The sequence below is a fragment of the Quercus lobata genome, chromosome 4, assembly GCF_001633185.2.
Source record: "Quercus lobata isolate SW786 chromosome 4, ValleyOak3.0 Primary Assembly, whole genome shotgun sequence".
NCBI classification, from domain to species: Eukaryota; Viridiplantae; Streptophyta; class Magnoliopsida; order Fagales; family Fagaceae; genus Quercus; species Quercus lobata.
Window position 1 is genome coordinate 75,212,678 of NC_044907.1, and position 122,599 is coordinate 75,335,276.

At 36.4% G+C, this 122,599-nt stretch overlaps 9 protein-coding genes across 25 annotated transcripts in view; 8 read left to right on the top strand and 1 right to left on the bottom strand.

The window, feature by feature from the left end:
- Positions 1 to 5,367, top strand: part of LOC115984526 (cold-responsive protein kinase 1) — a 5,970-nt gene extending 603 nt beyond the window's left edge. Inside the window, exons 2-7 of the mRNA XM_031107549.1 lie at positions 1,373 to 1,518; positions 1,686 to 1,801; positions 1,935 to 2,145; positions 2,409 to 2,646; positions 3,379 to 3,529; positions 4,785 to 5,367. Of these exons, the coding sequence (XP_030963409.1) occupies positions 1,449 to 1,518; positions 1,686 to 1,801; positions 1,935 to 2,145; positions 2,409 to 2,646; positions 3,379 to 3,529; positions 4,785 to 5,171 (1,173 nt within the window). The 5' untranslated portion in view covers positions 1,373 to 1,448 and the 3' untranslated portion in view covers positions 5,172 to 5,367. The remainder of the gene's footprint in view (positions 1 to 1,372; positions 1,519 to 1,685; positions 1,802 to 1,934; positions 2,146 to 2,408; positions 2,647 to 3,378; positions 3,530 to 4,784) is intronic.
- A 7,566-nt stretch (positions 5,368 to 12,933) lies between these two features.
- LOC115984524 lies at positions 12,934 to 20,088 on the top strand. Its single transcript, XM_031107547.1, has 10 exons — positions 12,934 to 13,123; positions 13,362 to 13,791; positions 15,214 to 15,343; positions 15,445 to 15,935; positions 16,849 to 16,929; positions 17,061 to 17,165; positions 17,897 to 18,010; positions 18,099 to 18,182; positions 18,577 to 18,648; positions 19,315 to 20,088. Exons 2-10 carry the CDS (start codon positions 13,471 to 13,473, stop codon positions 19,591 to 19,593), a joined length of 1,677 nt encoding a protein of 558 aa, XP_030963407.1. The 5' UTR covers positions 12,934 to 13,123; positions 13,362 to 13,470; the 3' UTR covers positions 19,594 to 20,088.
- Positions 20,089 to 29,601: 9,513 nt separating this feature from the next.
- Positions 29,602 to 30,336, bottom strand: LOC115985809. Its single transcript, XM_031108709.1, has one exon. The coding sequence runs from the start codon at positions 30,334 to 30,336 to the stop codon at positions 29,602 to 29,604; it is 735 nt and encodes a 244-aa protein (XP_030964569.1).
- A 1,588-nt stretch (positions 30,337 to 31,924) lies between these two features.
- On the top strand, positions 31,925 to 43,335 carry LOC115984523 (TMV resistance protein N-like). Of its 3 annotated transcripts, none has more exons than XM_031107546.1 (6): positions 31,925 to 32,137; positions 32,320 to 32,542; positions 32,673 to 33,192; positions 35,011 to 36,103; positions 39,172 to 39,447; positions 43,131 to 43,335. In XM_031107546.1, exons 3-6 carry the CDS (start codon positions 32,825 to 32,827, stop codon positions 43,194 to 43,196), a joined length of 1,803 nt encoding a protein of 600 aa, XP_030963406.1. In that variant the 5' UTR covers positions 31,925 to 32,137; positions 32,320 to 32,542; positions 32,673 to 32,824; the 3' UTR covers positions 43,197 to 43,335. The 3 variants fall into 3 exon arrangements, with proteins under 3 accessions (XP_030963406.1, XP_030963404.1, XP_030963405.1); XM_031107544.1 differs by lacking the exon at positions 43,131 to 43,335 and adding an exon at positions 39,634 to 40,006; XM_031107545.1 differs by lacking the exon at positions 43,131 to 43,335 and adding an exon at positions 39,634 to 40,006 and having other exon boundaries at positions 32,341 to 32,542.
- On the top strand, positions 41,416 to 104,248 carry LOC115984528 (disease resistance protein RPP2B-like). 9 transcript variants are annotated; one of them, XM_031107561.1, is made up of 9 exons: positions 97,106 to 98,121; positions 98,193 to 98,750; positions 99,392 to 99,564; positions 99,659 to 99,742; positions 101,531 to 101,611; positions 102,383 to 102,496; positions 102,591 to 102,682; positions 103,086 to 103,157; positions 103,744 to 104,248. In XM_031107561.1, the coding sequence occupies exons 4-9, from the start codon at positions 99,719 to 99,721 to the stop codon at positions 103,787 to 103,789; spliced, it is 429 nt and encodes a 142-aa protein (XP_030963421.1). In that variant the 5' UTR covers positions 97,106 to 98,121; positions 98,193 to 98,750; positions 99,392 to 99,564; positions 99,659 to 99,718; the 3' UTR covers positions 103,790 to 104,248. The 9 variants fall into 9 exon arrangements, 7 of the variants coding, with proteins under 7 accessions (XP_030963417.1, XP_030963419.1, XP_030963415.1 ...); XM_031107556.1 differs by having other exon boundaries at positions 97,100 to 98,121; positions 99,392 to 100,586; XM_031107560.1 differs by having other exon boundaries at positions 99,392 to 99,742.
- LOC115984529 (disease resistance protein RPP2B-like) lies at positions 41,476 to 43,335 on the top strand. Its single transcript, XM_031107564.1, has 2 exons — positions 41,476 to 41,866; positions 41,938 to 43,335. The coding sequence occupies exons 1-2, from the start codon at positions 41,498 to 41,500 to the stop codon at positions 42,466 to 42,468; spliced, it is 900 nt and encodes a 299-aa protein (XP_030963424.1). The 5' UTR covers positions 41,476 to 41,497; the 3' UTR covers positions 42,469 to 43,335.
- LOC115984531 (dnaJ homolog subfamily C member 14-like) lies at positions 43,440 to 71,238 on the top strand. Of its 2 annotated transcripts, XM_031107566.1 has the most exons (8): positions 43,440 to 44,379; positions 45,308 to 45,388; positions 45,520 to 45,624; positions 46,124 to 46,237; positions 69,420 to 69,482; positions 69,910 to 69,981; positions 70,572 to 70,748; positions 70,786 to 71,238. In XM_031107566.1, the coding sequence occupies exons 1-8, from the start codon at positions 44,278 to 44,280 to the stop codon at positions 70,855 to 70,857; spliced, it is 786 nt and encodes a 261-aa protein (XP_030963426.1). In that variant the 5' UTR covers positions 43,440 to 44,277; the 3' UTR covers positions 70,858 to 71,238. The 2 variants fall into 2 exon arrangements, with proteins under 2 accessions (XP_030963426.1, XP_030963427.1); XM_031107567.1 differs by lacking the exons at positions 69,420 to 69,482; positions 69,910 to 69,981; positions 70,572 to 70,748; positions 70,786 to 71,238 and adding exons at positions 46,332 to 46,423; positions 46,827 to 46,898; positions 47,485 to 47,989.
- Positions 60,985 to 96,716, top strand: LOC115984533 (autophagy protein 5-like). Of its 3 annotated transcripts, XM_031107569.1 has the most exons (6): positions 91,189 to 91,347; positions 91,459 to 91,586; positions 93,128 to 93,194; positions 94,083 to 94,172; positions 95,401 to 95,675; positions 95,862 to 96,716. In XM_031107569.1, the coding sequence occupies exons 1-6, from the start codon at positions 91,246 to 91,248 to the stop codon at positions 95,866 to 95,868; spliced, it is 669 nt and encodes a 222-aa protein (XP_030963429.1). In that variant the 5' UTR covers positions 91,189 to 91,245; the 3' UTR covers positions 95,869 to 96,716. The 3 variants fall into 3 exon arrangements, with proteins under 3 accessions (XP_030963430.1, XP_030963432.1, XP_030963429.1); XM_031107570.1 differs by lacking the exons at positions 91,189 to 91,347; positions 91,459 to 91,586; positions 93,128 to 93,194; positions 94,083 to 94,172; positions 95,862 to 96,716 and adding exons at positions 60,985 to 61,086; positions 61,218 to 61,712 and having other exon boundaries at positions 95,401 to 95,520; XM_031107572.1 differs by lacking the exons at positions 91,189 to 91,347; positions 91,459 to 91,586; positions 93,128 to 93,194; ... (1 more) ...; positions 95,401 to 95,675; positions 95,862 to 96,716 and adding exons at positions 60,985 to 61,086; positions 61,218 to 61,712; positions 66,011 to 66,055.
- Positions 104,249 to 111,853: 7,605 nt separating the features above from the next.
- Positions 111,854 to 118,508, top strand: LOC115984527 (disease resistance protein RPP2B-like). Of its 4 annotated transcripts, XM_031107551.1 has the most exons (8): positions 111,873 to 112,380; positions 112,452 to 113,009; positions 113,658 to 114,905; positions 115,829 to 115,909; positions 116,643 to 116,756; positions 116,851 to 116,942; positions 117,346 to 117,417; positions 118,004 to 118,508. In XM_031107551.1, exons 3-8 carry the CDS (start codon positions 114,804 to 114,806, stop codon positions 118,047 to 118,049), a joined length of 507 nt encoding a protein of 168 aa, XP_030963411.1. In that variant the 5' UTR covers positions 111,873 to 112,380; positions 112,452 to 113,009; positions 113,658 to 114,803; the 3' UTR covers positions 118,050 to 118,508. The 4 variants fall into 4 exon arrangements, with proteins under 4 accessions (XP_030963414.1, XP_030963410.1, XP_030963411.1 ...); XM_031107554.1 differs by lacking the exon at positions 117,346 to 117,417 and having other exon boundaries at positions 111,854 to 112,380; positions 118,004 to 118,145; XM_031107553.1 differs by having other exon boundaries at positions 111,873 to 113,009.
- The last annotated feature ends 4,091 nt before the right edge of the window (positions 118,509 to 122,599 follow it).

Below are 122,599 nucleotides of genomic sequence, written 5' to 3' on the forward strand. Positions count from 1 at the left end.
TTTAATACTTGAGGTATTTTTTAGTCAATCTTGGTTGATTTTATAATAATAACTTTAAACCAAGATGGGTATAATTGAATAATGAGTGATTATTAATGCATTTCTTGTAATTATAAAAAATAATAATAATAATACATTTCTTGTAATGACTTTTTGGTGCATCTACCTATCTTGAGTGTCCTACTTTTCTTACATCTTTTACTATGTTTATGTTAAGAGCTGTAAAATTTTGATTGTCAGGCGTGCAGTATAAATGCATATTGCATTGGTAGTAATTTTTGTATGTGCTTTAACATCGATAGATTGAAACATACTAGGAATCATGAGTGGTGGGCTTGTTGATTGTGATTCAAATATTTGTTATGTTGGTCAATTTCCGTCTTTAATAGGAAAGGAAGTTTTGAGAAACTCTCAGGCAGAAGCATATTAAAAAAATATATATATATCGAAGTCTAAAAGAGATTATAAGTTTATAGAATGATTTATAGAACATTAAAAAACTTTGCCATTTGATGTTAAAATTGTGTAAAAACAAATTACCATTGGCTAATGGTAAGTGCAGAACAAAGTTTGTTAGAAAAAATTGAATTCTAGGAAAATTGTGGCTGCCAAGCTGATTGTTAAAAATGTTATGCAATTATTAGGACTGATGATTCAAATATCAGTTATGCTGTACTTCTAAAATCTTGATTGTGTTTGAAGCATTCAGTGGTTTAAAATTGTGAAGTATATGTGATTTATCCCATCACCTCTGATCACATTGCTCTGGGCAGGATCATTTCACTTCTTGCCTGGTCAGCCTGAGATTTTAGAGTTTTGTCTTTTTTCCCCTTTGTTAAGCAATGTGGACATTTTTCATTTGTCTTTTCTTTTAATTCATTGAAATTTATTCGAGGAATCAATTGGACATTTTAGTGACACAAGAAGATGGGTGTATTTCAACTAAATTCTCACATAGACAATTCACCTTAGTGTTTCTAATGAAGATATTTAGGATTCAAGTCCCTCACCACCATTGTAACTATTGAATTATTAGAAAAATGAGTTTTTCTTTCAATTAGTATGTGGGATGTTAGATGCAAATTCTCCCTTTCAATACCATCACAAGCCAATAGTTACCCATTTCCCTCTATACTCAAATTTCCCTAAGTTTAAGAATTCATGCCAAATAGGAACTAAGGGGGCTATTTCTTTTTGACTTTTTGCATGACACACTTTACTTTCAAATCCTGTTTGATTTTTGAGACTTGTTTACCTTGAAGTCATCCGAATTGTTGCTCAAAATTTTACATACTTTTCAGTTTGTTTGATATTTCTTTTTGCCTGATTATGCATCAAGAGTAATGTGTATGTTCACTGGTTGAGTTGGCAGGTCTTGGAAGTGTTTTCATTTGAAGAGATTGTTCACAGTTTGACGTAGAAAGGCGTCCTTGGTGTCTCTTTCAGTTATGACTTGTTTTTCTTTCTTATTCGGTAGGAGGAAATCACCAAGAAAAGGAAGCCTTGATGTTGATGATGGTAAGCCAGAAACTTTTTCAACAATTGATAATAAAACATCAGAAGCATCAGACATTCACAATTTGTGTTGTTTTAATTCCAAATAATCACTTTCTGAGAATAGATAGTCTTCAAATACAATAAATTCTGATTAGAGTTTTTTTCTCTCTCTCACTTTTACTGAACAGAATTTTCAAGCATTCACAATGTAAAGCTTTACACTTACAAAGAATTGAGAACTGCCACAGAAGATTTTATTCCAGTCAATAAAATTGGGGAGGGTGGTTTTGGTTGTGTCTATAAGGTAATTGCATCTTTACCATTTTAACATGCACTTTATATAAGCATTTGGCATGGTAATTACATTTTTTTTTAATTGTTTTCTTTCTTCTTCACATGGTTGACACCTCCTTAAAAATATTATTGCGATTTTCCAGGGACGGCTTAAAGATGGGAAGATTGCTGCTATAAAAGTTCTTTCAGCTGAATCAAAACAGGGAGTGAAGGAGTTCTTGACAGAGATTAATGTGATCTCAGAAATAAAGCATGACAATTTGGTTGAGCTCTATGGCTGTTGTGTGGAAGAAGATCACAGAATTTTGGTCTACAACTATCTTGAAAATAATAGCCTCGCACAAACTCTCATTGGTAAATAAAAAAGATTCTTCTTGTTTTTGAAGTCCTAGTCTTATACCATTGAGCCTGTGCTTTGTGCCATGGAGAAATTTATCTATCATGGAAATTCTTTTACAGGAATAGTTTCCAGAATACATATTTTCTAAGTTTTCCTTGATATATGTTACTTCACCAAAATAATCAGCATTCAATTTTCTGGATGTGAATCTTACTCTGAATAGATATTTTTTTTAATCGATCCACTTCTGAATATGCTAGAAACTTTTCACTTTCAGGTGGAAGTCAAAGCAATATCTACTTTAATTGGCGAACAAGGTCTAAAATTTGCATTGGTATTGCACGCGGGCTTGCCTTCCTTCACGAGGAGGTACGACCACATATTGTTCACAGAGATATCAAAGCAAGCAATATTCTCCTTGACAAAGACTTGACACCCAAGATTTCAGATTTTGGGCTTGCAAAGCTTATCCCATCGAATGTGACTCATGTTAGCACACGTGTGGCAGGAACGATGTAAGTTTCAGTATTTTCCTTACCTTGCTTAACGTATTTTCATTTCCTAACTTATTGTTTTGTCTAAAACTGGAGATGTGTTTTTTAAAGGGGAAGGACTTCTTATTGAGAGTATAATGTTTGAAACATTACATAAACATTGTTATTGTACCTTCTTTTAAATTCTAACTAAAAGTAAAGGATGGTTCTGAGGGATCAACAAAGGTCCCATTAATGAAAATGAAAGCCATCTTGTCTGGACTTACTCATTTACTTTCTGGGCAACTCATTAGCTTTTGAAATGATAAATATTTTAACAGTCACATTTGTCAATTTGGTTGATAAGCATGTAGGCCTTGTTGATGGGATCCTTAAGAAAGTGATATTCTGTCTTTTTGTGCCCACATGTGGCCAGTAAATGTATCTATCATTGTCTTTCTGTAACCATGTGAGCTCTGGTTTATTCCTTAAGTTATCCTTGAATTTCCTCACAAACTACCTTGCCATTGGATAAAGGTATAAGTCTTGGAACTTTCTATGGTGCTGCTGCTGCAAATCTGTAGTGGAATGTTTCAAATTAGGCGTGCTTCATCCCTATGGGACAAGCTTCTTTCATAATTTTTTCCTTAAAATTATCACATGTAGTCTCTATCCGGCCATCCCTCCACCCCTTTCATCCTCTCTATACGATACTTCTTTCATGACTTTTCTTTTCTTGGTTTCTTCTATTTACATTTATATTTGTTGTTTCAGAGGTTATCTGGCACCTGAATATGCGATAAGGGGACAATTAACGCGGAAAGCAGATATTTACAGTTTTGGTGTCCTCCTTGTGGAAATAGTCAGCGGGAGATGTAACACAAACACACGATTACCTATTGAAGAGCAGTATCTCATAGAAAGGGTATGAATTTCTTATTCACCCCTCAAAGAAATAATAATTTGTTTTCCTTTTCCTGAAAAGAAAAATGCATAGGCACTCCATGATTTTAGAAGATGAAACTGAAATGTATTCCTGGTTGTGAAATTGTCAAAAAAAAAAAACTGCTAAGTTGTAGTGAAATGTGTAAAGGCATCATGGTAAAAAATAATCATGCTGAGTTGATAGTGTATGCTGATTAGGTAACTGGAGGCAAAGTCTTGAGTCCTTAAAAATGATCCCAAACTTCATATGATATGGGATAAACCCAATTTAATTGGAATTAAATGAAATTAACTTCTTTAGAAATAAAAATGTGATTTAATTTGACTTACATGTAAAGTCCAACAGCCCCTTAGTATATACATGCACTATGTAAGAGCCCGTGTCATATTTTTAACCATAAGTCTAATGACAAAACAAATTTCACAACATTTTTCACAACTGTTGAGGTGTTAGGTTGCGATTGGTAATTTGGTACAATAAAAGTGATGTCAATGGTGGTCCTAGTGAGACCAATGTTGCATTAATCACCATTTACTGCCCCAACAAGTTGTGAAATTTGTTGTGTCTATAACATTATTGTATTTTTAATGTTCTCTAAGGTACATGCGTTGTCAATATACACTATTGTGATTAGAATTTCACTTCACACTACATTACACCACCTTTTTTCTTGTTTGGTGATTGTGTTATGTAATAAAATATGTATGAAAAATTTGTTGATGTAGAACAAATTCCCCAGGAATTTTTGGAAAATGTGACCTACAGGAGCTGTGTTCTATCATGTGGAAATCACATATTTCTCTTCTTGGTTTAAGAGAGTTTAAGACTCAAGAAGCATTGCAAGTCTCAAGACCATTGACTATAATCTAGGAAATTTATGACAATTATTCTCATTGTATTTCCTTTGTTGACTGGGTCTGTGATTGCTACTCTAATCTTTACTAGCCATCAAGGATCAATTCTGTAATTTTTACTTAGAGTTGGTTATTTGTCAAGACCGTCTTAAAGCCAGAAGTTCTCATAGGTTTATAGACTATGCAAAGCTTTTACTTTAAAAGTCAAACTGGCTTTTCTTGAGAATATGTTTAAAGATTAGAGGAATAAGTTTGCCAAAGGGACATCAAGAAAGACGGTCTGAGTTTTATATATGCTAGATTGATTATCTGAAATTGTACAGAAAAGCATTTTCATATTTTATGGGACTGTTCATGACATGTGTATTCTCCTATTGCAGACGTGGGAACTTTATGAACGACGAGAGTTGGTTGGACTGGTAGACACAGCACTTAACGGTGATTTTGATGCTGAGGAGGCTTGTAAATTTCTAAAGATTGGTCTTCTCTGCACACAAGATGCTCCAAAACTCCGGCCATCCATGTCAACTGTGGTCAAGATGTTAACTGGTAAGCTAGATTTGGATGACAATAATATAACAAAGCCAGGCTTAATTTCCGATTTCATGGACCTCAAAGTGCGTGGTGCCCAGAAAAAGCCTGACGCAACCATTACTTCTTCTAATGCATCCTCTGGATCAGACAACCTAGACAATTCAGCCTTGTTATCAGGAAACACAAGTGCCGGAACTTTCACCTTTACTACATTATATGACCGGAGCATTTAAACATCAACATGAAAAATTATTCAATTAAAATTTAATCAATTCTATTTATAGGTTTTTGAGGCTTGTTGTCTTGTGTAAAGTCTTTTAGCTTGGTTCTCTCCAACCCTTTTCATGTCAAACCTTTAGCCAAAGGTGCTCTTGTACAAAGTGGGCAGGTTTGATAGTTTAAGAAAATTTTCCAGTGGGTGTTGATATCTCTCTCTCTCTCTCTCTCTCTCTCTCTCTCTATATATATATATATATATAGACACACACACACAATATGATTTGAAACCTATAGCATTCGCTCCATGTTGATTGCTCATTACCAATAGACCAAGCCACCAATGGGAGTCCCTTATTTGACAATAAGAGATACTACCAATAGAGCTCAAAGTTTTGAATTCCATTCCTGATTCAATATTGGAATTGAATAGTTTGATACTAGTACGTACTAGTGTACCATTTTGGGATTATCTATATAGATATAAGATCCTTTTTTTAGTAAACATGGAATTCAAAAACTAAGATTAAGAGCCTGCTGGACCAATGGCATACAGGCCAGCATTGTCTTGAAATAAAAGCAGTAACACGTTAGGGAGGTTGCTCAAACACTACAAAATCCTGGTTCAACTGTGCTCCTTTCCTTGCAAGTTCAGCACAAAAATTAGCTTCCCTAAAGCAGTGGAGTACTTTATGCTGAGGGATTTACCTCAACAAAGCCCTACAATCAGCAACAAGAGTAGATAGCTCACAATTGGTTTTAGCTGTGCTAGACATCAATGCAAATACTACTGTTGCATCTAACTAAAACAGAAGGTAAACAGGATTGCACACACATCCCCTAAGAGCCCATAGTTCTGCTGCAACGCTATTAGCAAAACTAATTGCTTTTGAGAAGTCACTAATCCATTGCCCTTGATGATTTCTGAGGACTACTCCACTGCCAGTTCTTCTTGGATTATCAAAAGAGGAACCATTAGTGTTAAGTTTGAACCACCTCATCCTAGGTTTCTCCCATCTCACTTGCTAATTACCTCACTCTGATGCTGTAAGTGAATATTCTATTGGAATATTCACATATGAGTAGTGTGGTTGGTTAAGTAGTGAAATCCCACATTAAATAATGATGAGAAGAATAAATGGTTAATATAACATAGTTAAACAACGAAATTATAAGTAAAGAAATTCACCATTAAGATACAAGAGAAAATATGTTTCTGAAAAATAATTTAATGGCTTCTAGGATTGGATTAGGATGGCATTAACTTATCAAGCCCACACATTAGCACATTTTATATTAGGTTTTATAACATGATTATAAAAATACCCTTATTAATATGCTAAAATAAACGACAACTAGAACTAACTCTTAACAATTCTTCTATCCAAAAAAAAAAGACACGCTCTACACACACATAAAAATAATAATAATAAAAGAAAATTTTTGCTGGCTACGCAATAGAGCCAAAAGCTGAAATCATTGCATACAGTTAACAATAAAACTGTCTTCTTTAACTCCAAGACCTGGCTTCGTCCTTGACCAATTAGTACCAATACTAATACTTTAGAAAGAATCATCTTGGCATAAACTTCTTTCTAAATCCTACAAGCAATGGGCCCAGGCCTAAAGCATGAGTGCAAAAGGCTAAGAACTTATGAGGCCGAAGTGTTGTAATTTTAGTGTCATCTTCTTCTTAGTGCCATTATTTGCGCTGCAAATAATCTACCCGGACATTGATAAACTTTTTAGATCTTATTAAGTATTAACCCTTGCACCAATCAAGAATATCCAAGGAATTCCAAAATTTTTTGTTATACTCTTATTCCAACCTTGAACCTTCAATTCTCTTTTCTATGTTCATCAATATTGAATCAAAGGGAGGTGAATAGAGAGAAGTTTTTATTTGGAGAGTTTTTTTTTCATGATGTGGTGAGTTTATTTGTGGTGGTCTCAGGACTGTCGAGTATGTAGTATGTTAAATTGATGAAATACGCTGAGTGCAATAAATTTTGAACATTGATATTAAATATTGGTGGAAATGACATTAATCTTGTCATGATCATTACTTTATTACTGTACACCGCTCAAGAAAAAGACCAATCCTACGAGACTTTTCTCAAAAGGGTGGGAAAAATCCAACAGTACGTCTATTTTTTTTGTTTTTTTTTTTTGGGGGGGGGGGGGGGGGGGGGGAGGGGTAATGTGAGTGCTCACCGTTCTCAAGACTTTTTTTTTTTTTTTTCTCTCAAGTCTTGTATTTATTTATTTATTTACTTATGATAAGTAAGATGATATATTACTAAAATGGCAAGGACCACCTTCTCAAGACTTCTACTTAATTCACTTTGATATACTTGTATGTATTTTTTATCTAGTGTATAAATTAAATTCTTCCTCTCCTGTTATTAAGTTTATAGCTATACAATTACCGATATATAAATAAATAAACAAATCTTAATTTGTATAAGTATGCTAAGAGAACAATAACTTTGTTGGTTCATTTTTATATGAGTTAGGTTCAAATTACACATGGTACAATTCTAATGAATGTTACATCACCTAATAACTTATTGTTGAATTTATATTTTGAAAATTCTACCATTGGATTATATGTTCTATATGTTCTTAACCTGTATGTCAATTTTCATGCAAATCGGATGTCATTTACTATTCAATCCATAACTCATTTTTTATGCATTATTTTAAACTACAAAAACTTGAATTTAAACAATTAATTGATGACATGGTTGTCGATCTTTGATCTCTTTTAAATTTTGCAAACATGTAGGATATATGAAAATAATATCATCCAACCATGGATCTGTCAAAATTCACATCTAATTAAAAATTATTGAGTTTCAATCGTTCTTAACTCAAAAAATTATTGATTGGTGTAACATTATTTAGAACTACACCACTTAATAACTTATTATTGAATTTATATTTTGAAAATTCTAACACTGGATTACATGTTTTACATGTTTTTAACATGCATGTTAATTTTCATGCAAATTGGATGGTATTTATTATTCGATTAGTAAACGCATTTTTTATGCATTATTTTAAACTACAAAACTTGAATTTAAATAATTGATTGATGACAGGACTATTGATCCTTGATCACTTTTAAATTTTGCAAGTATGAAGAATATACGAAAATAATATTATTCAACGGTGGATTTGTAAAAATTTGCATCAAATTAAAAATTATAAAATGGTGTAACATTATATAGAGTTACACTAAGTCTAATAAAATTAGGCTCTGTTTGTTTCAACTTTGAAAGTAAAATATTTTACATGTAAACACATTTTAAGGTGTTTGGTACAACATGTAACAATTTTCTCGCACAAACCACCATAACCGGTTGCTCAAGCATTAGAGTTGCCAATGTCGGAGGTCCAATGATCGGATTGGTGGTGCTATTGACTTGATTGCTAGAGTAGTGGTTATGGTAACAAGACTAGCAGCACGGACTGTCAGAGTAGTGGCATTAGTGATCTAGCCAACAAATTATGTGGGGGGGGGGGTGTTTTGTACAATATTTTACTAAGTTTTTAAAGGTAAAACGTTTTCCAATTTTTTACAAAGGATTTTATAGTCAACAACAAATATTTTATAAGTTTGACCACATTTTAGATGAAAATGAGAAAATATTTTATTTCAGAACAAACAAAGTATAAGAGAATGCATACATATAGTGATCTAGATATACAAAGCAACCAAAATACACATAAGAGCATTCGCATTAGTATGTCTACAATTTTCTATCTATTTTTGCATAAAAACCTACTTGTTTCTATTTTACATGAACAATTTGCAAAAATACCCACATTAGATCATCTATTATACACTCTCTTTTCTTTAAATAATCTTTTTTTTTTCACCTACCCATATTAAAACTCTCTCTCTCTCTCTCTCTCTCTCATCCATTTTTGAAATTTCTCTCATTCTCTACCCATCATTTTTTTTCTTATTCCTCCCTTTTTCTTTCATCAAAAAACTCCAAAAAACAAACCTCAAAACTTCACTTTAACACAAACCCATATCAATTTGAGTCCCATTTTTGGCATTTAAAGACAAATATAAGGCAAACCAGATCCTTGAACCAACCATCACAAACTCAATTCAGGTTGGTAAGTTCCAAATCTTCACTTTCTCTCTCATGGTAGCGGCGAGCACTCCACCCAAGCTTCCATGGCAGCAACAACAACAGCTTTGGCATGGGTTTTGGGTTGATTTGATTTTTTTCAAATGAGTTTTTCGTTGTGTTTTTGTTTTGGATTGATTTTGAATTGGATTTGTGATGAGTTTTCAGGTTTTTTTGAGTTGATTTATTCTTCCTTTTTTTTTTTTTTTTTGTTTGAAGAGAGTTAGGGAAAGAGTGAGAGAATGAATATAAGGGTAAGAGAGGAGAGAGAAAATTTTATTTAAATAATCAAATAAAAAGCTACAGTTTACGTGGTTATTGTAGCAATTTTGTATATTCACAATATCATAAATTCACTAATGTGGATAGTTTTTGAACAAAAATATGTAAAATTGTCAGATGTTTTTATTTCACACCAATTGGTGTGATTGCTCTAAAAGTGAACCCTGTTATGTTATACTTGCCTGTTATGAGATTTTGGAAAAGACTATTGGAGATGGTTAAGGTCCCTACTCCCTATTATGCATATTTGTTGTTTGTTGTTTAAGACAAAAAGAAGGATAAACTTCATTTCAAACCCTATAATTAATAAATGAATATGATTTAATAGTTTTTTTTGAGAAATAATATGATTTAATAGTTGTTGAGTTAAATTACTCCCTCCGTCCCATTTTGTTTGTCCTGTTTGAAAAGTCAAACTTTTTAAGGAAACATCATTTATTGTCTTGTCTACCTTTTAAAAATGTATAAGTTTCCAAAACTATCATTAAATAAATTTATCAAAAATTTGAATTATTAATAAAACAGGGGCATAATAGGAATATTAGTAAATTAATAACTTTTATTTTTAGAAACAGCACAATATTTTGAAACATCCCAAAATGAAATAGAGGACAAACAAAGTGGGACGGAGGGAATACACTTTAAGAAGTTTCAAATGAAAACCTACTCTTTCGATATAAGTAAAAAAGGCTTCAATTAAAACCATTAAACTTATCATGTGTGATGCTGCAATTAATGAAAAAACGCATCATCAAAATGACCACATGTGACTTGGAGTAAAATGGTGTACTATATAATAAATTACATGTAATTTATTATATAGGACACCATAGACCATAGTAAAATAGTGCCCCTACTGTTTTGGTGATGTAATCAGGCTGGAGGCCTTGATTTCCCTTTGCTTGTAATTCAAAAAAAAATTCCAGATGTTTATACATATATATATATAATAAACATATGTATTAAACTATTTGAACACTGTAAGTTTCAATTATCTCAATCCGTAATTTATACAAAAAATTAATTAATGTCTTAATTTTATTATGAAAATAAATTATTAAGAGCGGACGCCATAAGTTGAAGTTTTCTCTAAATATATATATATATATATATATATCTTGACACTAATACAAAACTCTTCTCTTTTTTTAGAATACTAAGTATTTTTAACAAAAAAAAAGGAGAAAATATCTTAAAAAAACTGACAATAGTTAATATTCAAAATGACCTAATTCTTATCTACAAAACTCATTTTTAAGTAATCATTATTAATGTCATCTTCATAAATAGTCTATTAATAATGAAATGTCTTGTAGCTCAATATGGTAATTCTTGGGTGTTTTTAACAAAAGTGTTAAATTAAATCCTCTTGCTCCGGTATTAAATTATTAAAAATAAATAAACAGATAAAATAATAAAACGATGCCAACCGGACAGTCTCCTAATATTCTTAAATTCCAACAACAACCAAGAAGTAGCAAGAAGTAGTATGGATGTGATGTGAATGTGATAATAAAAACAGCGACCAAAAGAAAAAGGACATGGGTGGGCACCACTGCATCATTGTTTTTTTTTTTTTAGTTTTTTGGTCTTGAACTACTGCATCATTATTCATTTGGCTTGGCAACTTTTTCAGCAGCATATATGGTCAATTTGTCAACAATCCAATCCACACATTAAAAGGTAAATATGCTTATTATGACCTCCTTTCCTCTCCTGAATTATCTTCCACTTTCTACTCATTTGCAATAAGTTTAAGACAACCCCATTTTATAGAGGACTAAAATTAAATCATTAAAACTAAAATTTTATTTTTGAGAACATTAAATTATCGACTAATTTTAGTATTATATAAAAAAGTCGCAATTTTATCTCTTTGAGGACATATGATAAAATGTCACGATTTTTACTATAACTATCTTATATGACAGATTGTGACTGACTGTATGTCAGTTTCACATAAATTTATCATTTTTTCTCTACTATTAATAATGTACCACATGAACAGTTGTCCCAAGAATTATGATTTATTACATGTTCTTAGAATTTTTGTTGGAATAAAGAACCTTATCTAGCTTTAACCCCAAACTAAGGATGATGTGGAACGTTGATATTATTATTTTTATCCCCAAAATGCCCTCAAGGTAGATGCGAGCTCATAGATGCAGCCACTGGTCGCCCTCATTGTAGTACCACTTTATCCTTTTTTTTTTTTTTTTTTTTAGAGCTATAGTACCACTTTATCCTTAAATAATGCAAAATGTCAATATCTCTTAATTCCTCTCAGCCGCACCCCAAAAAAAAAGTATATATATATATATATATATAACCAAATTTTATTCACTTACGGGAAAAAATATATATTAAAAAACTACCAAAAAAAGAAATACTAAAATCCACATAAAATAAAAAATTATATATATAGTGTAATATTTAATCTCCTATAATATTGTTTTACATGTAAATTGTAATTTAGTATTAACACTTATTTAATCTCATGAAGGTTTTGAACGTAACACGCAATCTTTTTTTATTTTTCTTTTTTTGAGAAAGACACGTAATCTTTAGTCTAACACAAAACCCCACGTTATCTTGTTTTATGTGAAAATAATATGAATGTGTCGTGTCATATGTTTATGAATGGTTAATGGTTTTTGAGATGGAAAATTTCTCCGCCAGATTACTTGTTTGGAAAGAAAGTGTGCTACTAGACATTCGAGGTTGTTTAAAGTAATTTCACCTCAATGATTAATAATAATTAATTCTTAAGTATTAAATATTAAACTCAAAATTCCTGACTTTTTTTTTTATTATTTGCAAACATAAAATATTTTATTATTTTCTCTTTCCTGAATCCCTAATAAAAAAAAATTTAAACATAAATGTTTTTTTTCTTTTTTGCCCTTAAAAAAAAGACAACGAGAATTCTGCTCATTTTTATATAGGCAAAAATGCAAAATTAATCCTTTAATTTTCAGTCTTTTTTATTTCAATTATCTAATTTTCAGTTTTACTATTTCAGTTTGTAAGACTCCATTAGAAATTAGTGAGCAGTTAATTGAGCCAAAATAACATCATTTTGGTTCTTTTTTTAATAAATTTCAGAATTTAAAGAATATATGCGTACGAATCTCTCTCATGAAGAGAGCTTTTTTTTTACAATAGAGTCTCTCTCATTAAGACTAACACCTTATACTTTATGTCGTTTTGGCTCTTTTTGTTTTTTATAATAAATTTGGGAATTTAAAGAATATACGCGTACGAGTCTCTCTCATGAATACTTAACCGGAAACACCTTATACTTCATATTTTACATTTATTTCTCCTTCCTACTACACACAGCACAGTACAGGAAGTATAAAATAAAAATTGCTAATAAAACTTTCTGAAACTTTTTCCCAACCTCTCTTCTACCTTTTTCACGAGCCATCCCTGAAACACAAAAACAAAAAACAAAAAAACAAAAGTTTCTCTAGGGTTCCTCAAAAAAGCCAAAGCTACGCTCTCTGTCGGTGCTTGTACTTCTCTTCCATAGCCAGGTCATCTCCACTGCTCAACCATTCTTTTTTTTTCACAGACTGAAAAACAAAAGCCATTAGTCTCTGTCAAAAAAGAACCACTTTATTTTTTATTTTTTAATTTTTTTTACTTTTTTAGAAGCGTATTTATCAAGCATATATCAGCGTTGAACGAACAAACGTGATCGAATTTACTCAAAAAAAAAAGTCACTCTCAATTCCGTGTTTTTTAATTTTTAATTTTTTTTTCCATTTTTAGACTGCTATGGAGATTCTCAGAGATTTTCCCGGAAAATTTCTAGGGCTACTACTACTACAATAATAATACTAGTACCACTACTACTTCTACTAGTTTTGTGGCGGTGGTGATGGAAGATATAGGCTTAGTGAAGCAAGGCTGGAAATGGCTGCGATCGCAGAAGGACGCGTGCTCGCGTGCTCGAGTCGCCGTCGGTTGCTGTAAAGACAGGGTTTGCTCGTTTTTGGAGCGGCATTGGCCCAAGGTGTGTAGCGGAAGCGTCAGCTTCGTCAGGCTGCTTCGTTGCTCGGTGCTGCTATGGAAGAACTGCGTGGTGAGAGGGTTCCGATCGATGATCGCGTTCGGCTCCGCCGCGTTGCTGTTTATTATGTGGAGTTTCTTCCTCAGTCTCACCTCTCTGTCTTGCTTGGCCTATGTGATTCTCAGTATGGTATGTGATTGATCGATTGGTTTTGTTTTGTTTGAGTTTATGTGATTCTTTTAGTATATAAGTTTGATTAGTTTGTTTCTTGAGTGATTTAGTGTGAATCGTGTTCGATACGACAAATTTTAGTCAAATTCGAAGGTCTTAGTATGGAAATTTTGTTGATTTGGTTCTAGTCATTTAGTGTAAACTTTAGTGATTCGCAAGATTTAATAGCATTTAAGTAGTGGAGATAATTGAAATTTGAATGCATAATGATGTTCTTGATTTCGTGGTGGCCGCTTGGGTATTATTACCCTTTTGTTGTTATGAAAGGAAAGGATTTGGTTCTTTTATCAATGGATTGGTGATAATATGGACTTCTTAGTATGGGAATTTTATGAATTTGTTTCTAGTCATTTAGTGTAAATTGTGTTGAATCTCAAAACTTTAGTCTACCACAAGTTTCAATAACTTTTTAAGTAGTAGAAAGAGTTGTTGTTTTTAAAGTTGTAGTCAATAACAAGTTTCAATGAGCATAACTGCTTATATGGTAAAGCCTATCCGTAGCATTGTGGTTCCGCATGCACAAATTTTTTATGGCTCTAAATTTGGTACTATACATGACCTTTAGATAAGATTTTTACATGACTTGATATTGAATATTTTTCTCCATAATTTGAATATACCAATCAATTCTTGTTTTAAGAGGGAAAATGAGGTGCTTGATATTCTAGGAACTTGATTTCTTTTTGCATGGTTGATATTATATTCTGGAAGGCTTTACTAAAAGCACACGTGAGTCCATTCAACACTGATTGGTCTAATTATAGTATGTGATATTCATGCTTGATAACATGTTTGGGCTTACATTTTCTCTTTTTCTTTTTTTTTTCTTTTTGGGGGGGGGGGGGTGGTGTTTGTCATGGGTTCATTTACACATATTGTGATGAGTGGGTTACTATTCCAGTGACTAATTAATGAAGATGGTTTGTGCTTCTTTTTTAGTTTGATTTACTGAATTTTGCGACAGCACAATTTTAAGTCAGGTGGTATTATATGGTGAAACTGTATTGGAGATTTAAGGTGTTAGTGCTATCAGAGATATCTTGCAAATTGCAATGGCATTAGTGATTAGACAACCCCCCAGATTAAGCTAATCCAACACCTTTTAGATTTCCTCATCGTCTTAAGCCCCAATAATGCGATTCTTGGATGCTTGACTTCTGTTATCCCCACACTTGTGGAGATCTTTTATTTGAAGAAATTAAGTTTTGTATGGTAAATAATATAGACCAATTAGCCTTGCAATGGTTGTTAATATGGTTCACATGCTTCCAACATGAATCAAGAGATCCTTGTAAAGAACATATCTCTAGGGTTTCATCAACTTAATTGATCATACAGATGAAATGTGATAATAATGGCACTTTTGGTTGGTTATTTCAGGGAGCTGCTGGAGTTGCCATTAAGTACTTGGGATATACTCCTGGAATTTTTATTGTGGGGCTCTTCGCTATTCTAGTTTTATGGATGTATGCCAACTTTTGGATAATGGGGACATTGTTTGTAGTTGGAGGTATGGATTGGTTTCTTTTCCTAATTTGATTTGATTTTATGTGCAAGATTTTTGTTAATTTCCTATTTATATTAAGAAAGTACTCTCTCCTACAAATGTAGGTTACTTGTTCTCCCTAAATCATGCACGGTTGGTGGTCTTAGTGGCAGCTATATATGCTAGTTACTGTGTCAAAGTTCAAGTTGGATGGCATGGTGTTTTTCTCTCAATAAACCTTGCATTCTTATCTAGTGATTTACTGAATTTTATGCTTCAATGGTGTGATAAAATGAGTGAACGCACACACTCTGAAGAACAGAAACCATCAGCCAGCGTTTTGGGGGATGAATTTTCTGAAGAGTGTGAGTACTTTATTCCTACCACTGAATCTGAAAATTTGCACTCATGTAAGTCATCTAGCACACCACCTGTAACTTCATCTGTTACTAATGAGCACAAAGAGTCTGCTTCTAGCAAAGCAGTCAAAGAGCTTGCAAGTTCAGTTGATGAAATGAAAAGAATATTAAATTGCGTGGATCATTATGAAGCACTGGGATTCCCTCGCCACAAGACAGTAGATGCAAAGATTTTGAAACAGGAATACCGGAAGAAGGTATGCAAAATTTTAACTTGGCCTCCTCTCATGATTTAAAAAAAATATTTATATAAAAAAAAAAAAAAAAAAACCCCAATTAAGATCTCTTTCTCTCTCTCTCTTCAACAGTTCAACCACATAGCTACTAGTTGGAAATGTAAGGATGGACCATCTTTTGTACATTTCTATTGGGCCTAGATCTAGAAAGAACTTCCACTATAGTTGACAGTTGCCCTCATTTAGCTGGAAGTTGAGGTAGTTCCTTGCATGACCAAGGACTTTCACTGCTACGTAAGAGTAATAGAAATAGGAACTATGGAGAAGGGTGGGATTAATGGAACTGAGGGGGAAGTGAGAGGTCAGAGGAGTCCACATTCTCCCCCACCAAGTGATTGGAGTGAAGGTAAAGAGAATGAAAAGTGAGTTTAAGGGTGAGGATTACCATTACATCATTATATCCCTATGTAAATGGTTTAACAAATGTGAACTTTCACACAATTTACCCAATAACCCTCTCTTGTCACCAATCAGTCCACTTTTGGAGGGATTACTTTAAGAGGGCATGGAGTAGTTTTGTGGCTTTTGCTCCCCTCCCTTTTCTCCTGTCAAGCAGATGTTCTCTCTCTCCTCCCCACCCATTCCCCTCTCTCTCTCTCTCAACTAGCATATAGTTTGTCCCCTCCTCTTCAACTCAACCAACTATTTTTTAAGAAAATATCTGATGGTTAGTGGATTTGAAATGTTTAATAGAGTTAAGGTTTTTGACGATTCCTATGGCCAAAAGTAGTATTATCCTAGTTATTGAAAAAATTAATTATTAACTTTTAATATTTCTGGAGTTGAATGCCGGTCACCACATCTATACACTGACCGTGCATTTTTCTTTTAATTGTATTTTTTTAAGCTTTCCCTTTTACAATTATTTTTGCAGGCTATGCTTGTGCATCCTGATAAAAATATGGGAAGTTCACAAGCAAGCGAATCCTTTAAGAAACTCCAATGTGCATATGAGGTAAAAGTCAATAAGAAGTACAGTTTTATGTGTTTTCTTGTTGCTACTTGATGCATATATGAGATAGAAATTCAGCGAATTTACGGAGGTTGTGGTTCCATTTGTAGTTTATAATGGTCTGAATGTTACAGGTTCTTTCTGATTCCATAAAGAAGAGAGACTATGATGAGCAATTGAGAAAAGAAGAATCCAGGACTAGGAGTGTGTGTCAGAGGTCCCATAGTACATCACATCAGGTAAATAATGTGGTATTGCTTATTGATGTAATTGCATCTACTTCTGGAATATTATGTCACACTGTTTTCTTAGAAATTTTGGGGTCTTCTTGATGAATCCACAACATGGTAATGACATTTATCCATGCTCCTTAATTTGTACATTTAATTTGACTGTTCCATTTTGCCAAATTTGTAAGGAAATGTAGGAAACCATCTTGTGCACTTTGATTTCTCAGTGTGACATCAATAAAGCAAACTTTAGATGGGAAGGTCATAATTAATGAGTTGCAAGAATTATCTTTACTTGTGGAAACCTGCCTTTTAGTTATGTTTTTACTTTAATAAATGAAAGCATAAATATGTAGTTCATTTCATTCCATGCATGGGGCAGAGTTAAGTCTGCTGCAGGACAGCCTAGGCTTCATCGCCTAAGGGTTGATTGGCATCGCCACCAAACAGAAGCAATTTCACGAAGGAATTTTATTAATAACAATCTGGATAATAATAACATCACCAATGAGAGCCTTTTATAAAGCTTCCAGGAAATAAAGATGAAGATAATATCCCATGAAAACTAATCCTAGTTGAACTCAAACTATAAATGAAAGTCTTAGTCTAATAAAATCTAATCCAAATACACAAGATAAGATATTCCCCCCAGATAATAGATTTAGTGTCTGCTCCAAGGTCACTGATACTGAGTGATAACCTCAAATGAAATTTCTTAACGCCACTGCTACCATGAGCAGGGTAATCAGGACTATCGCTCTGAAGAGTCGAGACGTATACAGTGCACCAAGTGTGGCCTTTCACATATATGGGTATGCACCAATAGGAGCAAGGCTAAGGCAAGATGGTGTCAGGTTACTCTCTCTCTCTCCCCCTCCCCACCCATCCATTTCTGCACTTCATTTTTGTAGCCATGAGTTGTGAGACTTGTTTTGGCATCAGGATTGCTGTCAGTATCATCAAGCCAAGGATGGAGATGGATGGGTTGAATACAGAGGCTCGTTGGTATTTGAATCTCCTCAAAAGGTAATTCATATATACATACTGAGTATGTATATTGAAGTATATGTATGTTAAGTTCCACCATATCATCACTACCTCTATAATTAAACCTAACACTACCATGCTAAATTATGAGGGCATTTGTAATGTGTGCCTTAAACTATAAAATTCTGGTATCATCCTAACATGAGATTAATTTGTTATTTTCCAAATGCTCAAAATACAAGCTCACTTGTTCTGGTATTTTTTTTCTTTTAAATTTCATGTCCACCATACCGTCATGTATAAAAAATTGTATTCACCTTATCATGATGCATGTTTGCTTTGTTTGATTGAATCATTATCAATGTCTTTCCTGATTACAGTGATGTGATTAGCATGCGGTATTCATTTAGAAATATTTTTTATTGTCTTTTAGGTGGAAATACCACGTGCTTTTGTCTGTGCTGAGAGCAAAGTCTTTGATGTATCAGAATGGGCTATCTGTCAGGTCAGTGGTTTGCATCTTTGTGCATATAATTCCTATAACCATTTGTTGTTTTGAGTTTTAGAATTTTATTTAAGGATGTTGCTGAAGTTAGTTTAATCAGATCTGCTAAGAATAGAGAAACAAGAGGATAATTAGGCCATGCAGAGGGCAATATATATATATATATATATATGGTTTTCTGTTTTGACTCATTTAGGTGGGTATCCACTGAGGGCAGCATCAAATTTATTATCGGCTTATGTATTATTCTAAGTTTTTAGGCTGCATTTATGTGTACATTTTTATATCCATTGTGTTTTCTGAAAGATTATAAGAGAATGCAAAAAGCCAAAATTGGCCTTTTACAAATTGTTTATTTATGCGTTACTTAGGACCCCCCAATTTTGAAAGTAGCAAAACTTGCCGAAATATGGATATTGTCTCCTAGACTGTAACACCTTGCTGGACTATCATTCACATATGAAATGCTGCATACTGGCTTGTAGTTTCCCTTTCAAGAAAAACCAGGGATTTCTAACCCTTTGGATAACTCATGAAATTTTTGCCAGTGTTTTGGTGTTTGTGTTGCTTCACTTTGGGCATAAAAACTGCTGGGGAAATGATCAACGTTTCTTTACATGATCAATTCCATCTTTAGTATTTTAAATCTTGAATTGTTCTGTGCAGGGAATGGCTTGTAGGCCCAACACTCATCGGCCCAGCTTCCATGTAAACATGGTTGGCCTGGAGAAAACTCAACGATCCAAGTCATGCAGATTCCCGTGGGATTTGGATGCTGAAATGATGGATGAAGATGAAGAAGCATTTGAGTTGTGGCTTCAGCAGGCTCTGGCTTCTGGACTCTTTTGTGAATGCTCCAAACGCAGAAAGAGCTGGAGTCCATTCAACTTGCATCATAAGAAAGGAAAGAAGGAGAAGCAATGGCACCGAAGAACGTCATGCTGAATTGTAAAGGGTAAAAGTTTTGTTTGCCCATCACAGGGGGATTGCTCTGATCAAAGGTAAAAGTGATGGAGTTTGTACATGCGAATCCTAGTAATTCCATTACTTTTGGTGGGCTTGGAAGGCTCATAATGGGTGATATTGCTTTTCACAATTGCAAAGAATGTAGATTGATTAGAAACTTTTTTCTATCCATCTGATTCTGAAAAATAACCTAGTTATTAGAGCTATAGGTTGATTGAATTGGTTTGCGCAATGCTATGTGCCAGAGGAACCTGGTGTTTTCAGGTCGTTAACCCATGAGATTGAAAGCTTTTAGGAAAGGGGTGGAAAGGGAAGAGATTCTATTATTTTCAATAGAAAATGTAACCACCATCCAAGAACTGTAAAATTTTTAAATTTAGTAGTAACGTTAAGAACATTGTAAACCGCAATCAAGTTGTGAAAAATGTGTAATTTGTATTTCTGTAATGATCCATGTTTCTGCCTTACTAATCATATATTAGATAACAATTATGTGTAATAAAGAAAATATTTCTAATAAAATATTAGTAAAATAAAATAAAATATATATTACTTATTGACATGACCTGTGTAAGATAGTTCTGTTAAAAAAAAAAAATTGTTATGGAATATAAAATAATTTACATAAATAATGAAAGTTTTTCAAAACTTTTTTAAAATGGAGTTTTTGTTGGAGTAGTAATTTATTTTCTTAAAAATTTTATAATAGAATTTTCTTATAAAGTAAATTATGGTAATGATTGTAATATATTTATAATGAGTTATATTATATGACAAAATTATGTTGTACAATTTAAGTCATATAATGCATGCACATTATAATATGTGTGAAATACTTAAATTCATTCATTTCAGTCATATAATGCATGCACACTATAATATCTAATTATTATTATTATTAACCAAAAAATAGTTTATTGTATTAAAATAATACAAAAAATAATAACTTTTTTTTAAAATTTCTAGAAACCTTAAAACCATTTTGAGACTTTAGTAATAAACTTTTGCTTAAAGCAATTTTGTTAGTTATTGTAACATATTCAAAGTATGTTACATGACATAAGGATGATAAAATGAAAAGAAAACAATTTTTTTAATTAAAAAATTGGTGTAGCTTCCCAATTTTGCAAACTTTAAAGTCTAAACAATTTTTAAAAGTAAAAGGCCTTTCAAAAAAAAAAAAAATCATTTTTAATCAACAACTTTGAAGAGTAACATAACATATTGCAAAAATTTGAATAAGGTTAGAGAGCTAGATGAGACATCTTTTTTGGTGATTTTTTTACAGTCCTCCGGCCTAAAACGTTAAGGCTGTGGAAATTTGGTTCGAAGACTTTGTGACAAATCTAGATAATATGTATTGTTATTTGGACTAGATAACAACTTAAGCATTATTGTTGTTTCTTTCATTAAATTTTTTTTTTTTTTTTTTGGGGGGGGGGGTGGGGGGGAGTGGGGATTTGCTATTTGTGCATAGGTCGGCTCTGCAAACGGATTCACTTTTCAGTAGGATCCAAACCCAACTTCTTTTGAAAGGTGAAACCCTCTGGCCCTTGAAACCCCAAGATCCAAAAAGCCTTATATCTAGCCACGGGATTTGGGCTTGAAAATTCACAAAAAAAGGCCCCCACAAACATAAAACAATAAACAAAGTAACTATTTTAAAATCAGAATCAAATTAAAATAGATCAAAACGAGAAATTTCAATCTTAAATAACCAACATAAAAAAATAACCCAAATTTTAAATTTCAAAATTTTATTTTCACTCTTTATAATAACGTGAAAAAAAAAAAAAAATGAAGCTTGTATATACAAATTGGGTAGAGAAAAACTCTCTCTACGATTTCATATACTCTGGTAACTACTATTTCTTATTTTTCAAAATTTTATGTGATTATTATTTTTGAGGGATATTCTGTAGATGTTTTAATAAGTTAGGATTTAATAAATTACATCTAAAAAAAGAAACTAAATAAGTGATTTTTATTTCTTTAAGAAAAAATAGGTGAAAAAGCCAAGTCAAACAACGCACTTGAGAGGTAGTTTGATATGCCCATACACTGATTTCAATTTTGACTCAAACGGACAAAGAAAATAACAACTAAACTACAATTAGATTTTATTTGATTTTGACCATTAAATTTTGTATTATTTTTATTTTAATACTTAAAGTTTAAAATTTTTCATTTTGATTCATCAAATTTGCATTTATTTTTTTATTTTTCAAAAAAGGTTTTTATGTCATTATCCCACACCAATTTGGTCTTTGAGAGAGAAGTGTTCATGCAGTAGACTAATACTCGAGTAATGCTAGGGATACATAAAATGACACAATTTGTGTCACAACTTGCCCATATGGATGGCGAGTTGTGAACAGTAGAGGGTTTTATTATTAGACTGTTATCAAGACTGTTCAATGAACCGCAAAAGGGAGATGTACAAGATTTTTGAAATATAAAAGTAGAAAAATAATTAATTCAATAATTATATAAAATATATATTGTAAGGACTGGATTTGAGTTCCTAGCCCAACAGGTAAATGGACTGAGGCCCAAAAAACTCAAAACAATGAATTTGTAGAGAATGGATTAGAAAAATGGGCTCTAATGAATTAGACAAACACAAAAGTAGGTTTATCAGACAAGAAGATGTAAATGGACAGGTTTATAATAAGGAAAATCGTCCTCAACAAAGTTCAAGGAGATCTGTTTTTACATATTTCTATCAAATTTGATTACAAAATCAGCTCTTAATGCTACAGTAATTTTCTCTCTCTTTTCCAATCCTTTCTTTCAGTGCCCTCCTTCTTTTATACTATCTCTCCTTTTCATCTTCCACCTTCCACGTGCATGCCAGACAGTTGGTCTTGATACTTGTCCCATTAGCTCTTTCCATATGTCCTTATGCAATAGCTGTAAGGCTGAAATCCATTGTTCAAGCATCACTTTCAAATTAATGCGGCCAGAGAGTTAGTTGCAGTGCATTTAATGTGGAGATAACAGCTTTCTCCTAAGATATTTTTAGGATTTCTCCCTGTTTGATGTCACTGTAATACATATCCGCACCCATGGAACTTCTTGGAATGTTACCCAAGACGACATGCAATCTTTTCGGACCTCGACATTGGTTAGACGATCTCTACGAGGTATTTAACCAGCCCTCGTCTCTTATGACATCAACTGGTGTCCTCGGCCACTCGTCCCTACCTCAATTCAGTCATTTCGAAGGAGCTACTCCTTTATCAGATGAAATGGGGATCCAAAGGAAGCAAAGGTCAACTCTCCAAGAGTTACTGGAGTCTCTCAGTCGGGGAGTGATGCACCTATTAAGGCTCCTCAGACCAGGTTCCCCACTCTTCCACCCACCCAACCCTTTCGAGCTAATCCAGCCGACCAAAAAAGGAAGAGGGAGGATAAAGGGAAAGAGGTGATGGAGGGTGGGAAGAACCAACCTCCCTGAGAGACCGAGTCCCAGAGGGGGGGCTAAGCATCCTTGAACGATGCAAACGAGGTCAGCCATTGAGGGGGAGAAAAGGGTTGACCACCAAGTTGCAGCCCCTGTTTGGGCCCCACGGATGGAGCTCCTCTTCTTGATGATGCCTTCATTCGAGACTTTCAGCGGGGCACAGTTGCGTACATGGCAGATGCGGTGGAACAATCCTTATTACTACCTAAGGACATGGCTGACCTCAGGTCTATGAGGCAGCACGAAGTTTTCCTTGGACTGAAGAGGGACTTGGCAATGGTAAGGTTTTTTTTTTTTTTTTAACTGCACCCCCCATCCTTTTCAAGCCATCCAAGCCACCTTCAGGGTCGAGGAGATGGTGAACTACTCCCATCGAAAAATGAAGGAAGAGGGGAGAAGGATTGTAGTCGTGAACGCCTTCCACGTGGCTGAAAAGAGCAATAAAGAGCTAATAACCAGGCTGCAAGAGGAGGAGAAGGAGAGGAAAAGCGCCACCGTAGCCCTGGATACCATGGAGAGGCAAGCCTAGAGCTAGAGGCTACTTCTACGAAACGCCGAGGACCAGCTGGCCGCCTCCAAGGAGCATATTGTTGCCCTAAAGAAGAAGTTGAAGGAGGTCGAGACGACCAAGGCTCAAGCTGAGAAGGCCAAGGAAGAGGCAGAAAAGGCCAGGGACGAGGCTGAGCAACATGGATACGACGTTGGCATGGCCGAGACAGAGGACGCACTTAGGGCCGAGGTCCCAAGGGTATGTAGAACTTACTGTGCCCAGGTATGGGATGAAGCCCTTAACCAAGCTGGGATTGAGGATTCTTCTATGCTTAGGAAGGCAGACAGTGTCTACTACTCCCCAGCCATACGCCCTTCAGGCTCCTTCGGCTCTAAGGCCGCCTCGGTGTCCTTGGAGGCAGGAGAAGGTCAAGGTAGCCCACCCAAAGCTCCTCCTTCGGCTAATACTTCCTCCAAGGGGGCAGAGTAGGCCGGGGATACTGCAAAGGCAGGGGATATCAACAAAGAAATGGTCCAAGGTGCTGACCTGGCTCCAGTAGCTCCAAAAGATCCTTCCAAGGAAAAAGAAGCTTCTCAGAGCATGGAGCTGGTGTTGGCCACTCTCCCTATACCCCCAAAGGAAGATCCCAAGGTCAAGGTCCAAGTATCCTCCATGGTAGCAATTACCCAACTTTCCAAGAATTCAAAAGATAAACTTGTAATAAAAATGAAGCAATAGGTCGACTTTTTTTTTTTTTTTTTTTTGGTACTTGTGCCAAGCTTTTGTAATCTACTTGCCTTTTTAGAGGCTCAATATTAATGAAAATTGCAAGTCTTTCCTTTATGAATTTGACATTAACATTGATCCAAACTTAAGCTTTGCTTGCTTCAACACTTAGAAAATAGGTAATAATGAAGCATGTCTTGAACTATAGATCTGCATAAGTGACAGCATCCTTCTCACATATCACACGATCAGTAGCAAAACATGTTCAATTTAGCTTAGAGAAAATATATAGTAATATAACCTGCATTCAAGTTTAAACTTACTCTGCTCACCACCTATTATTAAGTTTAAGGCAGCAAAGGGATAATCAATTCTTAAACAAGCACATATAAGCCTGTAAATGCTTTAAGTGATGCTCATGCATATCCACTTAAGTTAGTTACCACAATGAATATATTTGCTATTTGGAGTAGCTGACCATTTTTGACATTTAAGTAACTAATAAGAAGTACTTATTTTACCTCATGTATGTAATCCACAAGGTCTGAGATAAATTAAGGTTTTGCCTTGTCATTTGTCGAGAAAGATGGCAGGTATCAATGATAAAAAGATATTAATTTTTCTAAAGTATGTGGTCTGAGGATCCAAACATGACCAAGGTTCTGTTTGATACTTAGATAGATGTCAGGGAGTATTAATTTTCCCAAAGCATGTGGTCTGAGGAGCCAGGCATAACTAAGGTTCTGTTTAATACTTAGAACAATGATTAAAAGATATCAATTTTTCCAAGGTATATGGTCCGAGGATCCAGGCATGACCAATGTTCTATTTGATACTTAGATAGATGGTAAAAAACGCAACGACATGCAATGTAACAAGCCCAAATAGGGTGAATAAAAACTTCATTAATAATAGTATCTTCTAAGATTACATACATTCTAGGGGCATGGTACAGTCTTTTCCTCTAGATCTTCAAGATAATACGCATCTATTCTAGCCACTAACGTAATACGATATGGCCCTTCCTAGTTGGGTCCCAATTTTCCCCATGCTGAGATTTTAGCAGTGCCCAAGACCTTTCTTAATACCAGGTCACCAGGTGCTAGTGGCCTTAACTTTACGTTGGCATCATATCCTTGCTTGAGCTTGTGTTGATAGTAGGCCAATTGGACCATGACATTTTCTCTCCGCTCTTCTATTAAGTCTAAGCTCTTTTCTAATAGTCCATCATTGCTACTCGGACTGAAGGAGCTCGTTCTTAGCGTGGGGAACCCAGTCTCCAGAGGAATCCTCGGCCTCGTAAGTCATAGAAAAGGGGGTCTTCCTAGTGGACCTACGAGGAGTAGTCCAGTAAGTCCAATGGACATGTGGCAACTCTACTACCCATTTTCCCTTTACGTCGTCCAGTCTCTTTTTAAGCCCACTCACTATGACCTTATTAACAGTCTCAGCCTGTCCGTTCCCTTGTGGATAAGCCGGGGTGGAGTATCTATTTGTTATGCCCAGGTTACAGCAATATCTCCTGAAGGCCTTACTATTAAACTACAATTCGTTGTTTGAGATAAGGGTATGAGGGATTCCGAACTGAGTGATAATATTCTTCCAAATGAATTTTTTGGCATCCACATCCCTGATATTTGCCAGTGGTTCCGCTTCAACCTACTTGGTGAAGTAATCCATGCCGATTAATAAATATCTTTTATTCCCTGCTGCCATAGGGAAAAACCCAATAATATCCAAGCCCCATTGAGCGAAAGGCTAAAGGCTAGACAAAGGATTAAGGACTCCTCCAGGTTGGTGAATGTTTGGGGCAAATCTCTGACATTAGTCCCATTTTTTTGCATAGTCTTGTGCTTCTTTCTGCAAATTTGTCCACCAATAGCCTTGTGTGAGGGCCTTATTAGACAAAGATCTGCCCTCCGTGTGGCTTCCCCAGATTCCTTTATGTAATTCTTCCAGGATTAGCTCAACTGCCTCAGGATGTACGCATAGTAAATGTGGGCCAGAAAAAGACCTCTTATACAACTTTTGGTCCTCAGACAACCAAAACCGAGGAGTCTTCCTTCGTTCCTTGTTAGCCTTGGACTTATCCTTGGGTAAAACATCTTCCTTAAGGAGTTGTACAATAGAATCCATCCAGCTAGGATCCACCCTTATTTGTTGACCATGAACCATATTTGCTCCTACCTTGACAGGTTTACATAAGTCCTCCACAAGGATTACCCAAGGTAAAACTTTGTGCCGAGGATGTTGACAGTGTGGCAAAGGAGTCCGCATGTGTATTTTTATTTCTAGGAACTTGTGATAAATTGAAATACTCAAACCCATACTGTAAATGCCCAACCTGGCTCAAGTATTCCTGCATCCTAGGATCTCTGGCTTCCAACTCTCCCTGAACTTGGCCCACAACCAACCTCAAATTGGAGAACACCTCCACTGCTTTTCCACCCATTTTCTAAACTATGGCCATCCTTACCAGCAGAGCTTCATTATTGGTGGCTGAGAAGCACAATCTCAAGGATTTCTTGATTGTGATCCTTTCCAGGGATACCATCACTAGCCCCACTCCAAATCCTCTATGATTCACTGTACCATCAACGTAGACCTTCTAGGAAAGAGGTTCTTGTAGGGAAATCATACTAACCGATTTTTCATACATGTTTTGTTCCCCAGTTTTCTCTTCTACTGAGGTTTCAGCAAACTTGGCCACTAGGTCGGCAAGGACCTGATCCTTAATAGAGGTGCGAGGCATGTATTTGATATCAAAGGCCTTTAGGATCGTACCCCACTTTGTAATTCTCCTTGTATAGTCAGCACTCCGAAGTAGAGATCTGAGTGAGAGCTGGGTTAGAACAACAACCGTGTGTGATTGGAAATAGTGGGGGAGCTTACATGTGGCATGCACCACTACCAGGATGGCCTTCTTCAGTGGTAAGTAACGAATCTCGTCCTCATGTAGTGACTTGCTCATATAATAAACCGGCCTCTGTACACCATTATCAACCCGTATTAACACCAAACTCACCGCGTGGAAGGCTACTGCGATGTAGGCAAACAAAATCTCATCCACCTCAGGTTTGGACATGATAGGTGGCCGAGACAGATATTCTTTCATCTAATGGAAAGCCTGGACACATTCCTTGGTCCATTCGAACCCCTTCCACTTGTTTAACAACTAAAAGAAAGGTCTACACCTGTCTGCTGATCAGGAAATGAATCGGTTTAGGGCAGTGATCATTCCTGTAAGCTTATGGACCTTTTTGGGATTCCGAGGTGGTCGTAGATTGTTGATTGCCTTAATATGGTCGGAGTTGACTTTAATTCCACGATGTGTGACCATGTAGCCTAGGAACTTCCCTAATCCGACACCAAAAGAATATTTGGAAGCATTAAGTCGTAGCTTATGTCTTCTTAAGATAGCAAAAATATTCCCAAGGTGATTAACATGCTCGACTCTGCCTTGCTCTTTACAACCATATCATCGATATAAATCTCAATGTTTTTCCCTAATTATGGCTCAAACATCTTGGTAATGATCCTCTGGTAAATAGCACCTGCATTTTTCAAACCAAAGGGCATCACTTTGTAACGGTAATTCCCAAAAGTGTGACAAAAGTTGTCCTCTCTTGATCGTCCACAGCTAGAGGTATTTGATGGTATCCTTAAAAGGTATCCAAAAAGCTCATCCGAGGATGATCTACAGTGGCATCCACTACCTAATCAATTCAAGGCATGAGAAAAAGGTTTTTCGGACATGCTTTATTCAAATCTGTGAAGTCCACACATACTTGTCATTTTCCATTTTTCTTCTTCACCACCACAGTGTTGGCCAACCATTCAGGGTAAAACACTTCTTTAATAGCCCTAACTTGCTTAAGCTTCATCACCTCGTTTTTGACGATATTAGAACGATCCTTAGATGAGCACTGAGGTGGTTGCTTTCTAGGGACGACAGACGGGTTGACGTTCAAATGATGACAAATGAAGTTCGGATTCACCCCTGGAGCTTCGTAAGCATTCCAAGCGAATACGTCAACGTTCCTCTTGAGGAATTCCACCAACTCCTCTTTCTCTTGAGGTGGTAGTTGAGCTCCAACTTGAAAAAACTTCTTCAGATCTACAGTAAATTTCTCTAAATCTTCACATTTGGCCTCGTTGGCTGGCCCCTTCACGGTTAATACTGGAGACTTTGACTACTATAGGCCACCCTCAATAGAAGCTGAGGACTCAATTGCTGGCTGATGCAAAATTGCAGACACAAGGCATTGCCTAGCCATTGATTGGTCCTTTATTAGCTCTTCAATCTGGTCTCTTGACGGGTACTTCACTTTCTAATGCAGAGTTGAAGAAACAGCTCTTAGGGTATGGAGCAATGGTCTGGCCACAATGACTGTGTAGGATGAGTATGTGTCTACCCCAGTGAAGTCTACTTCCACCACCTCTGAGCCAGCCTAAACGGGCATCCTAATCTGACCTCTTGGAATAACAACTTTCCCATCAAAACTTACCAAAGGTGAATCATAGACTGTCAGATCTTCAGGCTTTAAGTCTAGTCCCTTGTATAAGTCAGGGTACATGACTTCTACACAACTGCCTTGATCTACCATTACTCTCTTAACGTCATACCTCCTATTTTGAGGGTAGCTACCAAAGCGTCATCATGTGGTTTGATGGTTCCAATCTTATCTTCATCTGAGAAACTCAATGGTGGTCGGACCTCTATCCTAGCTCTCTTCAGCTCGGAGTGAGAGTCCTCGGGTGGTAGCCTAGTTACAGACATTACCCTAGAAAGGTGAGAATCAGTTCTCCCAGGCACAGCAAAAATGACATTGATGGTACCTAGCAGGGGCCTTGAAGGAGTATTCCGTAAAGCCCCTAACCTTGATTGGTCCCCTTATCTGTGGGGCCAGTACAGAAATTGTTGCAACTTCCCTTCCTTGACCAGTTGCTCCAGATGGTTCCATAGTATTCTACAGTCCTCGATGATATGGCCCCTCTTTTGGTGGTATTGGCAACGAAGGCTTTGGTTGCGCCTCAAAGGGTCTCCACTCATTCTGTTCGGCTACTTAAAGTATGGTTCGTTTTTTATCTTCTCCAAAACTTGATGCACCGGTTCTCTGAACACAACGTTAATCACTTGAGGAGCTGTAGGCTTAGATTGCCTAGCAAAATCCCTCCGGGGCTTGTTATTGTTGTAACGGTCCGACCTGAAATCCCTCCTCTCTTGAGGGATAACCTTACCCTTTCCCTTGCCTTGCTGTTGGTCCTCTTCAACCCTCTTATACTTGTCAATCCAATCAATAAGCTAGCGTACACTGATAACAGGCTTCCCAATCAAAGATTTCCTTAAGCCATGCTCAGCAGGTTCGCCGAACTTGAATGTGTTGATGGTTACATCGTCAAAATCACCATCAATCTCGTTGAACATCTCCCAATATCTGTCCGAATATGCTTTCAGGGTTTTGCCTTCTCTCATAGACAGAGACAATAAGGAAGCTAAAGGCCGAGGAACCCTGTTGCACGTAATAAAACGGGATCCAAACGCCTGAGTGAGTTCCTTAAAGGAATCAATGGAAGTTGCCCTCAGACTATCAAGCCACCTCATCACCATAGGCCCTAAACTGAATGAGAATACTTTGCACATCAAGGCCTCGTTTTTGGAGTGTATAGCCATTTTTTGATTGAAGTGGCTGACATGCTCCATAGGGTCTGTTCTACCATTGTACATTGTGAATGTGGGTTGAGTGAATCGCTGAGGAAGTCCCCTTCTCTCAATCCAACGCGTGAAAGGTGACCTAGAAATTTGGTTGAGTGCTTTACTCATAACGTCGTTTCCCAAGCCTACTGAGGATGAATTTCTGTTTCTGCGTTCATGATAATAGTCCTCGTCATATGAGAAAGACTCGTTAGGAGGAGTCCTTGATCTGCACCTATAGCTGCCATCCTCTTCACCATCAGAAGTGAAGTCAGAATTGGATGAAGCTCGCTTTCGCTGTTCATGGCTCAAGCTTCTCTTTAGGTGATCAATTTCCTTTTGCATGGTTTGGTATCTTTCTCCTGGGAGAGATGGCTGCCACCTCGAGAATGGCTCTTACCAGTATGGGTAGTATGTACACTCCCCTCCCGATCTCTCCTTTACTCAAGTTCACGGAAGTGATCTTGACGTTGAGACCCCATGGATTCTGCTTGGTTTGAACCTGAACCTACCATAGTTGAATGTCAAACTCACTATCACACCAGTAATTCCTCACAGACGGCGCCAATTGTAAGGACTGAATTTGAGTTCCTAGCCTAACGGTAGATGGACTAAGGTCCAAAAAGCCCAAAATAATGAATTTGTAGATAATGAGTTGGAAAACTGAGCTCTAATGAATTAGACAAACACAAAAGTAGGTTTATCAGACATAAAGATGTAAATGGACAGATTTATAATGAGGAAAATCGTCTTCGGCAAAGTCCGAGGAGATCTATTCTTATATATTTCTATCAGATTTGATTACAAAATCAGTTCTTGATGCTACAATAATTTTCTCTCTCTTTTCCGATCCCTTCTTTCAATGTCCTCCTTCTTCTTTTATACTGTCTCTCCTTTTCATCTTCACCTTCCACGTGCAAGTTAGACGATTGGTTTTGATACTTGTCCCATCAGCTCTTCTCATAAGTTCTCATACAATAGTTCTAAGGCTGAAATTCACTGTTCAAGTATCACCTTCACATTAATGCAGTCAGAGAGTTAGCTGCAGTGCATTTAATGTGGAGACAACAGCTTTTTCCTAAGATATTTTTAGGATTTCTCCCTGTCTAATGTCACTGTAATACATATCCGCACCCATGGAACTTTCTGGAACGTTACCCGGGACGATAAGCAATCTTTTCGGACCTCGACATTGGTTAGCCGAGGATGTACTTATCCTTGGCCCACCCCTTGAACTGTTATGACCAAGATTGATCTCTCTATTTACTAACGCAGCGTCTTCTGACAAAGATATCTCTTCTTCGGATAAATCCTTGTCCTCGGATTGGGCCACAGGCCCAATATCCATACATATATAAATGTATTAAATTAATAAAAGTAGAAAAACGAACTAAAATAGTCTAAATAAATATAAAAATCTAATTTTCAAATGAAAATCTTTCATACAACCCCACCACCTACCACATCTGAATTAAAAGGAAATTTATTTATTTAAACAGATCTTCGTACAATCATAGCTGCTTACCACATCACTATGCATTTTTAGTACGATGATCACTGCACAAGAATAAGTGTTTGTGGGATATGGGAGGAAAGAGCGAAGTTCAAGTCTCTAAAAGGAAGTTTCACATGTATATATATATACTTAGATTAAGTTAGAGTAAAAAAAAAAAAAAAAACCTGATTACTTATCTTAATGAGAAGACCAGTGGAAACTTCCTTGTAAATGGGAATCTTTCATACAGCCCCACCACCCACCACATCTGAATTAAAAGGAAATTTATTTATTTAAACAGAGCTTTGTAGAATCATAGCTTGTTCCGCGAAACGACCGTGTACTCATCTTTTGATTTAAATAATAATATAAAAAAAATAAAGCAAAGAATTAGGAAAGTCAGGGGCGCGTGCTCAGGAGGAAACTTCCTTGTAAATGGGGAAAGGTAGTTGAGAGTTCAGAGTTGAGACTAGCCCAGAAAAGAGTTGTTGACTTAGCAAAATACAGGGGACGTGAAATTATGAACGCACACGGAGAAAGAAAGAACAGAGTCCAATCCTTTATTGAAGAGGCAATTATCTAATAGGAGTTGAATCCGGCTTTGTTTCAAGCATTGCAATCACTACTACTGTAATTTCAATTCCCAAATCTGTAAGTTGTCATTTTTCACACATATTCATCCCTTTTATTTCTTTGCTTTAATTTTTTCCTTCAAATGAAAAATCCATACCAAATTGTTTTCTTCTTCCTTAATTTACTTTCTTATTAATTTTTATTTCTCCTCAGTTTAATTCAATGTACTTTTTTGTTTGTTATCTAAATTATAATTCAAGATTTACTAAGTATATTTCCAGCGGTTTCCATGAGTACTCAAGGAGCCTCGTCGTCATCATCCTCTTCTTCTTCAACACCACAGCAGAGTTTTAGAAAATTTTTTGTAGAACTTGTACTTGTTGTTTGGCGATGGATGGGCGTTTGGCTTTTTAGGAACAATGAAGAAATTTAGAGAGGGAAATCTATTTCGACAGAGCTCGTAAAAGAAAAAGAAGAATCAAGGTTTGTTGTCATCACCCTCTTAAAAAAAAAAGCTACAATTATGGAGTATGGATCTTCAACATGAATATTTTCTCTTCATTTAAAATGGTTTAACATTTTCAAGTATATTTTTGACTATTTCCATGAGCAGTCAGGGCGCCTCAATGTCATCACCATCTCCTTTTTCAACACCTCGATGGAAATACGAGGTGTTTCTTAGTTTTTGTGGTGTGGACACTCGTAGAGGTTTTACTGATCATCTATATGCTGCTTTGCAACGGAATGGCATTTTGACCTTTAGGGATGATGAAGATTTTGACCTTTAGGGATGATGAAGAACTTGAAAGAGGAAAACCTATTTCACTAGAGCTCTTGAAAGCAATAGAAGAATCGAGGTTTGCTATCGTTATTTTCTCAAGAAACTATGCATTTTCTACATGGTGCTTGGATGAACTCGCAAAGATCATTAGATGCATGAGGGAGACAGGACTGACGGTTTGGCTCGTTTTTTATGATGTGGATCCATCTAATGTACGAAAACAGACAGGAACTTTTGGAGAGGCCTTTAGTGAACACGAAAACCGTTTCACAGAGAACATAAAGAAAGTGGAAATATGGAGAGATGCTTTGAGAGAAGTGACCAATCTATCTGGTTGGCATCTACAAGATTGGTAATTTTCATAACAAATATATTTCTTTTGGTATTTAAATGGTTAGTGTTTTTTCATATATCATGAAGTATATATATATATATATATATATAGATAGATAGATAGATAGATAGATAGAATGTAACATTATATGCATGGATTGAAATATTACTTACTAGTTAAGATTTTGTTGTATTATTAGAAATAGTTCGTGACCCCTGCTTTACTACTGAGGAACCACTCCTTTGCAATAATTAAAAAGTAAATACTTGATTTGAGGACAAAACTTTCTATGAATTATAAATTTATTAAGATTGTCTATTATTTTCATTATTGTTATTTTTTTTGGGGAAAATTACTATTTATGCTTTGTGGTTTGGCTATTTCACAATTTAGTTCACAAAATTTTAATTTTGGTGGAAGGCACTTACTATTGCACTAAGGCTCGACCTCTTGTTGATAGAATATATACAGTCTAATGACTAAAAAAATTAATTCTACGATGAAGAGGCAATCAATTATTAAGTCATGTGATGCTTGAATTTTATGGACAAGCATTCAACAATTGTTCTTGTCTATAACTAAGGGAGGTATAACTTTGTACTAAATGTCATTTTGGTTTAACCAAGGGAATGAAATATTTCAGTATTGGTTGATATCTATATGCTATCTTGAGATTGCTGCTATTAATATATTTCCATCCATCCATCCATATATATGTGTGTGTATGCTTACCTACCAAAAAAAAAAAAAAAATTTGTATTTATTTTATGTATGTGTGCATTTATTTATATTTATGTTTATCAACATATAATTTAAAATCCAAATATTTTATAAGCTAAAATATTGGCCTAAGTACATTAGCTTAATGTATTATCTAAAATAATATATATATATATATATATATTTTTTTTTTCTTTTAATTTTAATTTTTTTATCGTATAGGCCAAAATATCAATATCGACTAAACACCCTAAAAATCTCCGGTTTAACCAGTATAGGCCAGTATAGAATGGAATTTTATTTAGTACATTTTTGAGAAGTAGTATACCGATTTAATGGCCAATACTAGTATAGTTTTGGCTTCCTTGTTTATAATACTTTTAAAAACTGAATGTGGTGCTTCAAAAACCCAAAATTACCTTCTGCCAAATTTCAAATTGGATTAAGTTTACGTTGGTCATATAAGTGCTTTTTTAAAGGATTTAGTTTTGGCCCAATCATTGTTTTGGGTTAAATAAAATCCTCATAGCTCATTTTGTCCATTTTATTCACAAATAAATTTTTTACATAATTTTATTCGGTAAAAAAAAGTTTACATAATTTTGAAGAAGTGGAGCTTGTAGTAGTTTATAATGATATTAGTGACTAAATAGAAATTCAAAGAACACCTTCTCTCAAGGGGGGAAAAATCATAATTTGGGCTGTTGGGCTTTGACTCAAAAGGTAAAAACTTCCTTTGTGTTGGCACTACTTTTATTATTTGTACTCAAGCAACCTAAAAATTTGATGGATATATTTGAACTAAGTATAATGAAAACTATAGCTCTGAATTTGTCCGTTTGAAATAAGTATAACTAATATAATATGCAATTCTTATATGAGCAGTTCTACTTCTATCCATGTTGCTTGAGCTATTCACATGTGTTTGAGAAAGGAGTATTCTTGCCTAATATTTTTCTTCCTTCCCTATGGTTTTATAATTGCGTTTGGACAATCATGTAATTATTTTCTATCTTGTTCACAAGCATGAGTCAGAATTTATCCTAAACATTGTGAAAAGGATGATTTTATAATTGGTTTGGACCAACATGTAAATATTTTCTATTTTCTTTGTAGGCATGAATCAGAATTTATCCAACACATTGTGGAAGAGATGATGGAGAAATTGAGTTCAAAGTCCTCAAGCATTAGCAAAAACTTCATAGGAATAGAATCTAAGGTGGCAAAATTGATCCCTTCATATTTAGGTTTTAAGAATGATGTTTGCATGATAGGAGTTTATGGTATGGGGGGAATAGGAAAGACAACTCTTGCTAGAGTTGTTTATGATGAGTTTTGTAGTCATTTTGAAGTTTCTAGCTTTATTGCTAATGTTAGGGAAGATTCAAAAAAACACGGTTTGCATCGATTACAACAACAGCTTCTTGTAGACATTTTGGAGGACAAAAATATAGATATAAGGAATGTTTATGAAGGAGTTGACATGATTAAGAAAAGGATATGTCATAGAAAAGTTCTACTTGTTATAGATGATGTCAACCAATTGGATCAATTAGAAAAATTGGTAGGAGAGCAGGACTGGTTTGGATTGGGGAGTTGGATCATTATAACAACTAGAGATGAACATGTGTTGGTCCAACATGGAGTTCTTAAAAGATATAAGCCTGAATTGTTAAATAATGATGATGCTTCAAAACTTTTTTGTTTGAAAGCCTTCAAAATGGAGCAACCCAAAGAAGGTTATATGCAACTCTCCCTTAAAGTTGTAGAATATGCTAATGGCCTTCCATTAGCTCTTATTACTTTGGGTTCCTTTTTGGTTGGAAGAACGACAGATGAATGGAAAAGTGCATTGGATAGTTTTAAAAAAACTAAAGGAGAAATATTTGATATACTTAAAATAAGTTACGATGGACTAGAGGAAATGTGGAAGGAGATCTTTTTAGATATTGCATGTTTCTTTAGAGGGCGGACAAAAGATATAGTAATACAGATATTAGAGAATTGTGGTTTTGATGCAAGAATTGGTATAAGTGTTCTTTTGGAAAAATCTCTTCTAACCATAGATGACAATGAATGTTTGGGGATGCATGATCTACTAGCAGAAATGGGTGAAAAAATTATTCGTCTAGAATCAGGTGGTAAGCTTGGAAAGCAGAGTAGATTGTGGATTAATGAGGACTTACATTGTGTATTGGAGAATGATATGGTAAGAACAATGACAATGCTATAATTTTATTTCAGAAAATGAGATTAAGTAGGTATAGTGACATAATTTTGTTTAATAAATTAGTTCTTTAAAAAAAAAATTCCAGTAGGTAAGTGATTATCTAAGTATTTAAGTAGCAAAATAAAGAATTAAACATTCATTTACCATGATAAAATATTGTCAATGAAGATTTCTTATATTTTGAAAAAAAAATATCTTTGTAATTGTTTATAAAATTGAATTAATATTTCTTGATGTAATCAACCAATCTTTCATTTCTTGGTTACTACCTAGAACAAAAAACTATCTTAACATTTTTTTTTTAATATATAAAACCGTAGGCTTTATTTCTTTATTTATTTATTTCATTGCTTTTAAAGTAATGTTGTAATCTCTTAATGTTTCTTCTCTTGGTCTTGAATTTCTAAAAGGTAAAAGTGCACCTTTCTAGTTTTAATGTATGAGTTTTAAAGAGATTAATAAGGGAAAAAAAATTTTAAAATAAGATTTTGTACTACAATCTATTAGTTACTAATGGGACTCTTATCATCCATTTGAGTTAGTTTTTTGAAAATTTTAGTTGTGTTTTTGGAAACGCATTTTTTAAAAAGGAAATTAAGTGTCTAGTAAAATGTGTGAAAAGTATTTTTTGATATGAAAAATTGCATCGTAAAAATGCAATTTTCATGAGCTGAGATTTGAAAACACACCTTTTCTCTTATTATAAAAATGTAATTTTCTTAAAAATGCAAAGCCAAATACCAATCCTCTTGCATTTTCATTTAATTTTCTCCTTTTTACACAAAATAGCAATGCCAAATGGTAATATGTAGAACATTTTACTTTTTTTTTCTATTTATTAAATTTAAAGTTGGGCCCTCCTAGTGGAGAAGAGGGTAATGCAAAAATTAAATAACTTTTAGAAAGGTTACATATATGGAAAACTCAGATGTCTTTTTTTCCTTTACAGATTTAACTCAATATAGAACTTGTGTCATTTTGACAACACTACTAAAAAGCCGGTCTAAAGTTGTGTTTTTCTTGTGATCTATTATTGCGTTTTCCACAAACGCTACTACCAACAATGACCTGTTCTGGCGTTGATACCAAGACTTGATACTTCTTGGTGTGTCCATGATCTCTAACGTTTAAATCCCAAAAGCAGAAGAATATAAGAAAGAAAAAAAAAAAGAAAAAGAAAAAAAAAAGAAATTGAAATGCACAACAATAGTGCTTGTGTATATTTGCACAAGTATTGTAGCAAAAATACATTTTTTCACAATGTATGCATAAGTTGATGTGGGTCATTTTTCGGGGTTGGTTAGGCAAAATTTGGATGCTATTTTGCAGTGGCGACTCTAGGAATTTTGTCCAGGGGGTTCCTATTCTACTTTGAAAAAATTTCGGGTGTTTTGGGATGTTTCGGTAAACACTGGCCGAAATTCAAGATTTGACCGGCATGAAGTTTGTGCTTAAAAAAAAAAAAATGTTCTTAAAACCAAAACAAATTTGCATATTGTACACCAAAAAACCTCAAAAGGAAAAAAAGTGAAAAGAAAATAAATGAATAAAGGTACTTATACAATAAACTATAAGTTCATTTGAAATATTAATAAAATTATTAATTATTGTTGTTTAGTTATTTCATTAATTTGTTTGCCTTTTATAAACTATAATTTGTTATATCGTTGTTTTATTAATTATAAAATTATTAATTGTTATTTAACCTAATATAATTTAATTTATTTGCCTTTTATAATTTATTGGTTTTTTTTTTTTGAGAATGTTATAATTTATTGGTTAATTATACTGCTTCAATTATTATTGTTTAATACAACAATAAACTATATTACTTTAATTTGTTTGTCTTTAATTATATTACTTTAATTTGTTATATTGTTTAGTCCTACGTGCACATTACACTAAAAGCACTAAAAGAGCCACTAATGTGCACATTATTTACACATGCCATGAGCATATGTAGCACAATAATTAAATCACTAAAACTGTGTAATGTGCACTTGTACAACCCGGCTCCATCCCATGTGCCCATCCACCTGCCCTGCCAATCAGAAAATTTCACAAATAACACATAACGCATTACACTAAAACATAATTAATATTTCACCAACACCAACACACTACACACACCAACACCAACAGATGACAAAGCCAAATTCAATTTTCAAAAAGTCAAAAATAGACAAAACTTAATAAAGCTAAAGACTAAAGTTCGGCCATTCAAAAGAGAGAGATAGTTACTGAGTTGGTCTTATTAAAGAATAGAGAGAGAGAGAGTGAGAGTCAGTTAATAATTTTCATTTCAGATAGAGAGAGTCAGAGAGAGACTGAGAGCGACTCAGAGAGAAAGAGAGAGACTGAGAGAAGTTAGCTTAGAAAAAAAATGAAATACCTTGAGGGAGGGTCGGAGGGAGCACCGGAGCAGCGGCAGCAGCGAGCAGGGAGGCGGGAGGCCTGAACTGGACTGGGCACGAGCGGATGAGCCGGTGGGCGAGCGATCTGCCGATCTGGCACTGGCGATCTCCGTCCTCCAATCCGATGAGCGCCGACGAGCGGCGTTGGCTACTTGGCTTGGATGAGCCTCAACAAGCGGCGTTGCTCTCTGTGACCTCTGCCTGTCTTTAGGTTAGGGTTAGCTTAGTGATTTCATTTATTTTTATAAAGCCTTTAGTGAGAATCTGTGGGTTTGTCCTTTTTTTTTATTAGGCGCTGCGCTGCTCTGTTTTTTTTTTTTTTTTGGTGAGAATCTGTGGCCTGTGGGTTTGTTTGTAATCTGTTGGGCACTTGGGCTTGCCGTGGGCTTGCCTCTGTACAATTTTTTTTTTTGGGCTTTTTTTTTTTTCTCTTGAAAGTAGAATAAATTTTTTTTTTTTTAATTTGAGGGTATTCCTCATTTTGTGGCTGAGGGTGTTCCTAGTATAGAACAAATACAATTTTTTTTTTTTTTTTCAGGTCAGGGTGTTCCCAGGAACACCCTGACCTGTACGTGGGGTCGCCACTGCTATTTTGCATAAGTTGATAATGTCCTTTACTTTTGAAATTTTTAGGCATTAGAAGCAATTCAAGCCATAGCCTTACCTTGGAAAAGGAATTTCAAATTTGAAGAATTTCCTGAAGTTTTTTTGAAGATGTCTAATCTTAGATTGCTGATTATTAATGGTTTCGACATCCCGGATGCTCTCGATTTTGCTCCAAATAGCCTGAAGTATCTTTCATTGGATTACAGTTCTTTAAAATGTTTGCCATCTAGTTTCCAACCAAAGGAGCTTGTTCATCTTGACTTGCCCTTTAGCAAGTTTGAATATCTTTGGGAAGGAGAAAAGGTAATTTTGTTCTTTTACTTGATTTTCTATTATTTATTATTTCTATTTTCTCTTAGTGTAGCTACAATACGCTCCTGGCGTATTTGAGCCTCCTCTTTTCATTCATAAAGTTGTTTTAATTGAAAAGAATTCTTTGCTTATTAAATTAAATTCAATTTTTAATGGAAGCTTTGTTTTTTGTAACAGCGTTTAGGAAAGTTAAAGTTCATTGATCTTAGTTTTTCCACAAACCTTATTAGGACACCTGACTTTTTTGGGGTTCCAAGACTTGTGCAACTAAAGCTTGGTGGTTGCTCTAATTTGGTTGAGATTCACCCATCTATTGGACAACTTAGCAGGCTTAAGTATTTAGATCTGATATGCTGTGTATCTCTTACCAATCTTCCCAGCATGTCTGCTGAAATGCAGTCTCTTACGACTATTAGACTATATGTATAAGTGCCAACCATAAACATCATTCTAAAAAATAGACCTTACTACATACAATAACAGCACTCTTAAACCCATACAATAAAAATCTTTTGCAAAACATATTTACTCATATATTTTTATTAACTTATACTTAAAAAGAAAAGAAGCTAAACACATTACAATGCCCCCCGCCCCTCTTTTCTTTCTCACAATCACAATGCTCCAGTACAACAAACTTAATATATTTTTCCCTACTCTTCTCAATAATGGATTAGTTCTCTCAATCATCTCCATCTGAAGGGACGGCTCGACAAATTGGGCATGCAGGGACTCGAGCCAAGGCGCGGACAATGCACCTTCGGTGATACACATGCTTACAAGTTTGTATGGTAGCTAATCTGTCTCCGGCATTAAAATCACCTAAACAAATCGAACACATCTCCGCGTTATACGGGATATCTAAAATATTTTGGAAAAGCACCATCCGAACCCCCACAGGAAGCCTAGTACGACTACGGTATAGATATACCACGTATATCACCAAAGTCGTAAGCATCAAAATGCAAACGGAGGTGATAACGTTGGCATTAAATTGGTTATGCCAAATACCAAGATTAGGCCCGATAGCCCGTGTAACAAAGAAATCATCCATCTGATGAGAAAAAAAAAAAAAAAACAACTAATGTTTTGGCGGAAGGAGAACGAGTGTTGAGAGATCGTGGTACTGCTTCCTTTTTATAAAGGAAGCAGTGGCCATTTTCGGGTCTTCCAGTTGCGTACTGGAAGACCATATGTACAATTTTCAGATAGAAGCTAGTTAAAAAGGAAGCAGAGCCATTTTTGGGTCTTCGAGTACGCAACTGGAAGACCCGAAAATGGCCGCTGCTTCCTTTATAAAAAGGAAGCAGCACCACGATCTCTCAACACTCGTTCTCCTTTCGCCAAAACATTAGTTGTTTTTTTTTTTTTTTTTCTCATCAGATGGATGATTTCTTTGTTACACGGCCTATCGGGCCTAATCCTGGTGTTTGGCATAACCAATTTAATGCCAACGTTATCACCTCCGTTTGCATTTTGATGCTTACGACTTTGGTGATATACGTGGTATATCTATACCGTAGTCGTACTAGGCTTCCTGTGGGGGTTCGGATGGTGCTTTTCCAAAATATTTTAGATATCCCGTATAACGCGGAGATGTGTTCGATTTGTTTAGGTGATTTTAATGCCGGAGACAGATTAGCTACCATACAAACTTGTAAGCATGTGTATCACCGAAGGTGCATTGTCCGCGCCTTGGCTCGAGTCCCTGCATGCCCAATTTGTCGAGCCGTCCCTTCAGATGGAGATGATTGAGAGAACTAATCCATTATTGAGAAGAGTAGGGAAAAATATATTAAGTTTGTTGTACTGGGGCATTGTGATTGTGAGAAAGAAAAGAGGGGCGGGGGGCATTGTAATGTGTTTAGCTTCTTTTCTTTTTAAGTATAAGTTAATAAAAATATATGAGTAAATATGTTTTGCAAAAGATTTTTATTGTATGGGTTTAAGAGTGCTGTTATTGTATGTAGTAAGGTCTATTTTTTAGAATGATGTTTATGGTTGCTCAAAAATCCGTTCCCTTCCAAAATTTACTGGAATTATGAAAAGCCTATCAGAACTCTATATGGATGTGACTGCTATTAAGAAACTAGCACCCTCATCGATCAAGTATTTGACTGCTCTTACTTTATTTGATCTAAGTTACTGTGGAAATCTCAAATTTCTTCCATGCAACATGGATAATTTGAGGTCTCTTGAAAAACTCATTATTTCCGGATGCTTAAGACTAAAACTGTTGCCAAGGCTTCCATCAACTATAAGATATATAGATGCTCGATATTGTTATTCTCTAGAGCCATCACCAGCACTAGTCAAACTTAGTAGCTTGTTACAACCTTACTCCCAGTGGTTTCCATACAATGAGAGCAGTGGTGGAGTGGCATTTACAATATTATACCGTTTCCTACAGGTAATCTCTACTATCTCTCTTGAATTGTTAAATTACAGTTAACTACAACCATAGTTGTGTTTTGGGTACAGGGACTCCTTTGTCAAAAAACTGTTAATGAAACTTCTACCAAAAGGAAAGAGGATGAGGGTGAATCTATAACTGAATTTCAAATAATTATTCACGGATTTGACATTCCGTCTTGGTCAACTCATCAAAGTGTGGGGAATTCAATAAGCATAGAGCTGCCATCAAATTGGTGTAATTGTAAATGGATGGGATTTGCCATCTGTGCATCAGCATCAGCTAGTAAACCGATAAGAATTGGCATTAGAGCTCGTGTGATAGCCCTTGGTGATACGCCTCAGAATAACTATGTCTCTAAACTTTTGTTTGGGATGATGCCTTGTGAGGACAACATTTGGCTACTGTATTTGTCTCGTGATAATTGGTTTGCTACTGTTGGGAATGGTGAATGCAGTCAAATTAAGGTAATATTTGAGACTGATGACTCTGCCCTTCATGTATGGGAATGTGGGGTCAATTTGTTATACGAGCAAGATGTAGACGAGTTCAGCCAAACCAATGCACAATGTTTGATTGAGAAGTTGAGAAGGGATTAACCTCTTAATTCACTGGTAATGGCCAACTCAAACATCCTTCATGTTAATGCCCAATCCTATTTTCTTTCTAACTATACTTTGGTTTCGTCACTGTCAAGTAACTCCCTGTTATTTTTCTTCTTCTTTTTTTGTTTCACCATGTGCAAGCAATCCCAATCACCCTGTACTTTTTGAGTGGAAGAAAATTAATCTTAGATTCCACCATGAGGTTATTGCCAGTTGTCTAAGCCTCTACATCATCATCACTTACAAGAAGCATAATAATTAGTAAAACATTAGGCAAGCAGTTTAGAATATGATCTAGATAGGAAATACATTCTCAAGCTTAACCCATTACATTTCTCAAAGGATTTTGCTAATGTAGATCTTTCAATCCTAATTTGGCATCCTATATTTAACTATCAGAGTATTATGCTATTTTGCATATTTATTTTGCGCTGGAAAAAGAAATACTACTTTTCCTGATAAATTTTTGAAACATGAAAACTTGAGACGGTATGGTATTTCCTTCCCCACCATATATATTCTTCATAATTACTGGTGTCATGCCTTCTAAAACAGGTAAGAAACAACTCCAATTTCAGTCATTAGTAAGGAGTGAGTTGTGTAGTTATTATTATTATTATAGTACCATACTAACTCAAGTTTTCACATATATGCAGTGGGTGATGATGATGATGATTGTCATGATTGCAGAAGATGGCGCTCATGTTCTGTTTGTACTTTGACTATCTTTTTTTCATAGGATGAATTTCAATAGAGGCTTTGGCAATTAGATATGTACATGCATTTCAATCAGCATGACTATGTTATATTGAATTTGTATTTGGTTCGGGTATAATTATTTAAAAGCTTGTTCAAGTGGTATATGTATGCATCTTGTTTCAAAATGAAACTGGAGTTTAAAATCTTTTTTTTTTAAGGGGATATAGGTCTTGACAGATAATGAGTTATATGGCTTTAGTAATAATATTTCTCATTGGATGGCACACAAGCAATACTTTAAGGTAATTTAGTCACATTTTGCTCTTCTATGTGGATTTGAGTTAATGTCTATGAGACAGTGAGCTTTGAATTTTTGAAGCAGAACTTTGAAGGTTATAATTTTCTATCAATCTAGCTATATTATCAAATAAGAATTAATTTTAATATTCGAGAGGACCTGTTAGTAGATATGCTCTAGGAAGCATGAGCATGGACACTTCATTTGGGCTACTGTGTTCGTGTCTGACATGTATTGGGCCCTGGACACCTCTAGGACATGCGGATACCTATGGGACATAGTTGTAGAACCTGTTTTGCCCCTTCTTCTGTTTTTTAGGTGGTGTAAGGTTTTAAAAGCAACAAGGATATTGTTTGTGATGAGGTGGTTGGACATGAAGGCACTTTGGGATTCAGTCACTAATTTGGGAAGGCATTTCTTTAGGCGGTTTGCTATGGTTTTGGAGATGAGTTTGTAAATAACATTGCAAAGGCTAATAGGGTGGAAATCTTTGGCTTTTTCCAGAGATTTTATTTTTGGTATAAGGCAAAGGTAGGTGTTGTTAATGTTGGGGGGCATAATACCCGAGTTTAGGACAGAGAGAGTTGCAGCAACGACATCATGGCCAGCGGTATCCCAATAGTGTTTAAAGAAAAGAGAGGCATGCCGTCAGGTCTGGGTGTTGTAATGGATTTCATCTGTTTCAGGGCTAGCTCTACCTCCACAGCAGTGTATTCTTTAGTCAACTCCAAATTCGTCCCTGGTGTTACTTTCCTCTCTATCCCCTGTAGAATGACATCGAAGAGCTTGCAAGTTCAGTTGATGAAATGAAAAGAATATTTAATTGCGTGGATCATTATGAAGCACTGGGATTCCCTTGCCACAAGACAATAGATGCAAAGATTTTGAGTCAGGAATACCGGAAGAAGGTATGCAAAATTTTAACTTGGCCTCCTCTTATGATTTAAAAAATATATATTTATATATAAAAAAAAAAAAACCCAATTAAGATCTCTCTCTCTCTCTCTCTCTTCAACAGTTCAACCACATAGCTACTAGTTGGAAATGTAAGGATGGACCATCTTTTGTACATTTCTATTGGGCCAAACATTTGAATAAAGAACAATGGATTAGGAGTAGATCTAGAAAGAACTTCCACTATAGTTGACAGTTGCCCTCATTTAGCTGGAAGTTGAGGTAGTTCCTTGCATGACCAAGGACTTTCACTATTAGGTAAGAGTAATAAAAATAGGAACGATGGAGAAGGGTGGGGTTTATGGAACTGAGGGGGAAGTGAGAGGTCAGAGGAGTCCACCTTGCTCCCCACCATGTGAAGGTAAAGAGAATGAAATGTGAGTTTAAGGGTTGAGGATTACCATTACATCATTATATCCCTATTTAAATGGTTTAACAAAAGTGAACTTTCACACAATTTACCCAATAACCTCTCTTGTCACCAATCAGTCCACTTTTGGAGGGATTACTGGCATGGAGTAGTTTTGTGGCTTTTGCTCCCCTCCCTTTTCTCCTACCAAGTAGATTTTCTCCCTCTCCTCCCCACTCATTCCCCTTTCTCTCTCTCTCAACCAGCATAGAGTTTGTCCCCTCCTCTTCAACTCAACCAACTATTTTTTAAGAAAATATCTGATGGTTAGTGGATTTGAAATGTTTAATAGAGTTAAGGTGCTTGACAATTCCTATGGCCAAAAGTAGTATTATCCTAGTTATTGAAAAAATTAATTATTAACTTTTAATATTTCTGGAGTTGAATGCCGGTCACCTCATCTATACACTAACCGTGCATTTTTCTTTTAATTGTATTTTTTTAAGCTTTCCCTTTTACAATTATTTTTGCAGGCTATGCTTGTGCATCCTGACAAAAATATGGGATGTTCACAGGCAAGCGAATCCTTTAAGAAACTCCAATGTGCATATGAGGTAAAAGTCAATAAGAAGTACAGTTTTATGTGTTTTCTTGTTGCTACTTGATGCATATCTGAGATAGAAATTCAGCGAATTTACGGAGGTTGTGGTTCCCTTTGTAATTTCTAATGGTCTGAATGTTACAGGTTCTTTCTGATTCCATAAAGAAGAGAGACTATGATGAGCAATTGAGAAAAGAAGAATCCAGGACTAGGAGTGTGTGTCAGAGGTCCCATAGTACATCACATCAGGTAAATAATGCGGTATTGCTTATTGATGTAATTGCATCTACTTCTGGAGGATTATGTCACTGTTTTCTTAGAAATTTTGGGGTCTTCTTGATGAATCCACAACATGGTAATGACATATTTATCCATGCTCCTTAATTTGTAAATTTAATTTGTCTGTTCCAATTTGCCAAATTTGTAAGGATATGTAGGAAACCATCTTGTGCACTTTGATTTCTTAGTGTGACATCAATAAAGCAAACTTTTGATGGGAAGGTCACATTTAATGAGTTGCAAGAATTATCTTTATCTTTATTTAATAAAGATAAAGATAATATCCCATGAAAACTAATCCTAGTTGAACTCAAACTATAAATGAAAGTCTTAGTCTAATCAAATCTAATCCAAATACATAAGATAAGATATTCCCCTCAGATAATAGATTTAGTGTCTGCACCAAAGTCACTGATACTGAGTGATAGCCTCAAATGAAATTTCTTAACGCCACTGCTACCATGAGCAGGGTAATCAGGACTATCACTCTGAAGAGTTGAGACGTATACAGTGCACCAAGTGTGGCCTTTCACATATACGGGTATGCACCAGTAGGAGCAAGGCTAAGGCAAGATGGTGTCAGGTTACTCTTTCTCTCTCTCTCCCCCCCTCCCCACCCATCCATTTCTGTACTTCATTTTTGTAGCCATGAGTTGTGAGACTTGTTTTGGCATCAGGATTGCTGTCAGTATCATCAAGCCAAGGATGGAGAATTGGAGATGGATGGGTTGAATACGGAGGCTCGCTGGTATTTGAATGTCCTCAAAAGGTAATTCATATATACATACTGTGAGTGTGTATATTGAAGTATATGTATGTTAAGTTCACCATATCATCACTACCTCTATAATTAAACCTAACATTTCCATGCTAAATTATGAGGGCATTTGTAATGTGTGCCTTAAACTGTAAAATTCTGGTATCATCCTAACATGAGATTAATTTGTCATTTTTCAAATGCTCAAAATACAAGCTCACTTGTTCTGGTATTTTTTTTCTTTTAAATTCCATGTTCACCATACCGTCATTACTCATGTATAAAAAATTGTATTCACCTTATCATGATGCATGTTTGCTTTGTTTGATTGAATCATTATCAATGTCTTTCCTGATTACAGTGATGTGTTTAGCATGCAGTATTCATTTAGAAATTTTTTTTTAGTGTCTTTTAGGTGGAAATACCACGTGCTTTTGTCTGTGCTGAGAGCAAAATCTTTGATGTATCAGAATGGGCTATCTGTCAGGTCAGTGGTTTGCATCTTTGTGCATATAATTCCTATAACCATTTGTTGTTTTGAGTTTTAGAATTTTATTTAAGGATATATATATATATATTTATATATATATATATATGGTCTTCTGTTTTGACTCATTTAGGTGGGTACCCACTGAGGGCAGCATCAAATTTATTGGCGGCATATGTATTATTCTAAGTTTTTAGGCTGCATTTATGTGTACATTTTTGTATCCATTGTGTTTTCTGAAAGATTATAAGAGAATGCAAAAAGCCAAAATTGGCCTTTTACAAATTGTTTATGTATGTGTTACTTAGGACCCCCCGTTTTCAAAGTAGCGAAACTTGGCGAATTATGTCAAAAACACATGCTAGCTATCATTTGCATATGAAATGCTGTATACTGGCTTGTAGTTTTCCTTTCAAGAAAAAACCAGGGATTTCTAACCCTTTGGAAAACTCATGAAAGTTTTGCAAGTGTTATGGTGTTTGTGTTGCTTCACTTTGCGCATGATAATTGCTGGGAAAATGATCAACGTTTCTTTACATGATCAATTCCATCTTTAGTATTTTAAATCTTGAATTGTTCTGTGCAGGGAATGGCTTGTAGGCCCAACACTCATCAGCCCAGCTTCCATGTAAACATGGATGGCCTGGAGAAAACTCAACGATCCAAGTCATGCAGATTCCCATGGGATTTGGATACTGAAATGATGGATGAAGATGAAGAAGCATTTGAGTCGTGGCTTCAGCAGGCTCTGGCTTCTGGACTCTTTTGTGAATGCTCCAAACGCAGAAAGAGCTGGAGTCCGTTCAACTTGCATTATATGAAAGGAAAGGAGAAGCAATGGCACCGAAGAACGTCATGCTGAATTGTAAAGGGTAAAAGTTTTGTTTGCCCATCACAAGGGGATTGCTCTGATCAAGGGTAAAAGTGATGGAGTTTGTACATGCGAATCCTAGTAATTCCATCACTTTTGGTGGGCTTGGAAGGCTTATAATGGGTGACATTGCTTTTCACAATTGCAAAGAATGTAGATTGATTAGAAACTTTTTTCTATCCATCTGATTCTGAAAAATAACGAAGTTTTTAGAGCTTTAGGTTGATTGAATTGGTTTGCACAATGCTATGTGCCAGAGGAACCTGATGTTTTCAGGTTGTTAACCCATGAGATTGAAAGCTTTTAGGAAAGGGGTGGAAAGGGAAAGAGATTCTATTATTCCCAATAGAAAATGTAACCACCATCCAAGAACTGTAAAATCTTTATATTTAGTAGTAACGTTAAGAACATTGTAAATGGCAATCAAGTTGTAAAAAATGTGGTATCTGTATTCTGTAATGATCCATGTTTCTGCTTTACTATTCATAAATTAGATAAGAATTACGTGTAATTAAAGAAAATATTTTTAATAAAATAATATAAAGATATATTACTTATTGACATGACCTATGTGTAAGATAGTTCTGTTAAAATTAAAAAAAAAAAATTGTTATGGATTATAAAATAATTAAAATAAATAATGAAAGATTTTCAAAACTTTTTATAATGGAGTTTTAATTGGAGTAGTATTTTATTTTCTTCAAATTTTTATAATAGAATTTCAATTAAAGTAAATTATGTTAATGATTTTAATATATTTATAATGAGTTATATTATATGACAAAATTATGTTGTACAATTTAAGTCACATTGTGCAAGTATATGTCTGAAATACTTAAATTCACTCATTTCAGTCATATAATGCATGCACAATATGTAGTATTTAAATATTTATTATTATTATTATTAACCAAAAAATAGTTTATTGTATTAAAATAATACAAAAAAATAACAATTTTTTAAATTTCTAGAAACCTTAAAACCTTTTTGAGACTTTAGTAATAAACTTTTGCTTGAAGAAATTTTGTTAGTTATTGTAACATATTCTTAGTATGTTACATGACATAAGGATAATAAAATGAAAAGAAAACAATTTTTTTAAAAAAAATTGGTGTAGCTTCCCAATTTTGCAAACTTTAGAGTCTAAACAATTTTTAAAAGTAAAACGCCTTTCAAAAAAAAAAAATCATTTTTAATCAACAACTTTGAAGAGTAACATAACATATTGCAAAATTTTGAATAAGGTTAGAGAGCTAGATGAGACATCTTTTTTGGTGATTTTTTTACAGTCCTCCTGTCTAAAACGTTAAGGCTGTGGAAATTTGGTTCGAAGACTTTGTGACAAATCTAGATAATATGTATTGTTATTTGGACTAGAGAACAACTTAAGCATTATTGTTGTTTCTTTCATTAAAGTTTTTTTTTTTTTTTTTTTTGGTTGGGGTGGGGGGCGGGGGGTGATTTGCTCTTTGTGCATAGGTTGGCTCTGCAAACGGATTCATTTTTCAGGAGGACCCAAACCCAACTTCTTTTGAATGGTGAAACCCTTTGGGCCTTGAAACCCCAAGATCCGAAAAGCCTTATATCTAGCCCCGGGATTTGGGCTTGAAAATTCACAAAAAAAGGCCCCCACAAACATAAAACAATAAACAAAGTAACTATTTTAAAATCAGAATCAAATTAAAATAGATCAAAACGAGAAATTTCAATCTTAAATAACCGACATAAAAAAATAACCCAAATTTTAAATTTCAAATTTGTAATTTCACTCTTTATAATAACGTGAAAAAAAAAAAAAAATGAAGCTTGTATATACAAATTGGGTAGGGAAAAACTCTCTCTACTATTTCATATGCTCTGGTAACTACTATTTCTTATTTTTCAAAATTTTATGTGATTATTATTTTTTAGGGATATTCTGTAGATGTTTTAATAAGTTAGGATTTAATAAATTACATCTAAAAAAAGAAATTAAATAAGTGATTTTTATTTCTTTAAGAAAAAATAGGTGAAAAAGCCAAGTCAAACAACGCACTTGAGAGGTAGGTTGATATGCCCATATACTGATTTCAATTTTGACTCAAACTGACAAAGAAAATAACAACTAAACTACAATTAGATTTTATTTGATTTTGACAATTAAATTTTGTATTATTTTTATTTTAATACTTAAGTTTAAGATTTTTCATTTTGATTCATCAAATTTGCATTTATTTTTTTATTTTTTAAAAAAGTTTTTATGTCATTATCCCACACCAATTTGGTCTTTGAGAGAGAAGTGTTCATGCAGTAGACTAATACCCGAGTAATGTTAGGGATACATAAAATGGCACAATTTGTGTCACAACTCGCCCATGTGGATGGCGAGTTGTGAACAGTAGAGGGTTTTATTATCAGACTGTTAAATGAACCGCAAAAAGGAGATGTACAAGATTTTTGAAATATAAAAGTAGAAAAATAATTAATTCAATAATTATTTAAAATATATATTGTAAGGACTGGATTTGAGTTCCTAGCCCAACAGGTAGATGGACTGAGGCCCAAAAAACTCAAAACAATGAATTTGTAGAGAATGAGTTAGAAAACTGGGCTCTAATGAATTAGACAAATACAAAAGTAGGTTTATCAGACAAGAAGATGTAAATGGACAGGTTTATAATAAGGAAAATCTTCCTCAGCAAAGTTCGAGGAGATCTGTTTTTATATATTTCTATCAAATTTGATTACAAAATCAGCTCTTAATGCTATAGTAATTTTCTCTCTCTTTTCCAATCCCTTTTTTCAGTGCCCTCCTTCTTCTTTTATACTGTCTCTCCTTTTCATCTCCACCTTCCACATGCATGACAGACAGTTGGTCTTGATACTTGTCCCATTAGCTCTTTCCATATGTCCTCATGCAATAGCTGTAAGGCTGAAATCCACTGTTCAGGCATCACCTCCACATTAATACGGCCAGAGAGTTAGTTGCAGTGTATTTAATGTGGAGACAGCAGCTTTCTCCTAAGATATTTTTAGGATTTCTCCCTGTTTGATATCACTGTAATACATATTCGCACCCATGGAACTTCTTGGAACGTTACCCGAGACGACATGCAATCTTTTCGAACGTCGACATTGGTTAGATGATCTCTACGAGGTATTTAACCAGCCCTCGTCTCTTGTGACATCAACTGGTGTCCTTGGCCACTCGTCCCCACCTCAATTCAGTTGTTTCGAAGGAGCTACTCCTTTATCAAATGAAATGGGGATCCAAAAGAAGCAAAGGTCAACTTTCCAAGTGTTACTGGAGTCTCTCAGTCGGGGAGTGATGCACCTATTAAGGCTCCTCAGACCAGGCTCCCCACTCCTCCACCCACCCAACCCTTTCGAGCTAATCTAGCCGATCAAAAAAGGAAGAGGGAGGATAAAGGGAAAGAGGTGATGGAGGGTGGGAAGAACCAACCTCCCTGAGAGACTGAGTCCCAGAGGGGGGCCCAAGCATCCCCGAATGATGCAAACGAGGTCAGCCATTGAGGGGGAGAAAAGGGTTGACCACCAAGTTGCAGCCCCTGTTTGGGCCCCACGGATGGAGCTCCTCTTCTTGATGATGCCTCCATCCGAGACTTCCAGCGGGGCACAATTGCGTACATGGTGGATGCGGTGGAACAATCCTTGTTACTACCTAAAGACATGGCTAACCTCAGGTTTATGAGGCAGCATGAAGTTTTCCTTGGACTGAAAAGGGACTTGGCAATGGTAAGGTTTTTTTTTTTTTTTTTTTTTTTTTTTTTTAACTGCACCCCCCATCCTTTTCAAGCCATCCAAGCCACCTTCAGGGTCGAGGAGATGGTGAACTACTCCCATCAAAAAATGAAGAAGGAAGAGGGGAGAAGGATTGCAGCCGTGAACGCCTTCCACGTGGATGAAAAGAGCAATAAAGAGCTAATAACTAGGCTACAGGAGGAGGAAAAAGAGAGGAAAAGCGCCATCGCAGCCCTAGATACCGTGGAGAGGCAAGCCTAGAGCTAGAGGCTACTTCTACGAAACGCCGAGGACTAGCTGGCCGCCTCCAAGGAGCATATTGTTGCCCTGAAGAAGAAGTTGGAGGAGGTCGAGACGACCAAGGCTCAAGCTGAGAAGGCCAAGGAAGAGGCAGAAAAGGCCAGAGACGAGGTTGAGCAACATGGATACGACGTTGGCATGGCCGAAACAGAGGACGCCCTTAGGGTCGAGGTCCCAAGGGTATGTAGAACTTACTGTGCCCAGGTATGGGATGAAACCCTCAACCAAGCTGGGATTGAAGATTCTTCTGTGCTTAGGAAGGCAGAAAGTGTCTACTACCCCCCAACCATACGCCCTTTAGGCTCCTTCGGCTCTAAGGCCGCCTCGATGTCCTTGGAGGCAGGTGAAGGTCAAGGTAGCCCACCCAAAACTCCTCCTTCAGCTAATACTTCCTCCAAGGGGGCAGAGTAGGCTGAGGGTACTGCAAAGGCAGGGGATATCAACAAAGAAATGGTCCAAGGTGCTGACCTGCCTCCAATAGCTCTAAAAGATTCTTCCAAGGAAAAATAAGCTTCTTAGAGCATGGAGCTGGTGTTGGCCACTCTCCCCATACCCCCAAAGGAAGATCCCAAGGTCAAGGCCCAAGTATCCTCCACGGTAGCAACTACCCAACTTTCCAAGAATTCAAAAAATAAACTTGTAATAAAAATGAAGCAATAGGTTGACTTTTTTTTTTTTTGGGTACTTGTGCCAAAGTTTTGTAATCTACTTGCCTTTTCAGAGGCTCAATATTAATGAAAATTGCAAGTCTTTCCTTTATGAATTTGACATTAACATTGATCCAAACTTAAGCTTTGCTTGCTTCAACACTTAGAAAATAGGTAATAATGAAGCATGTCTTGAATTATAGATTTGCATAAGTGACAGCATCCTTCTCACATATCACACAATCAGTAGCAAAACATGTTCAATTTAGCTTAGAGAAAATATATAGTAATATAACCTGCATTCAAGTTTAAACTTACTCTGCTCACCACCTATTATTAAGTTTAAGGCAGTAAAGGGATAATCAATTCTTAAACAAGCACATATAGGCTTGTAAATGCTTTAAGTGATGCTCATGCATATCCACTTAAGTTAGTTACCACAATGAATATCTTTGCTATTTGGAGCAGCTGACCATTTTTGACATTTAAGTAACTAATAAGTACTTATTTTACCTCATGTATGTAATCCACAAGGTCTAAGATAAATTAAGGTTTTGCCTTGTCACTTGTCGAGAACGATGGCAGGTATCAATGATCAAAAGATATCAATTTTCCTAAAGTATGTGGTCTGAGGATCCAGACATGACCAAGGTTCTGTTTGATACTTAGATAGATGTCAGGGAGTATTAATTTTCCCAAAGCATGTGATCTGAGGAGCCAGACATAACTAAGGTTCTGTTTAATACTTAGAACAATGATTAAAAGATATCAATTTTTCCAAGGTATATGGTCCGAGGATCCAGGCATGACCAATGTTCTGTTTGATACTTAGATAGATGGTAAAAAACACAACGACATGCAATGTAACAAGCCCAAATAGGGTGAATAAAGCCTTCATTAATAATAGTATCTTCTAAGATTACATACATTCCAGGGGCATGGTACAGTCTTTTCCTCTAGATCTTCAAGATAATACGCGTCTATTCTAGCCACTAACGTAATACGATATGGCCTTTCCTAGTTGGGTCCCAATTTTCCCCATACTGAGATTTTAGTAGTGCCCAAGACTTTTCTTAATACCAGGTCACCAGGTGCTAGTGGCCTTAACTTTACGTTGGTATCATATCCTTGCTTGAGCTTGTGTTGATAGTAGGCCAATTGGACCATGACATTTTCTCTCCGCTCTTTATTAAGTCTAAGCTCTTTTCTAATAGTCCATCATTGCTACTCGGACTGAAGGAGCTCATTCTTAGCGTGGGGAACCCAGTCTCAAGAGGAATCCTCAGCCTCGTAAGTCATAGAAAAGGGGGTCTCCCTAGTGGACCTATGAGGAGTAGTCTAGTAAGTCCAATGGACATGTGGCAATTCTTCTACCCATTTTCCCTTTACGTCGTCCAGTCTCTTTTTAAGCCCACTCACTATGACCTTATTAACTGTCTCGGCCTGTCCGTTCCCTTGTGGATCAGCCGGGGTGCAGTATCTATTTGTTATGCCCAAGTTAAAGCAATATCTCCTGAAGGTCTTACTATTAAACTACAATTCGTTGTTCGAGATGAGGGTATGAGGGATTCTGAACTGAGTGATAATGTTCTTCCAAATGAATTTTTTGGCATCCACATCCCTGATATTCGCCAGTGGTTCAGCTTCAACCTACTTGGTGAAGTAATCCGTGCCGATTAATAAATATCTTTTATTCCCTGCTGCCATAGGGAAAAACCCTATAATATCCAAGTCCCATTGAGCGAAAGGCTAAGGGCTAGACAAAGGATTAAGGACTCCTCTAGGTTGGTGAATGTTTGGGGCAAATCGCTGACATTAGTCACATTTTTTTGCATAGTCTTGTGCTTCTTTCTGCATATTTGTCCACCAATAGCCTTGTATAAGGGCCTTATTAGACAAAGATCTGCCCCCTGTGTGGCTTCCACAGATTCCTTCATGTAATTCTTCCAGGATTAGCTCAACCGCCTCAGGATGTACGCATAGTAAATATGGGCCAGAAAAAGACCTCTTATACAACTTTTGGTCCTCGGACAACCAAAACCGAGGAGCCTTCCTTCGTACCTTGTCAGCCTCGGACTTATCCTTGGGTAAAACATCTTCCTTAAGGAGTTGTACAATAGAATCCATCCAGCTAGGACCCACCCTTATTTGTTGAACATGAACCATATTCGCTCCTACCTTGACAGGTTTACATAAGTCCTCCACAAGGATTACCTAAGGTAAAACTTTGTGCCGAGGATGTTGACAGTGTGGCAAGGGAGTCCGCATGTGTATTTTTATTTCTAGGAACTTGTGATAAATTGAAATACTCAAACCCAGACTGTAAATGCCCAACCTAGCTCAAGTATTCCTGCATCCTAGGATCTCTGGCTTCCAACTCTCCCTGAACTTGGCCCACAACCAACCTCAAATCAGAGAACACCTCCATTGCTTTTCCAACCATTTTCTAAACCATGGCCATCCCTACCAGCAGAGCTTCATTATTGGTGGCCAAGAAGCACAATCTCAAGGATTTCTTGATTGTGATCCTTTCCGAGGATACCATCACTAGCCCCACTCCAAATTCTCTATGATTCATTGTACCATCAACGTAGACCTTCTAGGACAGAGGTTCTTGTAGGGAAATCATACTAATCGATTTTCATCCATGTTTTGTTCCCCTGTTTTCTCTTCTACTGAGGTTTCAGCAAACTTGGCCACTAGGTCGGTGAGGACCTGACCCTTAATAGAGGTGCGAGGTATGTATTTGATATCAAAGGCCTTTAGGATCATACCCTACTTTGTAATTCTCCTTGTATAGTCAGCATTCCGAAGTAGAGATTTGAGTGAGAGCTGGGTTAGAACAACAACCGTGTGTGATTGGAAATAGTGGGGGAGCTTACGTGTGGCATGCACCACTACCAGGATGGCCTTATCCAGTGGTAAGTAACGAATCTCGTCCTCATGTAGTGACTTACTCATATAATAAACCGGCTTCTGTACACCATTATCAACCTGTATTAGCATCAAACTCACCGCGTGGGAGGCTACTGCGATGTAGGCAAACAAAATCTCATCCACCTTGGGTTTGGACATGATGGGTGGCCAAGACAGATATTCTTTCAACTATTGGAAAGCCTGGACACATTCCTCGGTCCATTCGAACCCCTTCCACTTGTTTAACAACTAAAAGAAAGGCCTACACCTGTCTGCTGATCAGGAAATGAATCGGTTTAGGGCAGTGATCATTCCTGTAAGCTTATGGACCTTTTTGGGATTCCGAGGTGGTCGTAGATTGTTGATTGCCTTAATATGGTCGGAGTTGACTTTAATTCCACGGTGTGTGACCATGTAGCCTAGGAACTTCCCTAATCCGACACCAAAAGAACATTTGGAAGCATTAAGTCGTAGCTTATGTCTTCTTAAGATAGCAAAAATATTCCCAAGGTCATTAACATGCTCGGACTCTGCCTTGCTCTTTACAACCATATCATCGATATAAATCTCAATGTTTTTCCCTAATTATGGCTCAAACATCTTGGTTATGATCCTTTGGTAAATAGCACCTGCATTTTTCAAACCAAAAGGCATCACTTTGTAACAGTAATTCCCAAAAGTGTGACAAAAGCTGTCCTCTCTTGATCGTCCATAGCTAGAGGTATTTGATGGTATCCTTGAAAGGAATCCAAAAAGTTCATCCGAGGATGACCTACAGTGGCATCCATTACCTAGTCAATTCAAGGCATGAGAAAAGGGTTTTTCGGACATGCTTTGTTTAAATCTGTGAAGTCCATACATACTCGTCATTTTCCATTTTTCTTCTTCACCACCACAGTGTTGGCCAACCATTCAGGGTAAAACACTTCTTTAATAGCCCCAGCTTGCTTAAGCTTCATCACATCGTCTTTGACGGCATCAGAATGATCCTTAGATGAGCACCGAGGTGGTTGCTTTCTAGGGACGACAGACGGGTTGACGTTCAAATGATGACAAATGAAGTTCGGATCCACCCCTGGAGCTTCGTAAGCATTCCAAGCGAATACGTCAACGTTCCTCTTGAGGAATTCCACCAACTCCTCTTTCTCTTAAGGTGGTAGCTGAGCTCCAACTTGAAAAAACTTCTTCGGATCTATTGTAAATTTCTCTAAATCTTCATATTTGGCCTCCTCGGTTGGCCCCTTCACGGTTAATACCGGAGACTTTGACTACTATAAGCCACCCTCAATAGAAGCTGAGGACTCAATTGTTGGCTGATGCAAAATTGCAGACACAATGCATTTCCTAGCTATTGATTGGTCCCTTATTAGCTCTTCAATCTGGTCTTTTGACGGGTACTTTACTTTCTAATGCAGAGTTGAAGAAACAGCTCTTAGGGTATGAAGCCATGGTCTGACCACAATGACTGTGTAGGGTGAGTATGTGTCTATCCCAATGAAGTCTACTTCCACCACCTCTGAGCCAGCCTAAACGAGCATCCTAATCTGACCTCTTGGAATAACAACTTTCCCATCAAAACTTACCAAAGGTGAATCATAGACTGTCAGATCTTCAGGTTTTAAGTCTAGCCCCTTGTACAAGTCAGGGTACGTGACTTCCACACAACTGCCTTGATCTACCATTACTCTTTTAACGTCATACCTCCTATTCTGAGGGTAGCTACCAAAGCGTCATCATGTGGTTTGATGGTTCCAATCTTGTCTTCATCCGAGAAACTCAATGGTGGTCGGACCTCTATCCTAGCTCTCTTCAGCTCGGAGTGAGAGTCCTCGGGTGGTAGCCTAGTTACAGACATTACCCTGGAAAGGTGAGAATCAGTTCTCCCAGGTGCAGAAAAAATGACATTGATGGTACCTAGCGGGGGCCTTGAAGGAGTATTCCCTAGAGCCCCTGACCTTGATTGGTCCCCTTGTCCGTGGGGCCAGTATAGAAATTATTGCAACTTCCCTTCCTTGACCAGTTGCTCCAGATGGTTCCACAGTATTCTACAGTCCTTGATGGTATGTCCCCTCTCTTGGTGGTATTGGCAATGAAGGTTTTGATTGCGCCTCAAAGGGTCTCCACTCATTCTGTTCGGCCGCTTAAAGTATGGCTCGTTTTTTATCTTCTCCAAAACCTGATGCACCGGTTCTCTGAACACAACGTTAATCGCTTGAGGAGCTGTAGGCTTAGATTGCCTAGCAAAATCCCTCTGGGGTCTGTTATTGTTGTAACGGTCCGACCTGAAATCCCTCATCTCTTGAGGGATAACCTTGCCCTTTCCCTTGCCTTGCTGTTGGTCCTCTTCAACCCTTTTATACTTGTCAATCCAATCAATGAGCTAGTGTACACTGATAACAGGCTTCCCAGTCAAAGATTTCCTTAAGCCATGCTCAGCTGGTAGGTCGAGCTTGAATGTGTTGATGGTTACATCGTCAAAGTCATCATCTATCTCATTGAACATCTCCCAATATCTGTCCAAATATGTTTTCAGGGTTTTTCCTTCTCTCATAGATAGAGACAACAAGGAAGCTAAAAGCCAAGGAACCTTGTTGCACGTAATAAAATGGGATCCAAATGCCTGAGTGAGTTCCTTAAAGGAATCAATGGAAGTTGCCCTCAAACTATCAAACCACCTCATCGCCACAGGCCCCAAACTGAATGAGAATACTTTGCACATCAAGGCCTCATTCTTGGAGTGTATAGCCATTTTTTGATTGAAGTGGCTGACATGCTCCATAGGGTCTGTTCTACCATTGTACATTGTGAATGTGGGTTGAGTGAACCACTGAGGAAGTCTCCTTCTCTCAATCCAACGCGTGAAAGGTGACTTGGAAATTTGGTTGAGTGCTTTACTCATAGCGTCGTTTCCCAGGCCTACCGAGGATGAATTTCTGTTTCTGCGTTCATGATAATAGTCCTTGTCATATGAGAAAGACTCACTAGGAGGAGTTCTTGATCTGCACCTATAGCTGCCATCTTCTTCACCATCGGAAGAGAAGTCAGAATTGGATGAAGCTCGCTTTCGTCGTTCATGGCTCAAGCTTCTCTTTAGGCGATCAATTTCCTTCTGCATGGCTTTGGTATCTTTCTCCTGGGAGAGATGGCTGCCACCTCAAGAATGGCTCTTACCAGTATGGGTAGTATGTACACTTCCCTCCCGGTCTCTCCTTTACTCAAGTTCACGGAAGTGATCTTGATGTTGAGACCCCATGGATTCTGCTTGGTTTGAACCTGAACCTACCATAGTTGAATGTCAAACTCACTATTACACCAGTAATTCCTCACAGACGGCGCCAATTGTAAGGACCGAATTTGAGTTCTTAGCCCAACGGTAGATGGACTGAGGTCCAAAAAGCTCAAAACAATGAATTTGTAGAGAATGGATTGGAAAACTGGGCTCTAATGAATTAGACAAACACAAAAGTAGGTTTAACAGACATAAAGATGTAAATGGACAGGTTTATAATGAGGAAAATCGTCTTCGGCAAAGTCCGAGGAGATCTATTCTTATATATTTCTATCAGATTTGATTAAAAAATCAGTTCTTGATGCTACAGTAATTTTCTCTTTCTTTTCCGATCCCTTCTTTCAGTGTCTTCCTTCTTCTTTTATACTGTCTCTCCTTTTCATCTTCACCTTCCACGTGCATGTTAGACGGTTGGTTTTGATACTTGTCTCATCAGCTCTTCCCATAAGTCCTCATACAATAGTTCTAGGGTTGAAATCCACTGTTCAAGTATCACCTTCACATTAATGCGGTCAGAGAGTTAGCTGCAGTGCATTTAATGCGGAGGAAATAACTTTTTCCTACGATATTTTTAGGATTTCTCCCTGTCTGATATCATTGTAATACATATCCACACCCATGGAACTTTCTGGAACGTTACCCGGGACGACAGGCAATCTTTTCGGACCTCGACATTGGTTAGCTGAGGATGTACTTATCCTCGGCCCACCCCTTGAACTGTTATAACCAAGACTGGTTTCTCTATTTACTAACGCAGCCTCTTCTGACAAAGATATCTCTTCCTTGGATAAACCCTTGTCCTCGGATTGGGCCACAGGCCTAATATATAAACAGAAAACGAACTTCTGGGCCCAATATCCGTACATATATAAATATATTAAATTAATAAAAGTAGAAAAACGAACTAAAATAGTCTAAATAAATATAAAAATCTAATTTTCAAATGGAAATCTTTCATACAACCCCACCACCTACCACATCTGAATTAAAATGAAATTTATTTATTTAAACAGATCTTCATAGAATTATAGTTGCTTACCACATTATTGTGCATTTTTAGTGCGATAGTCACTGTACAAGTATAAGTGTTTGTGGGATGTAGGAGGAAAGGGCGGAGTTCAAGTCTCCAAAATGAAGTTTCACATACATATACATTTAGATTAAATTAGAGTAAAAATTCTACCTTAAAAAAAAAAGAAAAAAAAAGAAAAAAAAGAAAAAAGAAAAGAAGGTCACTTATCTTAATGAGTGGAAACTTCCTTGTAAATGGGAATCTCTCGTACAGCCCCACTACCCACCACATCTGAATTAAAAAGAAATTTATTTATTTAAACAGAGCTTTGTAGAATCATAGCTTGTTACCGCGAAACGACAGTGTACTCATCTTTTGATTTAAATAATAATAAAAAAAAAATAAAGCAAAGAATTAGGAAAGTCAGGGGCGCATGCCCAGGAGAAAACTTCCTTGTGGGAATCTTTCGTTCAGCCCACCACCCACCGTATCTGAATTAAAAGAAAATGTAGGCTGGTTTGATAGAGCATTTTAAACATTTTTAATTTTAAACCTTATCACACACAATTTTATATTTTTTTTTTATCCATACTTATTTTAAAAAAATACAAATAATATTATTCAAACTCTTCCAACAGATGAGCCCTTATTGAATAAAACAGAGCTCCATTGAATCATAGCTGGTTACCACGAAACGACCATGTACTCATCTATTGATTTAAATAATAATAAAAAAAATAAAACAAAGAATTAGGAAAGTTAGGAATCAATAACTTGTGGCAGCACTAGGAAATTAATGGGGAAAGGTAGTTGAGAGTTTAGAGTTGAGAGTAGCCCAGAAAAGAGTTGTTGACTTAGCAAAATACAGGGGATGTGAAATTGTGAACGCACACGGAGAAAGAAAGAACAGAGTCCAATCCTTTATTGAAGAGGCAATTATCTAATAGGAATTGAATCCAGCTTTGTTTCAAGCATTGCAATCACTACTACTGTAATTTCAATTCCCAAACCTGTAAGTTGTCATTTTTCAGAAATATTCATCCCTTTTATTTATTTGCTTTAATTTTTTCCTTGAAATGAAAAATCCATACCGAATTGTTTTCTTCTTCCTTAATTTACTTTCCTATTAATTTTTATTTCTCCTCAGTTTTAATTCAATGTACTTTTTTGATTGTTATCTAAATTATAATTCAAGACTTACTAAGTATATTTCCAGCGGTTTCCATGAGTACTCAAGGAGCCTCGTCGTCATCATCCTCTTCTTCTTCAACACCACAGCAGAGTTTTAGAAATTTTTTTGTAGAACTTGTTGTTTGGCGATGGATGGGCGTTTGGCTTTTTAGGAACAATGAAGAAATTGAGAGAGGGAAATCTATTTCGCCAGAGCTCGTAAAAGAAAACGAAGAATCAAGGTTTGTTGTCATCACCCTCTTAAAAAAAAAAGGCTACAATTATGAAGTATGGATCTTCAACATGAATATTTTCTCTTCATTTAAAATGGTTTAACATTTTCTAGTATATTTTTGACTATTTCCATGAGCAGTCAGGGCGCCTCAATGTCATCACCATCTCCTTTTTCAACACCTCAATGGAAATACGAGGTGTTTCTTAGTTTTAGAGGCGTGGACACTCGTAGAGGCTTTACTGATCATCTATATGCTGCTTTGCAACGGAAGGGCATTTTGACCTTTAGGGATGATGAAGAACTTGAGAGAGGAAAACCTATTTCACCAGAGCTCTTGAAAGCAATAGAAGAATCGAGGTTTGCTATTGTTATTTTCTCAAGAAACTATGCATTTTCTACATGGTGCTTGGATGAACTCGCAAAGATCATTAGATGCATGAGAGAGACAGGACTGACGGTTTGGCCAGTTTTTTATGATGTGGATCCATCTAATGTACGAAAACAGACGAGAACTTTTGGAGAGGCCTTTAGTGAACACGAAAACCGTTTCACAGAGAACATAAAGAAAGTGGAAATATGGAGAGATGCTTTGAGAGAAGTGACCAATCTATCTGGTTGGCATCTACAAGATTGGTAATTTTCATAACAAATATATTTCTTTTGATATTTAATTGGTTAGTGTTTTTTCATATATCATGAAGTATATATATATATATATATATATATATAGATAGATAGATAGACAGAACGTAACATTATATGCATGGATTGAAATATTACTTACTAGTTAAGATTTTGTTGTATTATTAGAAATAGTTTGTGACCCCTGTTTTACTACTGAGGAAACACTCCTTTGCAATAATTAAAAAGTAAATACTTGATTTGAGGACATAACTTTCTACGAATTATAAATTTATTAAGATTGTCTATTATTTTCATTATTGTTATTTTTTTGGGGAAAATTACAATTTATGCTTTGTGGTTTGGCTATTTCACAATTTAGTTCACAAAATTTTAATTTTGGTGGAAGGCACTTACTATTGCACTAAGGCTCGACCTCTTGTTGATAGAATATATACATTCTAATGACTAAAAAAATTAATTCTATGATGAAGAGGCAATCAATTATTAAGTCATGTGATGCATTAATTTTATGGACAAGCATTCAACAATTGTTCTTGTCTATAACTAAGGGAGGTATAACTTTGTACTAGATGTCGTTTTGGTTTAACCAAGGGAATGAAATATTTCAGTGTTGGTTGATATCTATATGCTATTTTGGGATTGCCGCTATTTATATATTTCCATCCATCCATCCATCCATCCATATATATGTGTGTGTATGCTTACCTATAAAAAAAAAAAAAAAATGTTTGTATTTATTTTATGTATGTGTGCATTTATTTATATTTATGTTTATCAACATATAATTTAAAATCCAAATATTTTATAAGCTAAAATATTGGCCTAAGTACATTAACTTAATGTATTATCTAAAATAATATATATATATATATATATTTTTTTTTTTCTTTTAATTTTAATTTTTTTATCGTATAGGCCAAGATATCAATATCGGCTAAACACCCTAAAAATCTCCGGTTTAACCAGTATAGGCCAGTATAGAATGGAATTTTATTTAGTACATTTTTGAGAAGTACTATACCGATTTAATGGCCAATACCAGTATAGTTTTGGCTTCCTTGTTTATAATACTTTTAAAAACTGAATGTGATGCTTCAAAAACCCAAAATTACCTTCTGCCAAATTTCAAATTGGATTAAGTTTACGTTGGTCATATAAGTGCTTTTTTAAAGGATTTAGTTTTGGCCCAATCATTGTTTTGGGTTAAATAAAATCCTCATAGCTCATTTTGTCCATTTTATTCAAAAATAAATTTTTTACATAATTTTATTCGGTAAAAAAAAGTTTACATAATTTTGAAGAAGTGGAGCTTGTAATAGTTTATAATGATATTAGTGGCTAAATAGAAATTCAAAGAACACCTTCTCTCAAGGGGGGGAAAATCATAATTTGGGCTGTTGGGCTTTGACTCAAAAGGTAAAAACTTCCTTTGTGTTGGCACTACTTTTATTATTTGTACTCAAGCAACCTAAAAATTTGATGGATATATTTGAACTAAGTATAATGAAAACTATAGCTCTGAATTTGTCCGTTTGAAATAAGTATAACTAATATAATATGCAATTCTTATATGAGCAGTTCTACTTCTATCCATGTTGCTTGAGCTGTTCACATGTGTTTTGAGAAAGGAGTATTCTTGCCTAATATTTTTCTTCCTTCCCTATGGTTTTATAATTGTGTTTGGACAATGATGTAATTATTTTCTATCTTGTTCACAAGCATGAGTCAGAATTTATCCTAAACATTGTGAAAAGGATGATTTTATAATTGGTTTGGACCAACATGTAAATATTTTCTATTTTCTTTGTAGGCATGAATCAGAATTTATCCAACACATTGTGGAAGAGATGATGGAGAAATTGAGTTCAAAGTCCTCAAGCATTAGCAAAAACTTCATAGGAATAGAATCTAAGGTGGCAAAATTGATCCCTTCATATTTAGGTTTTAAGAATGATGTTTGCATGATAGGAGTTTATGGTATGGGGGGAATAGGAAAGACAACTCTTGCTAGAGTTGTTTATGATGAGTTTCGTAGTCATTTTGAAGTTTCTAACTTTATTGCTAATGTTAGGGAAGATTCAAAAAAACACGGTTTGCATCGATTACAACAACAGCTTCTTGTAGACATTTTGGAGGACAAAAATATAGATATAAGGAATGTTTATGAAGGAGTTGACATGATTAAGAAAAGGATATGTCATAGAAAAGTTCTAGTTGTTATAGATGATGTCAACCAATTGGATCAATTAGAAAAATTGGCAGGAGAGCAGGACTGGTTTGGATTGGGGAGTTGGATCATTATAGCAACTAGAGATGAACATGTGTTGGTCCAACATGGAGTTCTTAAAAGATATAAGCCTGAATTGTTAAATAATGATGATGCTTCAAAACTTTTTTGTTTGAAATCCTTGAAAATGGAGCAACCCAAAGAAGGTTATATGCAACTCTCCCTTAAAGTTGTAGAATATGCTAATGGCCTTCCATTAGCTCTTGTCACTTTGGGTTCCTTTTTAGTTGGAAGAACGACAGATGAATGGAAAAGTGCATTGGATAGTTTTAAAAAAACTAAAGGAGAAATATTTGATACACTTAAAATAAGTTACGATGGACTAGAGGAAATGTGGAAGGAGATCTTTTTAGATATTGCATGTTTCTTTAGAGGGCGGACAAAAGATAGAGTAATACAGATATTAGAGAATTGTGGTTTTGATGCAAGAATTGGTATAAGTGTTCTTTTGGAAAAATCTCTTCTAACCATAGATGACAATGAATGTTTGGGGATGCATGATCTACTAGCAGAAATGGGTGAAAAAATTATTCGTCTAGAATCCAGTGGTAAGCTTGGAAAGCAGAGTAGATTGTGGCTTATTGAGGACTTACATTGTGTATTGGAGAATGATATGGTAAGAACAATGACAATGCTATAATTTTATTTCAGAAAATGAGATTAAGTAGGTATAGTGACATAATTTTGTTTAATAAATTAGTTCTTTAAAAAAAAAAATTCCAGTAGGTAAGTGATTATCTAAGTATTTAAGTAGCAAAATAAAGAATTAAACATTCATTTACCATGATAAAATATTGTCAATGAAGATTTCTTATATTTTGAAAAAAAGATATCTTTGTAATTGTTTATAAAATTAAATTTATATTTCTTGATGTAATCAACCAATCTTTCATTTCTTGGTTACTACCTAGAACAAAAAGCTATCTTAACATTTTTTTTTTAATATATAAAACCGTAGGCTTTATTTCTTTATTTATTTATTTCATTGCTTTTAAAGTAATGTTGTAATCTCTTAATGTTTCTTCTCTTGGTCTTGAATTTCTAAAAGGTAAAAGTGCACCTTTCTAGTTTTAATGTATGAGTTTTAAAGAGATTAATAAGGGAAAAAAAATTTTAAAATAAGATTTTGTACTACAATCTATTAGTTACTAATGGGACTCTTATCATCCATTTGAGTTAGTTTTTTGAAAATTTTAGTTGTGTTTTTGGAAATGTGTTTTTAAAAAGGAAATTAAGTGTCTAGTAAAATGTGTGAAAAGTATTTTTTGATATGAAAAATTGCATCGTAAAAATGCAATTTTCATGAGCTGAGATTTGAAAACACACCTTTTCTCTTATTATAAAAATGTAATTTTCTTAAAAATGCAAAGCCAAATACCAATCCTCTTGCATTTTCATTTAATTTTCTCTTTTTTACACAAAATAGCAATGCCAAATGGTAATATGTAGTACATTTTACTTTTTTTTTTCTATTTATTAAATTTAAAGTTGGGCCCTCCTAGTGGAGAAGAGGGTAATGCAAAAATTAAATAACTTTTAGAAAGGTTACATATGGAAAACTCAGATTTTTTGTTTCCTTTACGGATTTAACTCAATATAAAACTTGTGTCATTTTGACAACACTACTAAAAGGCCGGTCTAAAGCTGTGTTTTTCTTGCGATCTATTACTGCGTTTTCCACAAACGCTACTACAAACAATGACCTGTTCTGGTGTTGATACCAAGACTGGATACTTCTTGGTGTGTCCGTGATCTCTAACGTTTAAATCCCCAAAGCAGAAGAATATAAGAAAGAAAAAAAAGAAAAGAAAAAAGGAAAATGAAATGCAAAACAATAGTGCTTGTGTATATTTGCACAAGTATCTTAGCAAAAATACATTTTTTCACAATGTATGCATAAGTTGACGTGGGTCATTTTTTGGGTTGGTTAGGCAAAATTTGGCCTTTATGCTATTTTGCATGAATTGATGTGAACGTCCTTTACTTTTGAAATTTTTAGGCATCAGAAGCAATTCAAGCCATAGCCTCATCTTGGAAAGGGAATTTCAAATCTGAAGAATTTTCTGAAGTTTTTTCGAAGATGTCTAATCTTAGATTGCTGATTATTAATGGTTTCGGCATCCCGGATGCTCTCGATTTTGCTCCAAATAGCCTGAAGTATCTTTCATTGAATTTCAGTTCTTTAAAATGTTTGCCATCTAGTTTCCAACCAAAGGAGCTTGTTCATCTTCGCTTGTTCTGTAGCAATTTTGAATATCTTTGGGAAGGAGAAAAGGTAATTTTGTTCTTTTACTTGATTTTCTATTATTTATTATTTCTATTTTCTCTAAGTGTAGCTACAATACGCTCCTGGCGTATTTGAGCTTCTTCTTTTCATTCATAAAGTTGTTTTAATTTAAAAGAATTCTTTGCTTATTAAATTAAATTCTATTTTTAATGGAAGCTTTGTTTTTTGTAACAGCATTTTGGAAAGTTAAAGTTCATTGATCTTAGTTCATCCGAAAACCTTATTAGGACACCTGACTTTTCAGGGGTTCCAGGGCTTGTGGAACTAACGCTTGTTGGTTGCGCTAATTTGGTTGATATCCACCCATCTATTGGACAACTTAGCAGGCTTAAGTATTTAGATCTGACGTACTGTGAATCTCTTACCAATCTTCCCAGCATGTCTGCTGAAATGCAGTCTCTTACGACTATTAGACTATCTGGTTGCTCAAAAATCAGTTCCCTTCCAAAATTTACTGGAATTATGAAAAGCCTATCAGAACTCTATATGGATGGGACTGCTATTGAGAATCTAGCACCCTCATCGATCAAGTATTTGACCACTCTTACTTTATTTGATCTAAGTTACTGTAGAAATCTCGAATTTCTTCCATGCAACATGGATAATTTGAGGTCTCTTGAAAAACTCATTATTTCCAGATGCTCAAGACTAAAACCGTTGCCAAGGCTTCCATCAACTATAAGATATATAGATGCTCAATATTGTTATTCTCTAAAGCCGTCACCAGCACTAGTCAAACTGAGTAGCTTGTTACAACCTTACTCCCAGTGGTTTCCATACAATGAGAGCAGTGGTGGAGTGGCATTTACAATATTATACCGTCACCTACAGGTAATCTCTACTATCTCTCTTGAATTGTTAAATTACAGTTAACTAAAGCCATAGTTGTGTTTTGGGTACAGGGACTCCTTTGTCGAAAAACTGTTAATGAAACTTCTACCAAAAGGAAAGAGGATGAGGGTGAATCTATAACTGAATTTCACATAATTATTGACGGATTTGACATTCCGTCTTGGTTAACTCATCAAAGCGTGGGGAATTCAATAAGCATAGAGCTGCCTTCAAATTGGTGTAATTGTAAATGGATGGGATTTGCCTTCTGTGCATCAGTATCAGCTAGTAAATGGATAAGAATTGGCGTTAGAGCTTGTGTGATAGCCCTTGGTGATACACCTCAGAATAACTATGTCTCTAAACTTTTGTTTGGGACGATGCGTTGTGAGGACAACATTTGGCTACTGTATTTGTCTCGTGATAATTGGTTTGCTACTGTTGGGAATGGTGAATGCAGTCAGATTAAGGTAATATTTGAGACCGATGACTCTGCCTTTCGTGTGTGGGAATGTGGGGTCAGTTTGGTATATGAGCAAGATGTAGACGAGTTCAGCCAAACAAATGCACAATGTTTGATTGAGGAGTTTGAGAAGGGATTAACCTCTTAATTCACTGGTAATGGCCAACTCAAACATCCTTCATGTTAATGCCCAATCCTATTTTCTTTCTAACTATACATCTGGTTTCGTCACTGTTAAGTAACTCCCTGTCATTTTTCTTTTTCTTTTTTTGTTTCACCATGTGCAAGCAATCCCAATCACCCTATACTTTTTGAGTTCCTGAAAATTAACCTTAGATTCCACCATGAGTTTATTGCCAGTTGTCTAAGCCTCTGCATCATCATCACTTACAAGAAGCATAATAATTAGTAAACATTAGGCAAGCAGTTTAGAATATGATCTAGATAGGAAATACATTCTCAAGCCTAACCCATTACATTTCTCAAAGGATTTTGCTAATGTAGATCTTTCAGTCCTAATTTGGCAAGCAGTTTAGCATAGAGTTTGTCCCCTCCTCTTCAACTCAACCAACTATTTTTTAAGAAAATATCTGATGGTTAGTGGATTTGAAATGTTTAATAGAGTTAAGGTGCCTGACGATTCCTATGGCCAAAAGTAGTATTATCCTAGTAATTGAACAAATTAATTATTAACTTTTAATATTTCTGGAGTTCAAAGCCGGTCACCATATCTATACACTGACCATGCATTTTTCTTTTAATTGTATTTTTATAAGCTTTCCCTTTTACAATTATTTTTGCAGGCTATGCTTGTGCATCCTGACAAAAATATGGGAGTTCACAAGCAAGCGAATCCTTTAAGAAATTCCAATGTGCATATGGGGTAAAAGTCAATAAGAAGTACAGTTTTATGTGTTTTCTTGTTGCTACTTGATGCATATCTGAGATAGAAATTCAGCGAATTTACGGAGGTTGTGGTTCCCTTTGTAATTTATAATGGTCTGAATGTTACAGGTTCTTTCTGATTCCATAAAGAAGAGAGACTATGATGAGCAATTGAGAAAAGAATCCAGGACTAGGAGTGTGTGTCAGAGGTCCCATAGTACATCACATCAGGTAAATAATGTGGTATTGCTTATTGATGTAATTGCATCTACTTCTGGAGGATTATGTCACTTCTTAGAAATTTTGGGGTCTTCTTGATGAATCCACAACATTGTAATGACATATTTATCCATGCTTCTTAATTTGTACATTTAATTTGTCTGTTCCAATTTGCCAAATTTGTAAGGATATGTAGGAAACCATCTTGTGCACTTTGATTTCTCAGTGTGACATCAATAAAGCAAACTTTTGATGGAAAGGTCATATTTAATGAGTTGCAAGAATTATCTTTATCTTTATTTAATAAAGATAAAGATAATATCCCATGAAAACTAATCCTAGTTGAACTCAAACTATAAATGAAAGTCTTAGTCTAATCAAATCTAATAAAAACTGATCCAAATACATAAGATAAGATATTCCCCTCAGATAATAGATTTAGTGTCTGCACCAAAGTCACTGATACTGAGTGATAACCTCAAATGAAATTTCTTAACGCCACTGCTACCGTGAGCAGGGTAATCAGGACTATTGCTCTGAAGAGTCGAGACGTATACAGTGCACCAAGTGTGGCCTTTCACATATATGGGTATGCACCAATAGGAGCAAGGCTACGGCAAGATGGTGTCAGGTTACTCTCTCTCTCTCTCCCCCACTCCCCAATCATCCATTTCTGCACTTGATTTTTGTAGCCATGAGTTGTGAGACTTGTTTTGGCATCAGGATTGCTGTCAGTATCATCAAGCCAAGGATGGAGATGGATGGGTTGAATACAGAGGCTCTCTGGTATTTGAATGTCCTCAAAAGTAATTCATATATACATACTTTTGAGTATGTATATTGAAGTACATGTATGTTAAGTTCACCATATCATCACTACCCCTATAATTAAACCTAACATTACTGTGCTAAATTATGAGGGCATTTGTAATGTGTGCCTTAAACTATAAAATTCTGGTATCATCTTAACATGAGAGTATTTTGTCATTTTCCAAATGCTCAAAATACAAGCTCACTTGTTCTGGTATAGTGGTATTTTTTTTCTTTTAAATTTCATGTTCACCACACCATCATGTATAAAAAATTTTATTCACCTTATCATGCTGCATGTTTGCTTTGTTTGATTGAATCATTATCAATGTCTTTCCTGATTACAGTGATGTGATTAGCATGCAGTATTCATTTAGAGTTTTTTTTATTTATTGTCTTTTAGGTGGAAATACCACGTGCTTTTGTCTATGCTGAGAGCAAAATCTTTGATGTATCAGAATGGGCTATCTTTCAGGTCAGTGATTTGCATCTTTGTGCATATAATTCCTATAACCATGTCCATTTGTTGTTTTGAGTTTTAGAATTTTATTTAAGGATATATATATATATATATATATATATATATGGTCTTCTGTTTTGACTCATTTAGGTGGGTACCCACTGAGGGCAGCATCAAATTTATTGGCGGCATATGTATTATTCTAAGTTTTTAGGCTGCATTTATGTGTACATTTTTGTATCCATTGTGTTTTCTGAAAGAATATAAGAGAATGCAAAAGGCCAAAATTGGCCTTTTACAAATTGTTTATGTAGGTGTTACTTAGGACCCCCCGTTTTCAAAGTAGCGAAACTTGGCGAATTATGTCAAAAACACATGCTAGCTATCATTTGCATATGAAATGCTGTATACTGGCTTGTAGTTTTCCTTTCAAGAAAAAACCAGGGATTTCTAACCCTTTGGACAACTCATGAAAGTTTTGCAAGTGTTATGGTGTTTGTGTTGCTTCACTTTGCGCATAATATAATTGCTGGGAAAATGATCAACGTTTCTTTACATGATCAATTCCATCTTTAGTATTTTAAATCTTGAATTGTTCTGTGCAGGGAATGGCTTGTAGGCCCAACACTCATCAGCCCAGCTTCCATGTAAACATGGATGGCCTGGAGAAAACTCAACGATCCAAGTCATGCAGATTCCCATGGGATTTGGATGCTGAAATGATGGATGAAGATGAAGAAGCATTTGAGTCGTGGCTTCAGCAGGCTCTGGCTTCTGGACTCTTTTGTGAATGCTCCAAACGCAGAAAGGGCTGGAGTCCATTCAACTTGCAGCATAAGAAAGGAAAGAAGGAGAAGCAATGGCACCGAAGAACGTCATGCTGAATTGTAAAGGGTAAAAGTTTTGTTTGCCCATCACAAGGGGATTGCTCTGATCAAGGGTAAAAGTGATGGAGTTTGTACATGCGAATCCTAGTAATTCCATCACTTTTGGTGGGCTTGGAAGGCTTATAATGGGTGACATTGCTTTTCACAATTGCAAAGAATGTAGATTGATTAGAAACTTTTTTCTATCCATCTGATTCTGAAAAATAACGAAGTTTTTAGAGCTTTAGGTTGATTGAATTGGTTTGCATAATGCTATGTGCCAGAGGAACCTGATGTTTTCAGGTTGTTAACCCATGAGATTGAAAGCTTTTAGGGAAGAGGTGGAAAGGGAAAGAGATTCTATTATTCCCAATAGAAATGTTACCACCATCCAAGAACTTTAAAATCTTTATATTTAGTAGTAATGTTTGCAATCAAGTTGTGAAAAATGTGGTATCTGTGTTCTGTAATGATCCATGTTTCTGCTTTCCTATTCATATATTAGATAAGAATTATGTGTAATTAAAGAAAATATTTTTAATAATATAATAGAAAGATATATTACTTATTGACATGACCTATGTGTAAGATAGTTCTATTAAAATTAAAAAAAATTGTTATGGATTATTGTGGGGCCCGGCCCAAAAATAATGGGCTAGTCTAAATTCAGACCCGTCCGAGGAGCGTCCTGTCCGAGGATAAGCCACAGAAAGCATTATTCAGGTCCAACTACGATAAAAGAAACCAGTCTGAGGAGTAACTCCTCCTCGGACAATACGAAGTCCGATCAAAGACCATGCCCCTACCATTGCAATTCATTCTTCCAACATATAAAAAGAATAAAACCCAAAATATCCCATGGAAAGCTGTCACCACCACATTAAATGTGCCACAACCACCCTTTTGGCCGCATTAATGAGGAAAAGACTCCTGAACAGTACTACCTTGGCCACTGCAACTCACAAGGGAGTGATAGGGGTGTCTGATGGGACAGGTGCTCAAGTGGAGGCTTAGATGATCAACAAGTGTAAGGTTCAGATAAGAAAGAGAGAGCTATATAATGTAGTAAAGTCCCTCAAAGAGGGGGAAGAAAAATGTATTCTGACGGAAGAAATAGAATCTGCTGTTAAATATCCATCCTTGTGTTCTTGTTCCAGCAACAATATTGTCCATGTATTAGACCGAGCAGGCTCACTGAGGCTAAATTCTTTGACACATCGTCTACAAAGTATTTGTTGTGGGTTGCGTCTTGGGCCAAGGCCTGATAGAAAGGGTTTGGGCCAGGAAAATCGTGCAACCACAATTGGCGCCGTCTGTGGGAAGAACTAAAGCATCAGCTAGCACAACGGTCGAGCATGGCAGAACTAGGTCCACACCAAGAGGATCCTCACCAGGCTGACTCCCAACCGACACAACCCGCCAAGTCCCAGAGGCAAAATAACCTAACCAACCCAGGTGGCAGGGGGAATCGTGAGGGAAGTGTGCATACTATCCGGACGAGCCAGAGTCACACTTAGATAGGTAGTCACGTGTCCCAGAGGCGAAATAGTCATCAGGCCATGCAGCGAGAGATAGATGATCTAAAAAGGAAGTTGCGACGTGCGCAACGAAAACGATCTCCCTTTGACTCAGGCGAGTCTTCTAATGCAGAGGATGCGAGCTACCGGCGGAGGTCAAGGACCCCCCAAGTGAAACCTTCTCTTACGAAAGGGAACCACGCCCTGTATGGAAGCACGAGAGCCCGTCCAGCAAGAGTTCGAGGAACGATGCTATGAAGAAGGCGCTGGACCAGGTTTCAAGGTCACCCTTCACGCGTAGAATCGAAGGGGCTAAGCTGCCTAGACGCTTAAACCAACCGGTGTTCGCCATCTATAACGGCCGAGTAGACTCGGTAGAGCATGTGAGCCAGTTCAACCAAAAAATGGCGATCTACTCACAAAATGAAGCCCTAATGTGCAAAATTTTCCTATCCAGTTTGGGATCAATGGCGATGAGTTGGTTCAATAGCCTGAAGACAAATTCCATAGGCTCCTACAAGCAGCTCACTCAGGCTTTCTGATCCCGCTTTATCACGAACACCAGAGTTCCTCGACCCCTCAGTTCGCTGTTGTCCTTATCCATGCACGAAGGAGAAACCCTGAAAGCCTACTCGGATAGATATTGGGAGGTGTATAACGACTTAGATGACAACCATGATGATGTCGCTATCAGCACGTTCAAAAGCGGTCTCCCCACCGAGCATGGCCTGAGGAAATCCCTCACTGGTAAACCAGTTGTCGACGTTCATCAGTTGATGGATAGAATCGACAAGTATAAAAGGGTAGAGGAAGATTAGCTGCAAGGAAGGGGAAAGGGAAAGGTCATCCCCCCCAAGGCAAATGATTTTAGGTCGGAACGGTATAACCCTAGCCAACCAAAGAGAGATTTTTCGCGACAGGCTGGACAGAGCAACCCACAGACAGTGAATGTCGTATTCAGGGAGCCAGTACAACAGGTGCTGGAGAAAGTAAGGAATGAGCCCTATTTCAGATGGCTGGAGACCCTTCCAAACGTAACCAGAACCTGTACTGCCACTATTATCAGGACCATGGGCATACTACTGAGAACTGCAGGAATCTATGGAATCACCTAGGTCAGTTGGTCCAAGAAGGAAAGTTACGTCACCTGCTGCACCCATCGAGCAGCCATCTCGGCCAAGCAACACAACAGCCTCGAAAGGACGTGTCCTTAAGACCCCCCACTAGGACAATACATGTCATCCTCGCCGCACCAGGACGGACTGGGCCACCCCTCCCCAGGGTACTGGCTGTCGGTCAGCTCCCCTCCGAGGACAGGCGAAGGGAACCCAAAAGATCTAAAAAGGGAAGCTCTTTGATACTGGGATTCTCGGACGAGGATAAGAAGGGAACTATTCAACCTCACGACGATGCCTTGGTGGTTACGTTAAGAATTAGGGGCTTCGATGTAAAAAGGGTGTTGGTGGATTCGGGGAGTGCGGTAGAGATAATGTACCCTGACCTATACAAGGGGCTGAACTTGAAGCCGGAAGATTTGGCAGCTTATGATTCCCCCCTTCTCAGCTTCGAAGGAAAAATTGTTACGCCAAAAGGGCAGATCCGACTACCCATACAGACGGGGTCGAAGGTGGTGGAGGTGAATTTTATCGTCGTCGACGCTTACTCACCCTACACCGCAATAGTTGCCAGGCCATGGATCCACGCCCTGGAAGCCGTAACCTCCACACTTCACCAAAAAGTGAAATACCCATCCGGAGGACAAGTAGAAGAGATCCGAGAAGATCAGGCCGTGGCCAGGAAGTGTATGGTGGCCGCCATTTTACATTGGCCCCTAGTCGAGTCCTCGGTCCCAAAGAGCTTATAGCAACCAGCCACCTCGGCAAGGCAAGGCGATGGGCTGGCCGAGGAGATAAGGTGTGAAAATTTAGATAAGATCGTTGTCAACGACGACCCGAAGAAGTTCTTTCAGGTCGGCTCTGAATTGCCTCTCAAGAAAAGGAGGAACTGGTCAGATTTCTTAGAGAAAATGTCGACGTGTTCGCATGGGACGCCTACGACGCCCCGAGAGTTGATCCTAGCCTCATTTGTCACCACCTGAACGTCAACCCCTCTTCCACTCCGAAGAAGCAGCCACCCCGACGCCCTTCAAAGGAACATGCTAGTGCCGTAAGAGACAAAGTGGCAAAATTGAAAAGAGCAGGGGCTATCAAAGAGGTCTTTTATCCCGAATGGTTGGCGAACACGGTGGTGGTAAGGAAGAAGACAGGGAAGTGGAGGGTCTGCGTGGACTTCACGGACCTGAACAAGGCGTGCTCGAAGGACCCATTCCCTCTACCCCGAATCGACCGATTGGTGGAAGCAACCGTGGGACACCCTCGAATGAGCTTCCTGGACGCCTTCCAGGGCTATCATCAGATACCCCTTGCGCTAGATGACCAAGAGAAAACGGCTTTCATGACGCCCATCGGAAATTATCATTATAAGGTGATGCCGTTTAGGCTGAAGAACGCAGGCTCAACCTACCAAAGGATGATGACTCGGATGTTCGAGCCACAACTGGGCAAGATCATTGAGATTTATATAGACGATATGGTTGTGAAGAGTAAAAGGGTGTCCGAGCACGTGAAAGACCTCGGAATAATCTTCGCTATCTTAAGGGAGCATCGGTTGCGGCTGAATGCTTCCAAATGTTCATTCGGGGTCGGGTCTGGAAAATTCCTAGGGTACATGGTCACCCACAAGGGAATAGAAGTAAGTCCCGACCAAATTAAAGCCATTAACAGCCTACAGGCTCCTCGGAATCCGAAGGAAGTGCAGAAGCTCATTGGCATGATTGCGGCATTAAACCGGTTCATATCGCGATTAGCGGATCGATGTCGGCCTTTTTACCTCCTGACAAACAAGTGGAAAGGGTTCGAATGGTCGGAGGATTGCGTTTAGGCTTTCTAGCAGTTTAAGGACTACCTGTCCCAACCACCCATCATGTCCAGCCCTGAGGAAGATGAGGTGTTGTTTGCCTACATTGCTGTAGCTCCCCATGCTGTGAGCCTGGTACTGATACAGGATGATAATGGGGTGCAGCGACCGGTGTACTATGTGAGCAAATCACTACATGAGGCTGAAGTGCGATACCTACCTCTAGAAAAGGCAATCCTGGCGATAGTACATGCCACCCGGAAGCTCCCCCATTACTTTCAGGCGCATACGGTCATCGTTCTAACTCAGCTTCCCCTTCAAGCAGTGCTTCGAAGCGCTGATTACACAGGAAGGATCACCATGTGGAGTGCGCTTTTGGGGGCCTTTGATATTAAATATATGCCCAGATCCTCCATCAAAGGACAGGTCCTCGCAAACTTGGTAGCGGAGTTTGCTGAACCCTCTATAGAAACAATAGCCGAGAAGAAAGACATGGATGGAAAATTGATTGGTGCAATTTCAGCAGGGGGGACCATGCATTGGAAGGTCTACGTGGATGGCGCGGACAACCAGAGAGGATCAGGAGTTGGGATAGTTTTAATATCGCTGGACGGTGCTGCCATTGAAAAATCATTGAGGCTCGGATTCTCCGCTACGAACAATGAAGCCGAATACGAAACCTTACTTCAAGGGATGACGATGGTTCAAAGATTGGGCGGGAGAATAATAGAAGTATTCTCGGACTCCAGATTGGTGGTCGGACAAGTGATGGGTGAGCTGGAAGCTCGAGATACTAGGATGCAAGAGTATCTGGGACAAGTCAAACGGCTACAGACCAGTTTTGAATCCTTCAATCTGATGCACATTTCCAGGAGTGTAAACACCCATGCAGACTCGCTGGCCACTCTCACCACGTCCTCGGCGCATAATCTGCCACGAATGATCCTTGTTGAAGATCTAGCCCAGGCAAGTCCCATCAGTAGAAGCCCGGCCAGAGTCCATCAGATCAGAAAAAGTCTCAGCTGGATGGACCCCATAAAGAACTTCCTCCAAAACGACATCTTGCCGGAGGAAAAACTGGAAGCCGAGAAGATACGTAGGAATGCTTCTCGGTTCTGGCTATCAGAGGACCACAAACTATATCGGCGCTCTTACTCTGGACCGTACCTACTTTGCGTACATCCAGAAGAATCCGAATCTCTACTTGAGGAGTTACATGAGGAGATTTGTGGAAGTCATACCGGAGGAAGGTCGCTGGCGCACAAGGCACTTATCCAAGGGTATTGGTGGCCGAACATGCAAAGAGAGGCCCAAGAATACGTTAAGAAGTGCAACCAGTGCCAAAGATTCGCCCCGAATATCCACCAACCCGGAGGGGTTCTCAACCCCCTCTCTAGCCCATGGCCGTTCGCACAATGGGGCCTTGATATAGTCGGACCTTTCCCCAAAGCTGCGGGGAACAAGCGATAAATAATAGTCGGAACCGATTACTTCACTAAATGGGTGGAGGCTGAACCCTTGGCCAACATTAGGGACGTGGACGCCCAAAAATTCATCTGGAAGAACATTATCACCCGTTTCGGGACTCCACGTACACTCATTTCTGACAATGGTCTGCAGTTCGACAGTAAGAACTTTAGGGAGTATTGCCGCGAGTTTGGAATCATTAACCGATATTCCACCCCCGCCTACCCTCAAGGAAATGGGCAAGTCGAAGTCGTGAACAAGGTCATAGTGAACGGACTGAAGAAAAGACTGGACGAGGCAAAGGGGAGATGGGTAAAAGAACTCCCGCACGTCTTGTGGACCTATCGGACAACGCCGCAATGGTCGACCGGTGAGACCCCCTTTTCGATGACTTATGGGGTTGAGGTCGTGCTCCCAATCGAGAACAACTTTCCTACACTAAGGTCTAGATCGTTTACACCAAACGGTAACGACGAGTTATTGGGAAGGAGTCTGGACCTAGCCCAGGAAAGAAGAGAAAAAGTAATGATTCATATGGCCTATTATCACCAAAAGCTGAGATAAGGGTATGATGCTAACGTCAAACTGCGGCCTCTGGGTCCGGGTGATCTCGTGATGAGGAAAATTCTTGACAGCGCAAAAAACCCCTCTTGGGGCAAGTTGGGGCCCAATTGGGAGGGACCATACCGTGTCACATTCGTGGCCGGAATAGGCGCCTACTACCTAGAAGATTTGGATGAAAAAACTGTACCTCGACCATGGAATGTAAATAACCTCAGAAGATATTGTTATTAATGAAAATGGCTTAGCCCACGTTTTGTTTCATGACTATCCACTGCCTGCTGGTCTACTGACAATTATTCATAGTTTTAAACAGAACCTAAGTACTACATGGCTCCTCGGACCACAGACTTAGGGGAAATTATTACTCATGACAATTATTCATAGTTTTAAACAGAATCTAAGTACTGCATGGCTCCTCGGACCACAGACTTAGGGGAAATTATTACTCATGACAATTATTCATAGTTTTAAACAGAACCTAAGTACTGCATGGATCCTCGGACCACAGACTTAGGGGAAATTATTACTCATGATAATTTATACAAGTTTTAAACAGAACCTAAGTCCTGCATGGCTCCTCGGACCACAAACTTGGGGGAAATTATTACTTATGGCAACTATTCATAGTCTTAAACAGAACTTAAGTCCTGCATGGCTCCTCGGACCACAGACTTAGGGGAAATTATTACTTATGATAGATCGGGAGATTATTGCTTAAGGGAAATCATTTTAGGGCGTGCGCGCAATCTAGCACCATTGCAACCCTCATTCAAATTCGCTGCCCAACAACCCCTTTTTACCTTGAGCGTTTACATTCATCCATATCGTTGCAAACGTTTATTAAAAAAAAAAAGGGGAAGCGGTATTAGCACACATCCATAGAGAGCAAAGCAAACATTCTATATTAATATTCCGAGAACAACACAAAGAGAGGTCCTTACAAAAGAGCGCAAAAACAGGACTACTCTCATTCAAAAAAAAAAAAAAAAGGAAGAATACAAAAAAATTGAAAGCATAAAAGCTAAGCCTCAGCAGGAGGATCTTCTTTTTGCTCGGGTTGAGGAGGAGGAACCTCGATGGTAGGATCCATGGCGGGATCCTTCGCCTTATCAGGCACAGGGACGGCATCAGGCACTGCCAGATCCTGCTCTGAAGCCATTTGGACGCCGTCAGGATTCTCTCGAATCTCCTCAGGATAGAAGATGCTCTTGGGCAGTCTTAGCACTGAATCTGCAGGAACTCCTGCAGCATCAAGGGCATGAGCCCATGAGATGCTGCAGTAGTCCCTGCACACCTCGGGAATCTCCTCGGATAACCTGGCCTCCGTTTCTTGGGCCCCGAGCTGGCGAGCAGCATTCTTCTCAGCCTCTGTGGCCTCTCAAATCAGCTGGGCCTCCTCTTTGACCCGCCGCAGCTCATCCTCGACTTTTTGCAGAGCAGTCTTGAGATCCAGCACTGCCTACCTCTTGGTGGCGAGGTTGATCTGGGTCGAGTACAGCTCTTTGCGCTGGTCCTCCGCCTGGGTTTCGGCACTTTTCAAACCAGACTTTGCACTTTTGCGCCGTTGCTCCAACTCCTTGAACTTCTCCGTGAGTTCAAGGTGATCGTGCTTGAGGGACCCCAAGGCTTTCTCCATCTCCATCCGAGTATGGGTCTTAGCCTCAGCCCGACTGCGGTTACCACGGCAAAATTCCTCAGCCACAAATACCTGCTGAGTAATCTACAAACGAAACAAGATTGTTTTAAAAATCTAACAAGCTCAAATAAATTAATAAAACAGTAAAAGGATTACTTACCATCGCGAGATTCCTTTTGAGGAATAGGAAGATCTCGGGCTGAGAGAACCGCCTATAGGCCTCCATGTCCCGAGGAAGGAGTAGGGGTTGCTCTAAGGCATCAGCCACGTACCCTGCTCGGCCTCGGTTATACTCTCGGACCGAAGCATTGTAGGGGATGGCAACACCATCCAGCTCTAACTTGGGGTTCCATGCACGCGGGGTAGCGCGCACCTCAGCAAGGTTCTCCTCATCCCGGCTCTCCGAGGAGTTACCCCTTCTGCTTCTTGGCACCCGAATGGTTTTTTGCTGCTTGGTCGGCCGGGCAACCACCTCACCTTCCTCAGGAGTGTCAACTGGCCTTTTCTTCTTCAGGTCCGGATTAACCTTAAGGCCAAGGTCCGAGGTGTCCTGAGGAGCCACAGGAGGAAGGGTTTTGATCTGTGACGGAGTTGGTCCCTTTGATGACTGACCTTTCGATGACTGACCTTTCCCTCGGGAGGCCATCAACTCCTTTAAAGTTTTTCCCTTTCTTGCCATGGGCTCTATCTCTTCGTCCGAGGGATCGTTCGAGCAGATGACGATTAAGGGAACACCAACTGTGGAATGTTGGTCCTGCTCTCCTTCAGGATCAGAAAGCTCCATCAAGGGAGTTTGCCGAACTTCCTCCTCAAAATAAAACTCATCTATCTCTTCCTCAAGGGAAAGGCGAGATGATTCAGCTTCCTCTTCAACCGAAACAGCAACGCCAGGCTCGTTTGGCGGAGGTAGCTGCTCTGCTAAGTAGGGATTTCTAACGCCGGGTAGCACGACTGGTGGCAGATCGTGTTGAGCTAGGAACCCGTCCTTGGACACATCAATCGTAGCCAGCCTCGGACTGCCAGCCCTTATGGCGTGACCGATAGCCTGGAAAGAGCTGCTCAGAAGTTGATAGCCCAGAACTAGATGGGCTGCACGCAACTGTCCGTTCTCGGTAACGTAAATCTCCGACCTAAGAAGGTAGTTCAACGCTGGCACGTTCACGAAGTTTATCCGAGGAGTGACGTGAGCTTTATCTGCAAACAACCAAGAAAAGTGGGGTTAATTCATGAAATTTTCCAATTACAAAGAAAGCGAGAAAAATAACCCCCCAATACTAAATCCTTTCCCAAAAAGGATTGGCCCTAAAGACGCCGCACCTGGGGTTCCTGCCCGAGTTGGACAATGAATACCATCGAATCACTCCCCTGAAGCAATAAGGAAGTCATTCTTCACGGTCTTATTGGATATTGGGAGACAAGAGATCAACCTAACGACCTCGGATCGGGACTTAAGATAATACCCTTCATCCCTGAGGCGGTGACACTCGTACAGATAAGCCACATCGTGCCAAGTAAGGCCTAGATTCATCCGCTCGTCTAGGACATCTACACATCCTAGTATCTTGAACATATTCGGGGCACATTGATGCGGCGTCAACCTATGGTTGGACAGGTATTCCCTTGTAATCCTACGCATGGGAAGTGTCATCCCTCCCTCTATGAAAGCGATCATGGGGATAACAACTTCTCCCTCACCTCTATCTGTCAATACTCCTTCAAAAGGACAGTACTGCAGCCCCACCCCCGGGGGAATGTGGTATTTTGCCCTAAAGGCCTCCATAGCGGTCGGAGTTTTTACTAATTTTTCGAATCTACCCATCTGAGCTGGACTGGAGGAATGAGGGTAAAGACCGAGAAGAAAAGTAAAGTCCGAGGAGGAAATTGAAACGGCGAAATAAACGAAATTTACTGGTACCTTCACAAAACGCTCAATGGGACGCTTGGAAATCTATCTTGGAGGAAACGCTTCACGAAGAACGGCTACGGTGGCTTAGCGGATGCAAGTACTCGTAGATCTCTGGGGTTCGATGGAGTTCTCTGGAATCCCCTGAGGTTTATAAAATGCAGATAAAAAGAAAACACTGAACCCTTCTGACGTCTTATATAGCCGGGAGGAGAGAGAAAAGATCGCTCCTGCCTAAAAATACGAGAAAGAATGATGGCCGTCTAATCCACGCCACACCGTTGGATGAGGGGGACACAAAGCCTCCAGAAGTAAATGGCCGCGCCTCATAAATTGTAGCGCGTCCAAAGTGACTGTCCGCACGCGCGCCCCAAGCTCTCCTTACTCCCATCCTCACTAACATCAAAACCCAGCTTTTCTCCTCGGAAGGAGATAAAAACCGGAGTTTTGAGGGGCTATTGTGGGGCCCGGCCCAAAAATAATGGGTTAGTCTAAATTCAGGCCCGTCCGAGGAGCGTCCTGTCCGAGGATAAGCCACAGAAAGCATTATTTAGGCCCAACTACGATAAAAGAAACCAGTCCGAGGAGTAACTCCTCCTCAGACAATACGAAGTCCGATCAAAGACCACGCCCCTACCATTGCAATTCATTCTTCTAACATATAAAAAGAATAAAACCCAAAATATCCCATGGAAAGCTGCCACCACCACATTAAATGTGCCACAACCACCCTTTTGGCCGCATTAATGAGGAAAAGACCCCTGAACAGTACTACCTTGACCACTGCAACTCACAAGGGAGTGATAGGGGTGTTTGATGGGACAGGTGCTCAAGTGGAGGTTTAGATGATCAACAAGTGTAAGGTTCAGATAAGAAAGAGAGAGCTATATAATGTAGTAAAGTCCCTCAAAGAGGGGGAAGAAAAATGTATTCTGACGGAAGAAATAAAATCTGTTGTTAAATATCCATCCTTGTGTTCTTGTTCCAGCAACAATATTGTCCATGTATTAGACCGAGCAGGCTCACTGAGGCTAAGTTCTTTGACCCATCCTCTACAAAGTATTTGTTGTGGGTTGCGTCTTGGGCCAAGGCCTGATAGAAAGGGTTTGGGACAGGAAAATCGTGCAACCACAATTATAAAATAATTTAAAATAAATAATGAAAGATTTTCAAAACTTTTTATAAAATAATTTTGTCATAATGGAGTTTTAATTGGAGTAGTATTTTATTTTCTTCAAATTTTTATAATAGAATTTCAATTAAAGTAAATTATGTTAATGATTTTAATATCTTTATAATGAGCTACATTATATGACAAAATTATGTTGTACAATTTAAGTCACATTGTGCAAGTATATGTCTGAAATACTTAAATTCACTCATTTTAGTCATATAATGCATGCACAATATGTAATATTTAAATATTACAGTATTATTATTATTATTATTATTATTAAACAAAAAATAGTTTATTGTATTAAAATAATACAAAAAATAATAAACAATTTTTTAAATTTCTAGAAACCTTAAAACCTTTTTGAGACTTTAGTAATAAACTTTTACTTGAAGAAATTTTGTTAGTTATTGTAACATACTCTTAGTATGTTACATGACATAAGGATAATAAAATGAAAAGAAAACAATTAAAAAAAAAATTGTGTAGCTACCCAATTTTTCTAACTTTAGAGTCTAAACAATTTTTAAAAGTAAAAGGCCTTAAAAAAAAACCATTTTTGTTTTAAATATAGTTTCGATTCAAATCAACGACTTTGAAGAGTAACGTAACATTTTGCATGAAATTGAATAAGGTTAGAGAGCTAGATGGGACATCTTTTTTGGTGATTTTTTTTCAGGCCTCCTGCTAAAACATTAAGGTTGTGGAAGTTTGGTTCCAAGACTTTGTGATCCATCTCTCGTAGATAATATGTATTGTCATTTGGACTAGATAACAACTTAAGCATTATTGTTGTTTCTTTCACTGATTTATTTTTGGATTGGCTCTTTGTGCATAGGTTGGTTTTGCAAACGGACTCACTTTTCAGGGACGAACCGAACCCAACTTTTGTTGAAACCCTTTGGGCCTTGAAACCCCATGATCCAAAAAGCCTTATATTTAGCCACAGGACTTGGGCTTCACAAGTCAGCATGACAGACTACTGTTCATTAGCACCCTTGAACAAGACAAACAGATACGCAAAAGAATCTCCGCATTTCATCGTTGCAAGATAGACAGCTGAAGATTCCACATTTCATCAGTGCAAGAGGACAGAATGAGACAAAAGGAAGATGATAGTAAGAAGAATGATAGGCAGCTATGGATTAAATGAGGACAGAAGGAAGATAGACAACTAAAGATAGGAAGAAGATAGAAAGAATACTGCAAGAAGAAAGATAGGAATGAAGCATCTACGGCAAAATCTTATAATTGCAAGAAGACATGATAATAATAGAAAGAAGTTAGAACTTAGAAGAAAGGAAGGAATATCTATAGCAAAGCATGCATTATAAATACAAAAATGTCACTATTCATGAAAAGTTCAAACTATTCATCCATCGACAAATTAGATAGGGTTTATTTTTCAACCAGTTACTTTTCAAGACATATTATGGCTCATTCCCTCTATAAATAAACGAACACAAGATTTGGCTACCCCTAGTAAAAAGACTAGTTTAAGTAATGACCATAAGAATTTAGATAACATAATTCAACAGAATAATTATAATAATGTTTATTTAAAAATAATTGGTAAAAATCTACAAGAAGTAGAAGACAGAATCACCCCCTCTTATACCTCTCTTAAGAAAGAAAATGATTCTAAAACCCCTTTATTCATTTCTTACCTTAGATCACCTTTAAAGAAATTTATAACATATAAGACAGATAATTTACTTATGTGGGGCCTGAAATTTGAAATCCCGGCCCACTTCACATTAAGGGCCCAAAGCCCAAGCCGAGGAGCCATCTTGCCGAGAAGGTATGATGAGAGCCCCTTTAACGGCCCAAGAATATAGCCGAGGACGATCTCGCACTCAACACCTCACAAAATGCCTGAAGAAAAGGACAAACTCAGTACAAGAGCAGTACAAGCAAGAAAGCTACCAACACCATAACGTGGAGCCCAGCACCTGACAAGCCCATACCTCATACCATGCTATCTAGCTTTTCCCAACCACTCTGACGTGAAGATTGACAGGACGAGTAATTACCCCAAACAAGGAGAAACTGACACGTAGATAAAGAACGGGAAGGAAATACTAGTATAAAAGGGGGGGGAGACCCCATAAAAGAGGGAGGAGGAAGGATGAGAATGTAATGCTTCTCGGACTAAAGCCGAGGAGCCAAACCTTTCGAACCACATCTGTGTAAGGCTCAGCTATACAGTCCAAGCCTACCTTTGTATAAGTTCTCATGAAATCCGGATCAGACCCCCGCCTAGCAACCGATGGCAGGCCTTTCCAAACCCATTCTCTACAAATCATATTGTTTGGGCCCTTTACACACGAGCCCAACGTCCTCTTTGGGTCGTAAAAATCGTGTCCCTACAATTGACGCCATCTGTGGGAAGGCTTTCGCGTTGGCGCAAATGGCAGTGGAGTCAAGCCCCTATCAGGCAGAAATCCGTGAAGTTTCCTCCATCTTCAGCGACATGCAGTTGTTGCTCCGACATAAACTTCTGCTAGGGGCTACGCCTTGCAGTGCCAAGGGCGCGGGCATCTCTAGGGGCTTCTGGCCTCAAGCCAACTCTCCCCGCCCTGATATAGGGGCTTACGGTTGAAAAATAAGTAAAGACACAAGAAAAATCAAAAGTTTTGGACAGAACCAAGGCCTTGCATGGTCCTCGGACTCAAGCATATGGGGAAACCAAGTACAAAGAAGAAAAATCATAAGTTTTGGACAGAACCAAGGCCTTGCATGGTCCTCGGACTCAAGCCTATAGGGAAACCAAGTACAAAGAAGAAAAATCATAAGTTTTGGACAGAAACAAGGCCTTGCATGGTCCTCGGACTCAAGCCTATGGGGAAACCAAGTACAAAGAAGAAAAATCATAAGTTTTGGACAGAACCAAGGCCTTGCATGGTCCTCGGACTCAAGCCTATGGGGAAACCAAGTACAAAGAAGAAAAATCATAAGTTTTGGACAGAACCAAGGCCTTGCATGGTCCTCGGAATCAAGCCTATGGGGAAACCAAGTACAAAAATGAAAAATCATAAGTTTTGGACAGAACCAAGGCCTTGTATGGTCCTCGGACTCAAGCCTATGGGGAAACCAAGTACAAAGAAGAAAAATCATAAGTTTTGGACAGAACCAAGGTCTTGCATGGTCCTTGACTCAAGCCTATGGGGAAACCAAGTACAAAGAAGAAAAATCAAAAGTTTTGGATAGAACCAAGGCCTTGCATGGTCCTCGGACTCAAGCATATGGGGAAACCAAGTACAAAGAAGAAAAATCATAAGTTTTGGACAGAACCAAGGCCTTGCATGGTCCTCAGACTCAAGCCTATGGGGAAACCAAGTACAAAGAAGAAAAATCATAAGTTTTGAGCCTATGGGGAAACCAAGTACAAAGAAGAAAAATCATAAGTTTTGGACAGAACCAAGGCCTTGCATGGTCCTCGGACTCAAGCCTATGGGGAAACCAAGTACAAAGAAGAAAAATCATAAGTTTTGGACAGAACCAAGGCCTTGCATGGTCCTCAGAATCAAGCCTATAGGGAAACCAAGTACAAAAATGAAAAATCATAAGTTTTGGACAGAACCAAGGCCTTGCATAGTCCTCGAACTCAAGCCTATGGGGAAACCAAGTACAAAGAAGAAAAATCATAAGTTTTGGACAGAACCAAGGTCTTGCATGGTCCTTGGACTCAAGCCTATGGGGAAACCAAGTACTCATAAGTTTTGGACAGAACCAAGGCTTTGCACGGACTAAGCCTATGGTACCAAAGAAGAAAAATCATAAGTTTTGGACAGAACCAAGCCTTGCAGTCCTTATGGTACAAAAAAGAGTTTTGGACAGAACCAAGGCCTTGCATGGTTCTCGAACTCAAGCCTATGGGGAAACCAAGTACAAAAAAGAGAAAACTATAAGTTTTGGACAGAACCAAGGCCTTGCATGGTCCTCGGACTCAAGCCTATGGGGAAACCAAGTACAAAAAAGAGAAAACTATAAGTTTTGGACAGAACTAAGGCCTTGCATGGTCCTCGAACTCAAGCCTATGGGGAAACCAAGTACAAAAAAGAAAAAACTATAAGTTTTGGACAGAACCAAGGCCTTGCATGGTCCTCGGACTCAAGCCTATGGGGAAACCAAGTACCAAAAAGAAAAAACTATAAGTTTTGGACAGAACCAAGGCCTTGCATGGTCCTCGGACTCAAGCCTATGGGGAAACCAAGTACAAAAAAGAAAAAACTATAAGTTTTGGACAGAACCAAGGCCTTGCATGGTCCTCGAACTCAAGCCTATGGGGAAACCAAGTACAAAAAAGAAAAAAACTATAAGTTTTGGACAGAACCAAGGCCTTGCATGGTCCTCGGACGCAAGCCTATGGGGAAACCAAGTACAAAAAAGAAAAAACTATAAGTTTTGGACAGAACCAAGGCCTTGCATGGTCCTCAGACTCAAGCCTATGGGGAAACCAAGTACAAAAAAGAAAAAAACTATAAGTTTTGGACAGAACCAAGGCCTTGCATGGTCCTCGGACTCAAGCCTATGGGGAAACCAAGTACAAAAAAGAAAAAATTATAAGTTTTGGACAGAACCAAGGCCTTGCATGGTCCTCGGACTCAAGCCTATGGGGAAACCAAGTACAAAGAAGAAAAAACTATAAGTTTTGGACAGCACCAAGGCCCTGCATGGTCCTTGACTCAGGCCTGTGGTGAAACCAAGTTCTTAGAAGAAACGACATGGGGTTTGGGCATGACTTGGACGTTACATTGACCTTAGAATTTATCCGAGAAGAATTCCCCTGTCTATCCTCGGATCCTAAATACCTAGAGGATTGATGCAATATAGGGCAATATGTTGCCAAAAACACGCAGTCGAAGTCCCTCACTGCTCGACTACCCTCTCAGACGAATTACTTAGAGTTTTATCATTCTCGGACGATCGCCTTGCATGCCTTACGAAGCACTCAGCCATTACCCCGGTTAGTTTGACGAGTTTTAATTCACTGGAAATTATCATTATTTTGCTTGTTAATGTCGGTAAACTAGAATTAGTAGGTTTCTATTTCAAGGTTTCCTGCTCTAAATATCATCAAGGGAAAGCACACATGTAACATACCCATGCACAAAATAATTGTTACAGAAAGGAAAAATATTTAAAAAGAAATAAATTCATCTTTTATTTAGACAAAGAAACAGTACAGTGTACATCGAAAAAGCTCAAATAAGCTCATACTGAAACTAACTACATAAAAGAAAAGAGAAAATACAAGGGAATTAAGAAAAAACCGAAGAATAGGTGCCGGGGAGAGACGCGCTGCCACTTCAAAATTTCGTCTAGGGGATCCATTTCGCAATACTTTTACATGCCTTCAACTCAGGCAGCAAAAGAGCCCAACTTGGGACTTGCACCGTTGAAGAAAAGGTGCAGAGAGCCCGACTCTGGGTTGGCGCCGCTGAAGAAAAGGTGCAGGGAACCCAACCTGCGGCTGGCACAGTTGAAGAAAAGGTGTCGGGAGCCCAACCTAAAGTTAGCACCGCCGAAGAAGAGGTGCAGAGAACCCAACTTGGGGCCAGCACCGTTGAAGAAAAGGTGCAGGCTGCCGAAATTTGATGGGCCTCCACAGAACCATGCCTGCGGTATAGCAGACGGTGCTGATGGCGGAAAACCTTTCTTCTGACACACCAAAAATCTGGTATGACCAGAACCTGCTTCGGATTTTGACTGAAAGAGGTGGGGGTACCTTTCCCACCATATCCCAACGGGAGGATACCTTAAATCTGTGCCTCCCCTGCCCAGACCACATCACCTTAAGTTTTGGAAGGGTCCGGTGCCTCTGTGGCGGGCGAAGTCCCTTCGTCTCCACCCAAGCCTCAGACATATTGCATTAAGGGAAGACGACACTGGAGGCGGGAACTGGTTAAGGACGAAAGGTTATAATTTTGAAGAGAGTCAAAAGGTTTGTGTGCCAGGAGAATAACCACCTACCTTACTTATATAAAGGGTGAGGAAGTGTCATCCAATTTAATTTGAGCAGATTCCCAAGAAACGCTGCAGACAAGGCAACTCCGGCACAATTTCCAACACTATCCACCGTCCCAAGATTTAAAGGTCCTCGTGAAGGCGCGCCTCGAGTACTGAAACATCAAAGGACACTGCACGGCTGAAGAATAAAGTAATGCCCCTTAATTAGGCACATCTCCCATGCAAATGGAAGAACACCAGCAGCAATAAGGCATGGAACTTGAACAAGTCACGAGGTGGGCTCAGCATCACCAAAACCCTCCTCCCCAACTGAAAAGTCGGGAAGCAGGATTTCGAGGGGTTATTGTGGGGCTTGAAATTTGAAATCCCAGCCCACTTCACATTAAGGGCCCAAAGCCCAAGCCGAGGAGCCATCTTGCTGAGAAGGTATGATGAGAGCCCCTTTAACGGCCCAAGAATATAGCCGAGGACGATCTCGCACTCAACACCTCACAAAATTCCTGAAGAAAAGGACAAACTCAGTACAAGAGCAGTACAAGCAAGAAAGCTGCCAACACCATAACGTGGAGCCCAGCACCTGACAAGCCCATACCTCATACCATGCTATCCAGCTTTTCCCAACCACTCTGACGTGAAGATTGACAGGACGAGTAATTGCCCCAAACAAGGAGAAACTGACACGTAGATAAAGAACGGAAAGGAAATACTAGTATAAAAAGGGGGGGGGGGAGACCCCATAAAAGGGGGAGGAAGAAGGATAAGAATGTAATGCTCCTCGGACTAAAGCCGAGGAGCCAAACCTTTCGAACCACATCTGTGTAAGGCTCAGCTATACAGTCCAAGCCTACCTTTGTATAAGTTCTCATGAAATCCGGATCAGACCCCCGCCCAGCAATCGATGGCAGGCCTTTCCAAACCCATTTTCTACAAATCATATTGTTCGGGCCCTTTACACACGAGCCCAACGTCCTCCTTGGGTCGTAAAAATCGTGTCCCTACAACTTAGATTATAAAATAATTTAAAATAAATAATGAAAGTTTTAAAATTTTTTATAATGAAGTTTTAATTGGTGTAGTATTTTATTTTCTTAAAATTTTTATAATATAATTTCACTTAAAATAAATTATGTTAATGATTTTAATATATTTATAATGAGTTATATTATATGACAAAACTATGTCGTACAATTTAAGTCACATAGTGCAAGTATATGTGTGAATACTTAAATTCACTCATTTCAGTCATATAATGCATGCACAGTATGTAATATCTAATTATTATTATTATTATTATTATTATTATTATTAAACAAAAAATAGTTTATTGTATTAAAATAACACAAAAAATAATAAACAATTTTTTAAATTTCTGGAAACCTTAAAACCATTTTGAGATTTTAGTAATAAACTTTTGCTTAAAGCAATTTTGTTAGTTATTGTAACATACTCGAAGTATGTTACATGACATAAGGATAATAAATCGAAAAGAAAACAATTTTAAAAAAAAAAAAATTTGGTGTAGCTTCCCAATTTTGCAAACTTTAGAGTCTAAATCAACAACTTTGAAGAGTAACATAATTACATAACATATTGCAAAAACTTTGAATAAGGTTAGAGAGCTAGTTGAGACATCTTTTTTGGTGATTTTTTTACAGGCCTCCGGCCTAAAACGTTAAGGCTGTGGAAATTAGCATTATTGTTATTTGGACTAGATAACAACTTAAGCATTATTGTTATTTCTTTCATTAATTTTTATTTTTCTTTTTTGGATTTGCTCTTTGTGCATAGGTTGGTTCTGCAAACGGATTCACTTTTCAGGAGGAACCAAACCCAACTTCTTTTGAAAGATGAAACCCTTTGGGCCTAGAAACCCCAAGATCCAAAAAGCCTTATATCTAGCCACGGGACTTGGGCTTGAAAAGTCACAAACAAGGCCCCCACAAACATAAAACAATAAACAAAGCGACTATTTTAAAACCAGAATCAAATTAAAATAGATCAAAAAGAGAAATTTCAATCTTAAATAACCAACATAAAAAAAAAACCCAAATTTTAAATTTCAAATTTGTAATTTCACTCTTTATAATAACGTGAAAAAAGAAAAGAAAAAGAAGCTTGTATATACAAATTGGGTAGGGAAAAACTCTCCTTATGATTCCACTTGCTTTGGTAACTCCTATTTCTTATTTTTCAAAATTTCGTATGGTTATTATTTTTGAGGGATATTCTGTGGATGTTTTAATATGCTAGGATTTAATAAATTACATCTTAAAAAAAAAAACTAAATAAGTGATTTTTATTTCTTTAATAAAAAGTAGGTGAAGAAGCCAAGTCATATGCATATACTGATTTCAATTTTGACTCATACTGACAAGGAAAATAACAACTACAATTAGATTTTTATTTGATTTTGACCATTCAATGTACCTTACCAATTTGGCCTAGAGAGAGAAGTATTCATGCAATAGACTAATACTAAGTGTAATGTTAGGGACACATAAAATGACATAATTTGTACTATAATTTGTTCATGTGATGAGTTGTGAGTGGTAAAGGTGTATTCTCATATGGACCTACATCATATTTTTACCACTTACAACTTGTCACGTGGGCGAGTTGTGACACAAATTGTGTCATTTTATGTGTCTTTAACATTACTCTTAATATCATAAACAAACTCACAACTACAACTTTTTTATTAATGTGATTTGTTTCCGTCACTTTTATATGGACCCATTATTTTTTATTTACTAATCAAAATCAATCATATGAAAAGTTATGACAAAAGTTGTGTATTTTTTTTTGTATTAAAATATTTGAGAAAAAAAAAACAGACACTTGGCACTTTTTTTTTAGAAGAATTTTTTTTGGTTAGCACTTAATTTCCTATAATCATAGTCAATCATATGGAAAGTTATGACAAAAGTTGTGTATTTTTTTTTGTACTAAAATATTTGGAAAAAAAAGAGACACTTGGCACTTTTTTTTTAGAAGATTTTTTTTGTTTTTTGGTTAGCACTTAATGATCAAATCAGTCATAAAAATGAAAAAAAAGAATGATTATTTTTAAAAGTAGGATCAAATTTAAAAATTTCAAACTTTTTAAAGAAGCAAAAAAACAAAAAATAATCCCAATTATAAAGGAACAAAAGTGTAATTTCACTCTTTCTTTAATAACGTGAAAAGAAAACAAAAGAAGCGTAGAAAATAGAAATACAAAATTGAGCTTGGAAACTGAGAGAGAGAGAGAGATTGGGAAAAATATGGAAGAAGCACAGAAGTACGTATGGGAAGGAGCGATTCCGCTTCAGATTCATCTCCATGAATCCGAAGTCACCACTCTCCCTACTCCTCCACCCGCACTGGTAAATTCATATTCTTTACCAACAAATTTTCTTAATTTACTACTTTCTTTTTGATTGCAAAAGCTCAAAAAAGTAAAAATTATGTATGTATGTATGTGAATGGGTTTTCAGATCTTGGCTCCTCGAATTGGATACTTACCTTTGTTGGTTCCTCAAATAAAGCCCCATTTCAGTAACGCGCTCCCTCCTGGCTCCCCTGACACCGTTTGGTTCGACTACAATGGCTTGCCCCTCAAATGGTCTGCCTTTTTACTTTTTTTATATTTTAATTTATTTATACATATATTTATTTATTTAATTTGGGTAAAAGTATATCGGTAAGGGAGAGTGTCTGGACTAACTGTAAAAAGTGATTTGACTGAGGTTTTACCCTGTTAGGGGGAGTAATGCTAGTGCCGCATAAAGTGGCATTACTTGTGCTATTACTCACGTGACGAGTTCTGAGTGATCGAGAGATGTCCTTACATAAATCCACTATCATAACTTTGTCACTTTATGTGGCGCCAGCGTAACTCTGTCAGGGGTGGTCCCATTAGGCCATTCCTCGAGGGGATCCTTGTCGTAAATTAAAAAAAAAACTATTTGTGACAAAAGTTGAGTCAAGCTTTTTCTTCTGGGCATGAGTATAAAATATTTTGCCCATCGAGGTGAATGCTGACAACTAGTTCTGGCGGGTGGGATTAGTTATTGGTAGGTTTTACTGAGTAAACAGAACTCTTTTTTAGAAAATTTTCCTACATTATGAAAAAAGAAAAAAGAAAAATTGAGTTGAGTTTTATTACAATGAACCTGTTAATTGGTATTTATAGGTGGCTAAATGCTAAACTAACAATCGAATGACCTTGCTTGTACTTGAAGTAAGACTTGGATTACTTTACTTGCACTCTAAGTAGAATTAGATACAATAAACAAGGACAACAATATTAGGGCTTGACCTCTTTAACAGAAAAGTTCTTTTGTAGTCTTCAAAAACTTATAAATTTACTAACTTAGTTATTCTATAATCTTGTCTTTAAAATGGATTTCCACATGGCCTTGTCAAATTTTGCCATGTAATGGCAAGACCACGAAGGGACTAACTTGATATGATTTTTAGGACTATCAAATTACATAAGAGTACGATAGAGCCTGAAAACTATTTGTTCATCAAGATTGGGAATGTTTTTACATTATATAGTACTGGGTAGCTAATACTGTAATATATTTTTGGTTGATATTTTTAACATTCACCATTGAATATTGTACAGAAAGTTATTATTACGGTTAAAAACTGTTAAATGGGTTAACTATAACAACTACTAGTCATTGTTCTTGCTACCATTTATTGCTTTCATGTGCTATAAACTCAAATGGGGTGTCTGTATTTATGTATTTCTAATGAATCTCAAAACTTTTTGATACGATATACTAGTGTAATGTAGCCACCTCCTCACCTTATAACTTCTAGTAGAAAGGTGGAGGGTGAAGTCGAGAGTACAAGATCCACCGGGTGCATGTGTACCTACTGATTAAAAAAAAAAAAAAAAGAACAAAGAAAAAAAAGTGTAATTTAATGAACAAAAGAAAAATAGAGATGTATGCTCTGCCTTATATACAGAAGATATTTCTTTTTACTCTATATATTGACACGATTTTCATATACTTATATGTATGCGAGACAGCTGATACTAGCATCTTGTGTTAGTAGCATACTTATTTGATCCTATATATAAGTTGTATTTTCTTTCATTTTCTCGCAGGTTGAAAAATTTTGTTGACTGAATTTGTCTCCATTTTGTAGGTATATACCAACAGGAGTTCTTTTTGACCTTCTATGTGCTGAACCAGAAAGACCTTGGAATCTAACAGTATGTTGATGGCTTTGGTATTTTCATAGTTTGAATTGCCATTGAAATATGAGATAAGGCTCATTAAGGACGAAAAAGAGTCTGAATTTGTCTTTGAAGTCTGAGCAATTGCTATGTGATGCTATGTAGCTGCTTTGATTTACTGGTCATTGTTTAAATTTGCTTTATGTCATTTCAAATTGAATTATCCCTGGTAGGTTAAGAATGAAAAAGTAAATTATGAAACAAATTTTGGTCCAAAACAACCAAAAATAGTTGTGGATTCATATAAATTTGATAATGGGACACATAATGTTATTTCAGAAGCTGCTTTCCTATATATAATATGGAACCAGATTTCCCCATTTCTGTGAACAACCAAATATTTCTATATTTATGCAATATGAAACTCTGGGAATCAGTCTCCCTCTCCAAAAATGGGGACAAGGATTCCTACCAATTGCCACTCTCAGACCCCATAGAAGTGGGGAGCCTCATGCACTGGGTATTGGGACTCATTCACTTCCCCTATACATTTTAACCTTAAGAAAAACCTTGAAGTGAGAAATTCATTTCAGGATTTTAAGGAAAAACCATGCAAATATGTGTTGATACAAATAAAGTTACATGCATTAGTTTCCTAAATTTATTAAAGTAGATGAAATTGGACCATATAGACTGCCATGTCAAGACGAATTTGATATGATAATAGCAACGGAAAATCTATTAATTATGTTTCTTATACAGGTCAAGGAATATTTTCTTGACAGACTACATGTTTTGGATGATGGAATAATCTGGTTCTTTTTCTTTTCTTTTAATTTTTAATTTTTAATTTTTTATATATATTTATTTCCCTATGCAACATTTTTTATGTGAAATTTGTATTTTTGGATCTTCTTTCTACAGGTACATTTTAGAGGATACCCATCAAATATATTAGTCCCATGTGAAGGTGAAGATAGTGTAAAATGGAGCTTTATTAATTCTTTGAAAGAGGTCAGTCTATAATTGTTGGAAAAGTTTGTTGGATTGTAATAATTTTGATGTAATTCACCGTGGCATCAAAATATGGAAATTTGCATATATAATGGGAAATAGAAGAAAATGTTTGAAAATGGGATATAGTTGATGAAAATGTGATGGGGCAATACTTAATGGGAAATAGAAGAAAATGTTTGAGGTACTTATTGCATATTTAGCCTAAGCAATATTGATAGTTTCCCAGCCTGATCTAGGTTGTTAGGTATTGTTCTGCTTGACTGGGCTGCTCATGAGAGAATTTTGAAGTCTGATAATACAATCCAAAGTTCATTTAAATTATGAAGAGGACTGAACTTACTTAATAATCATTATTTTCTTAAGTTCCAGTGTAATAATGTATACACTTTACTTTTTGTTCTTTTTTTTTTTTGATTGGTAAGTTTACACACACACCCAGTTGGTTTTGATCCCACAATCTTACCCTCCATTTCTTCTGGGGGGAGGAGATGCTGTTTGAGCTAGAGCTCATTAGTTTTTTTTTTTTTGGGTCAAGCTTTACATGGAACTCTAGCTTCATGCTAAGAAAAGTAATTTGAGATTATAATGGTGGTTTACGAGTGATGGCTTTTTGTTAGGTTGTTGGTTGGAATAAAATGTCAACTTAGGCCTTGGTATTTCTTCTTTTGTTTTTTTTTTTTTGGGGGTGGTTGGGGGGGGGGTGGGGTTGGGTTGGAGGGGGGAAATGTGCTTATGTTTGTGGGCAGAAATAAAATTAAGCTCTCTAACTCTTTGGTTCTGATAGAGTTTGCTCCTTTCTGTACATGCTGGTGTATCCCTTCAAAATAGTGCTCTATTTTGTTGAAAATTTTTGTTTAGATATCAGTTCCCTTCACAATTTGTCCCTTTGTGTCTTGAGAGTGCTTGTTTTAAGTTTCATTTCATAAACCTGTGTGTATTGCATGCCTCTGTGTGTGTGTGTCATACTTAGTTCTTTACAATATGTTGTTTCCAATTAAAATAAGAGTTATCCTCTTTACTAATCCAAAAAAAGAAGAAGAGTTATCCTCATGTTGAAATGCACAACAATAGTGCTTGTGTATATTTGCACAAGTATTGTAGCAAAAATACATTTTTTCACAATGTATGCATAAGTTGATGTGGGTCATTTTTCGGGGTTGGTTAGGCAAAATTTGGATGCTATTTTGCATAAGTTGATAATGTCCTTTACTTTTGAAATTTTTAGGCATCAGAAGCAATTCAAGCCATAGCCTTACCTTGGAAAAGGAATTTCAAATTTGAAGAATTTCCTGAAGTTTTTTTGAAGATGTCTAATCTTAGATTGCTGATTATTAATGGTTTCGACATCCCGGATGCTCTCGATTTTGCTCCAAATAGCCTGAAGTATCTTTCATTGGATTACAGTTCTTTAAAATGTTTGCATCTAGTTTCCAACCAAAGGAGCTTGTTCATCTTGACTTGCCCTTTAGCAAGTTTGAATATCTTTGGGAAGGAGAAAAGGTAATTTTGTTCTTTTACTTGATTTTCTATTATTTATTATTTCTATTTTCTCTTAGTGTAGCTACAATACGCTCCTGGCGTATTTGAGCCTCCTCTTTTCATTCATAAAGTTGTTTTAATTGAAAAGAATTCTTTGCTTATTAAATTAAATTCAATTTTTAATGGAAGCTTTGTTTTTTGTAACAGCGTTTAGGAAAGTTAAAGTTCATTGATCTTAGTTTTTCCACAAACCTTATTAGGACACCTGACTTTTCTGGGGTTCCAAGACTTGTGCAACTAAAGTTTGGTGGTTGCTCTAATTTGGTTGAGATTCACCCATCTATTGGACAACTTAGCAGGCTTAAGTATTTAGATCTGATATGCTGTGTATCTCTTACCAATCTTCCCAGCATGTCTGCTGAAATGCAGTCTCTTACGACTATTAGACTATATGTATAAGTGCCAACCATAAACATCATTCTAAAAAATAGACCTTACTACATACAATAACAGCACTCTTAAACCCATACAATAAAAATCTTTTGCAAAACATATTTACTTATATATTTTTATTAACTTAAAAAGAAAAGAAGCTAAACACATTACAATGCCCCTCGCCCCTCTTTTCTTTCTCACAATCACAATGCCCCAGTACAACAAACTTAATATATTTTTCCCTACTCTTCTCAATAATGGATTAGTTCTCTCAATCATCTCCATCTCAAGGGACGGCTCGACAAATTGGGCATGCAGGGACTCGAGCCAAGGCGCGGACAATGCACCTTCGGTGATACACATGCTTACAAGTTTGTATGGTAGCTAATCTGTCTCCGGCATTAAAATCACCTAAACAAATCGAACACATCTCCGCGTTATACGGGATATTTGAAATATTTTGGAAAAGCACCATCCGAACCCCCACAGGAAGCCTAGTACGACTACGGTATAGATATACCACGTATATCACCAAAGTCGTAAGCATCAAAATGCAAATAGAGGTGATAACGTTGGCATTAAATTGGTTATGCCAAATACCAGGATTAGGCCCGATAGGCTGTGTAACAAAGAAATCATCCATCTGATGAGAAAAAAAAAAAAAAAAAAACAACTAATGTTTTGGCGGAAGGAGAACGAGTGTTGAGAGATCGTGGTGCTGCTTCCTTTTTATAAAGGAAGCAGCGGCCATTTCGGGTCTTCCAGTTGTGTACTGGAAGACCCATTTTCAGATAGAAGCTAGTTAAAAAGGAAGCAAGACCCAAAAATGGCTCTATTTTCAGATAGAAGCTAGTTAAAAAGGAAGCAGAGCCATTTTTGGGTCTTCCAGTACGCAACTGGAAGACCCGAAAATGGCCGCTGCTTCCTTTATAAAAAGGAAGCAGCACCACGATCTCCCAACACTCGTTCTCCTTCCGCCAAAACATTAGTTGTTTTTTTTTTTCTCATCAGATGGATGATTTCTTTGTTACACGGCCTATCGGGCCTAATCCTGGTATTTGGCATAACCAATTTAATGCCAACGTTATCACCTCCGTTTGCATTTTGATGCTTACGACTTTGGTGATATACGTGGTATATCTATATCGTAGTCGTACTAGGCTTCCTGTGGGGGTTCGGATGGTGCTTTTCCAAAATATTTAAGATATCCCGTATAACGCGGAGATGTGTTCAATTTGTTTAGGTGATTTTAATGCCGGAGACAGATTAGCTACCATACAAACTTGTAAGCGTGTGTATCACCGAAGGTGCATTGTTCGCGCCTTGGCTTGAGTCCCTGCATGCCCAATTGGTCGAGCCGTCCCTTCAGATGGAGATGATTGAGAGAACTAATCCATTATTGAGAAGAGTAGGGAAAAATATATTAAGTTTGTTGTACTGGGGCATTGTGATTGTGAGAAAGAAAAGAGGGGCGGGGGGCATTGTAATGTGTTTAGCTTCTTCTTTTTTTAAGTTAATAAAAATATATGAGTAAATATGTTTTGCAAAAGATTTTTATTGTATGGGTTTAAGAGTGCTGTTATTGTATGTAGTAAGGTCTATTTTTTAGAATGATGTTTATGGTTGCTCAAAAATCCGTTCCCTTCCAAAATTTACTGGAATTATGAAAAGCCTATCAGAACTCTATATGGATGTGACTGCTATTAAGAAACTAGCACCCTCATCGATCAAGTATTTGACTGCTCTTACTTTATTTGATCTAAGTTACTGTGGAAATCTCAAATTTCTTCCATGCAACATGGATAATTTGAGGTCTCTTGAAAAACTCATTATTTCCGGATGCTTAAGACTAAAACTGTTGCCAAGGCTTCCATCAACTATAAGATATATAGATGCTCGATATTGTTATTCTCTAGAGCCATCACCAGCACTAGTCAAACTTAGTAGCTTGTTACAACCTTACTCCCAGTGGTTTCCATACAATGAGAGCAGTGGTGGAGTGGCATTTACAATATTATACCGTTTCCTACAGGTAATCTCTACTATCTCTCTTGAATTGTTAAATTACAGTTAACTACAACCATAGTTGTGTTTTGGGTACAGGGACTCCTTTGTCAAAAAACTGTTAATGAAACTTCTACCAAAAGGAAAGAGGATGAGGGTGAATCTATAACTGAGTTTCAAATAATTATTCACGGATTTGACATTCCGTCTTGGTTAACTCATCAAAGTGTGGGGAATTCAATAAGCATAGAGCTGCCTTCAAATTGGTGTAATTGTAAATGGATGGGATTTGCCATCTGTGCATCAGCATCAGCATCAGCATCAGCTAGTAAACCGATAAGAATTGGCATTAGAGCTCGTGTGATAGCCCTTGGTGATACGCCTCAGAATAACTATGTCTCTAAACTTTTGTTTGGGATGATGCCTTGTGAGGACAACATTTGGCTACTGTATTTGTCTCGTGATAATTGGTTTGCTACTGTTGGGAATGGCGAATGCAGTCAAATTAAGGTAATATTTGAGACCGATGACTCTGCCCTTCATGTATGGGAATGTGGGGTCAATTTGTTATACGAGCAAGATGTAGACGAGTTCAACCAAACCAATGCACAATGTTTGATTGAGAAGTTGAGAAGGGTTTAACCTCTTAATTCACGGGTAATGGCCAACTCAAACATCCTTCATGTTAATGCTCAATCCTATTTTCTTTCTAACTATACTTCTGGTTTCGTCACTGTCAAGTAACTCCCTGTCATTTTTCTTTTTTTGTTTCACCATGTGCAAGCAATCCCAATCACCCTATACTTTTGAGTGGAAGAAAATTAACCTTAGATTCCACCATGAGTTTATTGCCAGTTGTCTAAACCTCTACATCATCATCACTTACAAGAAGCATAATAATTAGTAAAACATTAGGCAAGCAATTTAGAATATGATCTAAATAGGAAATACATTCTCAAGCTTAACCCATTACATTTCTCTAAGGATTTTGCTAATGTAGATCTTTCAATCCTAATTTGGCATCCTATATTTAACTATCAGAGTATTATGCTATTTTGCATATTTATTTTGCACTGGAAAAAGAAATACTACTTTTCTTGATAAATTTTTGAAACATGAAAACTTGAGACGGTATGGTATTTCCTTCCCCACCATATATATTCTTCATAATCATTGGTGTCATGCCTTCTAAAACAGGTAAGAAACAACTCCCATTTCAGTCATTAGTAAGGAGTGAGTTGTGTAGTTATTATTATTATTATAGTACCATACTAACTCAAGTTTTCACATATATGCAGTGGGTGATGATGATGATGATTGTTATGATTGCAGAAGATGGCGCTCATGTTCTGTTTGTACTTTGACTATCTTTTTTTCATAGGATGAATTTCAATAGAGGCTTTGGCAATTAGATATGTACATGCATTTCAATCAGCATGACTATGTTATATTGAATTTGTATTTGGTTCGGGTATAATTATTTAAAAGCTTGTTCAAGTGGTATATCTATGCATCTTGTTTCAAAATGAAACTGGAGTTTAAAATCCTTTTTTTTTTTTTTTAAGGGGATCTAGGTCTTGACAGATAATGAGTTATATGGCTTTAGTAATAATATTTCTCATTGGATGGCACACAAGCAATACTTTAAGGTAATTTTGTCACATTTTGCTCTTCTATGTGGATTTGAGTTAATGTCTATGAGATAGTGAGCTTTCAATTTTTGAAGCAGAACTTTGAAGGTTATAATTTTCTATCAATCTAGCTATATTATCAAATAAGAATTAATTTTAATATTCAAGAGGACCTGTTAGTAGATATGCTCTAGGAAGCATAAGCATGGACACTTCATTTGGGCTACTGTGTTCGTGTCTGACATGTATTGGGCCCCGGACACCTCTAGGACACACGGATACCTACGGGACATAGTTGTAGAACCTGTTTTGCCCCTTCTTCTGTTTTTTAGGTGGTGTAAGGTTTTAAAAGCAACAAGGATATTGTTTGTGATGAGGTGGTTGGATATGAAGGTACTTTGGGATTCAGTCACTAATTTGGGAAGGCATTTCTTTAGGCGGTTTGTTATGGTTTTGGAGATGAGTTTGTAAATAACATTGCAAAGGCTAATAGGGTGGAAATCTTTGGCTTTTTCCAGAGATTTTATTTTTCGTATAAGGCAAAGGTAGGTGTGGTTAATGTTGGGGGGCATAATACCTGAGTTTAAGACAGAGAGAGTTGCAGCAATGACATCATGGCCAGTGACATCATCTGTTTCAGGGCTAGCTCTACCTCCACAGCAGTGTACTCTTTAGTCAACTCCAAATTCATTCCTGGTGTTACTTTCCTCTCTATCCCCTGTTGAATGACATCAAAGAGCTTGCAAGTTCAGTTGATGAAATGAAAAGAATATTTAATTGCGTGGATCATTATGAAGCACTGGGATTCCCTTGCCACAAGACAATAGATACAAGGATTTTGAATCAGGAATACTGGAAGAAGGTATGCAAAATTTTAACTTGGCCTCCTCTTATGATTTAAAAAAAAAAATTATTTATATAAAAAAAAGAAAAAGAAAAAAAAAACCCCAATTAAGATCTCTCTCTCTCTCTTCAACAGTTCAACCACATTGCTACTAGTTGGAAATGTAAGGATGGACCATCTTTTGTACATTTCTATTGGGCCAAACATTTGAATAAAGAACAATGGATTGGGAGTAGATCTAGAAAGAACTTCCACTATAGTTGACAGTTGCCCTCATTTGGCTGGAAGTTGAGGTAGTTCCTTGCATGACCAAGGACTTTCACTATTAGGTAAGAGTAATAAAAATAGGAACCATGGAGAAGGGTGGGGTTTATGGAACTGAGGGGGAAGTGAGAGGTCAGAGGAGTCCACCTTCCCCCCCACCATGTGATTGCAGTGAAGGTAAAGAGAATGAAATGTGAGTTTAAGGGTTGAGGATTACCATTACATCATTATATCCCTATTTAAATGGTTTAACAAAAGTGAACTTTCACACAATTTACCCAATAACCTCTCTTGTCACCAATCAGTCCACTTTTGGAGGGATTACTGGCATGGAGTAGTTTTGTGGCTTTTGCTCCCCTCCCTTTTCTCCTACCAAGTAGATTTTCTCCCTCTCCTCCCCACTCATTCCCCTTTCTCTCTCTCTCAACCAGCATAGAGTTTGTCCCCTCCTCTTCAACTCAACCAACTATTTTTTAAGAAAATATCTGATGGTTAGTGGATTTGAAATGTTTAATAGAGTTAAGGTGCTTGACAATTCCTATGGCCAAAAGTAGTATTATCCTAGTAATTGAACAAATTAATTATTAACTTTTAATATTTCTGGAGTTGAAAGCCGGTCACCATATCTATACACTGACCAAGCATTTTTCTTTTAATTGTATTTTTTTAAGCTTTCCCTTTTACAATTATTTTTGCAGGCTATGCTTGTGCATCCTGACAAAAATATGGGATGTTCACAGGCAAGCGAATCCTTTAAGAAACTCCAATGTGCATATGAGGTAAAAGTCAATAAGAAGTACAGTTTTATGTGTTTTCTTGTTGCTACTTGATGCATATCTGAGATAGAAATTCAGCGAATTTACGGAGGTTGTGGTTCCCTTTGTAATTTCTAATGGTCTGAATGTTACAGGTTCTTTCTGATTCCATAAAGAAGAGACTATGATGAGCAATTGAGAAAAGAAGAATCCAGGACTAGGAGTGTGTGTCAGAGGTCCCATAGTACATCACATCAGGTAAATAATGTGGTATTGCTTATTGATGTAATTGCATCTACTTCTGGAGGATTATGTCACTGTTTTCTTAGAAATTTTGGGGTCTTCTTGATGAATCCACAACATGGTAATGACATATTTATCCATGCTCCTTAATTTGTAAATTTAATTTGTCTGTTCCAATTTGCCAAATTTGTAAGGATATGTAGGAAACCATCTTGTGCACTTTGATTTCTCAGTGTGACATCAATAAAGCAAACTTTTGATGGGAAGGTCACATTTAATGAGTTGCAAGAATTATCTTTATCTTTATTTAATAAAGATAAAGATAATATCCCATGAAAACTAATCCTAGTTGAACTCAAACTATAAATGAAAGTCTTTTTTTTTTTTTTTTTTTGATAAGATAAATGAAAGTCTTAGTCTAATCAAATCTAATCCAAATACATAAGATAAGATATTCCCCTCAGATAATAGATTTAGTGTCTGCACCAAAGTCACTGATACTGAGTGATAGCCTCAAATGAAATTTCTTAACGCCACTGCTACCATGAGCAGGGTAATCAGGACTATCACTCTGAAGAGTTGAGACGTATACAGTGCACCAAGTGTGGCCTTTCACATATACGGGTATGCACCAGTAGGAGCAAGGCTAAGGCAAGATGGTGTCAGGTTACTCTTTCTCTCTCTCTCCCCCCCTCCCCACCCATCCATTTCTGTACTTCATTTTTGTAGCCATGAGTTGTGAGACTTGTTTTGGCATCAGGATTGCTGTCAGTATCATCAAGCCAAGGATGGAGAATTGGAGATGGATGGGTTGAATACGGAGGCTCGCTGGTATTTGAATGTCCTCAAAAGGTAATTCATATATACATACTGTGAGTGTGTATATTGAAGTATATGTATGTTAAGTTCACCATATCATCACTACCTCTATAATTAAACCTAACATTTCCATGCTAAATTATGAGGGCATTTGTAATGTGTGCCTTAAACTATAAAATTCTGGTATCATCCTAACATGAGATTAATTTGTCATTTTTCAAATGCTCAAAATACAAGCTCACTTGTTCTGGTATTTTTTTTCTTTTAAATTCCATGTTCACCATACCGTCATTACTCATGTATAAAAAATTGTATTCACCTTATCATGATGCATGTTTGCTTTGTTTGATTGAATCATTATCAATGTCTTTCCTGATTACAGTGATGTGTTTAGCATGCAGTATTCATTTAGAAATTTTTTTTTAGTGTCTTTTAGGTGGAAATACCACGTGCTTTTGTCTGTGCTGAGAGCAAAATCTTTGATGTATCAGAATGGGCTATCTGTCAGGTCAGTGGTTTGCATCTTTGTGCATATAATTCCTATAACCATTTGTTGTTTTGAGTTTTAGAATTTTATTTAAGGATATATATATATATATTTATATATATATATATATGGTCTTCTGTTTTGACTCATTTAGGTGGGTACCCACTGAGGGCAGCATCAAATTTATTGGCGGCATATGTATTATTCTAAGTTTTTAGGCTGCATTTATGTGTACATTTTTGTATCCATTGTGTTTTCTGAAAGATTATAAGAGAATGCAAAAAGCCAAAATTGGCCTTTTACAAATTGTTTATGTATGTGTTACTTAGGACCCCCCGTTTTCAAAGTAGCGAAACTTGGCGAATTATGTCAAAAACACATGCTAGCTATCATTTGCATATGAAATGCTGTATACTGGCTTGTAGTTTTCCTTTCAAGAAAAAACCAGGGATTTCTAACCCTTTGGAAAACTCATGAAAGTTTTGCAAGTGTTATGGTGTTTGTGTTGCTTCACTTTGCGCATGATAATTGCTGGGAAAATGATCAACGTTTCTTTACATGATCAATTCCATCTTTAGTATTTTAAATCTTGAATTGTTCTGTGCAGGGAATGGCTTGTAGGCCCAACACTCATCAGCCCAGCTTCCATGTAAACATGGATGGCCTGGAGAAAACTCAACGATCCAAGTCATGCAGATTCCCATGGGATTTGGATACTGAAATGATGGATGAAGATGAAGAAGCATTTGAGTCGTGGCTTCAGCAGGCTCTGGCTTCTGGACTCTTTTGTGAATGCTCCAAACGCAGAAAGAGCTGGAGTCCGTTCAACTTGCATTATATGAAAGGAAAGGAGAAGCAATGGCACCGAAGAACGTCATGCTGAATTGTAAAGGGTAAAAGTTTTGTTTGCCCATCACAAGGGGATTGCTCTGATCAAGGGTAAAAGTGATGGAGTTTGTACATGCGAATCCTAGTAATTCCATCACTTTTGGTGGGCTTGGAAGGCTTATAATGGGTGACATTGCTTTTCACAATTGCAAAGAATGTAGATTGATTAGAAACTTTTTTCTATCCATCTGATTCTGAAAAATAACGAAGTTTTTAGAGCTTTAGGTTGATTGAATTGGTTTGCACAATGCTATGTGCCAGAGGAACCTGATGTTTTCAGGTTGTTAACCCATGAGATTGAAAGCTTTTAGGAAAGGGGTGGAAAGGGAAAGAGATTCTATTATTCCCAATAGAAAATGTAACCACCATCCAAGAACTGTAAAATCTTTATATTTAGTAGTAACGTTAAGAACATTGTAAATGGCAATCAAGTTGTAAAAAATGTGGTATCTGTATTCTGTAATGATCCATGTTTCTGCTTTACTATTCATATATTAGATAAGAATTACGTGTAATTAAAGAAAATATTTTTAATAAAATAATATAAAGATATATTACTTATTGACATGACTTATGTGTAAGATAGTTTCTGTTAAAATTAAAAAAATTGTTATGGATTATAAAATAATTTAAAATAATTAATGAAAGATTTTCAAAACTTTTTATAATGGATTTTTAATTGGAGTAGTATTTTATTTGCTTCAAATTTTTATAATAGAATTTCAATTAAAGTAAATTATGTTAATGATTTTAATATATTTATAATGAGTTATATTATATGACAAAATTATGTTGTACAATTTAAGTCACATTGTGCAAGTATATGTGTGAAATACTTAAATTCACTTATTTCAGTCATATAATGCATGCACAATATGTAATATTTAAATATTACAGTATTATTATTATTATTAAACAAAAAATAGTTTATTGTATTAAAATAATACAAAAAATAATAAACAATTTTTTAAATTTCTAGAAACCTTAAAACCTTTTTGAGACTTTAGTAATAAACTTTTACTTGAAGAAATTTTGTTAGTTATTTTAACATACTCTTAGTATGTTACATGACATAAGGATAATAGAATGAAAAGAAAACAATTAAAAAAAATTGTGTAGCTACCCAATTTTTCTAACTTTAGAGTCTAAACAATTTTTAAAAGTAAAAGGCCTTAAAAAAAATCCATTTTCGTTTTAAATATAGTTTCGATTCAATTCAACGACTTTGAGGAGCAACGTAACATTTTGCAAGAAATTGAACAAGGTTAGAGAGCTAGATGGGACATCGTTTTTGGTGATTTTTTTACAGGCCTCCTGCTAAAACATTAAGGTTGTGGAAGTTTGGTTCCAAGACTTTGTGATCCATCTCTCGTGGATAATCTGTATTGTCATTTGGACTAGATAACAACTTAAGCATTATTGTTGTTTCTTTCACTGATTTATTTTTGGATTAGCTCTTTGTGCATAGGTTGGTTTTGCAAACGGACTCACTTTTCAGGGAGGAACCGAACCCAACTTTTGTTGAAACCCTTTGGGCCTTGAAACCCCATGATCCAAAAAGCCTTATATTTAGCCACAGGACTTGGGCTTCACGAGTCAGCGTGACAGACTACTGTTCATTAGCACCCTTGAACAAGACAAACAGATATGCAAAAGAATCTCCGCATTTCATCGTTGCAAGATAGACAGCTGAAGATTCCACATTTCATCATTGCAAGAGGACAGAATGAAACAAAAGGAAGATGATAGTAAGAAGAATGATAGGCACCTACGGATTAAATGAGGACAGAAGGAAAATAGACAACTAAAGATAGGAAGAAGATAGAAAGAATACTGCAAGAAGAAAGATAGGAATGAAGCATCTACAGCAAAACCTTATAATTGCAAGAAGACATGATAATAATAGAAAGAAGTTAGAAGAAAGGAAGGAATATCTATAGCAAAGCATGCATTATAAATACAAAAATGTCACTATTCATGAAAAGTTCAAACTATTCATCCATCGACAAATTAGACAGGATTTATTTTTCAACCAGTTACTTTTCAAGACATATTATGGCTCACTCCCTCTATAAATAAACGAACACAAGATTTGGCCACCCCTATTAAAAAGACTAGTTTAAGTAATGACCATAAGAATTTAGATAACATAATTCAACAGAATAATTATAATAATGTTTATTTAAAAGTAATTGGTGAAAATCTATAGGAAGTAGAAGACAGAATCACCCTCTCTTTTACCTCTCTTAAGAAAGAAAATGATTCTAAAACCCCTTTTTATAATGAAGTTTTGATTGGTGTAGTATTTTATTTTCTTAAAATTTTTATAATATAATTTCACTTAAAATAAATTATGTTAATGATTTTAATATATTTATAATGAGTTATATTATATGACAAAACTATGTCGTACAATTTAAGTCACAGTGCAAGTATATGTGTGAATACTTAAATTCACTCATTTCAGTCATATGATGCATGCACAGTATGTAACATCTAATTATTATTATTATTATTAAACAAAAAATAGTTTATTGTATTAAAATAACACAAAAAATAATAAACAATTTTTTAAATTTCTAGAAACCTTAAAACCATTTTGAGACTTTAGTAATAAAATTTTGCTTAAAGCAATTTTGTTAGTTATTGTAACATACTCGAAGTATGTTACATGACATAAGGGTAATAAATCGAAAAGAAAACAATTTTAAAAAAAAATTTGGTGTAGATTCCCAATTTTGCAAACTTTAGAGTTTAAATCAACAACTTTGAAGAGTAACATAATTACATAACATATTGCAAAAACTTTGAATAAGGTTAGAGAGCTAGCTGAGACATCTTTTTTGGTGATTTTTTTACAGGCCTCCGGCCTAAAACGTTAAGGCTGTGGAAATTAGCATTATTGTTATTTGGACTAGATAACAACTTAAGCATTATTGTTATTTCTTTCATTAATTTTTATTTTTATTTTTTGGATTTGCTCTTTGTGCAAAGGTTGGTTCTGCAAACAGATTCACTTTTCAGGAGGAACCAAACCCAACTTCTTTTGAAAGGTGAAAGCCTTTGGGCCTAGAAACCTCAAGATCCAAAAAGCCTTATATCTGGCCACGGGACTTGGGCTTGAAAAGTCACAAAAAAGGCCCCCACAAACATAAAACAATAAACAAAGCGACTATTTTAAAACCAGAATCAAATTAAAATAGATCAAAATGAGAAATTTCAATCTTAAATAACCAACATAAAAAAAAACCCAAATTTTAAATTTCAAATTTGTAATTTCACTCTTTGTAATAACGTTAAAAAAGAAAAGAAAAAGAAGCTTGTATATACAAATTGGGTAGGGAAAAACTCTCCTTATGATTCCACTTGCTTTGGTAACTCCTATTTCTTATTTTTCAAAATTTCGTATGGTTATTATTTTTGAGGGATATTCTGTGGATGTTTTAATAAGCTAGGATTTAATAAATTACATCTTAAAAAAAAACTAAATAAGTGATTTTTATTTCTTTAATAAAAAGTAGGTGAAAAAGCCAAGTCATATGCATATACTGATTTCAATTTTGACTCATACTGACAAAGAAAATAACAACTAGAATTAGGTTTATATTTGATTTTGACCATTCAATGTACCTGACCAATTTGGCCTAGAGAGAGAAGTATTCGTGCAATAGACTAATATTAAGAGTAATGTTAGGGACACATAAAATAACATAATTTGTACTATAATTTGTTCATGTGATGAGTTGTGAGTGGTAAAGGTGTATCTCCATATGGACCTATATCATATCTTTACTACTTACAACTTGTCACGTGTGCGTTGTGACACAAATTGTGTCATTTTATGTGTCTTTAACATTACTCTTAATATCATAAACAAAATCACAACTATAACTTTTTTATTAATGTGATTAGTTTCCGTCGCTTTCATATGGACCAATTATTTTTTATTTACTAATCAAAATCAATCATATGGAAAGTTATGACAAAAGTTGTGTATTTTTTTTGTATTAAAATATTTGAGAAAAAAAAAAAAAGACACTTGGCACTTTTTTTTTAGAAGAATTTTTTTTGGTTAGCACTTAATTTACTATAATCAAAGTCAATCATATGGAAAGTTATGACAAAAGTTGTGTATTTTTTTTGTATTAAAATATTTGGGAAAAAAAAGAGACACTTGGCACTTTTTTTTTAGAAGATTTTTTTTTTTCTTTTTGGTTAGCACTTAATGATCAAATCAGTCATAAAAATGAAAAAAAAGAATGATTATTTTTAAAAGTAGGATCAAATTTAAAAATTTCAAACTTTTTAAAGAAGCAAAAAAAAAAAATAATCCCAATTATAAAGGAACAAAAGTGTAATTTCACTCTTTCTTTAATAACGTGAAAAGAAAACAAAAGAAGCGTAGAAAATAGAAATACAAAATTGAGCTTGGAAACTGAGAGAGAGAGAGAGAGATTGGGAAAAATATGGAAGAAGCACAGAAGTACGTATGGGAAGGAGCGATTCCGCTTCAAATTCATCTCCATGAATCCGAAGTCACCACTCTCCCTACTCCTCCGCCCGCACTGGTAAATTCCTATTCTTCAACAACAAATTTTCTTAATTCACTACTTTTTTTTTTTGATTGCAAAAGCTCAAAAAAGTAAAAATTATGTATGTATGTATGTATGTGAATGGGTTTTCAGATCTTGGCTCCCCGAATTGGATACTTACCTTTGTTGGTTCCTCAAATAAAGCCCCATTTCAGTAACGCGCTCCCTCCTGGCTCCCCTGACACCGTTTGGTTCGACTACAATGGCTTGCCCCTCAAATGGTCTGCCTTTTTACTTTTTTTATATTTTAATTTATTTATACATATATTTATTTATTTAATTTGGGTAAAAGTATATCGGTAAGGGAGAGTGTCTGGACTAACTGTAAAAAGTGATTTGACTGAGGTTTTACCCTGTTAGGGGGAGTAATGCTAGTGCCGCATAAAGTGGCATTACTTGTGCTATTACTCACGTGACGAGTTCTGAGTGATCGAGAGATGTCCTTACATAAATCCACTATCATAACTTTGTCACTTTATGTGGCGCCAGCGTAACTCTGTCAGGGGTGGTCCCATTAGGCCATTCCTCGAGGGGATCCTTGTCGTAAATTAAAAAAAAAACTATTTGTGACAAAAGTTGAGTCAAGCTTTTTCTTCTGGGCATGAGTATAAAATATTTTGCCCATCGAGGTGAATGCTGACAACTAGTTCTGGCGGGTGGGATTAGTTATTGGTAGGTTTTACTGAGTAAACAGAACTCTTTTTTAGAAAATTTTCCTACATTATGAAAAAAGAAAAAAGAAAAATTGAGTTGAGTTTTATTACAATGAACCTGTTAATTGGTATTTATAGGTGGCTAAATGCTAAACTAACAATCGAATGACCTTGCTTGTACTTGAAGTAAGACTTGGATTACTTTACTTGCACTCTAAGTAGAATTAGATACAATAAACAAGGACAACAATATTAGGGCTTGACCTCTTTAACAGAAAAGTTCTTTTGTAGTCTTCAAAAACTTATAAATTTACTAACTTAGTTATTCTATAATCTTGTCTTTAAAATGGATTTCCACATGGCCTTGTCAAATTTTGCCATGTAATGGCAAGACCACGAAGGGACTAACTTGATATGATTTTTAGGACTATCAAATTACATAAGAGTACGATAGAGCCTGAAAACTATTTGTTCATCAAGATTGGGAATGTTTTTACATTATATAGTACTGGGTAGCTAATACTGTAATATATTTTTGGTTGATATTTTTAACATTCACCATTGAATATTGTACAGAAAGTTATTATTACGGTTAAAAACTGTTAAATGGGTTAACTATAACAACTACTAGTCATTGTTCTTGCTACCATTTATTGCTTTCATGTGCTATAAACTCAAATGGGGTGTCTGTATTTATGTATTTCTAATGAATCTCAAAACTTTTTGATACGATATACTAGTGTAATGTAGCCACCTCCTCACCTTATAACTTCTAGTAGAAAGGTGGAGGGTGAAGTCGAGAGTACAAGATCCACCGGGTGCATGTGTACCTACTGATAAAAAAACAAGAACAAAGAAAAAAAAAGTGTAATTTAATGAACAAAAGAAAATTAGAGATGTATGCTCTGCCTTATATACAGAAGATATTTCTTTTTACTCTATACATTGACACGATTTTCATATACTTATATGTATGCGAGACAGCTGATACTAGCATCTTGTGTTAGTAGCATACTTATTTGATCCTATATATAAGTTGTATTTTCTTTCATTTTCTCGCAGGTTTAAAAATTTTGTTGATTGAATTTGTCTCCATTTTGTAGGTATATACCAATAGGAGTTCTTTTTGACCTTCTATGCGCTAAACCCATACAATAGACCTTACTACATACAATAACAGCACTCTTAAACCCATACAATAAAAATCTTTTGCAAAACATATTTACTCATATATTTTTATTAACTTATACTTAAAAAGAAAAGAAGCTAAACACATTACAATGCCCCCCCACCCCTCTTTTCTTTCTCACAATCACAATGCCCCAGTACAACAAACTTAATATATTTTTCCCTACTCTTCTCAATAATGGATTAGTTCTCTCAATCATCTCCGTCTGAAGGGACGGCTCAACAAATTGGGCATGCAGGGACTCGAGCCAAGGCGCGGACAATGCACCTTCGGTTATACACATGCTTACAAGTTTGTATGGTAGCTAGTCTGTCTCCGGCATTAAAATCACCTAAACAAATCGAACACATCTCTGCGTTATACGGGATATCTGAAATATTTTGGAAAAGCACCATCCGAACCCCCACAGGAAGCCTAGTACGACTACGGTATAGATATACCACGTATATCACCAAAGTCGTAAGCATCAAAATGCAAACGGAGGTGATAACGTTGGCATTAAATTGGTTATGCCAAATACCAGGATTAGGCCCGATAGGCCGTGTAACAAAGAAATCATCCATCTGATGAGAAAAAAAAAAAAAAAAAAAAAAACAACTAATGTTTTGGCGGAAGGAGAACGAGTGTTGAGAGATCATGGTGCTACTTCCTTTTTATAAAGGAAGCAGCGGCCATTTTCAGATAGAAGCTAGTTAAAAAGGAAGCAAGACCCAAAAATGGCTCTATTTTCAGATAGAAGCTAGTTAAAAAGGAAGCAGAGCCATTTTTGGGTCTTCCAGTACGCAACTGGAAGACCCGAAAATGGCCGCTGCTTCCTTTATAAAAAGGAAGCAGCACCACGATCTCCCAACACTCGTTCTCCTTCCGCCAAAACATTAGTTGTTTTTTTTTTTCTCATCAGATGGATGATTTCTTTGTTACACGGCCTATCGGGCCTAATCCTGGTATTTGGCATAACCAATTTAATGCCAACGTTATCACCTCCGTTTGCATTTTGATGCTTACGACTTTGGTGATATACGTGGTATATCTATATCGTAGTCGTACTAGGCTTCCTGTGGGGGTTCGGATGGTGCTTTTCCAAAATATTTAAGATATCCCGTATAACGCGGAGATGTGTTCAATTTGTTTAGGTGATTTTAATGCCGGAGACAGATTAGCTACCATACAAACTTGTAAGCGTGTGTATCACCGAAGGTGCATTGTTCGCGCCTTGGCTTGAGTCCCTGCATGCCCAATTGGTCGAGCCGTCCCTTCAGATGGAGATGATTGAGAGAACTAATCCATTATTGAGAAGAGTAGGGAAAAATATATTAAGTTTGTTGTACTGGGGCATTGTGATTGTGAGAAAGAAAAGAGGGGCGGGGGGCATTGTAATGTGTTTAGCTTCTTCTTTTTTTAAGTTAATAAAAATATATGAGTAAATATGTTTTGCAAAAGATTTTTATTGTATGGGTTTAAGAGTGCTGTTATTGTATGTAGTAAGGTCTATTTTTTAGAATGATGTTTATGGTTGCTCAAAAATCCGTTCCCTTCCAAAATTTACTGGAATTATGAAAAGCCTATCAGAACTCTATATGGATGTGACTGCTATTAAGAAACTAGCACCCTCATCGATCAAGTATTTGACTGCTCTTACTTTATTTGATCTAAGTTACTGTGGAAATCTCAAATTTCTTCCATGCAACATGGATAATTTGAGGTCTCTTGAAAAACTCATTATTTCCGGATGCTTAAGACTAAAACTGTTGCCAAGGCTTCCATCAACTATAAGATATATAGATGCTCGATATTGTTATTCTCTAGAGCCATCACCAGCACTAGTCAAACTTAGTAGCTTGTTACAACCTTACTCCCAGTGGTTTCCATACAATGAGAGCAGTGGTGGAGTGGCATTTACAATATTATACCGTTTCCTACAGGTAATCTCTACTATCTCTCTTGAATTGTTAAATTACAGTTAACTACAACCATAGTTGTGTTTTGGGTACAGGGACTCCTTTGTCAAAAAACTGTTAATGAAACTTCTACCAAAAGGAAAGAGGATGAGGGTGAATCTATAACTGAATTTCAAATAATTATTCACGGATTTGACATTCCGTCTTGGTTAACTCATCAAAGTGTGGGGAATTCAATAAGCATAGAGCTGCCTTCAAATTGGTGTAATTGTAAATGGATGGGATTTGCCATCTGTGCATCAGCATCAGCATCAGCATCAGCTAGTAAACCGATAAGAATTGGCATTAGAGCTCGTGTGATAGCCCTTGGTGATACGCCTCAGAATAACTATGTCTCTAAACTTTTGTTTGGGATGATGCCTTGTGAGGACAACATTTGGCTACTGTATTTGTCTCGTGATAATTGGTTTGCTACTGTTGGGAATGGTGAATGCAGTCAAATTAAGGTAATATTTGAGACCGATGACTCTGCCCTTCATGTATGGGAATGTGGGGTCAATTTGTTATACGAGCAAGATGTAGACGAGTTCAACCAAACCAATGCACAATGTTTGATTGAGAAGTTGAGAAGGGATTAACCTCTTAATTCACTGGTAATGGCCAACTCAAACATCCTTCATGTTAATGCCCAATCCTATTTTCTTTCTAACTATACTTCTGGTTTCGTCACTGTCAAGTAACTCCCTGTCATTTTTCTTCTTCTTTTTTTGTTTCACCATGTGCAAGCAATCCCAATCACCCTATACTTTTTGAGTGGAAGAAAATTAATCTTAGATTCCACCATGAGGTTATTGCCAGTTGTCTAAGCCTCTACATCATCATCACTTACAAGAAGCATAATAATTAGTAAAACATTAGGCAAGCAGTTTAGAATATGATCTAGATAGGAAATACATTCTCAAGCTTAACCCATTACATTTCTCAAAGGATTTTGCTAATGTAGATCTTTCAATCCTAATTTGGCATCCTATATTTAACTATCAGAGTATTATGCTATTTTGCATATTTATTTTGCGCTGGAAAAAGAAATACTACTTTTCCTGATAAATTTTTGAAACATGAAAACTTGAGACGGTATGGTATTTCCTTCCCCACCATATATATTCTTCATAATCATTGGTGTCATGCCTTCTAAAACAGGTAAGAAACAACTCCAATTTCAGTCATTAGTACGGAGTGAGTTGTGTAGTTATTATTATTATTATAGTACCATACTAACTCAAGTTTTCACATATATGCAGTGGGTGATGATGATGATGATTGTCATGATTGCAGAAGATGGCGCTCATGTTCTGTTTGTACTTTGACTATCTTTTTTTCATAGGATGAATTTCAATAGAGGCTTTGGCAATTAGATATGTACATGCATTTCAATCAGCATGACTATGTTATATTGAATGTGTACTTGGTTTGGGTATAATTATTTAAAAGCTTGTTCAAGTGGTATATCTATGCATCTTGTTTCAAAATGAAACTGGAGTTTAAAATCTTTTTTTTTAAGGGGATATAGGTCTTGACAGATAATGAGTTATATGGCTTTAGTAATAATATTTCTCATTGGATGGCACACAAGCAATACTTTAAGGTAATTTAGTCACATTTTGCTCTTCTATGTGGATTTGAGTTAATGTCTATGAGACAGTGAGCTTTGAATTTTTGAAGCAGAACTTTGAAGGTTATAATTTTCTATCAATCTAGCTATATTATCAAATAAGAATTAATTTTAATATTCAAGAGGACCTGTTAGTAGATATGCTCTAGGAAGCATGAGCATGGACACTTCATTTGGGCTACTGTGTTCGTGTCTGACATGTATTGGGCCCTGGACACCTCTAGGACACGCGGATACTTATGGGACATAGTTGTAGAACCTGTTTTGCCCCTTCTTCTGTTTTTTAGGTGGTGTAAGGTTTTAAAAGCAACAAGGATATTGTTTGTGATGAGGTGGTTGGACATGAAGGCACTTTGGGATTCAGTCACTAATTTGGGAAGGCATTTCTTTAGGCGGTTTGCTATGGTTTTGGAGATGAGTTTGTAAATAACATTGCAAAGGCTAATAGGGTGGAAATCTTTGGCTTTTTCCAGAGATTTTATTTTTGGTATAAGGCAAAGGTAGGTGTTGTTAATGTTGGGGGGCATAATACCCGAGTTTAGGACAGAGAGAGTTGCAGCAATGACATCGTGGCCAGCGGTATCCCAATAGTGTTCAAAGAAAAGAGGGGCATGCCGTCAGGTCTGGGTGTTGTAATGGATTTCATCTGTTTCTGGGCTAGCTCTACCTCCACAGCAGTGTATTCTTTAGTCAACTCCAAATTCATCCCTGGTGTTACTTTCCTCTCTATCCCCTGTAGAATGACATCAAAGAGCTTGCAAGTTCAGTTGATGAAATGAAAAGAATATTTAATTGCGTGGATCATTATGAAGCACTGGGATTCCCTTGCCACAAGACAATAGATGCAAAGATTTTGAGTCAGGAATACCGGAAGAAGGTATGCAAAATTTTAACTTGGCCTCCTCTTATGATTTAAAAAAAATATATTTATATATAAAAAAAAAAAACCCAATCAAGATCTCTCTCTCTCTCTCTTCAACAGTTCAACCACATAGCTACTAGTTGGAAATGTAAGGATGGACCATCTTTTGTACATTTCTATTGGGCCAAACATTTGAATATAGAACAATGGATTAGGAGTAGATCTAGAAAGAACTTCCACTATAGTTGACAGTTGCCCTCATTTAGCTGGAAGTTGAGGTAGTTCCTTGCATGACCAAGGACTTTCACTATTAGGTAAGAGTAATAAAAATAGGAACCATGGAGAAGGGTGGAGTTTATGGAACTGAGGGGGAAGTGAGAGGTCAGAGGAGCCCACCTTCCTCCCCACCATGTGAAGGTAAAGAGAATGAAATGTGAGTTTAAGGGTTGAGGATTACCATTACATCATTATATCCCTATTTAAATGGTTTAACAAAAGTGAACTTTCACACAATTTACCCAATAACCTCTCTTGTCACCAATCAGTCCACTTTTGGAGGGATTACTGGCATGGAGTAGTTTTGTGGCTTTTGCTCCCCTCCCTTTTCTCCTACCAAGTAGATTTTCTCCCTCTCCTCCCCACTCATTCCCCTTTCTCTCTCTCTCAACCAGCATAGAGTTTGTCCCCTCCTCTTCAACTCAACCAACTATTTTTTAAGAAAATATCTGATGGTTAGTGGATTTGAAATGTTTAATAGAGTTAAGGTGCTTGACAATTCCTATGGCCAAAAGTAGTATTATCCTAGTAATTGAACAAATTAATTATTAACTTTTAATATTTCTGGAGTTGAAAGCCGGTCACCATATCTATACACTGACCAAGCATTTTTCTTTTAATTGTGTTTTTTTAAGCTTTCCCTTTTACAATTATTTTTGCAGGCTATGCTTGTGCATCCTGACAACAATATGGGATGTTCACAGGCAAGCGAATCCTTTAAGAAACTCCAATGTGCATATGAGGTAAAAGTCAATAAGAAGTACAGTTTTATGTGTTTTCTTGTTGCTACTTGATGCATATCTGAGATAGAAATTCAGCGAATTTACGGAGGTTGTGGTTCCCTTTGTAATTTCTAATGGTCTGAATGTTACAGGTTCTTTCTGATTCCATAAAGAAGAGACTATGATGAGCAATTGAGAAAAGAAGAATCCAGTACTAGGAGTGTGTGTCAGAGGTCCCATAGTACATCACATCAGGTAAATAATGTGGTATTGCTTATTGATGTAATTGCATCTACTTCTGGAGGATTATGTCACTGTTTTCTTAGAAATTTTGGGGTCTTCTTGATGAATCCACAACATGGTAATGACATATTTATCCATGCTCCTTAATTTGTAAATTTAATTTGTCTGTTCCAATTTGCCAAATTTGTAAGGATATGTAGGAAACCATCTTGTGCACTTTGATTTCTCAGTGTGACATCAATAAAGCAAACTTTTGATGGGAAGGTCACATTTAATGAGTTGCAAGAATTATCTTTATCTTTATTTAATAAAGATAAAGATAATATCCCATGAAAACTAATCCTAGTTGAACTCAAACTATAAATGAAAGTCTTAGTCTAATCAAATCTAATCCAAATACATAAGATAAGATATTCCCCTCAGATAATAGATTTAGTGTCTGCACCAAAGTCACTGATACTGAGTGATAGCCTCAAATGAAATTTCTTAACGCCACTGCTACCATGGGCAGGGTAATCAGGACTATCACTCTGAAGAGTTGAGACGTATACAGTGCACCAAGTGTGGCCTTTCACATATACGGGTATGCACCAGTAGGAGCAAGGCTAAGGCAAGATGGTGTCAGGTTACTCTTTCTCTCTCTCTCCCCCCCTCCCCACCCATCCATTTCTGCACTTCATTTTTGTAGCCATGAGTTGTGAGACTTGTTTTGGCATCAGGATTGCTGTCAGTATCATCAAGCCAAGGATGGAGAATTGGAGATGGATGGGTTGAATACGGAGGCTCGCTGGTATTTGAATGTCCTCAAAAGGTAATTCATATATACATACTGTGAGTGTGTATATTGAAGTATATGTATGTTAAGTTCACCATATCATCACTACCTCTATAATTAAACCTAACATTTCCATGCTAAATTATGAGGGCATTTGTAATGTGTGCCTTAAACTATAAAATTCTGGTATCATCCTAACATGAGATTAATTTGTCATTTTTCAAATGCTCAAAATACAAGCTCACTTGTTCTGGTATTTTTTTTCTTTTAAATTCCATGTTCACCATACCGTCATTACTCATGTATAAAAAATTGTATTCACCTTATCATGATGCATGTTTGCTTTGTTTGATTGAATCATTATCAATGTCTTTCCTGATTACAGTGATGTGTTTAGCATGCAGTATTCATTTAGAAATTTTTTTTTAGTGTCTTTTAGGTGGAAATACCACGTGCTTTTGTCTGTGCTGAGAGCAAAATCTTTGATGTATCAGAATGGGCTATCTGTCAGGTCAGTGGTTTGCATCTTTGTGCATATAATTCCTATAACCATTTGTTGTTTTGAGTTTTAGAATTTTATTTAAGGATATATATATATATATTTATATATATATATATATGGTCTTCTGTTTTGACTCATTTAGGTGGGTACCCACTGAGGGCAGCATCAAATTTATTGGCGGCATATGTATTATTCTAAGTTTTTAGGCTGCATTTATGTGTACATTTTTGTATCCATTGTGTTTTCTGAAAGATTATAAGAGAATGCAAAAAGCCAAAATTGGCCTTTTACAAATTGTTTATGTATGTGTTACTTAGGACCCCCCGTTTTCAAAGTAGCGAAACTTGGCGAATTATGTCAAAAACACATGCTAGCTATCATTTGCATATGAAATGCTGTATACTGGCTTGTAGTTTTCCTTTCAAGAAAAAACCAGGGATTTCTAACCCTTTGGAAAACTCATGAAAGTTTTGCAAGTGTTATGGTGTTTGTGTTGCTTCACTTTGCGCATGATAATTGCTGGGAAAATGATCAACGTTTCTTTACATGATCAATTCCATCTTTAGTATTTTAAATCTTGAATTGTTCTGTGCAGGGAATGGCTTGTAGGCCCAACACTCATCAGCCCAGCTTCCATGTAAACATGGATGGCCTGGAGAAAACTCAACGATCCAAGTCATGCAGATTCCCATGGGATTTGGATACTGAAATGATGGATGAAGATGAAGAAGCATTTGAGTCGTGGCTTCAGCAGGCTCTGGCTTCTGGACTCTTTTGTGAATGCTCCAAACGCAGAAAGAGCTGGAGTCCGTTCAACTTGCATTATATGAAAGGAAAGGAGAAGCAATGGCACCGAAGAACGTCATGCTGAATTGTAAAGGGTAAAAGTTTTGTTTGCCCATCACAAGGGGATTGCTCTGATCAAGGGTAAAAGTGATGGAGTTTGTACATGCGAATCCTAGTAATTCCATCACTTTTGGTGGGCTTGGAAGGCTTATAATGGGTGACATTGCTTTTCACAATTGCAAAGAATGTAGATTGATTAGAAACTTTTTTCTATCCATCTGATTCTGAAAAATAACGAAGTTTTTAGAGCTTTAGGTTGATTGAATTGGTTTGCACAATGCTATGTGCCAGAGGAACCTGATGTTTTCAGGTTGTTAACCCATGAGATTGAAAGCTTTTAGGAAAGGGGTGGAAAGGGAAAGAGATTCTATTATTCCCAATAGAAAATGTAACCACCATCCAAGAACTGTAAAATCTTTATATTTAGTAGTAACGTTAAGAACATTGTAAATGGCAATCAAGTTGTAAAAAATGTGGTATCTGTATTCTGTAATGATCCATGTTTCTGCTTTACTATTCATAAATTAGATAAGAATTACGTGTAATTAAAGAAAATATTTTTAATAAAATAATATAAAGATATATTACTTATTGACATGACCTATGTGTAAGATAGTTCTGTTAAAATTAAAAAAAAAAAATTGTTATGGATTATAAAATAATGTAAAATAAATAATGAAAGATTTTCAAAACTTTTTATAATGGAGTTTTAATTGGAGTAGTATTTTATTTTCTTCAAATTTTTATAATAGAATTTCAATTAAAGTAAATTATGTTAATGATTTTAATATATTTATAATGAGTTATATTATATGACAAAATTATGTTGTACAATTTAAGTCACATTGTGCAAGTATATGTCTGAAATACTTAAATTCACTCATTTCAGTCATATAATGCATGCACAATATGTAGTATTTAAATATTACAGTATTATTATTATTAAACAAAAAATATTTTATTGTTTTAAAATAATACAAAAAATAATAAACAATTTTTTAAATTTCTAGAAACCTTAAAACCTTTTTGAGACTAGTAATAAACTTTTATTTGAAGAAATTTTGTTAGTTATTGTAACATAGTCTTACTATGTTACATGACATAAGGATAATAAAATGAAAAGAAAACAATTAAAAAAAAAAAAAATTGTGTAGCTACCCAATTTTTCTAACTTTGGAGTCTAAACAATTTTTAAAAGTAAAAGGCCTTAAAAGAAAAAAGAAAAAAAAAACCATTTTCGTTTTAAATATAGTTTCGATTCAAATCAATGACTTTGAAGAGTAACGTAACATTTTGCATGAAATTGAATAAGGTTAGAGAGCTAGATGGGACATCTTTTTTGGTGATTTTTTTACAGGCCTCCTGCTAAAACATTAAGGTTGTGGAAGTTTGGTTCCAAGACTTTGTGATCCATCTCTCGTAGATAATCTGTATTGTCATTTGGACTAGATAACAACTTAAGCATTATTGTTGTTTCTTTCACTAATTTATTTTTGGATTAGCTCTTTGCGCATAGGTTGGTTTTGCAAACGGACTCACTTTTCAGGGAGGAACCGAACCCAACTTTTGTAGAAACCCTTTGGGCCTTGAAACCCCATGATCCAAAAATCCTTATATTTAGCCACAGGACTTGGGCTTCACAAGTCAGCATGACATACTATTGTTCATTAGCACCCTTGGACAAGACAAACAGATATGCAAAAGAATCTCCACATTTCATCGTTGCAAGATAGACAGCTGAAGATTCCACATTTCATCATTGCAAGAGGACAGAATGAGACAAAAGGAAGATGATAGTAAGAAGAATGATAGGCACCTACGGATTAAATGAGGACAGAAGGAAGATAGACAACTAAAGATAGGAAGAAGATAGAAAGAATACTGCAAGAAGAAAGATAGGAATGAAGCATCTACGGCAAAACCTCATAATTGCAAGAAGACATGATAATAATAGAAAGAAGTTAGAAGAAAGGAAGGAACATCTACAGCAAAGCATGCATTATAAAAACAACTATTCATGAAAAGTTCAAACTATTCATCCATCGACAGATTAGTTAGGGTTTATTTTTGAACCAGAGTTACTTTCAAGACATACTATGACTCATTCCCTCTATAAATAAACGAACACAAGATTTGGCTACCCCTATTAAAAAGACTAGTTTAAGTAATGTCCAAAAGAATTTAGATAACATAATTCAACAAAATAATTATAATAATGTTTATTTAAAAATAATTGGTGAAAATCTACAGGAAGTAAAAGATAGAATCACCCCCTCTTATACCTCTCTTAAGAAAGAAAATGATTCTAAAACCCCTTTATTCATTTCTTACCTTAGATCACCTTTAAAGAAATTTATAACAGATAAGACAGATAATTTACTTAGATTATAAAACAATTTAAAATAAATAATGAAAGTTTTTCAAAAATTTTTATAATGAAGGTTTAGTTGGTTTAGTTGGTGTAGTATTTTATTTTCTTAAAATTTTTATAATATAATTTCACTTAAAGTAAATTATGTTAATGATTTTAATATATTTATAATGAGTTATATTATATGACAAAACTATGTCGTACAATTTAAGTCACATAGTGCAAGTATATGTGTGAATACTTAAATTCACTCATTTTAGTCATATAATGCATGCACAGTATGTAATATCTAATTATTATTATTATTATCATTAAACAAAAAATAGTTTATTGTATTAAAATAACACAAAAAATAATAAACAATTTTTTAAATTTCTAGAAACCTTAAAACCATTTTGAGACTTTAGTAATAAACTTTTGCTTAAAGCAATTTTGTTAGTTATTGTAACATACTCGAAGTATGTTACATGACATAAGGGTAATAAATCGAAAAGAAAACAATTTAAAAAAAAAAAAAATTGGTGTAGCTTCCCAATTTTGCAAACTTTAGAGTCTAAATCAACAACTTTGAAAAGTAACATAATTACATAACATATTGCAAAAACTTTGAATAAGGTTAGAGAGCTAGCTGAGACATCTTTTTTGGTGATTTTTTTACAGGCCTCCAGCCAAAAACGTTAAGGCTGTGGAAATTAGCATTATTGTTATTTGGACTAGATAACAACTTAAGCATTATTGTTATTTCTTTCATTAATTTTTTATTTTTATTTTTTGGATTTGCTCTTTGTGCATAGGTTGGTTCTGCAAACGGATTCACTTTTCAGGAGGAACCAAACCCAAATTCTTTTGAAAGGTGAAACCCTTTGGGCCTAGAAACCCCAAGATCCAAAAAGCCTTATATCTAGCCCCAGGACTTGGGCTTGAAAAGTCACAAAAAAGGCCCCCACAAACATAAAACAATAAACAAAGCGACTATTTTAAAACCAGAATCAAATTAAAATAGATCAAAATGAGAAATTTCAATCTTAAATAACCAACATAAAAAAGAACCCAAATTTTAAATTTCAAATTTGTAATTTCACTCTTTATAATAACGTGAAAAAAGAAAGAAAAAGAAGCTTGTATATACAAATTGGGTAGGGAAAAACTCTCCTTATGATTCCACTTGCTTTGGTAACTCCTATTTCTTATTTTTCAAAATTTCGTATGATTATTATTTTTGAGGGATATTCTGTGGATGTTTTTAATAAGCTAGGATTTAATAAATTACATCTTAAAAAAAAACTAAATAAGTGATTTTTATTTCTTTAATAAAAAGTAGGTGAAAAAGCCAAGTCATATGCATATACTGATTTCAATTTTGACTCATACTGACAAAGAAAATAACAACTAGAATTAGATTTTTATTTGATTTTGACCATTCAATGTACCTGACCAATTTGGCCTGGAGAGAGAAGTATTCATGCAATAGACTAATACTAATACTAAGAGTAATGTTAGGGACACATAAAATGACATAATTTGTACTATAATTTGTTCATGTGATGAGTTGTGAGTGGTAGAGGTGTATCCCCATATGGACCCACATCACATCTCTACCACTTACAACTTGCCACGTGGACGAGTTGTGACACAAATTGTGTCATTTTATGTGTCTTTAGCATTACTCCTAATACCATAAACAAACTCACAACTACAACTTTTTTATTAATGTGATTAGTTTCCGTCACTTTTATATGGATCCACCATCTTTTATTTACTAATCAAAGTCAATCATATGGAAAGTTATGACAAAAATTGTGTATTTTTTTTGTACTAAAATATTTGAGAAAAAAAAAAAGACACTTGGCACTTTTTTTTTAGAAGAATTTTTTTTGGTTAGCACTTAATTTACTATAATCAAAGTCAATCATATGAAAAGTTATGACAAAAGTTGTGTATTTTTTTTTTTTTTGTATTAAAATATTTGGGAAA

Excerpts from the sequence above, each read along its gene's own strand:
- LOC115984524 (XM_031107547.1), top strand. The coding sequence starts at position 13,471 with ATGGAAGATATAGGCTTAGTGAAGCAAGGCTGGAAATGGCTGCGATCG. Across the intron at positions 15,344-15,444 it reads GACATTGTTTGTAGTTGGAG|GTTACTTGTTCTCCCTAAAT; the intron begins GTATGGATTGGT and ends CTACAAATGTAG. Across the intron at positions 15,936-16,848 it reads AACAGGAATACCGGAAGAAG|GCTATGCTTGTGCATCCTGA; the intron begins GTATGCAAAATT and ends TTATTTTTGCAG.
- LOC115985809 (XM_031108709.1), bottom strand. The coding sequence starts at position 30,336 with ATGCAAAAGGAAATTGATCACCTAAAGAGAAGCTTGAGCCATGAACAG.
- LOC115984523 (XM_031107544.1), top strand. The coding sequence starts at position 32,825 with ATGATGAAGATTTTGACCTTTAGGGATGATGAAGAACTTGAAAGAGGA. Across the intron at positions 36,104-39,171 it reads GTGTATTGGAGAATGATATG|GCATTAGAAGCAATTCAAGC; the intron begins GTAAGAACAATG and ends TGAAATTTTTAG. Across the intron at positions 39,448-39,633 it reads ATCTTTGGGAAGGAGAAAAG|CGTTTAGGAAAGTTAAAGTT; the intron begins GTAATTTTGTTC and ends TTTTTGTAACAG.
- LOC115984529 (XM_031107564.1), top strand. The coding sequence starts at position 41,498 with ATGAAAAGCCTATCAGAACTCTATATGGATGTGACTGCTATTAAGAAA. Across the intron at positions 41,867-41,937 it reads TATTATACCGTTTCCTACAG|GGACTCCTTTGTCAAAAAAC; the intron begins GTAATCTCTACT and ends TTTTGGGTACAG.
- LOC115984531 (XM_031107566.1), top strand. The coding sequence starts at position 44,278 with ATGAAAAGAATATTTAATTGCGTGGATCATTATGAAGCACTGGGATTC. Across the intron at positions 44,380-45,307 it reads GTCAGGAATACCGGAAGAAG|GCTATGCTTGTGCATCCTGA; the intron begins GTATGCAAAATT and ends TTATTTTTGCAG. Across the intron at positions 46,238-69,419 it reads CTAAGGCAAGATGGTGTCAG|GATTGCTGTCAGTATCATCA; the intron begins GTTACTCTTTCT and ends TTTTGGCATCAG.
- LOC115984533 (XM_031107569.1), top strand. The coding sequence starts at position 91,246 with ATGGAAGAAGCACAGAAGTACGTATGGGAAGGAGCGATTCCGCTTCAG. Across the intron at positions 91,348-91,458 it reads CTACTCCTCCACCCGCACTG|ATCTTGGCTCCTCGAATTGG; the intron begins GTAAATTCATAT and ends ATGGGTTTTCAG. Across the intron at positions 93,195-94,082 it reads AAAGACCTTGGAATCTAACA|GTACATTTTAGAGGATACCC; the intron begins GTATGTTGATGG and ends TTCTTTCTACAG.
- LOC115984528 (XM_031107555.1), top strand. The coding sequence starts at position 97,753 with ATGAAAAGCCTATCAGAACTCTATATGGATGTGACTGCTATTAAGAAA. Across the intron at positions 98,122-98,192 it reads TATTATACCGTTTCCTACAG|GGACTCCTTTGTCAAAAAAC; the intron begins GTAATCTCTACT and ends TTTTGGGTACAG.
- LOC115984527 (XM_031107550.1), top strand. The coding sequence starts at position 112,012 with ATGAAAAGCCTATCAGAACTCTATATGGATGTGACTGCTATTAAGAAA. Across the intron at positions 112,381-112,451 it reads TATTATACCGTTTCCTACAG|GGACTCCTTTGTCAAAAAAC; the intron begins GTAATCTCTACT and ends TTTTGGGTACAG.